This window comes from Phoenix dactylifera, unplaced genomic scaffold (genome assembly GCF_009389715.1).
Source record: "Phoenix dactylifera cultivar Barhee BC4 unplaced genomic scaffold, palm_55x_up_171113_PBpolish2nd_filt_p 000409F, whole genome shotgun sequence".
Taxonomy (NCBI): domain Eukaryota; kingdom Viridiplantae; phylum Streptophyta; class Magnoliopsida; order Arecales; family Arecaceae; genus Phoenix; species Phoenix dactylifera.
Genome location: NW_024067850.1, coordinates 290,179 through 430,625, shown reverse-complemented (window position 1 = coordinate 430,625; position 140,447 = coordinate 290,179). Strand labels below are relative to the sequence as shown.

The 140,447-nt window shown below is 42.0% G+C and overlaps 14 protein-coding genes across 25 annotated transcripts in view; 7 read left to right on the top strand and 7 right to left on the bottom strand.

The window, feature by feature from the left end:
• Positions 1-2,227: 2,227 nt before the first annotated feature.
• LOC103698234 (ACT domain-containing protein DS12, chloroplastic) lies at positions 2,228-7,340 on the bottom strand. The gene is made up of 10 exons (XM_039118778.1): positions 7,168-7,340; positions 6,792-6,849; positions 6,589-6,718; positions 6,365-6,455; positions 6,119-6,203; positions 5,910-5,966; positions 4,381-4,436; positions 2,858-2,963; positions 2,717-2,785; positions 2,228-2,507 (listed from the first exon to the last, which is right to left on the bottom strand). The coding sequence occupies exons 1-10, from the start codon at positions 7,338-7,340 to the stop codon at positions 2,445-2,447; spliced, it is 888 nt and encodes a 295-aa protein (XP_038974706.1). The 3' UTR covers positions 2,228-2,444.
• Positions 7,341-23,430: 16,090 nt separating this feature from the next.
• Positions 23,431-29,622, top strand: LOC103696172. 2 transcript variants are annotated; one of them, XM_008777711.2, is made up of 4 exons: positions 23,431-23,637; positions 27,785-28,742; positions 29,194-29,240; positions 29,330-29,622. In XM_008777711.2, the coding sequence occupies exons 2-3, from the start codon at positions 27,832-27,834 to the stop codon at positions 29,228-29,230; spliced, it is 948 nt and encodes a 315-aa protein (XP_008775933.1). In that variant the 5' UTR covers positions 23,431-23,637; positions 27,785-27,831; the 3' UTR covers positions 29,231-29,240; positions 29,330-29,622. The 2 variants fall into 2 exon arrangements, with proteins under 2 accessions (XP_008775933.1, XP_026656595.1); XM_026800794.1 differs by lacking the exon at positions 29,194-29,240.
• Positions 29,623-32,475: 2,853 nt separating this feature from the next.
• Positions 32,476-36,281, bottom strand: LOC113461806. Of its 4 annotated transcripts, XM_039118777.1 has the most exons (6): positions 35,161-36,281; positions 33,723-33,798; positions 33,539-33,631; positions 33,206-33,310; positions 32,677-33,110; positions 32,476-32,532 (listed from the first exon to the last, which is right to left on the bottom strand). In XM_039118777.1, the coding sequence occupies exons 1-5, from the start codon at positions 35,298-35,300 to the stop codon at positions 33,075-33,077; spliced, it is 450 nt and encodes a 149-aa protein (XP_038974705.1). In that variant the 5' UTR covers positions 35,301-36,281; the 3' UTR covers positions 32,476-32,532; positions 32,677-33,074. The 4 variants fall into 4 exon arrangements, 1 of the variants encoding a protein (XP_038974705.1); XR_005508220.1 differs by having other exon boundaries at positions 32,677-33,273; positions 33,539-34,167; XR_005508219.1 differs by lacking the exon at positions 35,161-36,281 and having other exon boundaries at positions 32,677-33,273; positions 33,539-34,188.
• A 6,105-nt stretch (positions 36,282-42,386) lies between these two features.
• On the bottom strand, positions 42,387-46,317 carry LOC103696173 (AP2-like ethylene-responsive transcription factor AIL5). Its single transcript, XM_026800795.2, has 9 exons — positions 46,180-46,317; positions 45,747-46,065; positions 45,545-45,627; positions 44,441-44,449; positions 44,242-44,330; positions 44,085-44,158; positions 43,935-43,985; positions 43,747-43,823; positions 42,387-43,527 (listed from the first exon to the last, which is right to left on the bottom strand). Exons 1-9 carry the CDS (start codon positions 46,262-46,264, stop codon positions 42,905-42,907), a joined length of 1,410 nt encoding a protein of 469 aa, XP_026656596.2. The 5' UTR covers positions 46,265-46,317; the 3' UTR covers positions 42,387-42,904.
• Positions 46,318-50,502: 4,185 nt separating this feature from the next.
• On the top strand, positions 50,503-52,629 carry LOC113461173. Its single transcript, XM_026800797.2, has 2 exons — positions 50,503-51,091; positions 51,220-52,629. The coding sequence occupies exons 1-2, from the start codon at positions 50,522-50,524 to the stop codon at positions 51,766-51,768; spliced, it is 1,119 nt and encodes a 372-aa protein (XP_026656598.1). The 5' UTR covers positions 50,503-50,521; the 3' UTR covers positions 51,769-52,629.
• An 82-nt stretch (positions 52,630-52,711) lies between these two features.
• LOC103701589 (afadin- and alpha-actinin-binding protein) lies at positions 52,712-76,440 on the bottom strand. Its single transcript, XM_039118776.1, has 16 exons — positions 76,298-76,440; positions 76,169-76,197; positions 75,962-76,073; positions 75,737-75,834; positions 74,485-74,581; positions 74,311-74,400; positions 74,129-74,191; positions 73,922-73,996; positions 73,613-73,678; positions 73,461-73,538; positions 57,191-57,301; positions 56,983-57,060; positions 56,765-56,884; positions 54,212-54,255; positions 54,061-54,118; positions 52,712-52,960 (listed from the first exon to the last, which is right to left on the bottom strand). The coding sequence occupies exons 1-16, from the start codon at positions 76,328-76,330 to the stop codon at positions 52,952-52,954; spliced, it is 1,161 nt and encodes a 386-aa protein (XP_038974704.1). The 5' UTR covers positions 76,331-76,440; the 3' UTR covers positions 52,712-52,951.
• A 1,731-nt stretch (positions 76,441-78,171) lies between these two features.
• Positions 78,172-82,662, top strand: LOC103701553 (4'-phosphopantetheinyl transferase HetI). Of its 4 annotated transcripts, none has more exons than XM_008783672.2 (8): positions 78,172-78,338; positions 78,534-78,709; positions 80,917-80,975; positions 81,117-81,218; positions 81,318-81,473; positions 81,738-81,851; positions 82,038-82,167; positions 82,249-82,662. In XM_008783672.2, the coding sequence occupies exons 1-8, from the start codon at positions 78,229-78,231 to the stop codon at positions 82,353-82,355; spliced, it is 954 nt and encodes a 317-aa protein (XP_008781894.1). In that variant the 5' UTR covers positions 78,172-78,228; the 3' UTR covers positions 82,356-82,662. The 4 variants fall into 4 exon arrangements, with proteins under 4 accessions (XP_008781894.1, XP_008781893.1, XP_008781892.1 ...); XM_008783671.2 differs by having other exon boundaries at positions 80,911-80,975; positions 82,252-82,662; XM_008783670.2 differs by having other exon boundaries at positions 80,911-80,975.
• Positions 82,663-83,141: 479 nt separating this feature from the next.
• Positions 83,142-84,933, top strand: LOC103701590 (fasciclin-like arabinogalactan protein 14). Its single transcript, XM_008783712.3, has one exon. It carries the CDS (start codon positions 83,468-83,470, stop codon positions 84,695-84,697), a length of 1,230 nt encoding a protein of 409 aa, XP_008781934.2. The 5' UTR covers positions 83,142-83,467; the 3' UTR covers positions 84,698-84,933.
• A 7,440-nt stretch (positions 84,934-92,373) lies between these two features.
• On the top strand, positions 92,374-102,129 carry LOC103701554 (NADPH--cytochrome P450 reductase-like). The gene is made up of 18 exons (XM_008783673.4): positions 92,374-92,918; positions 93,015-93,074; positions 93,168-93,244; positions 93,322-93,379; positions 93,473-93,556; positions 93,650-93,686; positions 95,030-95,099; positions 95,291-95,485; positions 95,583-95,675; positions 97,783-98,011; positions 98,102-98,185; positions 98,287-98,438; positions 98,516-98,612; positions 99,795-99,944; positions 100,039-100,116; positions 100,187-100,309; positions 100,431-100,544; positions 101,622-102,129. Exons 1-18 carry the CDS (start codon positions 92,580-92,582, stop codon positions 101,700-101,702), a joined length of 2,121 nt encoding a protein of 706 aa, XP_008781895.1. The 5' UTR covers positions 92,374-92,579; the 3' UTR covers positions 101,703-102,129.
• Positions 102,130-112,552: 10,423 nt separating this feature from the next.
• On the bottom strand, positions 112,553-118,925 carry LOC103701555 ((DL)-glycerol-3-phosphatase 2-like). 2 transcript variants are annotated; one of them, XM_008783674.2, is made up of 6 exons: positions 118,737-118,925; positions 118,402-118,626; positions 116,713-116,773; positions 114,620-114,767; positions 114,408-114,484; positions 112,553-112,885 (listed from the first exon to the last, which is right to left on the bottom strand). In XM_008783674.2, the coding sequence occupies exons 1-6, from the start codon at positions 118,825-118,827 to the stop codon at positions 112,753-112,755; spliced, it is 735 nt and encodes a 244-aa protein (XP_008781896.1). In that variant the 5' UTR covers positions 118,828-118,925; the 3' UTR covers positions 112,553-112,752. The 2 variants fall into 2 exon arrangements, with proteins under 2 accessions (XP_008781896.1, XP_008781897.1); XM_008783675.3 differs by lacking the exon at positions 114,408-114,484.
• Positions 118,926-119,309: 384 nt separating this feature from the next.
• LOC103701556 (histone H4-like) lies at positions 119,310-120,037 on the top strand. The gene has a single exon (XM_008783676.4). It carries the CDS (start codon positions 119,409-119,411, stop codon positions 119,718-119,720), a length of 312 nt encoding a protein of 103 aa, XP_008781898.1. The 5' UTR covers positions 119,310-119,408; the 3' UTR covers positions 119,721-120,037.
• A 7,169-nt stretch (positions 120,038-127,206) lies between these two features.
• Positions 127,207-128,814, top strand: LOC103701592. Its single transcript, XM_008783714.4, has one exon. The coding sequence runs from the start codon at positions 127,690-127,692 to the stop codon at positions 128,242-128,244; it is 555 nt and encodes a 184-aa protein (XP_008781936.1). The 5' UTR covers positions 127,207-127,689; the 3' UTR covers positions 128,245-128,814.
• Positions 128,815-132,649: 3,835 nt separating this feature from the next.
• On the bottom strand, positions 132,650-139,921 carry LOC103701558. Of its 4 annotated transcripts, none has more exons than XM_039118773.1 (4): positions 137,354-139,921; positions 135,483-135,648; positions 133,352-133,506; positions 132,650-133,086 (listed from the first exon to the last, which is right to left on the bottom strand). In XM_039118773.1, the coding sequence occupies exon 1, from the start codon at positions 139,516-139,518 to the stop codon at positions 137,548-137,550; it is 1,971 nt and encodes a 656-aa protein (XP_038974701.1). In that variant the 5' UTR covers positions 139,519-139,921; the 3' UTR covers positions 132,650-133,086; positions 133,352-133,506; positions 135,483-135,648; positions 137,354-137,547. The 4 variants fall into 4 exon arrangements, with proteins under 4 accessions (XP_038974701.1, XP_038974702.1, XP_008781899.1 ...); XM_008783677.4 differs by lacking the exon at positions 132,650-133,086 and adding an exon at positions 135,762-135,837 and having other exon boundaries at positions 133,162-133,506; XM_039118774.1 differs by lacking the exon at positions 133,352-133,506.
• A 125-nt stretch (positions 139,922-140,046) lies between these two features.
• Positions 140,047-140,447, bottom strand: part of LOC103701559 (histone H4) — a 571-nt gene continuing 170 nt past the window's right edge. Inside the window, exon 1 of the mRNA XM_008783681.3 lies at positions 140,047-140,447. This exon is cut by the window's right edge and continues 170 nt beyond it. Coding sequence (XP_008781903.1) covers positions 140,243-140,447 — 205 coding nt within the window. The 3' untranslated portion in view covers positions 140,047-140,242.

Below are 140,447 nucleotides of genomic sequence, written 5' to 3'. Positions count from 1 at the left end.
ATACAAAACGTGCTTTGATTATGGATCTATACTTTCTGAACTCAAATTCTCCCCGATATAGCTTTTTTGTCACACGGTTTTAACAAACCGTTTGAGTTTATCAGAGCTCAGTGCAGTCAAGGTCTGCGTTTCAATTAGCTCCCAGGATAGTAAGCGTTGATTTAGTTATATGCAAATAGTAGAATAATGACCTAAACAATTATCTCTTTAGTAGTGCGGTATCCAAGGAATAATTCAGTACGAATAACTCATTGATTTCATCCCTCCGGAGAAGCTAAGAGCAGCTTCTAAGTTCTTTATCAGATTTTTAACTTTAACTAGCAGGTGGCATTCTTTCCTTCTGCAATCAGGTCCCTTATTAAAGTAACTTTGGATGCTCCAACAAGATACCCTCATACCCCCCCTGCCACTTTCAGTAAGACGTTTAGCCTTAATTTTTCAAATTTTATTTAAACCCTCTCACCCTTTTTTTTTCCTTTTGGTTTCCCAGCACTTGCTATGATGTCATGAATGGTCTGATAAACACCTCCAGTTCTGCACCTGCAATTGTTCTATCCATGGTACATGGTACAGAATATACCACACGATACTACCGGTACATGATACAAAAAATTCTTCTGTACCGATACAGTGAGAATAGCACCAGAGCAGAATCCTACGCTGAAACAGCGCACCACGATTCTATCAGAATCCGATGCTGAAACAGCACACCATGATTCTATCAATACATTTGCAGATTGTGTTGTGACAGAAAGGGTCAAACAGTCTATCAAAAAACTTGATTAGGCGAGACCAAAGGTATATATTGTAACAGGTACGGCACCCACTCAACGATCAAAGGAGGGGTGATTCCAAGATAAGCAGCACTGTGGCTGTTCATGCCCATCTCATTAACCCACAAGTGTGATATTTGTAGCTTTGGAATGCTTTCGTTTGAGGTGTGAGAGAACTTTGAAGAGAGACGGTTGCTTCCCAATATGGGTGTGGCCGAAATTTTAAAAATGAGAGATAGGCAACATGCTGGTGAAGTGCTGAGACTGAAAGGACAAGAAGGCAGAGAGAATGGCAATGGTTGTATCATGGTGTGTACAGTACCGGCCTGATCTTAGACCATGGATGAGTGTTGCAGTGAAGAAGCTGGAAGGAGGGGTGGAGATTGCAACTCCAGATCCATTCCAGCATCTGATTTGCAGGCTCTCCTTACCCAGCAGACCTTCATCTAACGCGGAGAGAGAGCAGCAGTCCTGACTTGAAGTCCTCCTCAGTCCCCCATGACAACAGAGCCTCCCTCATAGGAGTGCAACACCTATCATGAGAACATCTGAGATCCAAGTGGCTTCTTCATAAGAAGATAGTGGAAAATATGGATCGCATGCTTATTACAGTTCCAACTCACCTGTCATCAGCTTGCCAACAATTTATTAACTTCTGAAATTAAACCGTCAAGGAATGCACCACTTTGAATCAAGCGTGATAGCAAATGACAACTACTTTGTCCCAGATGTGTAACTGCTGATAAAAACTAGGTGCAGATATGTTGGACGGTCGTCTTACTTGATTTCAAACCATTACTACAGCCTTCCTCCGGAACACCCTGGTCACATCCTTGTATGCTCTGACATTCTGGTGTACCACTTTGGATGCATTTGCCTGATAGAAACTCGTAGTTTACCGCATCATGGCTTCTGTGAATGTTCTAAAAACAATTGGAACCTAAGATGGCATTGCCAACTGCACATCCTGTAGTTGCTATTTTACATTCAAAGCAATGGTATTCAGTACATCACTGGCTTGTTACCCGCAGTCGCTAGAAAGTGCTTCAGTCATTGTGTACTTAATCAGTTGTCATAGACAAGTAGGAATCTTTAAAACACTGGTGGTTGGACTCTGGTTTCTCTGAAGTAGGCAAGATTGGGGCAACAAAACGCAAGATCTATAAATACGGAATGAAGCAGACTTGAAATGACTACTAGTCTTTTCTTCTTTTGCGGAATAATGAAATGTCTTTGATCTTTCTTTGATTACTCATTCTGGATGAACAAAATTAGCAATTTGCCTCACTTAGTCTGGACTTCCTTATTTTTTTCTCAATGGCCATACATCAAATAGAGGATGTCATTCTAATGAATGCAGGATGAGAAACATCTTTTGACTGGAAGTCGCTGCTACAACCCAAAAGTTAAAAGGCAAAAACAAGGCTACCATTTGGAGTTGCAAAAGTTTTCCGTGCTGCTATTATAAAAGGTTTCCATTGTATAAACTAACCATTTCCAATTTATGCATCTCAGATGGATCGCACAGATTACTAAGCTTCTGAAGTAAAATATTTTGATCAAAATGACAGGTATCATCTTTAGATTGTGACCCCAAGACTCAGTTGGGGAGAAGCTGAGGTTTTTTAACCTGTTCAAAGCATATTATCTGAGTATGGGTTTTGAAAATATCTAAAAACTTGCCTCCTCTGTTGTTGGCCTCCTCAAGAAATAACGCAAACTATTAGCAAGAACCTACAGAAAATTTTAAAAAGAACAACTTCAGATCAATACAGCAGCCAAACAGATGCTAAAATAATCAATACACAGCAAGCTATCATGATTATATTATAAGATTAAAAATCAGTTAGAGTAGCAAATGCGCATTGACTTCATAAAGGCATGCATCCACATAAACATGCTCAAGTAAAATTATTGTAGGGTGCAGTCAATTGATAGCTTGCCTGTTGCAGAGGCTTGATGATTGCTTTGTCCCTATAGCTGACATGGAACTTTGCCTTGGCCAACAACCCCTACAGGCAGACAACTTTCAGTTCACGAGATATATGGATGATTAAAACAAAGTTGGCGGAAACAAATCTTACCTCAGTGTCAAACTCTCCTGATTGGACAGTTATGTTTATGTCAGTGATGATCTTAACAAGGTCAACCAGCAACCCAGGACGGTCTGCTGTCTCCACCACAAGCAAGCTGAAAAAAGACACGAACAGAACAATGACAAGTGGCATGATTCTCCATCTCGTGATAATTGTTATTTGAGAGAGCTTTGCCTGTTGTAGAGATTTTTAAGCAATTTATGTATAGATTTTTTCCATGAACTGACTTCTTGTCATTGCTTGACCAGTGATTATGCATTTTAATTTTAAACTTCATCTGATTAATTTCGAGAAAGCATTCCCCTTTATTTTCACTCCTTGCAAGCTGACAAAACAACTTGGCTTATTCCAATCAATTTACCTCCTGCTGTGTTTTAGTCTAAACATTTATGAAACAGGTTTGGTTGATAACCACATTAAAAGAGCTCCATGGAGGAAATGGCAACAAAAGGCATTTCCACATAAAAATTACTGAAGGCGGATTGCCTACTAAAAGAGTTACAAATATCGTATAATGACAATCTGTCCATGAGCTGAATCAGATGCAAACAGAGGATGAGTATAGAGAAGCATAAATCCCAGAGCTGAAGCAACCAAAGAAGCCTAAGGTAAAAAGGTCCTTGGAGATGCCTTCTACTAGCCAACATCTAAATAAAAAAACGCTATGATAATTGTCACCACTTCCTCAGCAAGAGGACTGTCCAGATTTGACGTCGGATATACAAATTGAAAAAGAACAAGAATCAGTCTTCTCTCCCACTAGGGATCAAATTTGAGCCAAGAACTCAGCGATCCATGCTTTGAATTGTCGGCAATGTTTTCTTATAACCAAAGCTATCAATTATATGTTTATGTATTGCTCTTTAGTCGTTAATTTTGTAATCAACGGTTTAGTTATCTGTTATCAATGCCTCTGTACAATATTTTCCAAAGTGGCACAAATCCTCCAACTAGTACACTTGGAAGACTTCATTACTGCTTGCAATATCATCGACAAAGTAAAGCCAAGTTATATCCTTGCAGATATCAGCATATAAGCTGATGAACAAGGTTACTTGATGCTAAGCTTGCCAGTTCCATTTCACCTAGAGTAACAGGGAATAGTCAAGGAAGACCGCCCAAGTGTAATCACTTGATAGATTGTGGCTTTCAACGGTTCCTTCTCACATTTAATTTGTTTATTGGTTGGAAACATTTGTATATATCAAAGAAAGTCTGAGCATCATGGAATGCCCAGAAATTTCCACATACTCTAGTACTCAAAGATACCAGTTTGCAGCATGCAGGTAAAAGAACTGGAACCAATTGAAAGGTTGATGGCTCAAATGAAGTGAATCTGTTCGGATAAACACATCTGGATTCTCATCTTAGTTTTGTTAAGTTAACAAGGTGGAAAATAAGTTGACCAATAATGTGCTATCCCCAATCATAGGCTATTCTAAGATGGCACTTGTCAGCAATTTTGTATTGATCAGAAATGAGTAAAGCATATATCAACCAAGAACACATACCTCCGATCAGGGCCATCATCGTAAATATCTATATGGGTTGCAATATCCACATCAATCTGAACAAATAAGAATGAAAATGATAGCCAAAGTTCTCTAGAAAAAAAGAATATAGAGTATGAAACAAGCCCTAAACAATTACATGATCCAGGCAAAATATGGTTATCCCATTTTATTGATTAATAATAGGACAAAATATAATTGACAGTATTAAAGTATCCATAAGTATTGCAAGATGCCACTTCTACTGACCACTATTATCAAGGAAGACCATAATCAATAAGCTATGACCATTTGGTGGTGGATATTCAAGGTAGTTAAGAAAGGCATACAGTTGTGCAGTTGAAACAAAAAATCATATGAATATAGCACAAAAAAGTGGTTTTATTCAATCTACTTCGTTAATGCTAGTGAAAGGAAGAGAAGAAAAACATATACACAAGAATAGTAACCAATCATTTAGTGTTTTTTTCCCCATGACAATATGAACAAGCAAATTAAGCACAATACTCTGCTTGCCATGGGATTGGAATACAAATTGTCAACATTCTAACCCATGCTTACAAATTAATAACTCATACAAATGATAATGAGTTGATTCCACCAGTGGACTAAGTCTCAGCCTGATATTACTAGTCTGTTGTGTTGAATTGTATGGATTTGTAAATGCGTAGGATTTATAGTGCCACTATTCTTTTGTGATAATGCACTCTCTTGACTTGCTAATGCAAATTAGCTGGAAGAAACCAGAAGCTGAAAGACCAATAACAAAATGTTGGAAATATGTCATTGCATGTAAAAGGAACTGGATCATCATAAAAGGAAAGTAACATCTTTAAGTTTCCATGTACGAGACCCAACGAAAATGGTATTAAACAACACAACCCCAATCAACAGTCAGTCAATATAATTCTTTAGGCTATCTTATAACCATTAAGGAAGTGGCATCTGTAGGCCAAAGATGTCATAATCATTTAATTGCCCTTGATATGAGATGAAGATGAAGGGAACAGCATGAATTATCTTGATAATCAAGACGCTCATCTTTTTTGGACAATGTCACAATGAGATGATTATCTTTGATAATGACAATACTCATTTTTCGGACAGTGGCAGAATGAGATATGTGATATTGCCAATAAGCAACACAGGTAGACGCGTTTAAATGAAATTGTATTAAATTGAACCAGATCATGTCATCAGCTACAAGCAGTGCATTCCGAGGATATTTTCTTTCTTTCTCCTTCAACAAATATAAAATTGCAAGCATTGAATTGTCTGGCTAGCTTGCACAATAACCAGCTAAATATGTTTTGGTTAATAAAAAACATTTTTCTAAGAAAATATTATATAATAAGATATTTTAAGGTAAACCTTATAGATTTTTGGACACCAACAATGTGCACAAGAAATCAGAACCCTTCATGCATGATATAATATCCCAGATTTGTCCTGTGTAAAAGCCAAATTTGGTATACAAACTTAGCATTTCATTGAAGTCATACTTTTCAGAGATTGCATAAGACCTTTACCTGCTTAGGTTGCTCAACTCCAAAAGTTGCTCCCAGGGCCAATTGGCTGCTAGACTCCTGTCAAACCAATTGAAGAATTCCAATAACAGCATACAAGTAGATAAGGATTTTTTTTCTCTCTTTTTTTTTTTCTTTTAAAGAGAGAGAGAGACTTCACCAGAACCATTCAAGGAAAGTAAAAAAGCACCAGAAAACTCTAAGAAGGTTACCGGATGATACTCGAGCATGTTGTTAATAATTGTCAAGCGTATTGCTTCTAGCAACTCTGGATCATCAATTTTACGGCCAGTAGACCTGTGAAGAATCCCTATCAATGAAGTAACAACTGATATGGGGGAAGTAAAGCTATCTTTCCATGTGAAGAACAAAGGAAGAAACTTATAGAGGGATTCATGTAGTGATATTCTTTGTTTCTGAAGTCTTCAAACATGAAGAATTATAGTTTATGAGAGAACTTACGCTTAGTGATTGCAAACTTGTTGTGCTTTCCAGAAGAATCCAAATATACATTAGCCTTGTTGACATTGAGCCCAAGATTCTTTAGTGCTTTCCATCTTGGGGAACAGAGAGGAAGCAGAAGACTTGTCAGCTTAAAAGAGACTTAGCAACATAACTACTCTTCTCACTACTTGGAAGCTGAAAGTTTATAAATTATTAGAAGAAAAACTGATGCTGTAACATACAGTGTCAAGAAGAGCCCCAAGGCGATCGCCAAATGTTATCTCTACAATAGTTGCATCTGGATCTGAGTCCTGATCTATTATAACTTTGGGAGTAGGAACTGTATCAGTCTCATTAGAACTCCCATCCTGTTAACCGAAAAGTTTAAGCAATCACAGATGCAATTCCAACCAATTTCCTGGAGTAAGAAGCATACCATACCTCAACAGCAGTCTGCGACGTAGCTTTAGGGATCCCCGCAGTTACAAAAGATGGCAATCTAACAACAGCCCCAAGATAAAAATCATCAGTAAGTAATCACGACTAGAGATTGTTGAGAGGACACGATGCGCATATAATTTATTTTCCAAACCCTATATTTAGATTCTCACGACAGAAATACCCTAAAAAAAACTTAGAAATCTTTTGTTTTTGTACAACAACGCCCTAAATTTGAATTCATACAAACTCCTCAGTCTAAGCACACCAGAAGAGAGCTCCAATGAAGCAAAATCCGCATTCACAAGAAGGATCGGGAAACTAAACCGACCATAGCATCAAATAAAAATGATCATCGATCTGAACAAAATCAGCAAACATGAACAGAAACCAGCCAGGAAAAAGAGGCCAAACCTGGCCCCTAGGTCCAACCGGAACGACCAGGCGGTGGCCACGATGGGAATAATAGCACCGAATGGATGGCGAGCAGTTGTTGGCCGGCTTCAAACCAAGGTAAGCTGCGAGGCTACCAGAAGCCATGGCCACCGTCATTCCCTCTCTACAGAAGATAAGAGCCCAAGATCCTGGCTCGCTTCTCTCCTCCTCCGTCTCCTTTGGCTACAAAGGCCACCGTGATGGGGGGATGGCCATGAGGAGAGGGAAACCTCTATTATCTATCTACCTATCTATCCGGAGAAGAGGGTTGGGAATCCACCCCACCTTACCTGTCTCTGTCCCAGCTCTCTCTATCTCTCTCTCTCTCTCACGCACGCTACACCTCCAACTCCCCAATTTAGGGGACGGCACCGAGAAAAAACCGCTGCCCACCACTTCTCTTTCCATGGGATAAATGGTAAGAAATCGTTGGGCTGGTTGCCGGACCAAGCAGCCTTCTAGCGCCCACCGCTTATTAGTGGGGAAAAGCAATGGTAACCCATTTGTGCACCCTCTCATCGTGATGCGGCCACACGAGTAGGATTTACAGTTTGACATGACACATAAGCTCGGGAAGCAGTCCACACCGTAGCGTCTTCAGTTTTTCAAATAAATCTAATTATAAGTATCACAATTAACTCATAATCAGCTCAATAGCTTCAAGCCAGACCTACTTTAATACTATTTATAATAATTTAAAACTTATCCAAAATAACTATTTAAAAAAATAGTTGATGTGAAACTAAATATATATTCATACAAATTTTCACTATAAATAATTATAGTACAAATGTTTTTTTCTTCCCCTAATAGTAACTTGGTAATCAAATTCATGATAAACCTCCCTACCAAATCTCTCGGTGCAGGATATACTTGGGTCGCACTATAATAGAAGAACAAAAATCGCCATGCTTGTGTAACATGAGAACTGCAACGGTGGAAATTGAGCATTTATCAACTCACATAAATGAAAAAATTATTTTGTAAAAATCTAATTACATTTGAACAAAGTAATTGAATGATGATCATTCATCAGGTACATCTGGATTTTTTTTCTCTGGTTCGACTAAAATGAAGAATAAATTAATAGATTCATTGGATTCATGCAAGATTATTATATTTTTAAAGTTAACAGATTCATCAATCTCATCTAAATTTATAGAGTTTTCTATTTTTCTGCTTAAATGAACATAATAATCCTTTAAATATGGTGTAGGTTCTCTGGGTCTTTTGGTACTATAAAGTTGATCTAAGGAAGGGTCACTAGTTTCCACTACATTCTCACTATTCAATTCCAATGGATTTATTTCTCCAATACTTCTAGAGGATTATTAATTATTGATTGGTTGTCTTTGTTAGGCTCTTCTGAGAATACTGCATCTCTACTTTCTACTGAATATTTTTCTTATTATAAAATCTTTATCTCTTTGAAGCTTCAGGATAACTAATAGCTTCAGGATCTAATTTATTTTTTGTAGAGGTTGTGATATAAATATATAAGTTAATGAATCTCATTTTCTTAAAATACTTTGGTTGGGTTTTATACTTATCTATTAAAGCTGATCATGGGCTCGGCAAGCCTAAACTAGATCCATTTTTAGTCGAGCTTCAGGTCGGGCCTATTTAAAATTTGATATTTTTCTATGTTAAAGCCCATCTCATGATCAGCTATACCATCTATAATACTTATGGGGTTGATCTATATCTTTAGTAGGTGTTGCTGGAAATTGGACCCGGGCGCAATCTTCGGTTGAGGGAGAGGGAGCTGCGGGTCACCACGGCGGGGCGGCGACCAGTCGGCGGGTGGCGTCCTTCGTCTGGGGTGGCCGGAGAGAGGGAGCTGGGGATCCTCACGGCGGGGTAGCAATCCGTCAGCGGGCGGCGTCCTCCGTCTGGGTGCCTGCAGACAAGCCGGTGGCCGGGTTTTCCGGCACCGGCCCTCCGGCGCTCAAGTCAGGGAGGGGGCAGATAGTGTAAGGAGGAGATGAAACAGTGCTTGTAAGGCGCGGAATTTCCTTCCCCCCTGAGAAGCTAAGGCTCCCTTTTATAGGTGGGGGTCGGTTTACCTGTGATGTAACAGGGCGAGGCCATAGTACGGCTCGGCATGTGGCTCAGGTCGGCGCATGGTCAGGCGAGTCATTGTGCTGATGTCGGCGGCGAGGGCGTCGTACGACCCGAACCAGTACGTTACCAGGCGAATCATTGCATTGGTGTCGGAGGTATGGCCGAGATCAGAGATCATGGTTGACCAGACTCTGCTGGGCTAACTTGCCGTAGAGAGCCGAGGATCCGTAGATGTCAGGAGCCATGCGCATTAATTGTGGAGTAAGCCGGAGATCCGCATTAATGGTGGAGTAAGCCGGAGATCCGCATTAATGGTGGAGTAAGCCGGAGATCCGCATTAATGGTGGAGTAAGCCGGAGATCCACATTAATTGTAGAGTGGACCGGAGGGTTACAGCGGCCATGCGCAATAAATGCTGAAGCAGTGGCAGGGCATGGTCCTCAGTTGGACCTCGGAGGAGTACGGCCGTAGTAGGTGGCTGACAAGGGTAGACCTTGAGCGTCAGGATTTTTCTAGGTCGGAAGTCTCGAGGTCGGATGTCTTGAGGTCGGGCGTTCCGAGGTCGGACGCCGACTTCAGTCTGTTCAGGGTCGGCGATTGTGCGGCTTCTTGGGGGCATTTGTGTCACTTGGGGGGGAAAAATCTTATTCCCCCAACACTACCCCCGACTTCCGAGTTCGAGCGGCTTGCGGGCTCGGACGTGGGAAGTAAAGTCTATCATCAAAGTTGGGGGGCGAATCTCGTCTGCGCCCTCGTATTTCTCGGAGTGTTTATGGTGAGACCCGCGCCCTTGGGCGTTTCGAGGTTGCTTTATTCAGCGAACTTATGGTGGAGCTCGTGTCTTTACGTTTCTCGGAGCGGGTGTAGCGGGGGTGGCGTCTCTTGGATCGCCAAGATCGCTTCGTGCGGCGGACTCATGATGAGGGTCCTTGGGCTCGACGAGGCGACGCCTCGATCCCGTAATCGGAATTCTCCGCTCATCAATGAGCGTGCCGTTACGGGGTTCAAAACGGACACGCGGCATGACCTAGGATCGGACGCTTCCGATCTCGTATTACTGGATCATGGATCCGGCGAGGTGAAGGCTACGTCGGGGCTCCACGTGCCCCAGGGCCTTATTAAACGAGGGGAGCGGAGGTGCCGTCCGTTCGTTGTTCAAGGCGATTCGATTCTGCGGACCCATAATGAGGCCCCAAGATCCGATGGGACAGGGCTTCGATTTCGTACCCGATTTATTGATCCGGAGTGAATACGGTGCCTCGGTCTCCGAGGTCAACACGTGGCGCAATCCGATCGGGGGATGGAAACCGACCCTGCTGATCTGGACCGCCAAGGGGGTCGATATAAACCCCTTGAGGTTGCCCTAAAGGTTTTATTTGGCTGCCTCTTATTTTTGTTGTCTTTCTCCCTTGCTTCCTTCTTCAACCGAACCTCGCCGTCGGTGCCCGGAGCGATTTCCGGCAATGTCTAGTAGGTTCCTACCCTGCAACTGCTAGGGTTCTCCTTCCTTCTCCTTCCCCAGTTTTCATTCTCTGTTTTCGATTTCACTTCGCTCTTGTAAAATGGGTCTTGGTCCGGAGGAGGTAGGGTCCAGCCTGTCAGAGGAGGAGCTGGAGTTGATCCGCTCCCGCTTCTTCTTCCGGCCCGGGTTTCGCCTTGAAACCGCGGGGCCGGAGGACAGGGTGACGCAGCCGCCCCCAGGTCGGATCGCGGTCTACCGCGAGACACTCTGGGCTGGTCTGCGGTTTCCCGTTCACGAGTTCGTGAACAACCTGCTGGCCGAGTACCAGCTCGTCCCGGCGCAGTTGGCTCCGAACTCGTGGAGGACAATAATCGGGTTCTTGTCCCTGTGCCTCGGGCACGGGATCCCGATCTCAGTGGGTCTTTTCTGCCGGTGTTTTCTGTTGAAGAAGAACCCGGCGGATGCAGGGTGGCTATACTTTGCCTTTCGGGGCGGTATGTCACTCTTCCAAGGCGCCCCTTCCTCGATTCATGAGTGGAAGGGGAAGTTTTTCTTCCTGGCGTCCGAGGCGCCTTGGGGGTTCGACCCGAGGTGGGGACACCCTCGGTTGAAGGCCCTCAACAGGCTCTCCGAACCGTCGGGGAGGGAGCTGAGGACCCTAGACTCTCTGCGAGCCCTCGGGAGGGGCAACAACCTGACCGAGCTCCTGCGGGAGGGCGCCCTGGCGAGCGTGGGTCTGAGCTCGGCGCGCCCCGAGGGTAAGGGTAGTTATATTACTTTCTTTTCTTGTCCTTTGTTTTCACTGCTACTGGTCTGACACTTAGTAAAATTTTTTGTTCAGACATTCCCCTCATGCCGACCAGCAACACATCGCTTTTTTCCCGCCTGAGGAGGCGAGAGGCCGAGGCCGGCGGAACTATGCCTCAGCCTCGGAAAAGGGCAAGATCAGACGACGCCTCGACGTCGGCCGGGACGAGTGGCCCCGAGGCGGGGGTCTCCACAGCCGACCCGAGGCGGGCACGGGTCGTCAGCCACGTGGGCCCATCAGCCCCTCCTTGCCCTGCCCCCATTGCCCAGCGGGGGGAGCCGTCCACGATCCGGCAGCAGCGCCCGGGACCTGAGCCGACTCGAGGCCCCGAAGCGAGCGGCTCCGGGACCTCGGGCTCGGGCATGCCGGGCCCTTCCCGAGCTTCCCGGGAGGAGTCAGTCGAGCCGGACTCCCCTATTCTCGAGGGGAGCTCGGCCATTCATAACGCCGAGGTCGCACGCTCCGTGCTTCGGCGTGCAATGCTTCCAGCGGACCGGGCCGAGTTCCGGAACATTCCGCTGGAAGTGGTCGCTGACAGTGCTTTCTGCAACACCGCCCGGGTAAGTCCTTTTTTCGATTTCCTTAAAGTTGTTAGTGAATCCGTATGTTTTTAACTCATGATCATTTTGCCTCTTTCTTTGCAGCATGTTCACGAGCTCGACACCCTGGTGTTCATCGCCCAGGGATGCCAGGAAGAGACCCGGCGGGTCTGCCGGGAGTTGGAACCGGCCAAGAAAAGGATCGCCGAGCTGGAGGCGGCGTTGGCCGAGGCCGAGGCTCGGAGGGCGGCCACCGAGGCCGAGCGCCTCGCTATGGCGGAGGGGCTCAAGGAGGAGAAGGCCGCTCACGCCCTAACCAGGTCGGCCTTGCGCGCCTCGGAGGCGCGCCTGGGGGAGGTCCAATCCGAGGTTGCGGGCCTCAAGTATGAGGACGGGGTTTCCCGCCTCCGAATCGAGCAGCTCGAGGCCCGAGAGAGGAGGGCACTCGAGCGAGCTGATCATGCCGTGGAGCTCTTCAAGGGGTCGCAGGAGTTCTGCGACATGTTAGAGGAGGAGACGGTCGACGGGTTTCTCCGGAGTTTCGAGAACTTCCGGCTGCAGGTGACCCGGTACTGCCCCCAGTACCACTTTTCGACGGTCCGCCCAAGGATGGACGCGGGCTACGGGTCCGACATGGAAGACCTTCCTGCCATTTTGACATCCGAGGCAGGATTGTACGAACAAGATCCCGCCGAGCCTTCGACGAGGGCGGCCGAGACGGAGGGTGTCCCGGAGGCGGCACCGGCGGCTGAGACGGTCGACGTCCCGGAGGCGGCACCTGCCCCCGACCCCGAGCCTGTGCCGGCTGAAGATCCCGAGGTCATCACAGTGCCAGACGATCCCCCGGATGTAGCTGCCGCCGCTTAAGGCTTGGCGTATTTTTTCATGTCAGCGGGCGAGATTGTGGAGGCACAGGCGGAGAAGATGGATCCTTCCCTGATAGAGATGCTAAAGAAGCGTGGGCAAGACAAGTCAGGGAGAAAGAAAGGTGCTGACTTGAAACGGAAAGGGGGATGGCATGATCTGGGAAGTGCTAAGCCAGTTGGAGAAGACCCCGAGCCTGTGCCGGCTGAAGGTCTTGAGGCCATCGCCACGGACGACCCCGCGGATGTTACTGCCGCCGCTTAAGACTTGGCGTATTTTTTCTTTTTCACTGTATCCGAGGTCGGCTCTTGAATGGCCGACCTCCAATTTTGTAATTGGCCTTTCGGCCCTTTGTCAATGAAAAATACTTTTGTCATTTTGTGCTCGTCTTTCCCTTTCTTGTCGTGAATGAGGCTAGGGTCTTAGCTAACCGCCTCGACGACCTCTAACTCTGTATTTTAGTTCTCGGGCCACTTAACGAAGTTGCCCTTTTCCCGAGTTATACCTTAGCCTTCTCGGATCTTAGTCATTCCGAGCAAAGGGAGCTCCGAGCTTAGGTTTCCAGAAATTTTTCTAAGTCCTATAACTCGGATCTTGAAAGTCGTCACGTTCGGCCTTTAGGAAAATCCAAGGCATTGAGGTCGGGCCTTAGCCCTTCGAGTAGGACCGGGCTAGGTCTGTTCGTGCAGCTATTCGGGGGAGTCTAGTCGGGTTTCCGAACTTGACTTTCGGGTCCTTTGTAGGGAGCGCGGGCTAATAGTCGAATTATCGCCGAAGGTTTTCATAGTTATCGCTCTCGGACTCTGCCGAGATTTCAGTGAGTAAGGCTGGAATCTCTGAAGATCGCCTTAGTATCTGTGTTCGGCTGGTGCACTTGCAGCCGGGACCGCTTTCTCAGTTAGACATCGGAGTCTATGTATGGGGGCCGAGTTGGGCCCTAACTTACGGAGACTTTGTTCAAGTTGAGACTTGATTTTGGGGGCGAACGGAGTATGCATAATGTAGTTAGGAGATCGGTCTTAAGCCGACCCATTGGAGTAGCCCGACTTTGGGGCGAGATAGGACTCCAACGTTAGATGATTAGCGGTATGTAGATAAAATTTGACAAGGAGGGCATCGAGTTGGAGGTACCTCTTGCATTCTCGGAGTTGTGTTTCACATGGCGGGGTAGGTTGCTTCCCTTCCTCGTCGTCCTCCGGAGTCATTTTGACTTGTGAGGGGGCTCGGGCTTCTCACGGACCCGACGACACCCACCGAAGTTGAGAGGATCTGGGGAGGCTTTATCGATCTACAGTTCTTTTCGAGGCCGAGGGAGCTTGAGACCCTCTGGTCGGACCCCGGGGCGCCTCAACCTTAGGCGAGGAGTCTTGTGTCAGGTCAGCGGGCCTGTGGGCGTTCTACCGAAGTAGGGCGCGCGCTAGTTCAATGGCAGAGCTCTGCTTCAGAAAGTATTGTCCGCTTCGGGGGTCGGGGATCGTCGACCGCTCCCAGGGGTCCACTTTGTGGCGCCCCGGGTGGAACCACCCTTTCCACCCCTCACGGCTTCTTTCCGAGGTCGAGGGAGTCTGGTTCTCTACGGTCGACCCTCGGGGCATCCCGACCTTAGTCGAGGGAAAGTATTGTCCGCTTCGGGGATCGGAGATCGTCGACCGCTCCCGGGGGTCCACTTTGTGGCGCCCCGGGTGGAACCACCCTTTTCACCCCTCACGGCTTCTTCCCGAGGTCGAGGGAGTCTGGTTCTCTACGGTCGACCCTCGGGGCATCCCGACCTTAGTCGAGGGAAAGTATTGTCCGCTTCGGGGATCGGAGATCGTCGACCGCTCCCGGGGGTCCACTTTGTGGCGCCCCGGGTGGAGCCACCCTTTCCACCCCTCACAGCTTCTTCCCGAGGTCGAGGGAGTCTGGTTCTCTACGGTCGACCCTCGGGGCATCCCGACCTTAGTCGAGGGAAAGTATTGTCCGCTTCGGGGATCGGGGATCGTCGACCGCTCCCGGGGGTCCACTTTGTGGCGCCCCGGGTGGAGCCACCCTTTCCACCCCTCACGGCTTCTTCCCGAGGTCGAGGGAGTCTGGTTCTCTACGGTCGACCCTCGGGGCATCCCGACCTTAGTCGAGGGAAAGTATTGTCCGCTTCGGGGATCGGGGATCGTCGACCGCTCCCGGGGGTCCACTTTGTGGCGCCCCGGGTGGAGCCACCCTTTCCACCCCTCACGGCTTCTTCCCGAGGTCGAGGGAGTCTGGTTCTCTACGGTCGACCCTCGGGGCATCCCGACCTTAGTCGAGGGATCCTTGCGTCAAGCTGATGTTTCATCGTCCTGCGATACTTCTCGAGGTCGAGGGAGTTTGGAACTCTACGGTCGAGTCTCGAGGCATCCCGATTTTGGCCGGGGAATCTGGGGATCACAGACGGCCCAACATTAGAAGAGAATTACAGTCGTCAAGATAAGAGAATCATTTGCAGAAAAGGAACTGAGCCCATTGTCCTGATTGTCTTGAACCCCTAGGGGTTTTACTGGTAGTACATTCGTAGATTCTCGGAGTTCCAGCTTCGCGGGATCAGGGTCCCCTCTAGAGACTTTAATTTATACACCCCTGGTCGTTGCACCCGGGCGATTTGATACGGCCCTTCCCAATTTGGGGCGAGCTTTCCTTGCTCGGTTGGTTGAGAAGCCTCGGCTCTTCTGAGGACAAGGTCCCCTACTTTGAAGAGCTTGGGCTTGACTCTGGAGTTGTAGTATTGGGCCGTTCGCTGTTGGTATCTTGCCATGCGGACCCGGGCGACCTCTCGTGTCTCTTCGACGAGGTCCAAGTTGCTCCTGAGCTGGGAGGAATTGGTGTCGGGGTCATAATGCTCCACCCTTGGAGAAGGCAGGCCGATCTCCAACGGGATGACGGCCTCAGTGCCGTATGCTAGGTTGAAGGGGGTCTCTCCTGTGGGCAGTCGGAACGTGGTCCGGTACGCCCAAAGGACATTGTACAAGTCCTCGACCCACTGTCCTTTGGACCGATCAAGCCTAGCCTTGAGTCCCTGCAAAATAGTGCGATTGGTTACCTCAGTTTCCCCGTTTGTCTGGGGGTGAGCGACCGAGGTGAAACGGTGATCAATGCCGAGCTCAGAGCAAAATTTCCTTAAATGAACATTGTCAAATTGTCGACCATTGTCGGATATAAGGATACGGGGTAGTCCGAATCTGCAGATTATGGACTTCCACACGAAGTCCCGCATCTTTTGCTCGGTGATCCGGGCGACGGGTTCGGCCTCGACCCATTTGGTGAAGTAGTCGATGGAGACGACCAGGAACTTCCTTTGTCCGGAGGCTTGGGGAAAGGGCCCCAGGATGTCGATCCCCCATTGGGCAAACGGCCAGGGGGCGATGATAGAAGTCAGCGGGGCCGAAGGTCGGCGCTGGATATTGGCGTTTCGCTGGCACCGATCGCATTTCCGGACGAAATCCGTCGCATCCTTCTGGAGTGTGGGCCAGTAATATCCTTGCCGCAGGATCTTGTGGGCCAGTGCCCGACTCCCCATGTGATTTTCGTAGATCCCTTCATGGACCTCTCGGAGGGCATAGTCCGCCTCGGAGGGGCGGAGGCATCTGAGAAGGGGAGAAGTGAATGATCGACGATAAAGTCTATTCTCGTACAGGACATACCGGGGGGCTTGGCGCTTGATTCGGCGAGCCTCCGTCTCGTCATGAGGTAAGGTCCCGTCTTGGAGATAGCAGACGAGCCCATCGATCCAGCTTGGCTCGGAGTCGATGCACATGGTGGGCTCGGGTTCTTCCGTGCTGGGGATCTGAAGATACTCGAGCGTTGTTCCCTTGGGAAGCTCGCTCATGCGGGAGGTTGCCAATTTGGACAGCTGGTCTGCCCTGAAGTTTTCCGCCCTGGGAATGTACTGAATACTGAAAGAATTCAGGGCAGACGTAAGATCCCGCACCTTTTGGAGATACTTTTGCATGGATGGCTCTTTAGCTTCAAAGTCTCCTTGAATCTGGTTCACTACCAGCTGGGAGTCGCTGAAGGCCGTCAGGTCTTCCACTTTCAGTTCTTTCGCCAGCTTGAGCCCGGCGATGAGGGCCTCATACTCGGCCTCGTTGTTCGAAGCCGGAAACTTGAGGCGCAAGGCTTGCTCGGCCACCACTCCGTCTGGACTGGTGAGGATGAGTCCGGCTCCACTACCCCCCCGAGGTTGAAGACCCGTCCGAGTGCAGGACCCATGGTTGCCTCGGGGCTTCCTCCGCGGATACGGGTGGCAACTCGGGGTCGTCCGGCAGGGTACACTCCACGATGAAGTCGGCGAGTATTTGGGCCTTGATAGCCGGCCTGGGCCGATACTCGAGGTCAAATTCCCCGAGCTCAACCGCCCATTTGGCGATCCTCCCCACACGATCCGACCTTTGCAATATTTGCTTCATAGGCTGGTCGGTCAATATAGCTATTGTGTGGGCTTGGAAGTAAGGCCTGAGTCTCCGAGCCGAGATGATGAGAGCGAAGATGGTCTTCTCAAGTTTAGAATATCGGGTCTCAGCATCCCTGAGAACCCGGCTGGTGTAATAGACCGGCTTTTGGAGCTTGTCCTCTTCCGGACGAGGACTGAGCTCACTGCGGCCGGGGAGACGGCCAGGTATAGATAAAGAACCTCGCCCTTCTGGGGCTTGGTGAGCAGCGGGGGAGAGGCCAGAAGGCTCCGGAGCTCTTCAAAGGCTCGCTGGCATTCTTCTGACCACCGAAAGTCTTTCGGCCGTTTGAGGCTTTTGAAGAAAGGGAGGCAGCGCTCGGCTGACCGAGAGACGAACCTTCCCAAGGCGGCAACTCGCCCTGCGAGCCGCTGCACCTCCTTAACTGTCTTCGGAGGCGACATCTCTTGCAGTGCCCGGATTTTCTCCGGGTTGGCTTCAATTCCGCGCTGGGTCACTATGAAACCCAGGAACTTGCCCGAGGTGACCCCGAACGCACATTTCGCCGGGTTGAGCTTCATTTTGTATCTTCTGAGCTTGGCGAATGTCTCGTCGAGATCGGCTATGTGGTGTTCTGCCGCTCGGCTTTTCAGCAGCATGTCGTCCACGTAGACTTCCATATTTCGGCCGATCTGGTCTTTGAAAATTTGGCTGACCAGTCTCTGATAGGTGGCCCCAGCGTTTTTTAGGCCAAAGGGCATCACCTTGTAGCAGTAGGTGCCCTTGTCGGTGATGAAGGCCGTCTTCTCCTCATCTTCTGGCGCCATTCGGATTTGATTGTACCCTGAAAAGGCGTCCATAAAAGTTAGCAGTTGGTGCCCTGAAGTAGAGTCAACGAGCTGGTCGATGCTTGGAAGGGGAAAGCTGTCTTTCGGGCAGGCCTTGTTCAGGTCGGTGTAGTCCACGCACATACGCCATTTTCCGTTGGCCTTCTTTACGAGGACTACGTTGGCGAGCCAGTCCGGGTAGGAGACCTCCCGGATGAAGCCGGCTTCAGGGAGTTTGTCCACCTCCTCGGCCGCAGCACGTTGCCGCTCCGGGGCGGAGCCCCTTTTCTTCTGCTTTACAGGCCTGCTGGTTGGCCTCACCTGGAGTCGGTGAACCGTGACCTCAGGGTCAATTCCCGGCACGTCCGCAGGCGACCAGGCGAAGACGTCAGCATTGTCCCGCAGGAAGCTGACAAGGTGATCCCTCTCGCGGGCGTCGAGGCCGGAGCCGACCTGCACGGTTAGCTCGAAAAAATTTTCTTTTAGTGGAACTTGAACAAGAAGCTCACCGGGCTCTACTTGCTTCTTCCAGAGGGTGTCCCTCGCATCGAGGGTTTCTATGGGCAATGAAGGGCCCGTTGGCTGGATTGTCGCCTCGGTCGGTTGCTTTACTCCGTGGGCCGCCGTGTAGCATTGCTTGGCGACCAGCTGGTCTCCTCAGACCTCGCCTACTCCTTGGCCGGTGGGGAACCGCATGAGCAGATGGTGGGTTGAAACTACGGCTCGAAGGGCATTCAGCCCTGGCCGCCCAAGGATGGCGTTGTAGACCGAGGGCAGTCGGACCACCAGGAAGTCCGTCCTCACAGTGCTTTCCCGGGGGGCGAGGCCAACTGTGACAAGGAAGCTGGTCTCACCTTCGACCGGGACCGAATCTCCGGTGAACCCGACCAGTGGGGCGTTGATCCTCCGGAGATGTCCTTCTGTCAACCCCATTTTTTGGTAGGCATGATAATACAAAATGTTGGCTGAGCTTCCATTGTCAACTAGGACACGCTTTACATTGAACTTATTTACAATCATTGAGATGACCACAGCGTCATCGTGAGGGGTCTCGACCCCTTCTAAGTTCTCGTCCGAGAACGAGATGACTTCATCAGTGCGTGGGCGTTTCGGGGGTGCTCCCGGGGCGGCTGCTCCTGCCGAGGCCCTTCCAATCATGTTGATGGTGCCGGCAATGGGCATGTTGTCGTCCGGATTTTCGGTTGGTACGACATATTCCGCCGGCCTCCTTTCCTCGCGCCGGTTTCTCACGAACCGGTTGAGTACTCCTCGACGGATGAGTGCTTCTATCTCGTCTCGGAGCTGGAAGCAGTCCTCCGTGTCGTGCCCGCGGTCTCGGTGGAAGCGACAGTACTTCCTGGGATTACGGGGAAATCCCGTGTCTCGCATAGGCGGCGGGGGTCGGAAGAAGTCCCGACCCTCAATTTCCATCAGGATCTCGGCCCGGGGGGCGTTGACGGGTGTATAGTTCTCGTACTTTCTCGGGTACGTCCGAGGCCGCGGTGGGGACCTCGGTCGAGGAGGGGTCCTCTGCTGAGGTCGCCCCTGCTGACGGGGCGGGCCCCTCAGTCTGGGGAGATTCTTCTCATGGCGAGGGGATCGGCTCCTCTGTTGGCCGCGCTCCTCGCGGCGCTTCTTCTGCTTCTTAGAGGCGGGCTCGATTGCTCCCCGCCTAGAGGCAACTGCCTCCTCGGCCTTGGCATACTTCCGGGCTCGGGCCAACATTTCGGTGAAGTCGGCCGGGAAGCTCTTCTCTATGGAGAAGAGGAATCGGTAGGAGCGAACCCCAGTCTTCAGAGCCGACATGGCTATCGACTAGTCTAGCTCGCGAACCTCCCATGTAGCGGCGGTGAAGCGATCCAGGTACTCCTTGAGGGACTCCCCCTCTTTCTGTTTGATGTCGAGGAGGGAGTCTGATGTCCGTCGCTGGTACCGGCTGGCAGCGAAGTTGGTAGCGAACTGCCTGCCGAGTTGCTCAAAAGAGGACACCGTATTCGGCTTCAGTCCCGAAAACCAAAGCCGAGCGGTCCCTCGGAGGGTTGCTGGGAAGGCCTTGCAAAGTATGGCCTCCGAGGACCCTTGTAGGGCCATGAGGGCCCGATAGCTCTCCAGGTGGTCGAGAGGGTCAGTCGTCCCGCTGTAGGGTTCCACTTGAGGCATTTTGAACCTCGCGGGAACCGGCTCATCTTCGATCTGGAGGGAAAAGGGGGACTTGGTAGTGAACTCAAAGTCTCCCTCTTGTCTTGCCTTCTTGCTGTGGAGCGCCGCAATCTGGCGCTCCAGGTACTCAACTTTCCGGTCGAGCTCCCCCATCCGTGGGATTGTCGCTGTGGTTTGCGCCGGCTCACGGTGGTCTGGGGCTGACTCTGCCTCAGAAAGTTGGGGCCTCCGGTCGAAACCTTCTCCCGGTAACTCCCTTCAGGGAGAAGCTCGTTCTCCGTTGTTGGCTCTGGAGGAGCCATGCAAGTTTTGGCTTGGGAAAACCGGGCCGTTGGGCAGACACTCCGGCGGGGCCTGGGCCCGTGGGGGGAGCGTAGGTAAGGCTTCCTCGCGCCGCAGACCCTGAACGGCGGCGGCCAGGGCCTGGACTTGCTGTACCAGGGCGTCGAACTGTTCCGGCTGGATCTGAGGAGCTGGGTCAGCCGGAGTTGGAGAATTCTGGACAGAGTGTCCAGGGCTTTGCGGGGGACGCCGGGAGATGTTAGAGGCTCCCTTACTTCTCAACTTCATGACTGCTACTCGGGCCCTTCCTCTAGCGCCAACTGTTGCTGGAAATTGGACCCGGGGGCAATCTTCGGTCGAGGGAGAGGGAGCTGCGGGTCACCACGGCGGGGCGGCGACCAGTCGGCGGGCGGCGTCCTTCGTCTGGGGTGGCCGGAGAGAGGGAGCTGGGGATCCTCACGGCGGGGCAGCAATCCGTCAGCGGGCGGCATCCTCCGTCTGGGTGCCTGCAGACAAGCCGGTGGCCGGGTTTTCCGGCGCCGGCCCTCCGGCGCTCAAGTGAGGGAGGGGGCAGATAGTGTAAGGAGGAGATGAACAGTGCTTGTAAGGCGCGGAATTTCCTCCCCCCCTGAGAAGCTAAGGCTCCCTTTTATAGGTGGGGGTCGGTTTACCTGTGATGTAACAGGGCGAGGCCATAGTACGGCTCGGCATGTGGCTCAGGTCGGCGCATGGTCAGGCGAGTCATTGTGCTGATGTCGGCGGCGAGGGCGTCGTACAACCCGAACCAGTACGTTACCAGGCGAATCATTGCATTGGTGTCGGAGGTATGGCCGAGATCAGAGACTTATCATGGTTGACCAGAATCTGCTGGGCTAACTTGCCGTGGAGAGCCGAGGATCCGTAGATGTCAGGAGCCATGCGTATTAATTGTGGAGTAAGCCGGAGATCCGCATTAATGGTGGAGTAAGCCGGAGATCCGCATTAATGGTGGAGTAAGCCGGAGATCCGCATTAATGGTGGAGTAAGCCGGAGATCCACATTAATTGTAGAGTGGACCGGAGGGTTACAGCGGCCATGCGCAATAAATGCTGAAGCAGTGGCAGGGCATGGTCCTCAGTTGGACCTCGGAGGAGTACGGCCGTAGTAGGTGGCTGACAAGGGTAGACCTTGAGCGTCAGAATTTTCCTAGGTCGGAAGTCTCGAGGTCGGATGTCTTGAGGTCGGGCGTTCCGAGGTCGGACGCCGACTTCAGTCTGTTCAGGGTCGGCGATTGTGCGGCTTCTTGGGGGCATTTGTGTCACTTGGGGGGGAAAAATCTTATTCCCCCAATAGTAGGAATCCTATTCCATTAATTAATACATTGCAATACTTCGTACTTCATCCCAAAAAAAAAATTGATAAAGAAACATGTGCAAGCATAGATCTAGTCATATCAAAAATAGTTTTATTACTTTTTCTTGGCAGCACCATTTTGCCATCGAGAGTAAGGCATCATGGTTTGATCAATAATTCTATTTTCTGTCCAAAATAGATCAAACTCGATAGACTTAAACTTACTAGAAATGGCAATAGAAAGGGCACCAACAAAATTTGCTCTTTGTTGCAGTGAAATATCAAGATTTTCTGTTTATTTTGGATTTTAGGGCCCTAATAGCTAACATTTTTTTTTAAAAAAAAGCATAGATACTACTAAGACGGAAGTTGTTAGTGTAATTTTTGAGATCACGTAACAACCAGTATCAGCCTATAATATTTTTTTTTGTTTGTTTGATCCTGCATCGGTCTGTATTATTTTTTTATTAACATGACCTTTATCGATCAGTATTATTTTTCTTTTAGCATGATTTTGTTACAGTGATTTTAGAAATCACATAACATGTATCACCATAATATTTTTCTTTATAAGCGTAATCATAAATCAGCCTCCATTATTTTTCTTATATTGAGTCTGTACACGAGTATATATAACTTCTGAGATGTACCGAATGTAAGCTAGCTTCTCCCCGTTGATCATTGCCCTTCACACTTCCTCCTGCATTGACCTTTAGAAAAATAGAAAGGTTGGGTTTTTCAAGTGAATCAAACTAGACGTGCGTTGAATCCTAGATTTTTCTAACTATCGAGGTCCTCTCCGCCTGGTGGCCCATGGTCCAGAAAAATTGCTAGCCAGCAAGTTCAAAAAGAATTTAAAAAGCGTCAGGCGAAATACTTTCTCGCCCCCTCCACTTACGCAAATGACACGAAGGCAGGGCGCGCACGACTGTAAAACCGTACGTGGTTGCGTATATGCGGTGGGTGCACCGTGCAGAAAAGCTGTTTCACCGAGACGACGACACCAAATTATGGTCCTAAAAGCAGGAGAACGGCTCAATCAGGACAGAGCTGTGGGCAGCTTGAGAAGGTATATCTTATGCGAGACTGTTACTTGGTGTCGAGTGGATGTACCTCGAGGAAGACTCATCTATGATGATCGATTGGATCCGAGGGCGGATAGATATAGTGATGATCATTCCTTTATCCGGGAGACTCGCAAGATGGCTCTGATGGGTGACTTTCAGGCAATACACGTATTTAGAAAGATGAATAGGGTAGCAGACTGGGTCGCCTCTTTTGTCGTCCGGCATTTCAGAAATTTTATCTGAACGTCTACATCAGATGTTTCTCCTTCTTTGTATTTTTTACTTTTTCGTGATTTGATAGGATGTGCTCACGTTAGAGTTGTATGATACCAACCAATCAACCCAAAAAAAAAAGAAAAAAGAAAAAAAGAGAGAGAAAAAGAAAGATGGCGACACCAAATTATGGTCCTTGAAGCGTCCACGCAATCCGGCTTTGCGTGGGCCCCATGGATCCGGAGTCTACGGCTCGGGAGGGCGGCACCAACATCTCCCAAGAGTCCCAAGGGCACCGCCGTATAGAAAATTAGAAATCCAGCGAGCTAGGGTTTGGAGTTCTTCAGCAGGGTGCCCCGCATCTGGACCATGAACGGAGTCGCAGTAGGCAAGAAGGTTCGCCTGCTAACCCTCTCTGATCGGAATCGAGATTCTGTTTTTTTCCTTTGTTCCGGTTTTCTCATCTTGACTCTTTTCCTGGATTTCTCACTCGTGTGGTGGATTGATATGCTCCGCCACTTCTGGCGGAATCTAGGGTTTCTGATTCTTTGGGATTTTCTTGGAACCGTGCGGCCTTAGTCGCGTCGCCTGGTTCCAAGATGTATTGCTGTAGATGATGTGTTGATGATGATGAGTGGTTGGATTAGGATTTTAGCATGCTTCTGGCTGTAGATTGTCTGCTTCCTTGGATTGGCGTCTCTGGGATTAACTTCCATCCTGGGACTTTTTTTGTACCATAATCGAAGTAGGCCTGGCGAATTCGAGATGAACAAGTTTTTCTTGTTTAAACTTGTTAGTTTTATTGCTTTCTTTTGATTGAGAACATGGTGGCGTTATAAAGTCAAGTTTTTGATTATATTTTTGAGTATCAGAAAGGAGAATAGGTAATGCCTTATGAATTAATATTTTGGTGAATGGTGTGAATTAATATTTCGTTGAATGGTAGCAGGAAAACATAATTCAATATTTAGCTTGTGGATTTGTGGGATTAAATTTGAAGTAAATGCTTAAGTATTGGATATGCAGTCAGGCATGCTCGGGAAATGACTACTTTGGCAAAGTTTATGTCTTCCTCAGTTCAAAATGAACTTTCTGGAAGCCTTCATAGATAATGTTGAGTCAGTTCTTTCCTGCATGTCTATGCTTGAACAATGGTTTGGAAGGCTTCACATAGCATCTGTGTTTTTTATTAGCATGAGCTTTCAAGCCTAGGAGATGTTGACGTCTAGCCAAGTATTTTTTGAATCTTTCACTTTATTACTTTGACTTCTATTATCTTTTGCATCAGAAAAACTTAATCATTTTTTGATATTTTTGGTTGATAATTGGCTTTTGTGTTGGTGGTAGGCATTCCTAGAAAGGGCACTTGGATATAGAATTCTAGTTAGGCTTATTTCATTTATATTATTGTAAATCCTTATGCTTCCTTCTCCTCTCTAGTTTTCACACTGCTCACACCAATAATCTTGCTTTGGTTCAAAAAAACCATCAATTAAATTTATTGACCGAAGACCAAAGCTTAAGCAACTAATGAAAAATTGGCACTTGCATCAATATTCTAGAGTCTATTACCTGTGCTGTAACTAGTAAGCAGCACAAGAACATCTATATATCTTGTATTTGCAGACATCATGATGGCATAGCCATTAGAAAATTATGCAGGGTAATTTTCTATGGATGCATGTTAGGACAGTCTATTCATATGAGTCATTCCATTGTTAAAGTGAAATTTTGGATAGGTCTAGTTTTACATGATCCGTCAAGTAAAGAGTTGATTATTATCCAGTTGTCAGTTAAATTGGAACTGATTAGATCTTCTGGACTCTTTGATTGAACTGCTGAGCTGAATTTTAGATATGAGATGACCCTTGATAATTCTTGAATGCCAGCCTATGATCTAAACTAATGATGACAACAAAAGCTACTAGATTGTGTGTTGTCTATAAAGAATATTTTATTACCTGAGGATATCACTAATGGATTGAACAAAAACCCAAAATTGAAGGAAAGCCTTGAGGATTGTGTTTTAAAAATTATTGGAACTCCAGAATATTTATAAGATAGCTTTTATCAATATTAAGATTCAAAACACATTATGGCCAAAACTCAGGAGTAGGCTGGCAAAAACGACTTCAACCCTTTTCCCAGCTAACTTCAACGCAGACTTTAGTCACTTAGCCTGACCTGTTGGGTTCATGGGTTGGGTATGGGTCCTACTGACTTGTCCTGTTATCAAGCTGGGTTCGGGTCCTACTGACTTGTCCTGTTAAAAATTATTGGAACTCCAGAATAACCATTTAGAATATTTGATTTAAAAATCCAAAAAGCCAATTTTATTGTTAAATATCTCAAAATATGATCTTATTGTTAAATTTATAAACCTAACCCTAAATTCCCAATCACTTTCCAGATTCCACCTTCCCAATTCCATCAGATGCTGCACTTAGATTCTCACATCTATTTTTCTGAACCTTACAGTTTCTCTTCTCTATAAACTCCTCCTTTCCATCCACTCTAGTCTGTGCTTTCTTTTCTTCTCCCATCTCTTTTCCCTGTTCCTCTTCCTTTTCCCTTCCTCTCCTCATATTTGGCTACTGGCGGAATGACCTCTTTGCTCCTTCCAATCCTCATCCAATGCCGTCACCTCATTGGCTATCAAACCCATCGCATTTCCTTGATGTTCATCATTGTTTTGCTACCTGTTCATTGCTAGCAAACAGTATCACCATGTTGGCATCAATCATCCTTCTGTTGAACACTGGTTGCCTACCTAATAACTAACTCTCCTGGCCAGCAGCCAGTCACTGGTTTTCCTTGCCCTGCTTCTCTCATTTCCTTCCCTTTGGGTGAGTTTTAGCTAGTCTCATTGACCCACCAGCATGTTCAGGTTTAGAATTTCTGACCCACTAGTTGGTTGAATTGGGTTTGAGTCAGGTGGTTTGGGTCGAGATAGTGCTGCCCAAGCTGACCTGAACCTCACTTAATGCCACCCCTACTAAGGTCAAAGAAAATCCAAAAATACCTGTTAACACTTTCAACTGAAGCTAGAAATACAAATATCGAAGCAAAAATTAAGGGGGGGAAATGGAAAAAGCAGGTAAGAACATGATACATTGGGAAAAAAATAATTTGTCACCTTTTTTTTAATTGCACTTGTTTTTCAAGAAATAACTTTATTATTATTATTATTATTTAAGTTTGTAATATCTATCATTTTTTAAGTACTTAATTACACTTTAAGGTTAATCGGATGATTCTGTGACGTGAAAGGATAGTTTTTTCGGAATGCATACACATTATTTAATGATAAGCAAAACAAATGACGAGTAGTTTCATGAAAAATGAACTGAAGTTGGTGCAAAGACATTTCTGCATCCTGCTTTTGTTTTTGGTTTATTATACAGAAAGTTTCAGATATAGAATCACTGCGAGGAGGGTGAATTGGAGTGATGCCATTGCTGTTTTATGCTCCATCACCAAAATCAGGAGTTGGTGAGGGAGTGGCTATAGATGTGAGTGCGAGGAAGCTGATATTTTTGTAACGCCCAATAAGCTGGCATAGGTTTGGCTTACCTGGGAGTTTCTGAAGTGGTTACTTTATCCTCAGTAGAGATTTCCTGTGTAATTGTCATATATCTTTGTGACTAGTTGGAAAAATTCATAGAGATGATATGATATGGATCAAATTTTTAGTTGTTGGTACATTTAATATGAGTCCTGGTGGATGAAATTTTTGAGGTGGATGTATAGTAAAACTAGCAATAATGAGACTAGTAAAGCATAGAAGTGTAGAAACTGCATTAGTGATGTTGGAGCACAATTGAGATGATGTGGATATGTCCAATGATGATTTATGGAGGTCTTGACCCGAAGAGGTGCAGAAATTTATATTGATGGTTGAGAATAGGAAGGAAAATCTAAAATGAAGCCTAGAAGGGAGTGAGATGACTACAAAAGCTCGCTCTGATGAAGCGGTAGCACCTGCCAGCTAGTAGGAGTGAATAATGCACTCATTAAGTCTACTACAAATGGCTGTTTAAGGCTTGTTATGATTATCTCCTTTTATAGTTAATAATTATTTAAGGGTTCTGTCAAAAGATTTTCCCAAGACACGTATTAGTAATAATGCTCTCATTATCTTAGACATGTTAATGTCTAGATGGTGGTTCAAAGTGTTGTTAAGGGATTAGACATTCAGACTTCCTAAATTCTCTGTATACCCTATTTCTGCTTCCTGATATTAACTATTTCAAATGTGCCATCAAGCTTCAGTGAAACAGATCTCCACCACTTGTATGGTGACGAGAAGATTGAATGTCTAACTAGTGATTGAGATGGAGTGATGGGAGAAATTGCAGACAGATATCTAGCAATATATCTACTTTAGTTAGATGCACAATGAAATTAAAACTTACTAGTTAATAAATACAGCAATCATGTTAATGGATGCTAACATATCCCTATATTTAATATGATTAATCATATGCTATTTTTTAAAGAATTGCCCATTTGTAGTTTAATGATTTCTTTGATTGAAATGCAGGTATTTGCACTCGTAGTGGAAATCATGTTTTTCTAGGAAAACCTAGTATGGCTTCAGGTTTCTCTCACAAAAGTGTGATTGAGTCCAGCTCTTTGGACTTACCGGACAAACGGTTGAATATCAATTGGGAAGATGTGATTTGTCCCATCTGTTTGGATTTTCCTCACAATGGAGTGCTACTACAGTGCTCTTCATGTGATAAAGGGTGTAGACCATTCATGTGTGATACAGATCATACCCACTCAAACTGTCTTGACCGGTTCAAAAGTGCATATGGACTGCCTGCTGATACAAAGGTTTCTTCTACTGTGACTGGGACATCTGCAGTGAACGTTCGAGCCAGTCCATCTGAAACTGGCAGCTGTCCAATCTGCCCCTTGTGTAGAGGAGAGGTGACAGGGTGGATTGTCATTGATGAAGCCCGTGCATATCTGGACACGAAGAAACGATGCTGTCAAGAAAAACAATGTTCATATGTTGGCAACTATATGGAACTGCAACTGCATGCCAAACAAGAACACCCCCATGCAAGGCCATCAGAGATAGACCCAGCACAACAACTAGATTGGGAAAATCTCCAGCACTCTTCTGAAATTATAGATGTCTTGAGTACCATTGACTCGGAAATACCACATGGAGTGGTATTGGGGGACTATGTTATTGAGTATGGGGATGCTGGTGGTCATGAGTATGAAGATTTCCCTGGGGATGATGGCAATTGGTGGGCTTCTTGTATCCTTTATCATGTATTTGATAATTTCCGGACTTCAAGAAACCGACGGAGATCAAGAGCAAGTGAGACAAGAAGAAATCACCATAGATCAAACTATGATGTTTCAAGCATGGATGATGCTTCTATATCATCAGCAGACAATTTAGAATATCATTTTGACGACTCCGATGACGACTTTGGGGGAGCAGTTGGTGTAACATCTAGGGAAAGAGCTTATGGTCGCAGGTTGTATTGAAATTCCTTGATCTTCTGTTAATATATTTTTTAACAATCTATTCATAGTTTAACAGGTACCATATGCAGTTAAATATTTAATAATCTGCTGAAATTGATTGGAATAATTTGTCATGCATTTGTATATCCTTGTAAATCAGCATATTTACAAGATTCTTATATTGATGTTCCATTTACGTGTTGCAAAAGTTTACATGATTTTTGGAAAGATTTTTTTTTTTTGACAACCTTCTTTATGTAAGGGATGTTTTGGTCATTTACCCTGCTTCCAGAGGCTTGAGTCATGAACAGAAATTATTGGTCTAATTGCTGGTAAATTTACTCTGGTAGTTGGTATAAACTTGTATGTATAGGTTTTGATTAGAATTATATATGCATTGTTAGTTTTCTTTTTCTCAAATCCTGATTGCATGGCTGATGTTTATTTAATATTATGTTGCAGCTACCGCCGGCGCAGATCTCGTTTCCAGGACTCTTAGGCACCCATAGGTTTTGATTAGAATTATATATGCATTGTTAGTTTTCTTTTTCTCAAATCCTGATTGCATGGCTGATGTTTATTTAATATTATGTTGCAGCTACCGCCGGCGCAGATCTCGTTTCCAGGACTCTTAGGCACCCATATTGGTCACTCCAGTTTTTGGAGGAATGCAAATACTTTATTTCCTCTTTGGTTACCAGTAAACCCTTCTTATGAAATACTCTGTAAATATAAATGATCTCTATATTTGTGCATGTTCCATATTGCTTCTGGTTCTTTTAAGCCAAATTCAACCTAAGAGTATTTGGCAGCTATTTTCTTTCCTGCTATGGCTTGTACTTGAATGCTTGTAGTAACAAGGCACGAACGGGTTCAGGAGTTTCTCCATGGCAGATAACAGTGTGCTCGCGGGTTGATCATTCTTTGTGTGAAAAATGGCAGAACAAATTCTACGTACGTGAAAAACTTCTTCCGGAAGTCACTTGTTTGTGCGGTGCCTAGTCTCCAGAAATCGGTTCAGTTTTACGTAAGTGGGTGCCTGGACCATTTGTTTTGAAGACGAGTATTTTGATATTAATCCCACCGATTCAGATGCTCTACCGTATGCCCCATGCACTGTCGAGTATTGTACAACCCTCGATGGATGGCTGCTATTAAAAGATTAGAAGATAGATGGCCATCAGTATGATATGATGTGTTTGTGGATTATTTTTTTTTTGTATTTTTTTGATACGTGATTATCTTGTTTGATGGCATTCTGCCATTGAAGGCTGCACAATATTCAATGCAGCCTGCTCTCGGCAGAGTATTCCTTCTCTTCTTCTTTTTCGTTATTAAGCACGCTGCTGCTGGCTTCTGCGCTGTAGAAAAATGCAGGTTTCTCAAGGGTTCAAGTGGTTTTCCAGAATAATTAGAGTAATTATTAGAATCTTGCAGATTAGCAACATGGGGGCACCGTTCGATGAGAGGACCATCGGGGTACCCCATCACCTTTCAACCTTTCCCCTTTCTCTTTTGCCGTTTCATTACCCACCGCACGCCATAAGGGTAGCCACACTCGAACCTTCTACATTGCCTCCTCTTATCCTCCACCTATTATCGCCACCCCCCTAAAATGCTTCTTAGGGGCCAAACCTACCCAAACGTGCTCCACCAACACCCTCTTCTCTTCTATCTCTGCCCCTCTTCTCGCCATAGCCATGGTTGGCATTTGATGCCTTTGATCTCTGGATTGCCAAATCCATTGCCACCACCTTCCTCCTCTCTCCGTCTGCTGCCGCCTCCTATCTTACCTCTCCTTCTACCCATCCTTTCCCCTTTATTACCTTTGTCATCATTTGCCATATTACCACCACTCCGTGCTTGACCTCTTCCAAATCACACATTCATCTTTTGATACTACCCGCTTCACCGTAGCTTATCGATTTCTTATCGACCGAGATAATAATCTTCCTCCCAACCAAGATGCCTCCAGGGTCAAAGTCTCCACCTCAGAAGGACTCGGAGTCTCGGTTTGCTCCTTTAGTGGTTGGAAATATGGAAGGAGGATCTTCAAAATATGAAAATCGTAGTAGCAGCTACAATAGCTGTAAAGGTTGTGGCTACTCCAATAGCAAAGGAAAAATGAAAGTGGTCTCCAACGAAATCTCCAAAGATAACTTCCTCTCCGGGATTCGAATCCCCCTCGCAAACTAAGGTGCTTGTCCTGGAGGAATCTACACAAGAGAGCGGAGGCTATGTAGGAGCAACATTTTCTACCCCCTAACAATGGGTCTCTTATACACGCACAGAAAGAAGTTTGGAGACTAGTGGAGGCACCGACACACTCAAGAAAAAAGCTGCAAAAGGAAAAGAGGTTGTGGCTTCCAATATTATGGCTGGTAATGCTCCTCTATCTCATGATAATTATATCCAAAAATTAAAGTTGGTGCTTTATTACAATGACAACTTAAAAGGCGAGTCCAATCTAGTGTCGCCTCCACCTAAGAACACCTCTTCGAAAGACTAGTGTGAAGAGGCTAATAATGTAGCTATTAAATTGCCTATGATGGCTGACAAGGATGTAGACTCTCCATCCTCACAGTTATCATGACAATTCTAGCTTGAAAATATTGGGGGGCAACCAAAACCCCCTTTGTCAACTATACTAAATCTTTGATCCGCCAACATAGTCCTCTATATGTTGCCTTGTGGAAATCGGATTTTTTGAAAATGCCATGGATAGAATCAAAAGGGTGATGGGTACACTATGGAAAGTGTATATGATTCCGGCAATTGGACTTTCAACGAGTGTTATTGTAAGCTGGCATAAAGATATTGGCAGTAGCTGGAGTTGCAGCAAGCACTCTGCACGGACAGACATGTACACTTAGGGTTAGTGGATACTAGTACTTATGATTTGAGCGCCAATGCATTTGGGCTGAGACTAGTATGGTTATGTTTTTAGGCTTACCCTTCCTTCTTATTGGCACTACAAGAAAATACATATTCAGCGACTAAGATTTGAGTCGCCGAATAACCATATTTGGTCGCCGAAACCTTTTCGCGACTAGAATATTCTTCGTCGCCGAACCCTAGTCACTGAAAGGTTTTGGCGACCAATATTGTGTGGTCACCTAAGGTACACCAACAATGACCAACGTTTGGTTGCCAAAGCAACTTTTCAGCGACCAAATTTGTTGTCGCTAATTCCCACGCCGACCAAATAGTTGGTCGTGGAATGTTTGTCTTCCGCTACCAAAAATATGGTCACTGAATGTCTATCTTCCCCCACCAAGAGTTTGGTCGTAGAATGTATTGGAATGCATTGGCAACAAACATTTTTTGGTGGCAGAAAGTATTAACCTGTATTTAATTAATAATTCAAATTATAAGCTTAATATTTATTTTTGGGCTCGTTCCAAATCCTGTACAACCAACACAGCCTATCCATTATCCATATTGCACAATACATTTGCTCATCCAAATAGAAGTATACACAATGTTGGAGAATCCATAATCATTCATTATAAATATCATCATCTATAAGTCTAAAGTCAAGCAAACCTATTAACCATTCATCAAAATGTTTCATCCATACCATATGTTAAGGTGATAATCATCACCAAACACATCAAAATGTAAATTAAAAATCCCAAAATATCTGATCTTGCAATTCATCCAAACAACCATCATGTAGATAAAAATATGAATAAACAAAAAACTGATTTCTGCTTGTAGACAACTCCACCATGATCATCTGAACAAAAGCTATTCATGTACCAAAAACTAGATTCACATGCTCATAACTCCACCATGTATCTGAGTAAGCAAAAAAGAATACACAATCAATAACCACATGTGAAAAATAATAAACTAAAATTCAAGTATAAGTTCACAATGATATTTCACTTAATTTGGTCCAAATCTCTAAATAACCTACGTAATATAAATGAGAATACATACCAACGAGTATTTGTGCCACCAGTTGATGACATGGCCCCATCATGATGGATAGACGACTTATGCGTTTGAGTCTTTTCCTTTAAGAACTCTGTCACCAAACTTGTAAGATGTGCAATTTGCTTCTGTTCTTCCTCTCGCTCTTTCTTTTCCTCCTCACGCTTTCTCCTCTCCTGTTCCAATTGCCTCCGCAGCTCCTCACGCTCCATCTCACGCTCCATCTTCATCTCCTCCATCTCAGCTTTAAGTTTCTGTAACTCCCCAACATGGTCTTGTGACACACGACTAGGTGTGGAAGAAGATGAAGAGGGCTTCGGCCCATCCCCAAATCCAAGAATGTATCTCTTCCTTTTTCCAAGTGCCTGCCTAGACATCTCCTCTGATGTTAATTGCACACCGGATTAGAAAGATTCTTCTCGCAAGCTCAACATCTTTGACTGTCAATGCAAAGGTAACAACAGAATTAAATGTATATATAATCTTGCAAAAGCATAAAGTGATTTAAATTATTATTGAGATTTTAGATACCTACATGTTTCACGGCGTAAATAGGATCAATCCACTCTTTGTTCTTCTTGGTATGAGTTTTCTTATAGAATTCTGGAAATTCAAGGTTTTCAGAACTATTAAACTCCGGCTGCAAAGTGTAATTTAGATTAGCATATAGCCACTATATAATAAAAAAACTAGAATAACTGTCAGATCTACTTGCATAAATGATTCCAAAAATATACATGCAGCAAACTAGAATAAAAAATCTACTTGCAGCAAATTATCTATTTTACAATAGCCAAAACTATCCCATAGACTGTTTCACAGGCAATTCACTAAAAATATAGCCAGTACATACTCAAAAATATATTACCTGTATAGTCATTGTTGCAACAAATGACCGAGATCCTGAACAATGATTGTACTCAAGCTTTTTCCTATTCTTTTTGCCTGCTTTTGATCTCACCTTCAAAAAAAATACAAATTAAAAATCTAAAGAAAACATTATGATCAAATATTTTACTTATAAACTCTGAAGCACTAAATATGTAAGTTACCTTGTGTTCTTTGCTTTTCCACACATCGTCAATTAAGTGGCGCCAATCCTCTTGAGTCACATGTTCGTATGGATGACTATAAGGATCCATATGTAAGACGTTCTTAACATGCTTGTAATGCAATTTCATATTGTGCCTTCAATTGCATATTCTCCATGTTGCACCCAAGTCTTATAAGAAGGCGAGATTCCTTTTAACATTAAATGAATCTTGACAACTTGAATGCTTTGTTTTTTGTCATTCATGCACTCGACACAAGGACACCAAATATCATTTGCTGAGCTTAAATTTGCCACCGCAAATTCAATAAAGGACTTCACCCCTTCTCTATACACTTTACTCTTCATTCTATTTTTTATTGTCATCCAACTCTTGTCCATTTTGACTGACCTACAAAGTACTTCATCAAGTTAGATTGATTAGTTTATAGATTTATTTTTGTATCCTGCAAAAAAAAGTTGCAGCAGAAAATTAGAGACGGCCCAATACATTTGGAGGCCTAAGACAAATTCAGTGAATGAGACATTTCTTTTTTTTTATTATTATAATAATACTAAATTTTAATAAGTACAAAATAGTTAAAAAATGATATGAAAATAGATAGCTGTCAAGTATACTATTTCAACAAAGATGCATGAATCTAACAAAGATAAAAAAGCCTCTTCAGTTTAATATAATTCTTGAATAGGAGCATGAAAATATATTTAGTTTAAAAAAAATTTCATCTCCCATCTCCCCTTCGATACCACAGCATGGCAACCATTCAACCCAAATAGAAATGGGAAGAAAAAATTAAAAAAATCTCCACCCTCTCCAATCCCCCTATCTTTCTTCCCGATGGCCCAGCTGGATCGGAGTAACGTGAGGGAAGGAAAACCAAGACCAAAACATCCTCTGTTTCTCTCCACCCAAAACAAAACCACCGTCCCCAAATCCCTCCTCGCTCTCTCTCCCTGCCGGCCTAGGAAAAGGACCTAGCCCCAAATCTCCTCCCCGGTGGCGGCGGCGGCGGCGAAGGAGGAGAAGCCCTCCGCGGTGGATGCGGCGGCGGCGAAGGAGGAGAAGCCCTCGTCGGTTTCTTCTTCTCTCGCCTCGCCTCCAAATTCCCCGGTGGCGGCGGCGGCGGCGAAGGAGGAGAACCCCCGAGGACCCCCGGCCACCGCTCCCTCTCCCTCTCCCTCTCCCTCCCGGCCTCTGCAAAATAAAAGGGTTTCTTCTTCTCCCGGCTCGCCTCCACTGGTTCCCGACGACCCCCGACGACCCCCGGCCACCTCTCCCTCTCCCTCTCCCTCCCGGCCTCTGTTTCTCTCCCAGCTTATCAATCCTCTCCCGGCTGGCCTCCTAATTTCCCGACGACCTCCGGCCACCTCTCCCTCTCCCTCTCCCTCTCCCTCTCCCTCCCGGCCTCTGCTAAATTAAAATCGAGAAGAGAACGTACCTTGGGACGCCGACGCCGAAGGGATGACCGAACGGGCGAAAGGGTGAAGGCGGGGTGAAGGCGGGATGAAGGCGACGTGCGGGTGAAAAGGAGAAAAATAGGGAATTAGGTTTTTTTTTATTTGGTTTCCCTGCATTCATACTTTTCGCGACTAAATTGGTTTAGTCGCTACATATGAACCTTTAGGAACCAAAATTTAGTCGCTAAAACTTTTACCTCCAGCCCGCGCGAAATACTGGACTCGCGCCAACTTGATTTTGATTTTCTACGATCAAATATGCATTTAATTGATGTAAAACAATCATTCAGTAACTAAAAAGGATGCGTGCAAATTTATTTCGGAGCGGATTTTCGATCCTGCCCGTAGGATGTCCAAAAATTCTATATATTTTTAAGCGAATTTTCGTTCCTGCCACGTCCTCATGTCGCGTATCCTGTCGATCCATATATTTATTTGATAAGGAGTCAAGCATCGAGCTCGAGCTTTTAAAATTATATTATAATAATAATAAAAAAAAGAATTTAAGTATGAAGAAAAGTTGTGGGATTGAGATTTAGCCGAAGAGACAAGAATATGCATTCCTAAGTGAATTAAGATGTCAAATGGCACCATTTGAAAATAAGTAGTTTTTTCTTTTTTTGAACTTAGAAATTAGCATTTTACAGGGGCTAGCACAACATCGTTAGTTTTTCCTCCAGCCCGCGCGAAATATTGGACTCGTGCCAACTTAGTATTGCTTTTCCGCGACTAAATATGCATTTCGTCGGTGTAGGATATTTATTCCGTCACTAACAAGGATGTTAGTCGCCGATAGCCTTCTTTTCCGTGACCAAACGTTAGTCGCCCAAAGTTTTACCGCCACCCGCCAACTTGGTTTTGCTTTTCCGCGACCAAATATGCAGTTCGTCGGTGTAGGATAATTATTCCGTAACTAACAAGGATGGTGGTCGCAGATAGCCTTATTATCCGCGACGAAACGTTAGTCGCCAAACGTTTACCTCCACCCCGCCAACTTGGTTTTGCTTTTCCGCGACCAAATATCCATTTCGTCGGTGTAGGATAACCATTCAGTAACTAATAAGGATGTTGGTCGCAAATAGCCTTATTTGCCGCGACCACGATTCATGGAGTCGCCGAAAGTGGTCGCTGAAAGTGTATTTTCTTGTAGTGTGGTGATTTCAATTGCATTACTTTCTTTGAAGATAAGAAATGGGGTAGACCTTGTAAAATTAATAGAAAAGTTCGTGAAGTTTGTATCTTCCTCTAGCAAACCGGCCTTAAAGACTTGGGCCATCAAGGACCAAATTACACTTGGTGCAATAGCCATTTGGGTCTTTCTCGGGTCTAGGAAAGGTTGGATAGGACCTTTGCTTCTGATACTTAGATTGATCTCTTTCTTAAATCATGTCTTAGTCATCTAACTAGATATGTCTCTGATCGCTCCCTTATACTACTATATGCAATTAGGGAAACACCTAGAGGGCCAATATCTTTTAGATTTGAAAAGTTTTGGCTATTCTATGAAGGCATTCAGGAGCTTAATAAACAGGTTTGGCATTATGAGGGTCATCATTCATCAGGAGTCAAGTTGACTAGGCTCCTTCAGAACACAAAACAAGCTATTGAGCATCGAAAGAGAAGTCTAGGTAATTTATTTAAAAAGAGACATCAGTTATATGAGGAGATACATTTGTTACAGATAATGGAAGCTCAACAGGGTGGTCTCATTGAACAACAACACATGCACCTCATATCCCTTCTAAGAGCCTATCATCGAAACCTTCAAATGCAGGAAATGTTCTAAAGACAAAAGGTCAGAATCATATGATTAAAGAATGGAGATGCTAGCACTAAGTTCTTTCATAAATCAACAACTATTAGAAGAAAGCAGAATAAAATTGCGAGACTATGGATGAGCCAAAGGAAAATAGTAGAGGACCAAACTCAGATTAGTCAAATGCTGCTAGATCATTTTCAACAAAGATGGTCCGAACATTCCGTGCAGCATGAACTTGACTTACCTATGGTTATGCTAGAGATCACCAATGAGCATATTGCAACCTTTATTAGGCATGTAGAAGAAGAAGAAATTGTCAAAGTTATTTAGAGAATGCATCCTGATAGAGCACATAGGCTGGATAGTTTTTCTAACCTTTTTGAATTCCAGCATATCATTAGAAAGGAGGTCATTCAATCTGTTCAAATTTTTTTCAGAGTTGTCGAAATACCTAATGCTTCAAAAAGAACATACATCACCTTAGTACCTAAGAAGAGCAACCCTGAAGGAATTGAGGACTATAGACCAATAAGCATGTGTAATACCATATATAAAATAATGGTCAAAATATTAGTAAATAGACTCAAGCCTATTCTAACATTATTTCCTCGAAGCAAGGAGCTTTCACTCATGGTTAGAACACCACTACCCAAATTCTTCTTAGTCAGGAGTTGATGCACTCATTATTATGGGCCTCATCCTCACAGAGCTTGATGATGTTAAAATTAGATAAGTAAAAAACCTATGATCGTGTCCATTGGCTTTTTTTTATTTAAGTTGCTTGCCCAATTTGGGCTTCATTCCAAATTTATTCAGGTGAAGGCATCCATGCTTAACTCCACCTTTGCTTTATCGATAAATGAGGTGCCTACTTCTTAGTTTTCTCCAACCCAACGTCTTAAATGGGATTATCCATTATCACCATACTTGTTCGTAAAGTGTTCTGAGATCTTTTTCGAATTTTTATATTTCATCGTTCAACACCAAATGTTTAGGGCTTACCAGTCGATGCGGGAAGGGCCTACTATTTTATAGATGACTACTTGCTGATTACAAGGGCAACTATCGGGGATAGTATATATTTATTTTCACTCATAGATGCTTATTGCTCTCTCTCTCTCTCTGGCCAAATTATTAATGTAATAAATTCCATATGATCTTTATCCCTTCAACTCTTGGTGTACTTAAATCTCAAATCAAGGGACTCTTTTATGTGACAGAATGGAGGAGCATTTGGAAGTACCTCGGAGTTTCTTTATCAGGTATGCAACTGTCCACTTCGGATTTCAATTTCTATTGAAAAAGGTGATGGCTAGGATTGGGAACTGAAAGTGGAAGGCTCTATCTCTTGCGGGAAAAGCAACTCTTGTTTGGTTTGCGCTGTCCTCGATTCCGTTATATTGTATATCTCCGGTTATAGTACCTTTGGCATTTCTTGCTAAATTGGATAGGGAATTCCGGGCTTTCTTGTGCGTGGGGGACGGTGAGACTCAGCATTGTCAATCTAACTACTAGATGCAAAGCCTGGGGGGTGGGGGTGGGGCTGGGGCTGGGGGTCAATCTAACTAATAGATGCAAAGCCTTCCTCCGTGAGCTTGCAGCGCAAGGCACTCTCAGCCCCAATTCATTATGGGCCAAATTTGTGTATGCTAAGAATTATTTTATGGGCACTTGGTACAATTATTGGAAATTACGAAGGTGCTCCCCTATTTGGAGGAGAGTACGGTCCTTCATTTTATATGGAACATTGGGACGGGCTTGAGTATAAATATCCTCAAAGACCCATGGCTATCCATCACTCTTCTCTTGATGTGGCCTACTCCATTAAATGTTGAACATTGCAACATGGATATGGATGTGCAAAATCTCATTGAATCGGAAATTGTTGGCCTCCTGTTTTCAGCTGAGATGATGAACCAGATTTGTTGCCTTCCCCTTGCGCAAGGAAACTGGTCTAATCAGCTTTGTTGGGGAACTAGTAGGCTTAATCAAGTCACTATTAAAGACATGTATGGATTGGTTAAGCCTTATGTACCAGCTATAACTCCATACAATTTCAGATGGATTTGGAAATTGAATATACCAATGAGGGTAAAAATCTTTTGGTGCAGACTGTTATATTGCCTTGCCAAAAAACTTCAGCATAGCAGAGGTATCATAAATGAAGGATGTTTCTATTGTGACCTTTGTGAATAAGCGGTAGAAGATTCAGAACATGTGATTATTCGGTATTCCTTTATACCTACTTGCTGGGGTTAACAACAATGCATACGCAGGCATGGCTTTCTTCCTCAGCCTTTGCCGGCGTCAATAGAGTATATCTCTATCGTCCAGGTAAAGGCAGAAACGAGAGCCTTGTTTGCTTGTGTTGCGTGGCTGATTTGGGTGGCCTGTAATGAAAGAATCTTCCAGCAGACTCCTTATCCCACTCAACTGTGTAGAAAGACCTCTTGTTTTATAGTTCCCCCTGTTCAGTAGCATAATAACGTACTAGGGTTGGTGCTCAGCATTTATTTACTAACTCAAACAACATCTTAGTGTCGTGGCTGTCCCCTCCCTTGGGAGTTTTCAAAACTAATCTTGATGCTGCCATAACAGAATCCAAAGCTGCAGCTGGGTATGTTATTCAAAATTATACAGATCGGGTTATTAAAGCTGGGGGTAGACAACTACTTCTATCCTCAGTTTCTCAAGCTGAGCTCACAGCCACTTGGATAGGTCTTTATGTTGTCGTCGTTGAATTGCAGGCACAGCACCTTTGGTTGGAAGGAGATTTCCTAACTGTTAACAAATGGATAACCAATCCTTCGTCATTATGTAGGTGTCACTATTTCCCTCTAATAAATGACATTTGGCACTGGAAATCAACTACACCGGTTTTTGGTGTCTCACATTTACCGCAAAGCCAATCAAGCTGCTGGCTTTCTGTCATAGTCAGCCTGATCAGGAGATGTCAACTTTAATTTCTCTAATGAACTACCTGCAGATTTATTTGTTGTTTTAATTGATGACCATAGAAGTGTGCACCATCTTTGGAACAGATGATGGATGCTGACCTTAACTATCACTCATCATCTGATGCTTTTCTAATCTTTGACAGCTACTCTTATGTTCCTATTGGTCAGGTGACTCATAATGAGTGTCAGGATGTTGCAGGCCGGCTGGTGCGTATGCTATGGACACCTATTGCTCTTCTTGAACTCGTTCAAATATTCTGTGGCTTTTTCACTTCAGTTTGACACTTATTTTAGTTCATCACATCTGTCCGTTATCAACATTAATACTTTTTTGCACTCTGGAGCTGTTCAAGAGACTAGATGTGTTTCCTCTTATCGACTATCTAATGGCCTGGGATGACCATGTACTCACAACCTCACTCATAATTGTTTTGTTCTCAAGTGAAATCTTCCATTGCTCTATCATTCAATACAGCATCTACAACCTAGCTACTTTGTCAGCACAGGACTTCGGCCAACACATCCTATAAGGGATTGTTTTTGTTTCAGAGGCTAAGTTATCATTTCAATCAACTCCCAGCATACCATATGGTTTCTTCTATAGCTAGCTCGGCTCTTAGCTTGTAGCCTGATTTCTATCATGTCTACTGTAGAGGCTCCTCTGGTGTTAGGCTTCTGCTCTACCGTGTTAACATTTCACTTCTCAACAGGATTCTTGTTTCCTGTACAGTAATCATGTTTGGTTATATTCTCCAGGTTGGGAACTATAGTTTTCTATATCGATGTACGTTGGTAATTCTATTTTCTTTGGGATTGGTTTCTGTATTAATGGTGCTGCATGTAATTGCTATTCTTATATATGAATGCAGCAGTTTGCTCCCTATTTTACCAAAAAAAAAAGGGCGCCATTTGGCAAGTTTCTCAACCTTCGGCTAGAAGGTACTGATCTTTATCTAGATATAGAGAAGTAAAGAAGAATTAAAAAACCAAGTTGCCAGCCAAGAAGAGGAAGAGAAAGCACGTAGCGGTTTGTGTCGCAACACTAATGATGATCAGGTGCATCATCTTAGTCATTGAGGCACGTGGTGCATGATCTTGGCTCAAGTCCAAGCTCGACCTGACTAGACTCAATTATTATTGGGCTTAAGTAGCAAAAATACTTAGCTCAAAAGCTAGTTTTATATATATATATATATATATATATATATATATATATATATATATATATATATATATATATATATATTAATCATATTTTTTATTATGACTAAGGCTCGAATTCATGCTTGAACTCGAGCTCAAGTATAACTCGGTTGATATTCGAGTCGAGTCAAATCTAGTCGATTTCGAGTATCGTTTTTCTTGATCAAGTTGAGTTTAAGCTTGGATATTAAGGCTTGATCGATCTTGATTTAAGTTTCAAGTCGGAGTATTTTGAATCAAGTCAAGCTCAAGCCTCTAGCTTCTTAACTTGGCTCGCCTCAATTGCACCCCTTGCTCTCAGAATAGCTTCTTACTACTTACGCTAGTAGCAACTATAATATTAGAGGTGTAGAGGTGTTTGATTAATGGGCTTTTTATATTTACTTGGAGAGTCGAGAGCTTTATAGTTTTGTGAACGTATAGATGGATGGAGTCGACATGGTGGTTGTATCTTTCGCACAAAAGAAGGATTCATCTTTTTTTCGCACGAATCTACCATTGGATCATGCAATGGTCACTCCGAGATCTGTAAAGGCCTATGAATGAAAGAGTTCGAAGTGCTTAGAGGTTTGTGCAGAGCACGATCTAATGGTCGATGTTGCGAAGGAAGATCAACATTTCTTTTGAGTGAAAGATACAACTTAAACCTGGATGCAGCTTAGAACCTTTGTTTTCATCCTTGGTGATTGTATTTTATTTTGGTTCTATTTGTAATTAAGAAGGGGCTGTTTGCTAGTATAATGAGAGCGGTTACAAGCCCATTCTAGGGTAGTGATACATTTGTCTAACCTGGGTGAGTTTCTTGTTGTATTTCTCTTATGATAGTTCTCTCACATATATCCTTATTGTTCTTTTTTCCCATTTCTTCCTTTTGACAAAAAGAGTGTTGGATTGTCTGCCATTTTGCTAAAGTAAAAGCACAACCAAGCAAAGCTAAGCCTTATATACACTTGGGGTCGTTGGCATGAGGCAAGATGCAAGTGGTAGTCAATTGGGCTTGTAAAGAGATAGGGAATAGGGTTTCGCTCGGTGAGGTGCCAATAGTGTTGAGGTTATGGTGATGATGGGTGTGGTAATAGCAGTGGTTGTGTTGATATTGGTGGTCCTAGTGGTATAGTTGATCGTGGTGATAGGTGCTATGGCTATGATGGTCGTGCTGATATTGGTGGTAGTGATGACTATGATGGTGGTGGTGATAAGAGTGATGACAGTCGTTATGATGGTCACGAGGAGGGGATAGAGTGACGAGGGATGATTCTTTGAAGAGGAGAGAAGCAGTGAGCATGCATTCGAGTCAAAAGAATCCTTTTAGCATGAAACCTTCGTGTGCACCATGACGTGCCCACAGACGTTGAGATAACCTCAACCAACAGTACTGTATCAACTTTTTTAATGCATTCACCAGAGAATTGAAAGAGTTTCAAATATCAGTAATTTAAAAACATACAAGAAATCTTAGATGGGCTTTTCTCAGTCGCTGAATAGAAGCTAAGCATAACTTGGCCAAAAGGAAAAGACATAATTAAACGTCTCGTGTCGATACTAAGCTGATGATGATGGTATAGAATCATGTCAGGAAAGGAATGGCACAAAGCAAAGGAACATGACCATGAGCAAAACTTTAGACTTCATGTTAGTCCACCACAAGTCTGCCTATTCCTTTCTGTCCTTGTCAGTTCAAATCATCTCTCTCTCTCTCTCTCTCTCTCTCTCTCTCTCTCTGCGCGTTTCTTTTTCTTTCTGCATGCTCATGCAGTGTTCCCTCATTATCCCACACATTGACATCATTGCATGACATAAAGGACATCATTCCATCCGATAAAGGGCTGCATGCAAGGCTGCGACTGTAGGCTTTGCACCCTGTTGGTAGTAGTAAGGTGGCGTGACCCAGCTCCCCCCCTCCCTCCCCCGGTAACCGGAACCCTCGTAGCCCACCACCATGGTGATAGGAGTAGCACAAGGTACTGAAGAACAACTCCTGCTCTGGCTTTGCTCTTGCTGTTGAACCATCCGACCGTTCCACCCAACGGTCCCCACTCTCCCTTGACCAATACCACCAACATAAGCAGCAGCAGAGAAATCCACATTAACACCAGAACCAAACGCTTCAAAACCCGACGTCAGATTTCTCTGTTGCTGTTGCTGCTGCTGCTGCAGAGCTAGTAAAGAGCACTTGTCCTGGCCCCGTTCTGATGAGGCCAGGGTAATGGAATCCTCCCCACCAATTTGATGCCTGGCATTGGATTCCGAGGATGCCGATGATGAATCCGAGGTCTGGAAGGTCCTGTTAGATACCCCACCAATGGGGAGGTCGCTGTTCAGGATGCTCTCAACGTCATAGCGACTCATGTCGAAGTTTGTCACCGCATTGAGCCCCCGGAGCTTGATTGCCGCAACGTCATAAGCCTCTGCAGCTTCCTCTTGTGTACCTAATAATAATCAAACCATCCGTTACAAATGTTTTTCTTTTCTTTTTCTTTTCGTTTCTTTCAGATTAAACAGAGCCCATTCACTTTCATTTAGAAGAAAACGAAAGAGAGACGCAGCAAAATAAAAAAGAAAAAAGAAAAATATCCAATACAATTGAGTTAATAAGCCAAAATGCTGGTGTAACTCATAACGAAATAGTTCAAAGTTTAGACACTTACTAAAAGTTCCTAAATATAGATCTTTATTTCCAGCTATTCTCCCAATTCTTGCCTGCCATCGGCCATGCTGGTGGTGTCTGAAGTATTCTCCATGCAAGCAAGAAAATATAACTTAATCAACATAGCACTTAAATTTAACAGGATTTATAAATTCCAATCCACTTAAGAAAAAAGATAATTCGACTAACCTAGTGACTCCTCTATATATGGAGGCTCCTCTAGAGAACCCACTACTCTTCCTGTAAATTAACACATGAAGATAAAATGAGATAGAAACCCAACGTCAACACTACATATATACGTGCATGCAATGCGCGACTGTCACGTGAAGAGGACACCTTCTGAGGGATGCCACGAACTCCTGACGTGTCCTATTCTTCATCTCTTCCATCTCCTTCTCGTAGTTAGACACCTACGATACGAAGAGTACAATGAGGTATTTTGAGCCAAAAAATCCCATTTTGCCCTTGAGGCGGAGGTGGTGCCATCACTCACCGGGAAGTTGGTCGTGGCATTGGGACCCCAGTACTTGAGCGCCGCTAAATCGTACGCCCTCGCCGCCTTCTCCTCCTGATCGTAGCCGCCTATTTTTTCCATTTCAAAAAAATAGTGAATAATTAGGTTCTGGTTTTTATATATTTTTTCTCTTTTTTTCTTTAAAAAAATGAAATGAATCACTGAAAGAAAGCCTCACCTAAGTAGACTATCGAACAGCAAACAGACGTGCAGAAGCCAATCAGAAGGCGCCAAAGCATAAAGAGACAATGAGGGAAGCGCATGTTAGAAACATTGGATGTAAATAATCTAAGTTGCGCATGGAGGGTAGGTATGAGCCAAGGAGCGCGCAGGCCGCGCGTCCTGGAGGGGAGGCCCTCGTTCGGATCCTCTCGGTGCTTCAACTCAGAGTCCGACACATATCTGGATTCGTACCACGTGTCAAGTTTTTTTTCTTTTTTTTTTCGAATTAGAAAGCGCGCTGTGATCATGGAATAAAAATTTGAATATCCAACTAATATTTATATCAACATCTATATTTATATTTATATTATAAAACAAATAAATATAAATATAAATAAACAACTATTCATGTTGTATTCAAATATCCGATTCAATATATAATTTTATTTAACTTTATATATTTAAAAAAAATGACCATCTTAACTTATTATTAACATGATTTAGCATCCACTTATAGTAATATTTTTGATTCTATGATCATAAAATTTAATTATCTAAATAATATCCATATTTTCGGTATCTAATTTATATCCATATTTATTTAAAATAAATATAAATATATATATTTCTATATCGGATACATATTTATATTTCCGATCCTACTATAACCCTATCCTCGTTGCTCCCTTCCATTGTTTCCCGGCCCCTCTTCCACGGCTTTCTTAGTTATGACGGAAATCGTGTGGTTTGCTAATTTCTTCTCTTCTATTTTTTTCGTCGATCAGATGGAATCATGTCACCGGATATAAACATAAATAATGGGAGCCTGATCACAGATTGGAGATCCACGGCACAAGATGAAGGTCGGAAAAGTTCAGAAGGTGGGAGGCGAGGACGACATGGCGCGTGTCTATCTGTGTGGAGGATGAGGAGTAGAAGACGTCGGGAAATTGGTGGAGGAGTAGATGGTGGCGGCGGTGATGGGTCGAGATGAGAATGAAGGCGAGGAGGTAACGGAATGACAGATCATTGCACGTTTCAGTCAGTGGACTCTGCAAACGAAACACCGGCGAGGATCCGAGCCCGGTGTGGCCAGCTGAAGTCAGCCGGAGCGGCGTACCTTGGCGGCCTTTGCGGCTCTGCCCCTCCCGGCGGCAGCTGTTGTCCCAAAGATGCGCCTCGTATCTCCCCGTCCACCGATGCCTGCTCAAAATACCCCTCAAATTCCAAGACCGGGAGAGGGAGTGAGGGAGAGAGAGAGAGAAGATTTCTTATTTCCCGTCTTGGGCTTGTGCTCTACTCTCGTTCAGTGTAATACTTACTTGGTGACACCACGGTAGATGGAGGTCCTCTGCCCGAAGGTCTCCGACGCCCTCCTTGGCTGGTCTGGCGCCACCGCCGCCGTTATGGAGGCCGATGAATCCGGACGCTCCGTCATGGAACTCTGCAGGAATCCAGCGGCCATGCTCCTGAGGTCGGAGTCGTAACCCCCGCTGGCACCCGTCTCTACCGCAGCCGCATGACCTCCGGAAAAGCCTCCACAACCGCCGAGAAAGTCCTCTAGTTTCGGCCCCTCCGCGGGATGCATCGCCTGGTCACCTCCAGCACCGCCGCCGCCCTCCTCCATCTTCTCCTTTCCGCCTACAGCCAAACCAAAAGTAAAGGGAAATAATAGAGAAAGAAAAACGCCATTAGAGCCTGTTCGAGATTTCCTTTAACTAAAGAACAAAAGTGAGGAAGGGAAGAGAGACTGACCGTGATGAGGGGCGGCGGAGAAGGCTCCGAAGAGAGCGGGTTGGTGGGAGAGGGAGAAGGCGAGCCAGTTGGGAGAAGCGTCCATTTCCGTAGTTCGTCTGTGGGGGCTATTCGGGGAATAAAGAACACTCGGCAAGAATGAACGAAAGAGACTTATCAGTTGAAAAGAGCAGCAAGCGGGTCGGGGAAAGGAAGACACAAATATAGAGAGAGGGACGTTACGGGAAGGAAGAAAGAAAAGACCACGAGAACAGAGAGAGAGAGAGAGAGAGAGAGAGAGAGAGAGCGCACTAGTAACGAGGTTTCCTAATTAAATCTGTATTAAAATAAGAAGACTTTAATGAAATATAAAGCTAGGGGAATTAGGAGCGTGGATAGGCCGGAGTTTTCTTTTTTCCTTTTTTTTTTTTTCTGGTACATAGCCGCCTCAAACACAAAAAGTGTAGGTACAGTATGTAAAATTAAAAAAAATAATAAAAAAAAGAGGGCGGACGTATGGTTCTTCCAGATAAATCCTCCGAAGTAATAAGCTATATAAGAGATCGTCCAATCTGCAACATCCTTCGAAGTAATAAGCAACATAGAAGACCACTCAGTCCACAATACTATTTATCTCTATGTAGATATACATAGTCCCATAAAAAACTAAGAGCTTTTTAGGACCGTAAGGGCTTTTTAGGACCGTATGTGCGGCCTTCCTGGCCAGCTAGTCGGCAGTGTCCGCTACCTCTCCCCAACTTATTAAACTAAAGCTGCTCTCCAAAAAAGACAAACACAACAGAATTACTATGCGAGGACTTCTGATTTCCGATTGGGTCAACGCAAGGAGTGACCGTGGAATTGTAGAGAGATGAGAGCATTGGACATGCGGGCGCGGATTGGCGACGGACACGGGTATGGACGAAGCGACACGTAGCGGAAGCAGGTCCCGCTACTCTTCCTTCGTCCTCCTGTTTCCCGTTCCTTTTTCACGGTCTAGTTCCACTTGCGTCGTAGGTGCTCTTTGCCCCCCCCCCCCCCCCCCCCCCCCCCTCTCCTCTCTCTTTAGTACCGTACCGTACGTACCTCACAAAGCACGGATGACCGTCCAAATTCTGATCCGCTGTCATATTTTATCATTGATCCCGATGGAACGAGACGCCGAGAAGCCTTTGGTGATCCTATCGTCCATCCGATGGTGGTCAAATGGACAACATCGTAGTTTAATTCTATTTGCACCATACCTCAACTATATAACTTAGCAAATGAAAATTGCTACATAGACAAAATTTGAAAAAAATATAGCAGACAAGAATTGCATGACTCTAATTAAGATTGGATAGAGTTCGGCTTCGAAATCATATATAGGTGGAAACCTAGACCGAACAGGTAGAATTCGGCCTTGAAATGGAAACTAGACCGAATGATTAAGTCTTCAATTCATATGTTAAAAAACCGTGCCAAAAATACCGGTCTCATATTCTCAAGAATAGAAAACTATTTTGTAGATGAAAGTCAGCAAACACAAATTACATCAGGATAAGTTAAAGATTGATGAAGCAGGATTATTGGCCTAGTAGTTGCAAAGTAACCATGCTTGTATATAGCAGGAAGATGGTTGATAGCAGTTAACCAAAAATAAAAATCATACGTGGAAAGTCATAGTCACAATGGATAGTTATTGTATTTGTAGGTAGTTTTTGTATGTTTGTATAAACAAATAAAATTATACTCCATAAAATATATTTCGATAATCAATCAAATCAATTTTTTTATCTTTACTTTTATCTTAGCCAATTATCCTAAAAATAGATATAATTTATATTTTTACTGTAACCTAGTGTTACATCTCAACATAATTTAGTGCTACATTTTTCTTTTTTTTTTTTTTACTATAGACTAGTGCTACATCTTCATCCATTTCATCTTCTCCCCCTGGACTCGTACTATTTATCTTTTATTCTATCCGTATCTTATCAACTAGTTTGATGCTCGCAATAGTCTAGCATACATATTTAGATCTCATTTGGTCAAACTTGATGGGATATCTTATAAAAATTAAAAAAAGACTTATAGTACTTGATGTGGGGAGTTAAAGCTGATCGCATCCCGTATCTTACGCCACCGCACGTGTTAATTGTGTTACGTGGACCTCGTCGGCAAGAGAGATGACCTATACTATATAAATGAAAGGAGGCGTGGTACCGCAGTGCACGTGAGGGTGTGTCCCTTCCGGTGAGTAGACTCCGGCTACGTTCTAAATAGAGCAGTCGTATACCTGCGGAGGAGAGTGTCCGGTCATAAAGGAAAAAGATTCTGTACGGGAATCAAAGGAATAAAGATTATGAGCGTTAGCCATTTAATGCAAGTCCCGGCACTCTGAAAGGAAGGAGAGGTTCCATTGTGGCACCAGCTCAGGCTCCTATTAGTAGTGGGAGGCTACGAATGTTTGGGGCTCTCTTTTCCTCCCAACGCTATTTCTAATTGTTAAAGAAAAGAAGCTAATCTAATCTGGGTTTGGTCTTTCTACCGAGCTTTAAGCATGCCTTTCAGTTATTAAAGAAATAAAGATATCATCAACTATAAAATATGCGTATATTATATATATATATAAATGAGAATGGCCGAGGGAATGATTACCTGGGAGAAGAGATAAGTTCTAAAAACATGGAATGCAATACCTATACGTGCACATACGAATGTGAGCCACATGCAAACCTTGCCTTTTTTTTATTTATTGTGGTCCAACCAAAACTTGGATGCTGGCGCCTGCATCGGCGGTTCCTATGGCACGACATGGGCACACATGTCTACCATTGCTTTTCAAGAATTATCGAACTAATATAATGAAGTGTCATCATTTCTCTCCCATGTATTATTTTATATGTGTGCACGCATCCATGTGCGTGTTGTTTTTTTTTTTTTTTTTTTTTGTTGGGGGGGAGATTTTGCTTGAACACCTTCACATGTGTTTATACTTGCAGTCGTATCAGAAACGATCACAAGTTGATTAGGTCTCACATGAGCATCCGCAGCAGCAAAGAAAAATGTGCACACTACCCAAGTTCTTTCACCACTGGTGTACATGGATCTACCTTTCTTCTTGTTCATATTGATTTTGTTAGGTAATTATCTTATTAATTCTCATAATGTTGTGCATCTAGTAAGTGTGCATATTTTGTAGTTTCCGGTTTTCAATATTGTTCACAGTCATGATCGAATATAAATGCACATGCTTTAGAGGCCGATATCTAGGATTTGTTTGGCTTGTAGAAAGAAGTAAAGGAAAGTGTGGTAAACAAAAAAAAAAGATTAAATGGCTTATATTTGGTTGGGGGTATTAAATGAGAGATAGAAAAATAGCTTTTTCATATAAATAAATATAGGGTTTTTTTTTGCAAGTATACCCACCTAAATATATAAAATTATATGAATACTTTGGTAAAATTACTATTTGCTTATATATCCTTCCTTTTTTTTGCATATATACCAATACCATCTAACATCGTTAAAAAATAAATAATTTAAAACTAAAATAACCGAAATAACCTTATGAGTAGATACGTAGAAAATTGAAACCCACTTTTCTATAGGTTGGAAATCAGAATAAAATTCTTTTTTTTCAAAAATACCCTTAATCCTAATTGCTTATGTCCTTATTTTGTATTATAAAGAATTTATTAACATTATAAAAGATATTTTACATGCTCAATCAAACATAAGTCATTTCAAAAAATACGCTTATTTTTAGAAATATATCATCGTAAAGTAAACTAGATCTAGTCGTGGGCTGGGTTTGGACACAAAAAAGATTAAATTTTAAATAAACCCAGCCTATAGCCTAATTAAAAGTAAACAGAGTTTAGCCCTGAGGCCCAACCTGCTATAAGCTCTACCGCAAACCAAACAAATCTCTAAAGAATATATAGTATAATCTTTTGCTTCCTTTTGCCAAGCAACAGGCCTAATCAACATGGATGGGCCGAACACTTGAGCAAAAAAAAAAAGATTTTTTTTTTTGAGGAGCGGCCTTCGGCACTTAACCGGCGATCCGGCTAATAATATCAATCGCACCACTAGAAGAACGTTGCCAAATCTACATGAGATTGTAGGCCTCAGAACCTGACCCTTGCAATTCGGACGCTAACGAACGTTTCTTGGTAATGATTTGCACTTAAAAATATGATGGAGACCATCTTAGAAGTTAGAATACATCAGGTTCAAAGGAAAGCCCGCACATTACCTATAGAGAGAGAGATACCCGTTAAATGATTGCGTCTATAGAGATTTGAAATTTAAATTAAAGAGCCTATCAAAGCGCAACAACCCACAAAACCAGCGCGTAACAGAAAAATCGAACAGCATGGCATTTAACCAAACATCTCAACGGGCAGAAAAGAACCCAGAAAAGCTTCAACTTCCAGCAGTGGTGGAAGGCTGCCATACTGCAGAGAGACTCCCAATGTCAGACAAGAAACATATCCCTCCCGTAGTAGCGCCTATCGGCTGCTCAAAGATCAAGTCTTTCCTCTCCCTTTGCCGTTCTCTTTCCCATCCCCAACCATGCCCTCAACCCAAACCCTCTTTGCAGGTCATTTCTCAAAAAGAGACCACCTCTAACTCTATCTCAGCTCCTCTAATTACAAATTTTTCTGGAGATCGTGAAGCAGCTGTTCTAGCCTACTGGAGAAGAGCTAGAGAACTTGAACAAGAACTTCGTAGGATAGACAAGTGGCTGGACATGGAGAAAAGACAAAGAGAACACCTCCACTCTATGACAGGAAAAGCACAAGAATATCTTGGCACAGAGCTGATGAAGCTATCAGATGGGAGTTACCTTCATGAAATCAAGAGATTGGGCAGGCCATGGGGAAGATTAGTCATGCAATTCTCTGTGCCTGCAATTGCTGAGAATGCCACAACTGCTACTGAGGTGCACTGAGGAAGAAGATAAAATAGAAAATAAAATGCTACATATAAAAAGCTTTATTTGCTTTTTCGTTTTCCCTTTTTTACTTGCTTGATCAATTTAAACTACCTAAAATATTGCAGTTTTTGTAGGTACTATGTCGAATGGCATCAATGAAAGTGGAGGATTTGCTCAATAGCCTGTTTGAATCAATGCCAATGGCCAATATAACTGGCTGCAGGACAGGCGAACGCAAAGGCAAGCCTGTTTTAGTGGGTCCTGAAAATGGTTTCTTGGAGGCCATTCTTCTGGATGCAATGGAGAAGATGGAAGGATTGGTTTTAGAAGGCTTGAGGATACAGATGGGACCGAGTATAAAAGCCAATGTTAAGGGGAGTAAAGGGAAGGAAATAAGCAGGCAGTGTCTTATTCTGCTGATGTTGATTCAGGTCAGAGATCCAAAGGAAGATAATGGGGCCGTTGGGGAGTTTATGATTGGACTCATTGAGGCATCAGCTGCAGAGGTGTCTGGCAGAAGATTTCATATTCATGGGGTACACATAGCTGGAATGAAGTATATGAAAAGGACCAGTGGAAAAGATTTCATCTGGAGTGTTTCAGCAGAAAGATGCAAGGGGAACTGTAACAGCTGCTGCTGGCATGTAAGGAATCCAGACATAGTTTTTGCACAAGAGAGGTAAGAGTTATTTATTATTTTTGTAATGATATATCAGAATAAGTTTGCTTTGTTCAAAGAAACAGGATACCAGCTGATATATTGTAATAAGTTTTTGTCTCAACCCATTAATTTCAGTTTATGTTGTCAATGGATTTTTTAGTTTTTAATAAGCAATTGAGAACATTAGTACAACCAAAATTTGATGGTGAAATTAGTTGATATCTGATTCTTAATTCAATTGCATGGAAGAAAAGGCCTAACATGATACAGGGTATGACTGTAAGAAGTGTGATATTAGAAGAGGACATGTAAAGGTAAAACAGCAACACAGAGACACATTTAGTCCTGTACAAAAACTTTCAAGCAGTTATGAAGTAAAATAATCTGTGCAAAAGAAGCTCTTATAAGATAAGCAGTCATGTCCATTAAGTTGAAAACACGAGCAAAGTAATGATAAAATCCTTGTTAGAAGGGCTAGATGTTTATTGGAAATTATGTCAAAGGACAAAAGAAAATGAAAGCCTAATACATCCGGCAAAATTCTTCAAGTAGAATAAAGAAAAAACTTCACTACATATAGGAGAATTTTGCAGATCAATTGGCAACAGAATCAAACTTGATATACAACTAGAGTTCCAAGAGTATGAAGATTACTATGATCTTAGAACAATGGGACATATGAGTTTAGCACGATAAAGGAGTAATAAATTTGGTTAGCTATCCTCATATTATTGTAGGCCTCCAGACCACGTCCCAACTCCAAAGTAGATGATATTATAATCAAGAGCCCAGTAGATTTGTAGATATCATGGAGTGAACTAATTCAGAAATATTATAACATGATCCAAATAATGACTGGCTTAAACTGCTGAAGAACCACTTTCACTAGTAACCACACATTCATATGCATAATCATCTTGAAGAAGAGAAGAAATATAGGGCAGAAATAAAGCCAAAGTAAACTATTATGACAACACGAGAACTATTATAAATTTATAAAAAAGCTATATATTGAGGAATATTAATGGATTCACTCGGTTCTTCTGAACCACCAACATGAATAGTCCAGTAAAGCTATCCAAAATACTTACAAAAGGTTTTTAACACTTGTCATCTCTGGCACTTTGATCTCAGCAGCAAACCTAGTTTATATCAAGTCAAAAGCATGCACCACTACCATCAAAATACCAGAGCACCCTGGATTTTTACACCGCCTAGAACCACAAGAATGACATGATCAGTACTCAATATTTCAATGGAAAAGCAAAAAACATCTTCCTATTTTACTTAATTGCCGTAATAAACATTGTAATGCCATAGGGATACATATCGCAGGTATAGAAGTATCTACAACACCTACTCCAGATTCAACTTCGGGACAAAAGAAGTATGCGTATAACATATAGTCTGTTCTCTGAGCATGCTTTAAAGGTTCCAAGGCATACGTATTCTGATGCCAATATGTACAACGGGCATTAATTTGATAAATTATATTGTTCGTTCCTATTTGCATAGCCTATGCCACAAATGGATGAAATTCAAGAATATGGAGAGGCAAACCATAGAACAAAGTTCATTTGTTTTGACAATTGAAAAGTATCTAATTTTGGTAACCATTTTAGGCCCCTAAGACATTTAAACTAGAACATTTTAGAAATTTGGAAAAAGGATGTCATGATGGATGGCATATATTAAAAGATTTAGATGTTCCATCATGCATTCTAGCACCAGATCTTTACTTTTTACTAAGTTAATTATGCCCAGATAATATCAAAGTTGTCATTATATTTAAATTAACAAAAAAATGAACTAAAATCATGCATAACATTGCACCGTTTAGTCATTTAATATTTAAATAAACAGTAGTTGACTTCTTGATATGATTGAAAGGATGTTTGAGGTTCTGTATTTTTTTTTTGGCTTTAAAATGAATTCTGGATTACAAATTCGGTCAACATCCGTTCAAGTCAGAAAAAATGGCTTCCTATTAGAAAATTTCATGCTTGAGTTGGTACCAAAGATACTGTGCTCAGTACACCATTTGTACACGGGGTGGCAGCAAGCTGAAATTTTAGGTGAACTGCTGAAGCCAAAATGGGCATGTTGGCATGATCAATGTTGCATACTCTATTAAGGGATATGAGGCTTATGTGCATGGTTACATGCTGCTCAAAGACATGTCCCTTGAACAACTCATTGTTGAATTATATCCTCTAACCTTATATACATAAACAGCAATTGTTCAAGCTCAGTCTGGGTAAGGATTATTAAAAAATTGTAAAAGCAACTTTCAGGAAGATAAAACTTTGCACACCTCAGCAGATGCTGAATGGATCACTTCTCTCTCAGCATCTAAATGGCTACTCAATATCCTACAGAGAAGAAGGAGATGCATCAATGCGTAAGCCACTGAAATAACAAAACTAATGAAAAAAAAAAGAAAGAAAATTTTCTAAAGAATCAACCTTGGCTTCTCAGACTTTGCAAAATGTTTGGACATTATTGAAGCCTGCATTGAGATTCCAGATGAAGGTCAGTCTTGTGATTTCCTAGTAATAAAATAAATTATGTGCTTGAAATTCCAAGAAATGGAGGTTTAATGGATATGTAAATACAAGATTAATTACAGCAGAAAGGCATATTCTTGTGTTTCAAATACACAAGATCTTAAAATATTCAAAATGTGCTTAGTCTTATATACAGACCAATAGTTTAAGACCCGGCCTGGTTGACCCGCCTAACTTGTGCTCCGTAAACAAACACGGGTCAGGTCAACCCCAAACCTAGATTTCCTAAAAACCAGCAACCCGCTATTCACTCGATTGGTTCAACCTGCTTTGACCTGGTTTTTTCTTAATTATTATTTGGTTTGTTTTGGTATTCTATCCAAATTCTAGTTGTTAACTCGTAAGAAAATACTTTCCATCCTCAAAAATGGGAAAAAAAAAATTTACGATACACTTGTTAGGTGCTCATATATTATTAATATATTAATATAAAATAATACTAAATAATAATTTCAATATGCCAACAATAATATAGCACTATTATTAAAATATAACATCAGTATATAATAAGAAATATTAATATTCAAATTTGGTTAACAATATCATAAGATAATCTGATTATATCAGTATTAATAATATATTATTAGTATTATACTAATATCATATGATACTATGGTAATGATTATGCAAATCTTATAGCCATATAAGAATGTTGATATTATTATTAAATAATTTTTATATTAATATGATGATTTTAATTGACTATAGTAATATTAATATTAGTATAAATATTAAAATTTTGTTAATAATATTATGTTATTTTTTAAAGTATTATGATAATAAGATAATACTAATGTTAATATCAAAAACATTATTTAGGAATATTATTTTCAGTACTATTGTATTAATTTAATATTTATATAATATGAACTTTTCATAATATTGTCATTTTTTGTACATTAGTACTATTATATTAATATAATACTATATTATAATATACTAACTACAATATTTATATTAATTATAATCATATTACAATAGTATCATAAGTATAATAATATTATCATAACAACATAATTAAATAATATTACAATATTCCAATATATAGTATGATATATTATAATACAATAATTTGATTAATAATATAATATTAAGAAAATAAATAATTTTAATACAATATGTAACATATATTATTGTATTTTCCATAGATGATATATCATTGTAAAATACTTTCAATATATAATCAAATAATCAATATTAACAACATAATAAATAAACATTATTGCGAACACAAAAACAATATCCATGCCCCCCCCCCCCCCCCCGGGTATGGTTTTGCTGCTTCTTATGGGAATTCAATACCCTCAGGAGTCAGCATTAGCGTGTCTGGAGTTACCAGACATGGGAATGGGCTGGATGGGAAAACGTTACCAATTCCCACCTCCTAATGCTGACAAAATCCAGCATAGTCTGAAAGGCCACATGTTAACTCTACTTAGACATTAATTATTGGAGATGCCTGCATTTAGTATTCCTAGAAAAATAAAGAAATATATAACTGATATAGTGTGAGTTATGCACAACCAGACTCATGTATACACAAATGTCACATAAAAATAACTGCATGCCGCTCACGAAAACCTACTAATGTATTTTATATTGCCCCCCCTACGAATGCTCCAATAGAGAAATTGAAACCCTACAGCATGTTGAGCCTCCCAGAGTTCAGTGTGTCTCTGCAATTCACCAGTATACTCTAATAAAAGCTTGACTTGTGCACTTTCCATAAATAAAAAACATGCACTCCTTCATTCTTCACTTGACCTAAAAACTTTTTCATACTGTTCTCTCTTTGACATGACTGTCTTAAGCCCCTGCCACATGCACGGAAACGGGAAAAGATGACAGAAGGGGGGTGCACCTCCTGCATTTTTACCATTACTGTGTGCAGCTAAAGTGAGAGAATGGTGATATGTTTATTCGAACTTCAAAAATCAAACAGAAAAGATAAATGCAAAAAGGACTAGATTTACTTAACAGTATTATACTCATCTATGTGCAGCCTCACTTTAAAAAAATGAGCAGTCAAGCAGACTAGTACTGGGCATGCACACATATGATTCTTCGCAAGAGGCATTCAGTACATTTCACAAGTACACGGCCCATCCTACTTATAGTAAGACAATCATTTTATGATTGAGACAAGAATATTTATTAGAGTGAATATGGAGGGATGAATTTGAAGTTATTAGGAAGTGAGACCCGAAGCCTCACAACCTTCTAAATGAGGGACAAGTTCTCATGCATAAAAACATAGTCATGCTAGGCTCTAGCATTACATACAGAATCAATCAATTTCAACCAAAATGGGAATCAATTCATTAAGATGTTGAGATGTAGAGAACCAAAGTACACTAAAATAAATGAATCGAAATCAACAAACCACTGGCATCAAAATTGAATTTATCAAAATAATAAAAAAAGTCAATTTTCAAAAATAGAAACTTAAACCTGCTCTTGAATGATGCTCCTAGCTTCAACAAGTTGAGCTTCAAGCTCAAGCTCTCTCTCAGTTGCTTCAGAGGTCACCTCTGCTCCTTTCTGTGCATCTTGAAGCTGTAGCATCCCTGCCTGTTACAGAAAAGATGATGAAAGTTGAAGCAGTGCAGAAAGAAAGTGTAAACAAATAATAAAAGAAATGCTGTTAGCTCCAAGCCAATGGAAACCACCTTAATTGAAGCCATCTTAGTTCGTAAGCTCTCTTCTATTTGATCTCTAGCCATGTGGAAAGGTAGATCAAAGAAATCCTGCAGGTAACAATTGCATGACACGAGCGTGGGTTAATCAGAAATATCTAACTAAAAACCGCGCCCCCCCCCCCCCCCCCAAAAAAAAAAAAAAAAAAAAACCTTTAATATTTAGCAGTTATGACCATACCGTCCTGCCACCTAATGGAGACTGAGGAGATCCTGCCACTTGTTTTTCATTGACAGCGACAGTTTGTTGGGACAGGCCATTTGGAGCATTTAAAAAGTCCCGCATATCCATCTAAAGAAGCAAAAAGGATTGGCACAGCAATTCATTTAAACTTTCTTCGAATTAAGATAAGCACAGCTTGCAATTAAGGTTAAGAAAAATCAGCATATTAAGAATCAGAATTGACAGAATCTGATAATCCAGTGGCTTCAATGATAATGTGTTAAAAGCATGGAAATGAAAGATATGTAGAAGAAGCCACATCCAACTTATTTGCGAAATGAAAATTTTGCATGACGAATAAATTAAAATGATCATTTAATGACATAGATAATGCTATTCTTCAAAAGAAATCAGGAAAAGGGCAGCAAACAAACAGGAGAAGAAATCTGTAAAGCATGGAAAGGATATAGGGTACAGATATGACATGAAACAATTGCACCAATACCACAAATCATGGAGAAATAGAATAAATATTTAAACATATATGTAAAAAAAAGCATTCATAAAGCATAATGGGTTATCATAATAACATAGTCCAATAATCCATACAGCAACTTTGACTCTAGAGTTACCCCTTCGCTGCCCATCACTACAGTCAATGTTCATCAAAAGGAGAGAGAAAAAGGAAAATGTCCTATCAGTTGCACTCATACAGCAAATCTTGGAGCAATAGAATACAAAATAGCGGGGACAAAACAATAAAGAAACATTTATCCTTACATATATGTAAAAAAGCATCCATCAAGCATAATGGATTATCATAAAAACAGACCCACATTCCAAATGACAACATCAACTCTAGGGCACCATCATGCCCGTCATTATAAGTCCAACAATCATTAAAATGACAAAAAAGGGAAATGTCCTCCTCATCCCCAGGGTATTCAAGAAGTATCCCTAGCCTATTCAGAAATATCTGGATTCCTTTTTATTTTTTTAGGAATCTAAACAAGTACACTGCATGTATCTAACTTTACTCAATGAGTGTCAAATTCTGATACATAGGCAATGCAATTTAAATCATCTATTTGTCAACTTGTAGATTAGAAGCAATTCTTATGCGAACCACAGGGACAACTAAAACTTAAAATGAAAAGGAAAAAAGATGACATATCCAAATTTCTTTAGTATCTGCTACCTAATCAGACCATAAAACTGCTTCATTTACTAAAAAACAGCACAAGGGGAACACCTAATGAGGGAGTAATCTCCAATATTAGCATTATGATCCTTTCATGTAATGCACTACTGCCACCATTTTTGTTGTTGGGCACGCCGGTGAGGGGGGGGTCGACAATGAGATAGGAAGATATCTTATTCTAGCTTTCAATTAAAATGACCATGACATGTGAAAACATTTCTCTTGGATTACCATTAAAACCAAAAGAAACCATAAATTTGTCTTGGCCAATAAAATTAAGATTAAAGTTGAGTGCAATAAAATGGTTTGGGGGGGTGGGGGCTACAAAACAAATTTGAACAATGAGATAGGAAGATTCCATATTCTAGCTCTCAATTAAAATGACCATGACATGTGAAAACATTTCTCTTAGATTACCATTAAAACCAAAAGAAACCATGAATTTGTCTTGGCCAATAAAATTAAGATTAAAGTTGAGTGCAATAAAATGGTTTACAAGTATCACAGTCACTTAATGTGCCCTGACATAAATCTGACTGTTACAGATAATGCTAGACAAGCCACCAGAAGTGCCAGCTAAGTCAACTTCTCGCTTCATATAAGCAATCATCAATTTCTTGAAAAAGGTCAAACAGGAAAGCTATATTTAATCAGACTGGAAAAATCCAAAGTTGGGCTACCAGATGATTGTACAAGATAGAGGTGCATTAGTCATTGTGCAAAATATTTTAAATATCATAATAATAGATTATCTTTCAGTTCATGGTCATGAGTCAACTTACTGCTTTATTCTATCGTTGATTAATTCATTAATATCTGTTCAAAGGAGTGCAGTTCGTTTTTACTAAACAGCATATATTTTCATTTTAAAAATTGTCTTCAATGGTAAAAAGATTTCTTGGAGTGTTGTTTCAAGGCATGATGCAATATCAATAAGACCTAACAGCCAAACCGACTAATAAACCATGATTGAGATTGCAAAAAATGGCCTCACCAACCTCATAACATTCCAAAAGCAGCTGCAGGCTTACACAGCTCATCCATCAATACTCTATTAGCCATTTAATATATGAGAGTAGCCTAGAAAAGCTCTAAACCTCTGATCCTACTGTTCAACTTATTAGGCGTCCTGTGAAGAAATGACTACACGAGAAAAACATAAAAATGGATATCAGTCCCAGAATGATATCATCTCATATCTAACCTCTGTAATGACAAAAGCTCTACCATTACAATCCAAAACATGCTCGAGGATCTCCGACCTTGGTTACTAGTGTCACGCCCTAGATCCGACCCGTGATGCGGCTGTGCTACCGCAAGCTACTGCCTAATAACACGAAGCCATATTAACAATTCATACAAAAGTATCATTTTATTTAATAAATCTTTTCCAAAAGGGAACAGTAGAGAGCTCTAAAATTTGTACAACCAGCATCAATTCCCCAAACCCTAACGGCTTCAAGCTCCCTGCTCCTAGCAACCTTATTTATCCGAAAGAAAAATAACAGGAGTCGTATGAGCTATGCGGCTCAGAAAATAACCATGCACCATCTTACCAGATCAAGCATAATATTTTATATGCCAATGCATTATTTAAGCAAAATAACAAATATTCCAAGATAAGCATTTCATAACACATATTAAAATAGGTCATAAAGCAATGCATGCTCAATCACGCAAGTTCGTAAACATGGAAATGCAATGTAAAGAATTGCCATTTATTCATGCTTTAAAAATTGTGCTCTCAGATGGAAGTGCAACTATGGTCACTATTATACCAATGACAGGGTCGTAATCTTTACCAACTACTATTACCTGCTAACAGGGTCATATGTCAGCTACTATTACCTACTGGTAGAGTCGTCTGCCAACTACTATTACCCTTTAACAGAATCATATGCCGAGCTACTATTATCCACTGGCGAGGGTCATACATAGTAATATGAGAGTTCATAAATCATTTCATAATTTTCGTAAACCATATCTCATAATTAGATTGAAAGATGAATAATGGCATCATTTGTGTAAAATCCATGATCATGTTATAAACTTGATTTTCATGCAATTTTTCTACATCATCATAATTCATGTATACACAATACAGTATTCATGAAAAATGCCATTTAGCCAAATCATGCAACACTTGCTAACATATGCTTGATCCTAAAATTTATGAAAATGCATGACCATTCATGTAATTTATAATTTTATATCTAAAATAATTTCAGTAATTCAAAATCAATAAGATTTGTGTCAGGGTTACTTATCTCGATTCGGATGACAAATCCACAGTACCTAGCAATATCATAAAGATCAGATTATTTGCCACTCATTCATTATTTTCCATTTTATTTATTTATTTATTATTATTATTATATTATTTAAATATATTTATTTATTTTCTTAATTCTCTATTTATTTATTTACTATTTATTTATGCATTTTATTTTATTTTTATTTTTATTTTCTTTTCTTTTTCTTTTCTTTTTCTTCTCTTCTTCTTCTTCCCGAAGCTTCTCCTTCTTTTCCTTTCTTCTCCTCCCTTCTTCTCCTGCGAAAGGAGGAGGGCATGCTCAGGAGGGGCTGGGGCCCAAGACCAGCGGCGCCCGCCGCAGCCGGCCCTCTCTTCCTTCTGCAGAGGAGAGAAAGAGCTCGGAAGAAGAAGAGCCCGCGGCAGCCGGCCCTCTCTTCCCATGGAGGAGAGAGAGAGAGCCAGGGAGAACTCGCGGCAGTCGCGGCGCTCACAGCCAGGCTACCCACGGCCAAGGCCAACAGCGGCTCACGGCCACACACGCGGTGAGTCCCTTCTTCCTTCTCTTCTTTTCTTTTTATCTTCCACCTCCTTCGGTGGAACTGGGGGTTTCTAAACCCCGTCACATCGAAGGAGGAAAGGGGCCTCCGGCACACCGCAGCCCTGGCTGAGGGCTAGCAGCGCCTGCGGCCGAGCCGACGCCTCCCTCCCCCCTTCCTCACTGCGGCAGGGGAGGAAGATAGAACCTCCCTCATCCCACTACAGCAGCAAAGAAGGGCAAATCTGAGCCCATCTATCGACCTCGCCGAAGTAAAGGGGGAAGGGAGAACTACCTCGGCCGCCGATGACTATGGCTACGGCTGCGGTCGAGCACAGCGCCAGATCCACAGCCGAGGACCACCAGGTAGTTTCTTTCCCCTTTCTATTTTCTTTTCTCTTGTTATCTCGAGTAGATCAGGAGGAAGGGAGGCAAAAAAAGGGTTTTAGAAATGTTACCAAGCTCCGGGAAGGAGCTGCGACGACCCTCTCCAACGGCACCGACGTGGGTTCAGGAAAACCTATCTCTAAGGAAGGAGGAAGAAAAACTGAGAGGGAGGGGAGAGTTATGGTAATGGTGAGCCATCGGGGACTTTTTGGTGGGGACACAGACCACCGTTTCCAGCATGTGTATAGGCGTCGCCGGCGTGCATAGCACTTTGGCTGCCATAGTTTTATTTCTTATGTATTTTGGTTTATTTATTATGTATTTTCGTCCTTGTTAGTTGTTGACTTGTTATGACTGTATTTAGCTATGTTGTGGGGATCATGGGTAGTTATATGATGTTTTGTGGGAATCATGGGCAGTTACATAGAGGGCTATATATGAGACCCTCATGTCTATTGTTGTGGTTAGAATATTTGGATTAAAAAAAAAAGGACTTTGCTTTGGCATCTGGTGGACTCCAGACTTCTCCCTCCTCCTTCCCCTTCTTAAATTCTTTTCTAAATCAGCTGTCCCGCATCAGTTTGGTATCAGAGCACTGTTGGGCTTTGCCTCTGTGCCAACGCCCCGATCCTCAGTCTACTTCCCTTCCCTTCTTTCACTGCCATTTTCTGGGCCGCAGTGGGACAGTCTGCAAAAAAAAAAAAAAAAAAAAAAAAAATCTTTTGTTGTCTCCTCTGTCCCGAAACTCCCACAGAAATCTACCAAGTGTATGGCAGAGCACCGCCGGATCCCAGGATTCCGGTGGGCACACGAAATCTACGCGGTAACCCGACCCCGGACGCCGGAGCGAGCTGACGGACCACGGGTGACTCCCTCTGTCAAAAAGAAGAGGAGCATCGCTGCCCTTCTTTCAGATCTGTCCCTCGGACCCGCCGAAGCGTCTGCCGGCCACCGCGCACACGAAGAGAGACGGGAGACATTCCTGCGAGGAAACCCAGTGCCGGAGCAGGTGACCGGTCGCCGGCCACCACCACAGACCACTGAGACCCCCCCCCCTCCGCACTGCTAGCGTGGACTTCGGCACGATCGGCCGCCGGGAACTGCCAGCAACCGTAGCCGCAGAGCCCGGTACCACCTCCCGAAACCGTCGGGAGGTTGAAGAAACACCAGCTAACGGGTAAGTCCCTCACCCGTTACCCAGTCTATTAACCCGGATCCGTTTCCAAAAAAAAAAAAAAAAGAAAAAAAAAAAAAAAAAAAAGGTCACATGACCCTCACGTGAGCCTCGCACGTGACTTCACACGTGAGGGACAGCAGACGCAGCACGTGACTTGCACGTGCTGTTCAAAAAAAAAAAAAAAAAGCAAGAAAGATCGTACCTGTTGCTCGACGGAGAAGAACCCTAGATCTAGGGTTCCGCCACCACTGCCGCCGTCGACGCTTCGCTGCTTCGCATCATCCGCCTCGCCGCTCCCAGCGCCCTCCAAAACGAAGATCGCCCCTGCTGAACTCGCCCCTCTCTTCCACCCGTTCCCATTTCTTCCCCCTCTCAGCTCACTAAACCCTAAACCCCTTTCTTTTTCTCCCTTTCATCTCACCAAGACCCCTTCTTCTTCTGTGCCGCCACCTCCGACTTCCGCTGCCGACTCCATCCTCCGCCTTCGCCGACCCCCTCGCTCCCCAGAACGAGGGATCCACCCTCCGACATCGCTCCTTCCCCTTCTTCTTCTATTATTTCCCTCTTTTTTTTTCCCCCACGGCGTCTCCCTCGGGTTTACTCCCACAGACACAGAGGGATCCGAAGCCATCCAGAAGCTTCGGATCCACGGTGTTCTTTTAATTTCGGGCGAGCGGGCCGACCCCAGCCTTCGGCCCATTACAGGAGAATTCTGTAGCCCATTATCTTGTGGGCCTGATTTTTCCAGCCTCTACAATTGGATCCAGACCCTGCCACGTGTTGGACTTCCACAACGATACCCGCAGTTGGCCGTCTTCCAGCAGCATCTTCTACAAATCATCGGGCTCCGGTTCTGCACTCTGACATCCAAATTCATCCACTGATTCAGATCTGTAAGAAGAGGTCGTATCTTCCCTTTACATAATTATTTTTCAGCCTTTCCCTATAAACTAGTTTATCTTTAGATTATTATTGTTTTCACTTCATGTTGTCGGTTTGAGATAGGACCTCAATTTTATAAAAGCCTATGCCCCTTGAAAACACATATTGAGCCTTATAAATTATTTTCAAATCCTCGAAAGGCAACTAGGAAATTTTACTGGAATCTGGTGAAATCCAAATCAATTTGAAGGACCCCACTTTCATTAGATTAACCTGTAAAGATTTTGCATGATCCAGGCCAAGGTTAGCAGTACCTAAGGTCCTGATATTTAGTTATCTGCTGTGCTAATTCGAAAGTAACCAAGACTACGTCAAAAGTCGTCTTTTATTCAACATTGTTGATTTTATTTTGAATGTTAATTATATATCTAGGATTTTTGAATTCTAGAGTATGACAACTCGCAGCGGTACATCTTACTCACATGAGATGACGACCAACCCAAGCCAACAGGTGTTAGATGCCATAGCAGCATTAGAAACCAGATTAGGAGCAAGGATCACTGACCTTGAAACTAGACTGAACACTCGTTTGACTATGGCTGAAAATTCAATCACCAACCTCCAAGTTACTCACAACGATGGAGAGTCTGAACTTGGTGAGTTTGAACCGCTCCGTGCCAGAGGCCTTGGGCAACAACACCAAAGGGACTATCTAAGATCGCGTGAGACACCAGATGAGCACGTAATGCGCAGTATTAAGATCGATGCACCAAGTTATGATGGTCGTCTCGACCCAAAAGTCTTCATTGACTGGCTCGCTGATATGGACCATTACTTTGAATGGTATAATCTATCAGAAGATCGCAGAGTTCGCTTTGCAAAAATGAAGCTCACTGGTCCCGCAAAGTTGCATTGGAACACAATAGAAAATATGCTTGCTAGAGCTAGGCAACCCCCTGTGGTACAATGGGATGAAATGAAGGAGAAGTTAAAGGAAAAATATCTCCCAACATCCTATAAGAGTCGCCTGTTAGATCAGTGGCAACGACTGATTCAAGGAAACAAACCTGTGTCTGAGTACATCGCTCGCTTTGATGAGTTCTTCATGCGATGTGATGCACGCGAGAGTGTGGAATTGACCCTTTCTAGGTTTAGGTCCGGATTGCGAGATGATTTACAAAAAGAGCTTATTCTGCGTGAGGTCAATTCATTAGAACATGCTTATCAACTTGTCCAAGACATTGAGCGTTATACTAATAAGACAACTTTTAGGCGATTTGATCTTAAGGAGACCAATTATAAGAACACCCACGGTAGTCAAACTAATACTTGGAGTAAGCCTAATATTAGAAATCAAGCGACTGAGTCCCCAAAAATTAATGATCAAAAGAGTAAGGGAATTTTAAGTGAACCACCCAAAATTTCTCGAGATCAGTGTTACAGATGTTTTGGTTTTGGGCATAGAGCTAGTCAATGTCCTACTAAGAAAACATTGGTCATCGAAGAAGATAGAAATGATGAAGAGAATGAGTTGGTCCATGAACCAGAAATAGACCCTGAAGAGTCAGATGAAGGTGAGGACCCGGATTCACTTGAGGGTTCCACTCCTTTAGGCGTAGTCAGGTGTGTCCTTACACAACCAAAGCGAGAAGATGATGACTGGAGGCGTCGATCCATATTTCACACCTATATCAAATGTGGCGAACATAGCTGTAAGGTTATCATTGACAGTGGGAGTTGTGTCAATGTTGTATCCACAAGAACTGTCAAGAAGCTACAGTTAAAGACAGTGCCTCACCCTAACCCTTATAATGTGTCTTGGGTGGATAAAACCGCTATACCAGTCACTGAGCGTTGTCTAGTCCAAATCAACTTTTCTGAATATAATGATAAGGTCTGGTGTGATGTTATTCCCATGGACGTCGGACACATCATCCTTGGTAGGTCGTGGCTTTATGATTTGGATGTGACCATTTATGGCAAATCCAATTCCTGTTCTTTTGTTCACCAAGGAAAGAAAATTCGACTAAACCCTCTACCGCCTAGACCTTCTATTGCTGGAAAGAAGGATGTGAAGGTTGAAAAGCGCCTTCAAATCATTAGTCCTAAGGAATTTGAGAAAGCAGCAGCCCAAGGATCCATAGTCATTGTGTTAGTGTCCAAAGAAGTTGTTCTTGATTTTCAAGTAGATTTTCCGAAGGAAGTTCATCATGTTCTGGAAGAATTTAGGGATCTCTTTCCTGAGGACCTTCCTGATGAGCTTCCCCCTATGCGTGACATTCAGCACGCCATAGACTTGGTTCCAGGGGCGACTCTTCCGAACTTGCCTCATTATAGATTAAATCCGATTGAACACGCTGAATTGAAACGGCAAGTTGATGAACTACTCCAAAAGGGGTTCATCCGAGAAAGTCTTAGCCCGTGTGCGGTGCCGGCGCTTCTAACGCCCAAAAAAGACGGCACTTGGAGAATGTGTGTGGATAGTAGGGCAATTAATAAGATAACGGTTAAATATCGGTTTCCAATACCACGATTGGATGACATGCTTGATATGATGGCAGGTGCCGCTATCTTTTCCAAAATTGACCTTAAAAGTGGTTACCACCAAATCCGTATCCGCCCAGGTGATGAATGGAAAACAGCTTTCAAAACCAAAGATGGGTTATACGAGTGGCTAGTCATGCCCTTCGGATTAACAAATGCACCTAGTACATTTATGCGAATCATGACCCAGGTGCTAAGACCTTTCATGGGTAAATTCCTTGTAGTCTACTTTGACGATATCTTAATTTATAGCAAAAACAAGGAACAACACCTTGAGCACCTACGTTTGGTTTGCAATTCACTAAGAAAAGAAAGCCTATATGCGAATCTTAAGAAGTGTTCATTTATGACTGATCGTGTAATCTTCTTAGGATTCGTTGTTTCTTCTGAGGGTGTTTCAGCAGACCCACAGAAGGTCCAAGCTATTCTTGAATGGCCCGAACCCACGACATTATTTGAGGTGCGAAGCTTCCACGGCCTAGCCACCTTTTATAGAAGGTTCATCAAGAATTTTAGTACGATCACTGCACCGATTACGGATTGTATCCGGAAAGGTGAATTTCATTGGACCGTTGCGGCCTCAAGGGCATTCCAAGAGATCAAGACTAGAATGACTGAAGCTCCGGTAATGCGTCTTCCAGATTTTACTAAAGTTTTTGAAGTCTCTTGTGACGCATCTGGTCTAGGTATAGGTGGAGTCTTAAGCCAAGACAGACATCTTATTGCATACTTCAGTGAGAAGCTAAATGATGCCAAACGAAAATATTCCACCTATGACAAAGAATTTTATGCAGTTGTACAAGCGCTGCGTCACTGGCGTCACTATCTATTACCTCAAGAGTTCGTATTATATTCTGATCATGAAGCTTTGAGGTACTTGAATTCTCAGAAACGATTGAGTTCACGACACGGAAAGTGGGCTGAATTTCTTCAAGAATACACATTCGTGTTATGTCATAAAGCAGGAATTGACAACAAGGCAGCTGATGCCCTAAGCCGACGTGTCGCACTACTTTTGTCAGTGAGCATAAAGGTTACTGGATTTGATCGTATGATTGCTGATTATGCAACTTGTCCAGACTTTGCTGAGATCTATGCTAGTGTGTTAGAAAGTCACACCAGGGACAATAGTGATTACCTTGTGGTTGATGCATTCCTATTCCGAGGAAACAAGCTATGTATCCCTCAAACGTCCCTTCGAGATTTTCTTGTTTGGGAACTTCATGCGGGAGGAATAGCTGGCCATTTTGGTAGAAATAAGACCATTGATATGGTCGAACAAAGATTTTATTGGCCTAGCTTAAAACGGGATGTTGCAAAAATTGTTAGTCAGTGTCGTACCTGTCATCTATCCAAACAGCGCAAACAAAACACTGGCTTATATACACCCCTTCCTGTCCCAGATCGTCCTTGGCAGGATATTAGTATGGATTTTGAGCTAGGATTGCCAAAGACTAGAAGTAAGCATGATTCCATTCTCGTGGTAGTGGATCGGTTCTCTAAGATGGCACATTTTCTACCCACTTCCAAGACTTCTGATGCCTCCAAAGTTGCGAGGATTATCTTTGATGAGGTCGTTAGGCTCCACGGGCTTCCAGCCTCGATAGTGACTGATAGAGATGTCAAATTTGTTAGTTATTTTTGGAAGACCCTATGGAACTTTATGGGTACTAAGCTTAAATATTCCACAGCCTATCACCCTCAGACAGACGGGCAAACTGAGGTGGTCAACCGCAGTCTAGGAACCCTTCTACGATGTTTAGTAGGTGACCACCCAGGTAATTGGGATCTTCTTCTATCCATAGCTGAATTCGCCTACAATAGCTCTGTAAACCGGACCACTGGCTTGAGCCCTTTTGAAATTGTCTTAGGTTATGTACCGCGAAAACCTATTGATCTTATCCCAGTAGCCCCTAACAATAGAATCTCTGAGACCGCTGAATCCTTTGCGCAACACATGCAAAATTTACATAAAGAGATTAAGAAGAAAATTGAAATCAACAATGCGAGATATAAAACGGGCGTTGACTTACGTCGACGTTATCAAGAATTTCGAGCGGGTGATGATGTAATGATCAGAATCAGACCTGAACGGTTTCCACCAGGAGCCGTTAGGAAATTGCACGCCCGAAGTATGGATCCATACAAAATTCTGAAACGGGTTGGATCTAATGCATATGTGGTGGATATTCCAAGTGATTTTGGGATTAATCCAGTTTTTAATGTAGAAGACTTAGTTGCCTACCGAGGTCCGACAACTATTCCTACTGACCCATTCAATGAGCCTGACACTGACCTCACATCCAACTTTGAGACCCTATTTCCTGCTCCTGCCTTGCCTCCTGTACCTATTTCTCCGCAGATCACAGACACAGTGGAACAGATTTTGGACGATCAGATTGTCAGTACACAGAATGGTGGATATCAGCGATATCTGGTCAGGTGGCATGGTCGACCTCCGTCAGATGATACTTGGATTAGCAGAGATGAGCTTCAGCGACTTGCTTCAGACCTGTTGGAGCATTACCAGACCTCTGTTTCGCCAGAGGCGAACTCCTCTCAGCTGAGGGGAGTTGGTGGGGACACAGACCACCGTTTCCAGCATGTGTATAGGCGTCGCCGGCGTGCATAGCACTTTGGCTGCCATAGTTTTATTTCTTATGTATTTTGGTTTATTTATTATGTATTTTCGTCCTTGTTAGTTGTTGACTTGTTATGACTGTATTTAGCTATGTTGTGGGGATCATGGGTAGTTATATGATGTTTTGTGGGAATCATGGGCAGTTACATAGAGGGCTATATATGAGACCCTCATGTCTATTGTTGTGGTTAGAATATTTGGATTAAAAAAAAAAAGGACTTTGCTTTGGCATCTGGTGGACTCCAGACTTCTCCCTCCTCCTTCCCCTTCTTAAATTCTTTTCTAAATCAGCTGTCCCGCATCACTTTTATAGCCCTCGGAGAGGAAGTGGGTAAGGTCAGCCTCAACAGCCGGCTAGGCAGTTGTAACCGCCTCAACGGCCAAGGAGGTCGTACACCCTTAACCCGGTTTCCATCAGAAGCGGAGAAAGAAGTCTTCTTCTTCTCTATTGTGGCCCTTGGGCTGGCCACATTGGGCCGGCCCATTGGCCCAACTGTGTGCGGGCTGATCACTGGACCCGCCCATTGGCCCATTTTCCAAAATGGAACGGTATAGAGCTCTAAAATTTGAACATTTAGAATCAATTTCTCCAAACTTTAAAGTCTTTAGGTTCCCTGCTCCTAGCAACCCTATTAATCTGAAAAAAAACAATAGGAGTCCTATTGGCCATGCGGCTCAATAAGTAACCATACACCATCTCACTGGATCAAGCATAATATTTCACATATCAATGCATTATTTAAGCAAAATAACAGATATTCCAAGATAAGCATTTTATAACACATATTAAAACAGGTCATAAAGCAATGCATGCTCAATCATGCAAGTTCGTAAACATGGAAATGCAATGTAAAATTATGCCATTATTTCGTGCTTTAAAAATCGTGCTTTCAAATAGAAGTGCAGCTATGGCCACTCTTATACCCGTAATAGGGCCGTAATTTTTACCAACTACTATTATCCGTTGGCAGGATCATATGCCAGCTACTATTATCTGCTGGCAGAGTCATATGCCAATTGCTATTACCCATTGACAGGGTCATATGCTGAGCTACTATTACCCGCTGGCGAGGATCATACATAGCAATCTGAGAGTTCATAAATCATTTCATAATTTTCATAAACCATACTTCATAATTAGATTGAAAGATAAATAATGGCATCATTTTGTGTAAAATCCATGATCATGCTATAAACTTCATTTTTATGCATTTTTTCTTCATCATCATAATTCATGTATACACAATATAGTATTCATGAAAGATGCCATTTAGCCATATCATACAACACTTGCTAACATATGCTTGATCCTAAAATTAATGAAAATGCATGATCATTCATAAAAATTATAATTTCATATCTAAAATAATTTCATATCTGAAATTTATAATTTGTGTCAGGTTACTTATCTCGATTCGGATGACAAATCCACAGTACCTAGAAATATCATAAAGATCAGATTATTTGCCACTCGCTCATTATTTTCTATTTTATTTATTTATTTATTTATTGTTATTATTTTATTTCATTTAAATATATATATTTATTTATTATCTTAATTCTCTATTTATTTATTTCCTATTTATTTATGTATTTTATTTTATTTTTTTTTTCTTTTTTTCTTTTTCTATTTTTTTCTTCTTTTTCTTTCCTTTTTCTTCTCTTCTTCCTTCTTCCTTCTTTCTGAAGCTTCCCCTCTTTTCCTTTCTTCGCTTCCCTTCTTCTCCTTTCTTCTCCTCCCTTCTTCTCCCGCGAAGGGAGGGCATGCTCGGGAGGGGGCCGAGAGAAGAACCCGCGGCGATCACAACATTCATGGTCGGGCTGCCCGCAGTGAGGCCACCCACGGCCGGCGATGCTCGCAGCCGCACATATGGTGAGTCCCTTCTTCCTTCTCTTCTTCTTCTTTTTATCTTCCACCTCCTTCAATGGAACAGGGGTTTCTAAACCCCATCACACTGAAGGAGGAAAGGGACCCCCAACACACCGCCGCCCTGGCCGAGGGACAGCGGCGCCTGTGGCCGCGCCGATGCCTCCTCGCCCCCTTCCTCACTGCGGCAGGGGAGGAAGATAGAACCTCCCTCATCCCACTGCAACAGGAAAGAAGGGCAAATTCAAGCCCATCTATCGAGCTCGCCGCAGCAGAGGGGGAAGGGAGAATTGCCTCGGCCATCGACGACTGCGGCTACGGCTGCAATTGAGCGCAGTGTTGGATCCACAACCGAGGACCACCAGGTAGTTTCTTTCCCCTTTCTATTTTCTTTTCTCTTGTTATCCCGAGTACATCCGGAGGGAAGAGGAAGGCAAGGAAAAGGGTTTTAGGAATGTTATCTAGCTCCGAGAAGAAGCTCCGACAAATGGTAACAAAGCAGACCCGGCCCATAACCTATGTGGACTAGGAGATACTGCAGCACTGATCCATTGGGACTGACCACGGACCAATCGTGGTGATTATTATTAGATTTCAATAGATTTGAACCCTTAGCCTCACGAGGACGTCATGGCTTAAACGAGGAGAGTATGTGAGAACCCGTGCAAGCGTGTGTTTAGTCCCACATTGGCTATTCGCTAAGTAAGGGCACGGCCTCCCCAGCCATTGAGGCGGTTACAACCGCTTAACAGCCGGCTACAACTGCCTAACAGCCAGTTGTTGCGGCCGACCTCACCCACTTTCTTTTCGAGGGCTATAAATGCCCTCGATGGCTCATCATTACCTAGCTCCAGGAAAGGGTTTTAGGAATGTTACCTAGCTCTAGGAAGGAGCTGCGACGACCCTCTCCGGCGGCACCGACGTGGGTTCAGGAAACCCTATCTCTAAGAAAGGAAGAAGAGAAGCTGAGAGGGAAGGGAGAATTACGATAATGGTGAGCCATCGGTGGCTTTTATAGCCCCTGGAGAGGAAATAGGTAAGGTCGGCCGCAGCAGCCGGCTGTTAGGTAGTTGTAACCGCCTCAACGGTCAAGGCGATCGTACACCCTTAACCCGATTTTCATCAAAAGCGAAGAAAGAAGAGTCTTCTTCTTCTCTGTTGTGGCCCTTAGGCTGGCCACATTGGGCTGGCCCATTGCCCCAACTATGTATGGGCTGGTCACTGGACTGAGCCCTCGCATTATCCTCTCCGGCGGCACCGACGTGGGTTCAGAAACCCCATCTTTAATTAAGGAGGAAAATAAACTGAGAGGGAGGGGAGAGTTAAGGTAATGGTGAGCCATCGGGGGCTTTTATAGCCCCCGGAGAGGAAGTGGGTAAGGTCGGCCACAATAGCCGGCTATTAGGCGATTGTAACCGCCTCAACGGTCAGGGCGGCCGTACACCCTTAATTTGGTTTCCATCAAAAGTGGAGAAAGAAGAGTCTTCTTCTTCTCTGTTGTGGCCCTTGGGTTGGCCACGTTGGGCCGGCCCATTGGCCCAACTATGTGCAGGCTAGTCACTGGACCGGGCCCTCACAACTAGAACCAAAAAGATAACCTACATCTGGTGGCCTAATTCTTTGCCCCTACCTTCCACAGGGAACTACAAAACCAAGAAAATTACTGTTTAACAAAACCAATATATAACCTTTCAATTCTTTTAGAGTCTGTGTTGTTTCTAGTTTATGCAAAAGGACGTTATCTTCCAGCCTTTATTTGATGTTTATCTGCCACTTTGTCCCAAATTGATTTTTGTTTTAAAAGGTATACCTTGATCAAACAAGAAATAAATTAATAAAAAAAGAATTAGGTGCACAACAAAAAAAAATATGGGGATTGGATCAACATGTATGGTTCTTAACTCTAACTGTCATCACCAACAGGCAATCCGTACTGGAGGAGGAGAAAACAACAGATAAATATACTAAATATAAACAATAAACTAAATGAACGAGAAAAGAAAATGAAACATATTAAAGCTGAACTTCCAGTAAATTAAGGTTAAGGACTATGAAGAGCCCTTGGACTTCATAGACAATTGCAGAATAATATGCTATAACCATCTTTCCTTCTCTTGATAGTAGCAATACCATAGAAAAGCCTTCTTTCCTAATGATTCAACCCAACTGTACCATTCAAAGTATGGCAGTAATGACATCCAGTGATAATTGGCAGTAGCCAACGACAAGAAGGCAAGGTGTTGTCAGTTGTTATTAACCCACCCAGACTCGTAGAACTTATAAAATTCAAAAATTATCAGTAGTGTATACTTGTTACCATAGGGAGCGAGACAAACTCAGCAAAGTTAAATAATTGTGGTAAATTTCAGAACCATGCCTTTAACAGGTTGGGAAAAAATAAGAAAGGAAGGAAGAAAGAAAGAAAGCAGGTAAAACAAATTCAATAAATCTCTATAGATATTGAAAGAATAACATGTTTACAAATTCCTAAAGTCTTGACGACATCAACCAAAAAACAATGGCATAAAAAATAGCTAATTTGCCATGACCTTTAAATTAAAAAAAAAAAAAAAAAAACCTTAAAACTACTAAATGTAGCTATCGCTCAACAAATCTCAGTACTGTAAATTAATTGTCTAGAAAAACTACCATTACAACCAATTATTTTCAACAACTAGAAAATTCCATCTAAATATGTCCGTAGATAAATCATATCGAAGATATGATTATGTAGCAGCAAACAAGTAAAGACAATGTCATTAAAAAAAACTCTTAACAGCTTATTATTACATGCTTCTACCTGCATAGAACGTAGTAAAGCCCGCAAATCAGAGTTCTCTGCCATCAGCTCTTGCTTCTTTACTTCATATGCATCAACCTATTGGTACCATGTAAGACATTAAGGAAATAACCGACTGCATGCATCACTTGACTGAGTTGGATCTTTCTTACAATCATTTTATAGAAATCATTGTCAGCCTTCTTTCCATTCCATGTTCCACGCTGACGCCCTTCTTTCTGTTGCCATCAACAACAAGCAACATCAGGTGGAAATATTCTTAATTACCTGAAGCATCAAAAAGCTGTACTGGGTATCCAAAAGTAGAATTGAAAGCCCAAAAAGGTTTTAAAAAATGTGATGCGAAGCGCATGAGGATTGGTGTAATCAAATTCAATATGAAGAATATTCGAAGACTGCATTTGTGGATGTAGCTGCTTGTTAGAACTATAAATTGATAATAAAAATAACTTTAACAAAACCTGCAGTAAGTTCATTATCTCCATCCCTGACCGAGATTCCTTCTTTTTCTCCATTAGCACTTGGTTTAGCCTCTCCTGCAAAACAACAGATTAATACCCCCAGTTATTTAGTAAATGCATTTTGGCATGTTCCATGATATGATCAACAAAAACTTTTGCCAAATGAATTTCTGATTATGCAACTGTATATCATAGCAATAACATTACCTGCAGTTTTATGTATTCCTTCTCTTTTTTCTTCATTTCATGTATTTGTTGCGTGCGCACTTGCTTTTCAAAGAAAATTAATGAATCAGGAGAGATGGGTTTGGGGCAGAGGAAGAAGAAGAAGAAAGAATATTTGCCAGAAAGGAGAAGGGACAGAGGCACAATGATAAGATATTTCTCACCTGATTACCAATGACCATTCGCTGAAATTCATCACGTTCCTGCTGCAACTTTTCAATTTGAGCCTTCAAAGCTGCAGTATGTTTAGCCTCCTGATGATAATAAAAGAGTTACAAAGATTAACTGTTCCATCATCATTTAAGAAGTGATATATGAAGGAAAAACAATGAACCAACCATTCGGGTTAAAGTGGCTAGCTCTCGATCTTTTGCAGCTAATTGTGCCTCAAGCCTTTCAATCTTAGCCTCTAATCTTGATAAATCAGACTGCAATCTATAATTATACAACAGCAGTGCCATCAGAAAAAGTGCCTTTCGTTATTAGCTTAAAATGGCATGAAGTAGCTCCTAATGTAGATGTGAAAACGGTCCACTTCCAGTTATAATTAAGAAAACTAATCCAATTTAAGCAGCTCCTAACATGGATTATCTCACAGACTATTTCTGCTTTGGCACTAAATTTGGTGACTTCGGCCAGTGGAAAGATCTTGAAGACCCAATTGGGCACAGAACAATAATCCAGATGACTAATATTAACACATAAAGCTTAAATCCTCCTGTGTACCACCCAAAAAATGCTTTCATATTGTCACCAGCCATACAAATATATGTAATGAAGGATACGAAAATCCCCTAAACAAAATAGTTTAATTGATTATGGATATGTATTTATTTAGGTACACATTGCAATTATATCTTTCATTGCTTGCATCAATTTTCTGGAACTGTTGAGTGAAAGGCTGCATGCTGAAAGGATTGGGAGAAGATATGGTGAAATCATGCTGTTATGCAAGTAGTTGAGGTGAAAATATAAATCACATCACCAAAATATGCAGTTTATAGATCCATATAAGTCATTTCGAACAAGAAAGATGGGAAATCCAGTGCATAACTATTTATGGTTCAGAAGTTGATGGATGACCGAAAAAACAAGCACCATGATCCCCTTGGCAGATCAGTAACAGACTAATACTCAACTCATATAAAGAGTATCAGCATTTAAATTGGGATGATAAAGTGCTGGGAAACCTGATCTTGATAGTCACTAGTAAATGACCAAATATTAAGAAGCCCAAACATAATGCAATGCGCCCAATACTGAAAAAACCCTAAAATCATTTCCGATTTGGTAACTGTGTATATATATGAACTTGAACTTGTCAAACTCTAGCCTGATTAATAGAGCACCATTGACATTATAACTATTCTTTATTCTGGGAAAGACAACATGCTAGTTTCTCTTTGCAATGACCAAAAATTTCATTCAGTGTCACATATAAGTCAAAATTCTATTAATTATGATAAGGAAACGGTTGGATTTAGACTTCTATTACATGTACAAGCTAATTGGAATAACATTATCGGATCCCCATAAATTAAGGCACCAAGAAAGATGAAACTGATAAAAAAAAGTAAATTACACATTCACCTTTGCCTCTGCTCATTAGATGACTCCCTAAACTCAATGTCGCGCTGCCTTTGTTGAAGTAGAGAATAGATGCAATTACATGTCCTTGAAATCGAAACCTACCACCAAAAAATATTAAAGAGAAAAAAGGAAAGAACGAAACATTATAGCAAAAAAACAAGAAAAGTAAAAAAAATCGATAATCACAGAAAAATAAACATAGACCGCCGGATCAAGATGACGAACGGGATCAGTGGCAAAGAGATCCAGTGAGGCTGGGAATCCGAAGGTCACTAGCGTCTGGTTGAGGTACTTGGCGCAATGCTCCAGGTTCCCGGCGTCGGCGAAGGTGTACTCCCTGCAAGATCGGGTCAAAACCCTAGAAAACGGAAACTGGGTTCTGGAACATAGATCGACCGGCCGAAGGCCGCTCGAGGGGGGAGATCTCCTCACCCAATCGCGAAAGGAGGCCCGCCAGTTGCCTGCATTGGAGCAGTAAGTGAGCCAAGATGCCGATCGAAGAGAAAAAGAGAGAAGAGGGGGTTTCGAGAGCGGATCGAGAAAGGGAATGAAGAGAGTTACCCCGAGGTCGCACTCGGACTGAGTCGCGGACATCTCGAGACTCGAAAGTTTCTTCGTACGGCGAACAATGGCGACGCCTTCCCGGTTCCCAGGTGATCCGTGAACGAGCTGTCCGGAAATTTGAATATGGATGCGACTGGGGAGTGAATTATATATCAGCTGTTGCTACCATGCGCCACGTGTGCTAGACGCTACCGATCTTGGTTAACCTTCCATATAAATATCTACGCGTCAGCAATCACCAACCCGTTTGTGATCTTAGGAGGCCCCAAGTATGTCCTTGCATCTTGAGGCCCCCCACGTCCTGACCACCTAAAGATAAATTTTAATAATAGCCTGTCAAAAAGTTATATTAGAGTTGCATTAGGGACCATAAATTTAGACCGATTACTACAGAAGGGCGGCATATCTTCAAGGCATCAAATTTTAGAGTAAAACTTAGAGTCAGAAGACTTAGCTGAGATAATTGAATAGGTTCTAAAAAGATTGTGGTGCCTTATAAATTGTGCATGTGTTTCGAAAGATTAACAAATTTGTTAATTGAATCGTCTCTTTTGATGTTCACCATTCCGAAGGGATTATTTGGACTATGTTCCTCCACCCATGTGTTATCATACAACCATAGATTATTTTATGCGGACTTTGCCGTAAAGCTTCTGCGTTGGATGGTAATCCGACGGTCCAGAAAGCGTGTTTTTAGGGCTCGTTTGGTTCGCGGGAAAAGAAGGGGGGAAAGTGTGGTCAACGGGAAAGTAATGAAATGCCTCTTGTTTGGTTGGAGTTTTCAAAGGAGAGAGAAGGGAAAGTTGTATTCCCATGGGAATGTGATTCCCACATTTAGGGCTCGTTTGGTTCGCGGGAAGTATTTTCCCTCCTAGGAATCTGATTCCTGGGAAGAGAATACCTAGGAAAGTACTTTTGGCATGTTTGGTTAACCATGGGAAAGTGACAAATTTCCAAAGTGCTTATGTTTGGTTGACCATCCACTTTCCTAGGAAAGTTATGTATAATTCCTATTATGCCCTTAATAAAAATTAGGTCTTTAATGCCTCTTTAATGCTTCTTTAATGCTGAAGGGTCTTTTTGGGAAAAAATAAAAAAGGAGTGATTCCCACCTCATGGGAAAGTAACTTTCCCATGTTTCTCATGGGAAAGACTTTCCCATGAAATGTGGGAATCATATTCCCATGGGAATACAACTTTCCCATCTCTCTCCTTTGAAAACTCCAACCAAACAAGAGGCATTTCATTACTTTCCCGTTGACCACACTTTCCCCCCTCCTTTTCCTGCGAACCAAACGAGCCCTTAATGGGAAAGTTACTTTCCCATGAGGCGGAAATCGCTCCATTTTTACTTTTTTCCAAAAAGTCCCTTCAGCATTAAAGAAGCATTAAAGAGGCATTAAAAACCTAATTTTTATTAAGGGCATAATAGGAATTATATATAACTTTTCTAGGAAAGTGGATGGCCAACCAAACATAAGCATCTTGGAAATTTGTCACTTTTCCATGATCAACCAAACATGCCAAAAGTACTTTCCTAGGTATCTTCTTTCTAGAAATTTGTTTTTCAGGAATCATATTCCTAGAAAGGAAAATGCTTTCCGCGAACCAAACGAGCCCTTAGTTGGATCTCGACGTAGTGTGACGGTTCCTCCACTTCAAAATAAAGCGGCTAAAGTTAACGGGTGGTCGTAATCGTAATCATAGCCCATGCACGCTTCGCTTCCGCGGGCCGGTAAAGATCTGAGAAATTTTCGAATTAAACAAGAAGGCAACCGGATCGGGTACGGTTAGCGGGTCGGATCTAATATAACGGGTGCCCACCCTTCTACGAATCCCTTTCTTCTACCTTTGGTTGGTCCAACCTCAGCAGAAGGGGTTGGAATTAGGAGAGGAGGAAGGGAGGGAGGGAGATCGGAAGTGAGTGCATGTCTTGGTTGCTCCGCAGGAATATGTTACCGCTGCACTCGAATAGCCTTGCTCGTCGTCCGCTCGCGTCTCCGCCGCCTCTGCTGCCTGCGCCGCTCCCATCTCCGAGGTATTCCTCTTCCTCTATCCTCCGCTTCTTTTTTCTCTACAAATTTTAGTCTTTTACGCGATTCATTTAGGGCACGTACTAACTAGCTTCGTGGTATAAGATGATTGAATCAGATTAGACGATATTTTTCTTCTTCCTTTGTATGCGTAATAATATGCTTAAGACCTAAATTCTTTGGAAATAATATGATTGCAGGGAAACACATCTCTGGTATGTGGTACCTGATCAGTTGAAGGATGCTTCCCTTCTGAACCAGTATATGGATCTCCTTTCTCCGTGCGAAAGACAAAGCGTTTTACGTATGAACGGAGAGAGGCTTCAGAAAGGTGCCCTACTAGCGCGAGCCTTGGTGCGCACCACTCTTGCAAGATGTATGGTCCAATTTATTTTTTCACTGTTCTCTAGTTAGTTTCATCTGCGAATATAAGCATAGATGTGCATCTCTTACATCTCGTCTCCAGAAGAGATATAATCATTTAATATGCAGTTCCATGGCCATTCTTCAACTATTGTTTAGGACAATAGCTCTGTTTTTAAGTTCCGTCTATAAATGTTTTGAGGAGTTCATTTTCTCCTCCATTGGCCAAAGATGGTGTAAATTCAGAAAAATAAAAAAAACAAAATAATTCAAGGAGGTGAATTGCATACCATTTGAAGCATGTCATGTTGGTGCAAACCTTTGGTGGATTATGTGTTATGTCAATGTTCTGAAAGCTCATTAAAAATGTAAATGACTTAAGACAATTAGAATTATAAAAAATTAGAGAAAATTTAGATGAACAATGGTAATGAGAATGATATATAAGATGTCATTTTGAAACTATAGTCATTGCTTTGTGAGGATATTATATACTAAATTTATGCATTCATGTTCGTATAGCATGTTTTTTTTTTTTTTGTTTTTAAAGTTAAATGTCATAGTTGTCAATTTCAGATGCTTTGTGGTACTCCATGAGTTGTAAGCATGATATTTATGATCTTGCTTAGTCCATAAAACTATAAGACACTAATACAACAAAATGTTTAAAAGACTATTTTCCGCTAAATGTCTTGCAAGTTAAATCCAACACCTTTATGCTTTTGAAATTACTCAAACACAATTAATTTGAGACTTTTTCTTGGCAAATGCTTCCTTTGGGCTGAAATTATCACCAATTAGCAAGTTCAGTCAAGAAACATGTATAATGAGACTTGTAGCCTTACATATGTTGATTTTAACTGAAACTGGTCAATTTCTGATGGAACCACAAATTGGCTGAGTGGATTTAATGTATTGCTTTGGTAGAAACTGACCAAAGCTACTAAGTGAATAGAAAACCAAGCAGTTCCATATTTCTTTTGGCTGATATGCAAACCTTTCTTTTGACTTATATGCAAACCTTTCTTTGTGATCTTAAAGGCTGAAGAAGTGCTTCTGATATTTTTAGATACGCCTATGATGACAGACAGAGTGCTGCAAAATTTGACCTAGTTCAAAATTATACTAGGTCAACTGGGCCATGTAAATTTTATCCCAAAAAATAAATAAATGGATAACTTAAATATAACAAGGAACCAGCAATTTGCAAGTATAACCAAGGTTGATCGTAATATTGCATGCTTGCCACAGATGAACCTGCTAGTTTTGGCATGGGTGTGTGTGCTACATCAGCATTTGATTGGCGTGCAACATATTAAGACATTGCTCCACCAACCCAATATCTTTTTTTTAATATGGATGTCAAACTATATTGCCACAGTGTGTCTTGTATCTTCATACCCAGCTAAAATCCCCCAAATCTCTGTGTTGCTCTTGGCCCAAGGGCATCAAGGCTTGAGCTTGAGGCTATTTTTAATCCAAAATCTACTAAAAAGCCAAGTGATCAGTTAGTTATTGCAAAACATCAGTGAACCCATTATGTCCTTTATGAAGTATACAGTTCTTAATCACTCTAGCTTTTGTGCAATCACTCTTCTGGGAACCAGTCATTCGTTGGTTTATCAAGCCTATTTCAGCCTTTCTTGCTGGATGTTAGCTCGTTATAAGCCGAAATATTTTTCCTGCATCTGAGTGATTGGCTTCAACAACTAAGCAGCCGACTTGGTGAGCTTTAGTGACTATTTTTATCCCTGCTTGCTGTAAGTTGATTGATTTGTATTGTTTATCGAATAATAATTAAGTTCTTGCTAATCAGTAGTGGATGTGAGCCATATGAGCTGTCTATCATCCTCTCCCACTGCATCGCCGTATGGCAGGCTAGTGATTCATAAATAATGTGGTTAGTTTATGTACGTATTTTCTAAGTTCTTACGTAGCAGATTTTGCTCTTGTTTGTTCAACTTCAGTTCATCAGTGACCACCTATGATTAGTAAAGTTGGTTACCAGCTTAAAATTTCAGAAATTTTTTATTCTTAAAATGACAAAATGGCCGCGTAGCATGTGCAGACTAGCTTTGGTATCTACAGCAATAGGCATGCTTTTGGGCACTATTGCATAATTGGTTTTATTTCATGGGTTGAAATAGCACTATAGCAATAATAGTTTGCAAACATATGATCACTGACGGTTAATTTTGTTCATTGTTAGATTAGATACAGATTGTAGAGTGAGTCCAAAATCATTCAAATTCAGGAAGAATAGATTTGGGAAGCCTGAGGTAATTGTCAATTGGTGACTGATTTCAGCCATGTACTATATTTTCACTAAATTCTTGTATGGATTTAAGCTACTTGAATTTTTCATTTAGCTTTACTCTTATTAATAGTAAAATTCATACTGAAATTAGCCACGTTCTCAGGTAGAGTGGAATAAATATGATCTTTGGGCCCCACCACCCTTGCAATTCAATATTTCACATACATCTACCATGATTGCCTGCGGTGTAGCTTTGGATCTGCCAGTAGTATTCTGATCCCATTCATTATCCACAAAAAGTTGTTTTATTCACTTTAATAAAATGTTGTAGCTAACATGTTTGATTGGATTATGGCTTTAACAGATTGGCGTTGATATCGAAGAAAAACAACGGAAGACGAGAAATAATATCCTGTCTCTTGCTCGCCGTTATTTTTCTCCTGTTGAAGTTGCATACCTGAGAACTTTAGCAGATCTTGAGAGTCAGCGACATGAGTTCATTAGATTGTGGACCCTTAAAGTGAGTGAGGTTCCTAAAGGTCCACATTCTTTCATATTATTGATTATTTTGCTCATGTTTGCTTAACTTATTTCTCAACTTCTGCTATCAGCTTTATATGTGAAATCAATCCTGTTGCAACCCTGGTTTCATCTTTACACAATTTTTTTTTGGGATATTCAACAGATAACTAGTATTTTGTTGGTCATGCATGCAATTGCTGTGTGATATTTGACCTGTAGCATCTGTAAGCATAAAAACTCAACTAGCTTTTCCAACTTTTAGGAGGCATATGTCAAGGCTCTTGGAAGGGGGTTTTCAGGAGCACCTTTCAAGGATTTCACAATTCGGTTGGAAGCAAGCAACAGCAAGCAAGTTACTGGGGAATCAAAATCTGATGTATGTCTAACTGTTTAACTGTATCTTGGTACCTCTATGTCTTTTCCTTTTACTCTCTCTCTCAAGTACTTTTCTGTAGTTTTGTGGTTTCTCAACATATATATTTATACATTAGCAACCACAGTTGTTTACCGAAGCAAATTGCCAATTTTGATGCACCTGACTCCTCTCCCATGATGGCATCAGGCATCCAGAATAGTTGTGGAAGCTGTTGATCATCCCGGAATCCTCATGAACAGATGGCACTTTGCCCTCTTTGAACTTAATAATTCTCATTATGCAGCAGTTTGCATGGAGAGGGATGTAAAAGATCCAGGTAGTTTTTAGAACTTCAGGCAGTTTCGAACTAGCTTAGGAACTTAAATTGTTTTTCTTTCTTAAATCTTTTTGCCTACAGCAGATAGAGAGAACAACTCTCTGAAATTGGAAGTATGGAGAACGCTTCCCTTCGTAGAAGATGAATGTGTTACAGAAACGGCTGCAGTCAAAAATATTATTAGATGAATGAATGTGTTACAGAAATGGATGCAGTCAAAAATATTATGAGATGACCTTGGGCTCTGGATCAAGCTGCTGCAAGAACTGGAAAAGAAAATGATTGCTCCATAGATTTTGCATTAACTCAAGGGGATGCCTATTGTCTAACAGCATTTTTCCTTGGCAACTCTCTCACAGCGTCCGGTATGTAGACTAAACAAAGAGAGAAGAGGTGCCTAAGTTGTGAACATCATTATTGTCTCATTAACTAATACAGGTGTACATTTTCAAATTGGTTTAATTGATTAACAATGAGATATCTTTTCGAGCATTATATGACTGCATTTTCCATTATTTTTTAATTTTATTTTTTCTGAGTACCATGCTTAGTTCTCTCCAGCCGAACCTTTGAAGATTTTCCTCTCTTGAATAAATTATACGATGCATTATCATTAGAAGCTGGCGAGCTTTCTTTTCGGCTCAAGTGCACAGATATTATGTTACGTTTTAGTTTCACAAACAAAGTTTTTAGTTTGAATTAGTTTTCCCATTCAGAGGTTGTAATTTCTGTGCATTTTAGTAATGATTATACATGGAATCATAAATAGGTTTCTTCTCTGATCTTATGCTTCTTAAAACTAATTTCATATTATCTCCACCCAAACTTCTTATTCCTAAGGACTTGAAGTACCTGTACCTTTTGATTTTCAAGAATGAAACCTTTAGCCACTGGGTCCATCAAAACTCATTACATTTTCGATTACATAAACACGTGGGTGCTTATCAATATCACTATATGTGCCTCAATGAATACATCAAAAAGAATCATACCAAACTAGAAAATAACTATTCTCATTTCATTTATCTTAATATTCTCCTTAATTTCAGATATATTTTTTTTCATTTTGTGAAATCCTTGTCTTTGTCAAAACAAATGAATTCAAGGAGGTCGTAGAAACACGTAGAAACAAAGTAAGTTGACATCACAGACAAAAGTTTGTCTCCTGTCTCTCTAAAATTTGTTCCTAATTTACCTCTCCTAATTCAAACGGAGTCCGGTGGCCAGATCCGGAGCTAGGACCGAATCGTTTCGCACGACACGAACAACATAGTAAGAGGATCTAGGAAGGTGGATCCACATGGTCCCGAAACGCCCAAATGGTGCCCAAAGAAAAAGTCAAGCTCCCTCTGTTGACCCACAACTCTGTACCCCAAGAAAATTAGGAGCCACCTTCCAACGGTCACGTAGCTCTTTCAACTGTCCGAACTTGAGACACTCCCCTCCGATCCTTCCATCCGGACCAATCCTCCCTCCTCCTTGTTTGGCGGGACAAAATCCCCAAATATGGAGCATTCAGTTAACTGCTAATCCCCCACCTCTCTCATCTCTTTATATATGTCTCCCTCTCTTCCCTACTTCACAGCTCCGCAGGACCCTAACCATGGCTTCTAAATTCCGCACCATCTTCTTCTTCCTCCCCTTCCTCCTCTTTCCCGCTGCGACGGCCTTTAACATAACCCAGATCCTCGGCCAATTCTCCGACTTCTCCAACTTAAACAACCTCCTCACCCGGACCCAGCTCGCCTCAGAGATCAATAGCCGCCAAACCGTCACCGTCCTCGCTGTCAACAATGCCGCCCTCTCCTCCGTCTCCAACCTACCTACGGACGTCCTTAAGAAGGTCCTTGCACTCCATGTCGTTCTCGACTACTTCGATCGCGACAAGATCACAAGGCTTTCCAACAGGAGTGCCATCCTCGCCACCCTCTTCCAGGCCAGCGGGCTCGCCACCGGCCAGAATGGCTTCCTTAACGTGACCGACATGGGCAACGGCCAGATCGCACTAGGCTCCGCCGCACCCGGCTCCAACCTTGATGCTCGGTTTGTCGGAGTTTTAGTCACGCATCCGTACAACATCTCGGTGCTCAAGATCAGCGGCGTCATCACCCCTCCTGGCCTCGGGATTTCCAACAGCAGTGGCTCCTCGTCGCCATCCCCCGCACCAACCTCGCCATTCCCTGCGCCTAGAATGGCTCCAGGGCCTTCTATGGGCGCACCAAGGATGGCACCCGTGCCGGCGTTTGCACCGCGAGGGTGGTCGATGGCCCCCGCGCGGTCGCCATCGTACAGGTCGCCATCCCCATCAGAAGCTGCGTCGCCGCAGCCGGTGGTGGTGCGTCCTCCAGCGCCTCGGGCGGCTCCTCCTATGGTCGCCGGTGGATCACCGACGCGCTCTCCTTCTGGTCGTGTCGCGGATGTCCCGAGCGCCAAGGCTCCCAATGACGACTCTTCGGGTGCTCGGCATGTTGCCGCTGTAGCTGGCCTTGCAGGTGCCATGGGGGCCGCCTTCCTGGTGCTCTCTAGTTAAATCATCGGTTTGGCGAGTACTTCTTTGGCGATTGCCAGTCTCCAAGCTCCGGTTTAGTTTAGGCAGCCAGTTTTGTTCCATGTTTATCTAGAGTTTGCTGGGAGAGATGCACATTCTTGCATTTTCCTTTTCTTCTCTTTTCTCTTCTTCTTCTTTTTTTTTCCCGTGCTGCATCTCATTTAAATTGATCAAATAAGATATTGATTAGAATTTTGTCGGACTCTGCTAGTCAGAAATACTACGGACCTGAATAATTTGTTTCTTGTTGGTTGCAGTCTTGCAGACATTCTAGAACTTGGATCATGTCCACGTGATATGCGCTCTAAATTTCATGGGCAAAGGAATGATCCATTTGAGATTCGTAAATTATTCCTCCCTCGCATAAGATTTAGGGCTCATTTGGTTCGTAGGAAAAAAAGAGAGAAAAATATGATCAACGAAAAAGTAATGAAATGATTTTTGTTTGGTTGAAGTTTTAAAAGAAGAGAGATAGAAAAGTTGTATTCCTATGTAAATATGATTCTAACGTTTCATGAAAAAATATTTTTCATGAGAAACATAAAAAAGTTATTTTTTTTGAGCCGAAAATTATTTTTTCTATTTTTTTAAAAAATCTTTTCAACATAGGTATTAAATACCTAATTTTTATTAAGGATATAATAGAAATTATACATAACTTTTTCAAAATATTAGATGGTCCACCAAATATAAGCATTTTGAAAATCTGTCACTTTCTTATTACCAACCAAACATGCTAAAAGTATTTTTTCAATCATTCTCTTTTTAGAAATTTGCTTTTTAGGAATTATATTTTTAGGATGAAAAATGTTTTCTGCGAACCAAACGAGCCCTTAGTAGAAAAGGTTCAATCTATACTCTCAAAAAAATTGAAGATTAATATGAACTAAAATCAAACAACAACTCTCCAACATCCCTATAGAATTGTGAAGACTCTGACTGAACAAAGAGAAAGAATAGCAAAGTTTGATGTAACAAGTTACGTTATGTTGAACATTCACGCCACTTGAAGCCTTCTCGTCTTACTTCCATGGAAGTTTGCACTTTGGCCTCGTCTTCCAAATTTTGGACCTTGCTGGGAGCCTAAAATGCTCATCTTCGCTAAACAATTTTGAATGCCACGACAAGCAGAAAGCGGAACATGACGCACCCGCCACACGGTAATTGGTCCGTTGAACAGGCAATGCTGGGCCTCAACATGTGTAAGAACCTGTGCGGTTAGGCTCACATTAGTTTTTTTGCCAAAGAAAATTTGAATATTTAAACAGAACTAAAATATTCAAAAAATATCTTCTAAGTTCCGGCTAGCTTTTTTTTTATATATAAAAATCTAAATTATTATAAATAGTATTAGAGCTGATCCGACAGGTAATACGGGGCCTCAACAGGTGTAAAAACCTGTGCGGTTAGTCTCACATAAGTTTTTTTACCAAATTTTTTTTAAATATTTCAATAGAACTAAAATATTCAAAAAATATCTTCTGAGTTTCGACTGGCCTTTTTTTTATGAGAACCTAAATTATTATAAATGGTATTAGAGCTGACCTGACCTATGACTCGTGTGGATTGAGAGACACTACAATACGAATTATTTGAGACTAAATAGAAGTCGATCGTAGTACTTGCAATTATATTTGAATGAATTTGAACTATTAGCCTGGTAAGGACAACAGAGCTTAAACGGAAGAGAATGCGAGGACATGTGCAAGCGCGTGTTTAGTCCCACATCGGTTATTCGCCAGAAAGATCTTGAGTACTTGTATAGAGCTAAAAAATTCAAAAAATATTCTCCGGGTAATTTTTTTGGTCCGGAGACCAACTATATAATTTAGATCCATTCTATGACCAAATCCAATCTGGACAACTTAATAAACAAATCCAATATTGGCCCAACTGGGGATCTCTTTGCGGTCAAAAGGGTGATGCAAAATCCTAGCGACCCAACAGCACGAGATTGTGCATCTCCCATTTTGGGGCAGCTCCACAACGGAATTTGGACAGCAACGTATTACCTTGTTCATAGAAAGAGCATGGTATCACCAATAAAACGCATAGAGTGGTGTGTGCTCGAGATGTGGGCAGGCAAATTTCTTTTGGGATCTAGCGAGGATGCGTGGTTACCTAACCCATGGCTTGATATATTGTAACTAACAACAACTAATTATGGTATCCGAAAGCAGCTCAATTTCATCTCAAATGGCTCAACAAGGGTTTGCTCTATTAGTAAACAGGCCATGCTTAATCCCAAAAACAACACTCGCAAAATAAGTGAGCTGCAATTGGGATTTATCCAGTTCTCTCGTGCCCAACTCAATTAAGCCCAAAACAAGCACGTATGATCAAGTTTTATTTAAAAATATCATTATGCAATCATTACTCGTAAATTCAAAACTAAATTTGTGTATATGTTAGAAAATTTCTTCTAAGATCTTGGAAATCTCTTAATGTAATATTGTTATTTATTATTGATTATTTAACAAATAACTTTATGCGCATATGGAATAGAATTAATTAAATTATAGGTATTATCCAGCTCGAGGCATGCTATTGAAAATGCTCACTTTAGAGCAAAATTCTTCCCGCCCAGCTGCAAACAGTTAATAGTGGTTTATTCTCAATATACAACGGACTGCTTCATATTCTTTTTCAAGTGCACTCTAATAATGAACAATCATGATTAAATCCGAACTAGCCAAATTCATTATTGATTATTTAACAAATAACTTTATGCGCACATGGAATAGAATTAATTAAATTATAGGTATTATCCAGCTCGAGGCATGCTATTGAAAATGCTCACTTTAGAGCAAAATTCTTCCCGCCCAGCTGCAAACAGTTAATAGTGGTTTATTCTCAATATACAACGGACTGCTTCATATTCTTTTTCAAGTGCACTCTAATAATGAAGAATCATGATTAAATTCGAACTAGCCAAATTCAGATGCGGTGAAAATCAACAAAATAGATTGAAGAAATGTAGCTCAATCCTCTTTTATCTGGATACAATTATCGCTTCTCAAATGCTTAAAGGATACATTTGAGTATTCTCACTTAGTGATCTGGATACTTTTTCTATATTAACTTCAGTAGTGTTGTTCAAATTATTAGAAACGACGATCTCTTTCTCTATTTACAGATGTAGAAGGGCGAGTGTGAATATATGCTTAAATATTCTTTTATTGCATGTTTCCCTTCACCACATGATTCATCGATCATCAAGGGTTGTGTCCTTTGGAATCATTATCAGATCGAAACCTCCAATCTGATGCATCAAGATGCATCTTTTTGTGAGAATGCATTGTGCCAAGTCATTCATTGTAATGTTTTGTAGGAAGAGAAGTGGCATGCCTTGTGAGAAAAGAAAGAGAAAGCATCTCCCCGCATTACTCTTTAGGATATCACGTAAGAAATAATTGGAGATATATCTGTAAAATTTTAAGAGAGAGAGAAAAATAAAGATAAAAATTATATTTTATTGACTCAAAATACTAAGTCATCTGCATGTCTAAGATGAGGATCTATAGGTTATGTTTAGTTTTATATCTAATAGAGGACTATTATTAAAACCCCAAAATTCTGAATTAAATATCTAATAAAATATAGATTCTTTTAATCATTCATTTTCAATAAAATAGAAATTCTCTTGATTAGTAGATCTCATTTATTTCCCCAAAAAAAAATAGTGTGAAACTTTTTCTTTTGCCCTTCCTAACTCATTCCAATGCACTCCAATAAAAAAAAAAAATCAAAGGCGGACCCGAATCAGCACAATCCAAATTAGGTGAAAATCAGAAAAATAAATTAAAAAAATCTCTCTTAATTTTTTTTTTATGTGGATACAGTTCTCACTCCTTAAATACTCAAAAGGTCTACTTGAGTTTACTCACGTAGTACTTAATTTATTCTCTTAATTCTTCTTCCTATACTCACTTTAATGCTGGTGCATAAGAGAGAGAAGGAGATTATAACTTAACACATCTGGTCCTAATGATCTAGAGGGTATATTCTATGACACCAAGTATTTTTCATGGGAGAAGGTGCAGCTACACCACGGAGAAGTGCATGGAGTCCGTTGTTTTTGAAGAGTTTGTCGGTCTGCTTCATCCCATCTGAGATGGTTGCTTATGTTGCTTTTAGATAGCATTTAGTGTTACTTTCAAAACGATACGGATGATTTATTGCAGCAATTGGTGATGGTTGGTGGGCGGTGGAAGAAAAGGCTAACTGTAGTAGTCAGCAGTGGCCGGTGACGGCGTCGCGGCATGAACGTGATAGCAATAAAGACGGCAACGACAGTTAGGGATGATTTTGATTTCCACATATTTTAAAAATTAATATTTTATTTTCTTTAATTTTTGGAAACTAAAACTTAAAAATAAATTAGGAATTGGATTGTGAAACATCTATTTTGTATTAATTTATGTTTTAAAAAATAAGAAATTGAGAACAGGAGGGAGAAGTTTTTTTTCTATTAAGACCGATAATTCATATAGTTCTCATATGGGATACCGCCAGATAAGTAAAAAAAAAAAAATATAAGAAAGAAAGAATATCTGCGGCCCTCGTTGAGATAAAGAGAAGCTTTTATGATGGTGTGTCTGAGGCTGAGACCGAGACTCCCATGGTCCGGTCTCCGGTGCATGTATCACTGCTGTCCCTCTCTCTCTCTCTCTCTCTCTTTCTTTCTTCTTCTCCTTCTCCTTCTTGCTTTGTTTTTTTTTTCTTTTTTGGTACAAGTATTACTGCTCTTTCCAGATTGGCCTAGAAGCGTCTGCATTAAAATTGGGTCGTTGATAGTTGGATGGCACCGGCAAGGACCCAAGCCGCCAGCAACATGACGGTCTCCCCCTTAACTATTGCCACCTAACACTTGAGGCTGGCACTCCATCCGGGCAACTTCCCTTCCCTTCCCTTTTTTTTTTTTTTAATGCTTTTTAAGGGGGTAATTGAATGCTGAAGGAGGATTAGCCAGTCTTTTCTTTCTTTTAGTAAACCAAAAGGAAAGAGAGGGGAGGATGAGGAGAATCTGACTCGCATATCAATCCCCACTGTCCTTCTGTTGAAGAATATTCGATGCGGATAAACAAATTTTACTCATATCCTTTCCGATCCGTAGAAAATCTACGTATGAGTATCGGTACCACCTAAACATCCGGTAAATCAGATAGCGACTCCACCGGATAAACTAGACGGAGAGCATCCGGTTTCTATATTTAATCGACGTCCGCGTTTTTCGAACCTTTGCCACTTCGTAGGATAGCCAGTTCGAAAACGTGTCTTGAACTAGCTTACGTGGCATTTGTCTCAACCGCGTGACAGAGTTTTGGGCCTTATCTGCCGTGAAGGAAGATGGCACCTATAGGAAACACTCCATTTTGTGCGGACCCAGATTCATTAGACCAATTAGAATTTTCTTGGTTCGTTTTTCTGGAGAAAAAAAAAAAAGAAGAAGAATGAAAGAAACTTCTTGATTAATTTGTCTTCGAGTTTCAAGGATGTTCTTTCTAATCAGCTAGTTGATGCAAATTTGGGAGCATACGATTCTGGAATACACAGCTGGTAGGTATACTCTGATTAGCACAATCCTTCCTCTCCCTCAAAAAAAAAATCTCAAAACAAATAAATAAATAAAACAAATTTATTAGTTTTCCAAAAAGCGAGCACATATAACTTGATTTTTTAAGGGAATAAGATCAATTTTTTGTACTAAAATGTAATATTGATGTGAGCGAATGGAAAAATTATAAATAACAATTTTTATAAAGCTATAACTAATTTGATATTGCTCCTGTCTAAATGACAGGCACAAAATTTCTAGATATATAACATATTCATGTTGATTATAAAAGCAAGCTTTCTTTTTCGTTACTCTGCTTCATCTAGAACAGAACGTCAAAATATTCCTAGACGCTGGTGATATAGCTCAACCCAGTAGCCGTCCAAAACTCCAGAGGAATACCATAGAACCTGATCCAGAGAGGAACTTTTTGAAGCTCTTCTTTAAGCAGGGAAAGATTCGAGAGGAGCATGCATTTAATGTATGTCTACCATATGTGCATGCTAATTGTGCGCACACCCCAAACATGAATCAACAACACATCCTCATTGTTGCTTGCCTAAGATTCTTAAAAACCTTGTTTACAAGAGAACATCTTTCACATTGGACAGGAATCATAAACTCAATTGGGAACATGCTACTTGGAGATTATTCATGAATAATTTGTGGACTGTAGCCGTTAAACCAGATCATCTTGCAAAAGCTTTGAACTGCTCATGGTCATCCTTCACAGCTTCAATATCTCTTGAGATTTATTGGTTCTTGTTATTGCTTAAACCATTTAGAAAGAATTGAGCATCCATGCAAGCATATATTTAATCCCATGATAACTATGTAATGGATAACATTTAAATATTTATGTAAGGTCAAAAAATTCAGATAATTCAAATAGAGATGTCATGAGATATATAATGCCAATTCTTCTACGTCTTCTCACGAGATATACCCATCCCCATCCATGTTTTCTCTCCTGCATTGCTATATTTGCATTTTTCCTTTTTTTTTCTTATCTCCCTCACATTTATTATCTATTTGAATGGATCTCCTCCTTTTGTCAATTTTTTTTTTTAAAAATATACAAACATGTCCATCAAAGGCTGTATTAGATGGTACTCTCAAATATGTAAACATGTGGAGATATCTTGCGACATTCACTAGATATTTGTATTATTGTACTCTTAAATATATAAACTTGCCCTGAAATATATTTTTGTATTAGAAAACATATAAACATGCTAATGAAACAGAAATATTTATATATATTAGAATAGCTATTTTATTTTATTTTTAACTACGATTCGTTATTATGATTTATGTTTTTCTAAAAATAATTATTATGAATATTAACGGCTATATTTCCAATCCTAGTGCTGCATAAAGGATATCTACTCTCGTCAAGTAATAATTTCTTTTTATTTTTTTTGATCTTCGGGTGATTATTTGCATGTTATTAAGTGGGAGCCTCAGCCAAGGTACCAGACGGCGACGGAGGATTCGTTTCAAAGTTCAAGAAATTTGGAAGCCTAGCATGGCCCTGCCCAGACCACACAATGTTGCTCTTCAGGGTGCACGGAAACTCCAGGCTTTTCTAAACCCACATGGGATTAGTGGGCCCCGCACAGATGCCGGCGCCCTGGGACGTTGAAGACTTGAAGCGCCCATTCTCCACCCAGACTCAAACTATCACCCACACATGACGTAACTTCCCTATCTTTATCGCGTCATAACCACCTTCTCCCATGGCAGAGACCCGTGCCGTGCCCGCGAGGGTGGCTGCAGAAGTGGGTGCGCAATAGGTCCCGCCGGCAATTCTCCCACTTCAACGAGTCTTGTTTGGCGTTCTCCTCGTGCGGTGGGGGCGATGGCGACCCGAACGGGCGAGCGAGAAAAAGACCGGGTCACCGGCTCGGGCCGGCAATTGGATATACCGGACACGGCGATTGGCCGGCCCATCAACCGGAATTACCCTCTCCTGGTTTGAGGGGCATTTAGGTAAACGCACAACTGGCGATGCTTTTAACCGGGGTCAGTGGGTGGTAGGTGTGTTGACCTGTGGTGTTTGGTTAGCTGAGCCGCGGATAAAACCCTTCCCTCCCCTCCTCCCACGTCTTTTATCGGGTCTCTGTCCTTCCACCTACCCCACCTTCCCTTCCAGCGCTCTCTATCTTCTCTCCAAGAAGGAAGAAAGAAAGATAAAAAGAAAAGAAAGTTCGAGAGAGAGAAGAGGGACGAAGCTCGAGGGCTTGGCTTTAATTCCGATCGAGCGATCCGGCGAGCGATCGTGGTGGGAGGAACGTCGGCGGGGCCATGGAGTCGGGATCGATGAAGCCCTCGCCGCTGGATCTGTTGTCGGCGATCCTCACCGGGAAGTTTGGCGTTGAAGGGATGTCGCAAGAGACGGGGGCAGCGTTGATCGCCGAGAACCGGCAGCTGCTGATGATACTGACAACCTCGATCGCAGTGCTCGTGGGGTGCGCCATCGTGTTCGTGTGGCGGCGGTCGACCGGGAAGAAGGCGAGCCGGCCGGTGGAGCCGCCGAGGCCGCTGGTGGTGAAGACGGACCTGGAGCCGGAGGTGGATGACGGGAAGAAAAAGGTCACCATATTCTTCGGCACGCAGACTGGCACCGCAGAAGGGTTCGCCAAGGTTAGCATTTGATGTTTGATCTCCCTCGGCCGCTTTTCCCCACACCCAAAACCTTTCCAGAGTTGGAATTTTTATTGCATCTTTTTACCTGACCAGGCCCTTGCAGAAGAGGCTAAAGCGCGATACGATAAAGCTACTTTTAAAGTCGTCGATCTGGTAATACCTTTTCTTGAATTTTGCGAGAATTCTTGGGCGTTTGATTGATCTTGGACGGCTTGATCTTGCTGATCCCTATATCTTCGTTGATAGGATGATTACGCAGCCGATGATGAGGAGTACGAGGAGAACATGAAGAAAGAAACCTTAGCTGTGTTTTTCTTGGCTACGTAAGCTGGAAACTTTAATCCGGAGAAGATATTTCTTCTATATTTAGGTTTACTTAATTTTGGTTTGGAAATTATAGGTATGGAGATGGTGAACCAACTGATAATGCCGCCAGGTTCTTTCGATGGTTTACTGAGGTTTGTCAATAATTTCGGCAGAATTTCCCTTTTTATTGTTATAGTGTGCTTGCAAATTTCTGACATGGTGGTGGATTGTTGTTTACTTAATAGGGGAAAGAAAGGGAGAGTTGGCTGGAGAATCTTCAGTATGCTGTGTTTGGTCTGGGGAACAGGCAGTATGAGCATTTCAATAAGGTTGCATGATTATTTAATTTCAATATCATCAAACTTTTATGCGCAAATTCTTATGCTGATTTCTGTCAATCCTATGTGCTCTGAAAAATGTAGGTTGCTAAGGTGGTTGATGAGGTCCTTGCTGTTCAGGGTATACACCTAAAAAACTTCACCCTTGTTTCCACTTTGTTTCATGTTTTATTTATCAGTTTGACTGCACTTGAATTTATACAGGTCACCACTTTTGAAACATATTTCTTTATCTTATTTCTTCAAGATAAGAAATGATGGTATTTGAACTGGTTTAATAATTTACTGAGCAAGTAATGCATGTATATATTAATCCTTTTTCTAAATTACATTAACTTGCCAAATCGACATTAAACTATGAATGGCGAATGATGCTATTTGACCTGTATCCTGTATAGCATAGGATATATTAAAGCCTATAACTGAAAGAAAGGGGTCTGTTCTTAGAATTGTTTAAGCATTGTAACATATAAGCATTTATTTCCTTTCTTCCCTGCTTTTTTAGCATGGTTTCAATGGTATGATTGATAGAGCCTGCTACTTGAAGTTCTGATTACAATTCTGCCAGTAGAGCTTATAAACCATCTATTTTACTTTTGACATTCATATTTTGGCTGCAAAGTTTCTAGTATCTTGCTTAATACTATGTTTGTGTATGATCGTGTATATGTTGATTTTCAGTTAAAACTGGATTTGTTCTCCAAGGTTTGGTTATAGATTGGTTTTCTCTTACATATGTTGTGGAACATTTTTAGACTCATTTAAGCAAATGAGCTGGATGGGTCTTTCTATAATAGAAATGACTTATTTTGGCCTTCAAGTTTCATGTCCGGAAATGCTATGTGCTGTGCTCTGTTGGTGCTTTTCATTTTTTGATGTGAAAAAAAGAATCTGGGAGGCACTTACAAAGGACATTAGTGCAAAGTAAAGATGAATTCTATGGTTGTGCTCTATTGGTTACTTTTGGTTTTCGGCAATAAAATAGGATACTAGAGGGCACAGTAGTGCTGGAAATGCTATGTGTTGTGCTCTGTTGGTGCTCTTCATTTTTTGATGTGAAAAAAAGAATCTGGGAGGCACTTACATAGGACACTAGTGCAAAGTAAAGATGAATTCTATGGTTGTGCTCTATTGGTTACTTTTGGTTTTTGGCAATAAAATAGGATGCCAGGGGGCACTTACAGAGGACAGTAGTGCAAAGAAAGATCAAATCTGTTACTTTTCATCTTTTTTCTGAAAGGGAAAAAAAGGAATCTGGAATGTGCATACAGAGTAAAGTAGTGCAAAGAAAATCTTCTTTCATATACTGCAAAAGATGTTTAGATGCTCGTTTCTCCATAGTAATTCCATCAAGCCATTTCTCATCACCACAAATAATATTATTTTCGCTAGATTTCTTTGAAGCATAGGCAGCTTGTGAAAAGTCTGTATTGACATTTTTGTCTTTTTTCCTTGGTGTTATAGGTGGGAAGCGCCTCATCCCTGTGGGTCTTGGAGATGATGATCAATGCATTGAAGATGATTTTACTGCATGGTATGAAGTATTTCTAGGTGCTAAAAGATTATTACATACCCTTAATTGAAGGGTTTTGGGTTGCCCAATTTGTTTTAACAGGCAAGCCCATCATGCACCACAGTGTTGTGTGGACTTCTTTTTTGCCTATCCTTTTCTGTGTTAACTCTGGAATATCTTTTTTCATGCATCCACTGTCTTATTATTTCCAGGAAGGAGCTTTTGTGGCCTGAGTTGGATCAGTTACTTCGGGATGAAGATGATGTTTCAGGTGCAACTACTCCTTACACCGCTGCTATTCCTGAGTATAGGGTAGTCTTCATCAACCCCAAAGAAGCTGCACATCTGGAAAAGAGTTGGAGTCTTGCAAATGGCCATGCTGTTCATGACATTCAGCATCCATGCAGGTAGTAGGGATGTTTTGATTTGCTGGTTCCACCTATCAGCACCTGGGCTATCTGACTTGTTATAATCAAACTAACACAACATTTTTGGGCATTCAAGAGCTAATGTGGCTGTGCGGCGGGAACTTCACACCCCAGCTTCTGATCGGTCTTGCATTCATCTGGAATTTGACATTGCTGGCACTGGTCTTATGTAAGTTATTTTATATTTAGTTCACTAAGATGCTATGTAAAAGTCATTTACTACTATGCAATTAAATAACTTTTTGATGATAAAGTAGTAGTCTCGTATATCATGAATTCGACTTTGGTCTTTGCTGTCTGATACAATATCATGAATTGTGAGCTCAATTTTCACACATTACATAATTGTTATTATATTTCCATAGGACAATTCTTGTAATTACGTTGTTCTAAGAAATATATATTTTATTTGTTTTCTCTTGTACTTTAATCCAATAAGAATTTCATACCACTGTCAGATTTTGTTTTGTCAATGTATCGATGTCATATGTTGCAACAATTCAATGTTCAGCAACAATTTACCTGGAGCTGCTTTATTTTGCAAGAGTAAGCAAATATGGATACACAACCAAATGGTGTTGTTAAAGGCACACCCGGGCACAAGGCACATGCTGAGCCAACTACAGCGCCTCCTTATCTTCTTCTTCTTCGTCTTTTCATCGTTATCGTCATTTTCATCTCCTTCTTATTCTTCCTCCTCTTCTTCTTCCTCCTCTTCTTCTTCCTCCTCCTCTTTCTCTTCCTCTTCTTCTCGTTCTTCTTCAGCTGCTGCTGCAGTTGCAACTGCAGCTATGTTTCTGTCCACTAGAAACAAAATGGAGGAGAAAAACTGATAGTTAATTTGTTAGAATATATTTAAAATCATGCATTCATTATTCGTATGTAATACTATGTATTCACACATGCATGCATGGATGCCTCCTTGTATGCCATTCCATCAGAAATAGGGGATGCCCTCCTCTTCCTCTTCCTCTTGTTCTTCATCAGCTGCTGATGCTGCTGCAGTTGCAACTTCAGCTATGTTTCTGGCCATTAGAAACAAAACAGAGAAAAAAACTGATAGTTCATTGTTAGAATATATTTAAAATCATGTATGTGCTTCACTTTGTCAAGGCATGCATCTTGTATTGCAACTTGCACCTAGGCTCCAAGAGACCTTGGCATTTTAGTGCGTCTTGAGCCCTTTAGAACTGTACAATTAAAGAAAAATAAGCATAAAAACCTGTTTGATCTCATAAATCCTAACGGTGTAAATGAATGATTAGTTTGATGACTTTGTGTGAATCCCTACTTGCACGAATTAATCCTCGACAATTTGTTGCACAACATAAAATTGATATCTCACAACTTTCTTCAATCTAGATAGATTTGGGAGGGTTTGTCTGCATTATGAGAGAGGTTTCTCTTTTGTCCTTTCATGTCTCATTGATCCATGTCCCAAAACCATCCTTAACTACAGTCAGGACCCACTCGTTTTCTCAAAAATGCACTGCCATTGTACCCATCTTTTTGTAGAACACAGTCCAGTTTGCTCCTATTATGCCTATCTCTGCATAAATTTGTGTAGAGGGAAAAACAAATGAAGAATCATGCTGATGAAAAGGCTAATATATTTCTGAACATCCAGATCGAACCCTGTTCGAATGTGAAGGATTTATTTTCTTTTCCTTAATGGTCGAAAATGTTTGATCTCATTGAGCTAAAGATGTACACGTTCATTTTGCTTATATAAATAAATCACTTCCTGGTTTCTCTTGCAATCTCTTAAATTTTGCTAGCCATTGTTTTTTGAACCCATATGACACATGGATATAAAATTGACTGCGAACTTGTCAAGCTTCCTTTTCGGCACTAAGAAATTTGGGGATTATAACTTTTGACAAATATCATTACTTATTTCATCATTGGTTGTTACTCTGTGTAAAGATCATGCTTTTTATGGCTTTTTATGTATATTTCACATGCCCTTCTTGGATAAAAATAATCTGCCATTATGATTCTTCCAGGAAAATATACTGTAATAGGTACTATCATATGTAGCATGTAAAAGTTCCAATGGTTTAAATTAAGCTTGGTTAGGTCTGCTTATCAAAAGCTGTTTAATTATAGCAGTCATAACATGATCTTAGATGGTTCTGTGCTTGCTGAAGGTTATCCCTGTTGTTGGTCATGTCGTCGTGTACTCATTCACCTATCCTTCATATTATATGCAATATTTTTTTTAATTTTTTATTTTAATGTTAGATTGTTCACTTTGAATGCTTCTTTTCATCCAGGTATGAAACAGGAGACCATGTTGGTGTATATGCAGAGAATTGTGCTGAGACTGTGGAGGAGGCAGAAAGGCTTTTGGGTTATTCATCAGACACATTTTTCACTCTTCATGTCGACAAAGAGGATGGCACGCCACTAAGTGGCAGCTCACTGCCACCTCCTTTCCCATCTCCATGCACGTTAAGAACTGCACTTGCACGATATGCTGATCTCCTGAATTCACCCAAAAAGGTCTGAGTCTTGGTCCAAGTCTTGTGTTTCGCAAACTGTTCTCTCATAATTGACCTCTTAAATGTGTAATTATGTTCTGTTCATGTACAGAGTGCTTTAGTTGCGTTAGCTGCGCATGCATCTGATCCAAATGAAGCTGAGCGGTTAAAATTTCTGGCTTCACCAGCTGGAAAGGTTGTTATAATTTGTGGGAACCTGTACAACCTTCTTTTGCTGTATATATTTTAGTTTTCATTTTTGATTTTCTTTTTTTGGATTTTGTTTTTGGGGTGCAGGATGAATATTCACAGTGGATAGTTGCAAGTCAAAGAAGCCTCCTAGAAGTTATGGCTGAGTTCCCTTCTGCCAAGCCTCCACTGGGAGTTTTCCTTGCCGCCATAGCCCCTCGTTTGCAGCCTAGATATTACTCAATATCATCTTCACCAAGGTAATCATTAATTTCAAACATAATTTGCTCCATTTTATTTGATACTTTGCTCAATGTAGTTCTTTTGTCTTTTCCAGGATGGCACCGAATAGAATTCATGTGACATGTGCATTGGTGTACGGACCAACACCAACAGGAAGGATTCACAAGGGAGTCTGTTCAACTTGGATGAAGGTGCATATCATTTTCTTCAGTACTTTTTTTCTCTGATCAACTTAGCTTTTCCCTAGCTCTGTTGTCTTCTCTTGTTGCTTTGTATCATGGAAATATAATCAATATATGAAGTTAAGAAACATAAAATTAGTCATTCTAAACTTTGTTAAGTATGCAATCATGCAGAGCCAGTTCTAGTTGCAGCTTTGCCTAGTCATATGCATTGTATTTGTTATAGATTGCCATTTCAAAATAAAATTTGATGCTACATTTTCATGAGATCCTTGATGTTCTCATTGAACTTTGATCAGGAATTTTCTTGCCATAAAATAATATGACTATATATATATATATATATTCAAATTAGTGATATTCATAATATGTGGTACTCAAATTAGTGGGATGAAAGAAAGAGAAGACCCATTTGCCTGATAACTTTTGTTTTTCCCCCTTTATTCTAACATGATACACTAAATATGAGTCATATAATGCATTGGTATATAAAGGGTGAGCCTTGATGCAATGGTAAGGTTGCTCCATATGTAACTTGGGCGTCACAAGTGCAAAATATGGAAATAGACTCTCCGCACATAGAGAGAAGGCTGCATACAGCTGGCTTTCTCCAAACTCTGCAGTGGCGGGAGAATGGTGCACTTGGCTGTCTTTTTTTATGCACTGTTATATCATCAATTAAATAATCCATTGATACACTGATGGTTGCCATGATTAATTTTTGCACTTATAGATGCTTGCTTAGTGTTTTCATCAATTATTAGATGATAATATGTACACAGTTGGCAGTTGCTATTCAATGAAACCAACTTATATGGGTTCCTTTTTCTTACTGAGAGAAGAGAAGAAGAATGAGTACTGACATAAACTTAGGTTACCCGTTAGAATTTTTGATATAATACTTGTTTTGAACTTAAAGTATGGGATAAAAAACTTCAGAACTGAGGTCAAAACAATCTGAACAAACAAAATTATTGAGGTTGTGACATTAAAGATGAATAAAAATAAAATAAGTTTGGGAGTTCGTAACCTGAATTGTGTACTTCAGCTATTTTTTTTTCTTCCACTCTTCTGTGTGATAATCATGTTAATCAGGAATGATTTGGATAGCTATTAACTATTCCTTTATCAGTGGGTCCATTTTCTTTTGATATCGTTTAATCATGCCATTCTGTAACTCCTGCTTTACAGCATTCTGTTCCATTGCAAGAAAGCCAAGAATGTAGCTGGGCTCCTATATTTGTGAGACAATCAAATTTTAAACTGCCTGCAGATTCCTCAGTACCGATTATAATGATTGGCCCTGGCACAGGGCTGGCACCCTTCAGGGGCTTCTTGCAGGTTTGTTTCAAGTTTACACATTTTGTGCAAAACTTAATTCTTCCTCGAGCTAGTGGTTTTGCTGCAACCAATTACATGATCTTGATGTTCTCAGGAAAGGTTGGCACTGAAGGATGCTGGCACACAACTTGGTCATGCTATTCTCTTCTTTGGATGCAGGAACCGTAAAATGGTACATTAAATGATAAAATAGGTATAACTGCTAGTCTATGCCGGTACTAACGAGCTTGAATCTTGTGCAGGACTTCATTTATGAAGATGAACTGAAAATTTTTGTTGAAAGAGGGGCTCTTTCTGAGCTCATTGTGGCCTTCTCTCGTGAGGGCCCAACTAAGGAATATGTGCAGCATAAAATGACTGAAAAGGTTAAAAAAAACCCTTGTTTAAGAAAATATTTTAAATATTCTTCGTTAGAATATCTGTCTTTCAAACTTCCATCTAAATCAAATCTCAATTTTTTGAAAAAAATATTTTATAATGTGATAGGCCTCCGACATATGGAATATCATCTCCCAAGGTGGTTACATTTATGTATGTGGTGACGCGAAGGGTATGGCAAGAGATGTCCATCGAACACTACATGCCATTGTTCAAGAGCAGGTATACACTAAATATTAATATTCATGGTGTCACAGAACTCAGCAGTTTCAGCTGGCTTTAATTTTTTACAATGTCTTTTACATCATCAATACTGATGATGTGGTAGCTTAAAATTGGAATGCACAGTATCCTTGAGTATGATGTGATTTAGCTGTGCTAGGTCCACTTCAGTACAGCGATTGTGTTCAATGCTTGTCCCTACTATTTGGGGTCAGTTTTATAAATCAGCCTTTGCCAGTCATTCCTGTCTAGTGTCTCTTTCGTTGCTGCTAGTTCTAGATATTGTCACATAACATCCATCAGTGAGAAGCCCAGACCTTCCTCTCTTCATCGTGCATTCTTCAGCGTAGATTTGAGCAGTCGTTGTTTGTGGTCGCTTATGTCCTTGGTGGATGCCCATACTTTTTCGGTATCCTTCAGTTTTATTACTGATCCTGCTGGGTGACAATCCGTTCGAGAATTATAACTATTGCAAACTATTTCATACCTTTTTATAATTTGGCATTTGCCAGTAATTCTTCGATTACCTAGGGCTATCTATGCTGTAATTGCAAGTTGTAGATCTTTTCACATGACATCCACAAGTAAAAAGCCTACGCCTTCCTTTCTTCTTTCTGATTTATTCAATGTAACATCTGCCAGTCAAAAAGGCTGCACCTTCCTTTCTTCTTTCTGATTTGTTCAACATATAATCTTTGGTGCACGCCAAATATTAACTCCACCAGTTTGCCCTCAACTAGTGCAACTTCTTTGCCTCCTTGTGTTTTTGCTTTTAAGTTGAGCCCTAATAATTTACCTTAGAGTCACTTTTAATGGGGTGTTTTTTATTTTCCTTAGGTTTATCTTTGTTGCGTAACAAATTAGAGAGAGAGAGAGAGTCATTGGTGTTATGCATGCCCAGAAATTCCCACGTCTGTGGGATCCGGGGCCAATATTCTCTATCTCTTTTTTTTTTTTTTTTTTTGAGAAAAAGTCGGTTAAACAAGGAAGCATAAAATTGGTATTTTTTTTTTTCAGAAAGAAATTTAGCCTTTCCCCTTTAAAGCCATTGTGTTGACTGTTGAGTTCGTTTTCCAGGGATCTTTGGATAGCTCCAAGACTGAAAGCATGGTGAAAAGCCTGCAAATGGATGGCAGATATCTGAGGGATGTTTGGTGAGTTGTTCCTACAAGTGGTTTCTCCAGCACCTCGGGAAAGGAGGCTTTGGGGCTGGGGGCACATAAAATTGGCCCCTACTTCTCAGCCATCACAAAGATTTCTGTTGTCTCGCTCTGTGATTCTTTTAGCATTCTAACAAGGTTTTTTTGTCCATGTATAATATATATATATATATAGAGATTTATATTTTTATTATTAGGCTGATTTATTGGGAAAAATAAGGTATTATATAATGTAGAAAAGGGGTTCTGCTTCGAACGGAACACAGGACATTTTATGCGGGAAGCTGCAGCATGTATAAGTGGATTCCCATCTTGTGAGTGCAGGTCAAAGAGTGAGAGGTGTTGCCATACTCTCTAATAGCAAAGGCTTGTGGTTATTCTGCCTTTTTATTAGGTATCGTAGCCAATGCTACTCTTCTATGATACGATGCTGCTGAATATCGTTGCTGCTCAGGCCCTGAGCGTGTTCCCTGTTGTAGAAAAAATACAGAATTTTTTAGTTTGGTGATCAAATTGGCCGGATTTGGTTTTAGACTTTATAACTCTTCGTGGCTCAATTAAGCTTGGTAGATTTTAGTGTTTATTAACTATAAGGATCTATGCGGGCATGTGTTTAGTTCTACATCGGTTATTTGTTAGGTAGATGTTGGATATTTATACAGAACTAAGGAACTGAACTTACATAAGGTTTTTCGGTTAGTTATTTTGGGTAAGGTTTTTGGTTGTTACAATGGCATGAAAGCGAATTCAGTTCATAGTCTAATGTGACTAGAGGATATTGCTGTATGGGTTTAAAAAAGTTGATCGCAGGTCGACCACGCTTGTGATTAGATTTGAATGAATTAGAACTTTTAGTCTAGAGCTTGAACGGATAAAGTATGTAAGAATTCGTGTGAGCGTATGTTTAGTTTCATGAGATTTTGGATATTTATATAGGACTAAAGAGCTCCAAAAAATATTTTTTGGTTGGCTTTTTTGAAAGAAGGTTTTAGTTGTGACGATGTTATCAGAGTGGATTTGGCCCATAATTCATGTGGATTAGGGACATTGCAGTACAGATTTATTGGGGTTAATCATGAACTGATTATGGTGCTTGTAATTAGATTTGAATGGATTTGAACTTTTAGTCGATGAGGATGTTAGGATTTAAACGATGAAAGTATGTGAGGATCCATACGGGCATGTTTAGTCTCGCATCAGTTATTCGCTGGGTAGATCTGAGATATTTATATAGGATCAAGAGATTCATATAATATCTTTCGGCTAGTTATTTTAAGTGAGGATCATTTTGGATCATTTTAAGTGAGGATCATTTTGGATGAGGTTTTGGGGTGTTACATTACCCAATGCAAAATATTCTAGGCTAAGAATAAATAAAATTGGGTCGTTATTCACGTTTTTATTTGTGCAAGATATATGGAAGGCATAATCAGTTGAATTTAGGGGTTTTGTTAGATACTTGGAAGATTGGCCTCGGCAAAATGCCTTGCTTTCTCAATAAGTAACAATGGATTGTGAAGGTCCGTGGTCGAACAGAATGTGAAGATTTTAGTGGTATTTCCCTTAATACTCTGGACGAGCCAAGAAAGTCTAAAGGATCTCACCTATCACAAAATCCGACCTTTGCCATTTGATGCTTCTCCTACTTCCCGCTACCATCCTCTTTTTACTTTCTTCACTCTTTAAGAACCTTGTTTTTTTGTCAAAATTTTTATGCTAATGTTCACAAAAAAAAATGCTGATGATTTAATTCATTTAATGAAACCTAGGTTTGTTTTCTAGTTCCTATGCATAAAGAGGTCATAGATAGAATTTTGGCTAGGCCTAGGATAGGTCTTTAAAAAAAATAGGTCATAGATTTTCGTGTATATGTTGTTGAACACTATTATGCCAGCATCACTTTTGAAGTCTATGGAGCAGTTATTCAGAAACATTATTTGGGGCAGGTAGGAGGAGCATCCATTTGGTGGCATGGGAAGTGGTATGCCAGCCAGTTAGTTGGGGGCCTAGAGATCCAATCCTTAGTGGTGAGGCAGGTGTTGATAGGGGCGAGGCATGCGACTATATACATACTGGAACTTGACAAGTTGTGGTGCATCTTGTTGAGAGCCAAGTATGGAGATCACATGTTAGCAATGGACTTCTAGGCCGGGTGCCGGTACTTCCATATTTGGAGGGAGATATGTTCCTATGCTCCGATGGTGCTTGCTAGGCTCAGGTGGGCGGTAAGCGATGGCAGATCCATTGATGTCTTGGAGGATAGTTGGGTACTTGAGCAGCCGCTATGTCGAGCATCGACTCTTGTGGATTCCGCGAGATTGTTGGGATGCAGAGTCAGTGATTTGATCGTTCCGGGCAAGAGCAGATGGAACGAGATGCTGGTTAGGGAGGCTTTTGGGGAGCAGCTGACGGAGAGGATTTTGACCATTTCGGTACCCATAGGGGAGGTGTCGGACAGAGTGGTTTGGGCTGTGACAGGTAGATCCAGGGTGAGTACCTCAGACTTATAAAAGGCGCTGGGTAGGGTAGATGCCAGGCAGATGGACGATAGATAGATTTGGAGGATGTGTGTCCATCTCCGAGTGGCCCTATTCTTATGGAAGGTGGCATGGAGATGCCTACCTACAAGGAGTGTGCTGGCGGAGAGGGGTGTCAGGATTACTCTATATTATGGGTGGTGCTCGGAGGTGGAGTTTATCAGTTATGTTCTCCTAGGATGCCCGCGAGCTGCACAGATCTGAAGTGTGGCTGCCGTTTCTTGGCCTCAAAGTACTCGCTTAGTTGACGATCTCCTATGCCAGATGAGGGAGGCGATGCAGAGACCAAGGATAATGGAGTGGAGGTTCACTTGCGCCTACTGGCGTATCATATCTGGTTGGACAGAAACACCCGTGCTTTCGATAACCGGCGGGTGCCATCGAGTAGGGTAGTGGAGAGAGCCATTCTCTAGGTTGCGGAGCTCACTCGAGCCACTATGTCGACTTCATCCGGGATGGTTGGGGACATCCGGGGTACTCACTTTGCTGATACAGTCCCCAAGCTTGTCCTTGTCTCTTAGGTGCCCTCACCCCCTTGCCATCTCAAGGTGACCTTCAATGATAGTGTTTCCAAAGAGGAGGCAGAGCAGGTGTGGAATTTGTGATCAGGAGTCATGACTCAGCTGGTTGCTGTCGGAGGCAGAAGCATTGTCAGACTGTCAGCTGCTTGGGCAGAGCTCAGGGCAGCTTGGGAGGGCATATCCTTTGCGAGTCGAAGGCTGAGTGCAGAGTGCATTATCTTGGAGGGAGACTCGGTCTCTGTGATTGATTGGATACGAGAGGATGGGTGGAGGGGGGATGCGAGTCCTTTACTCCACGACATCCGACAGATGATGGGAGGATGCAACGCCTTTCAAGTTGTGCACGTCTAGTGAAAGGCAAACCGAGTCGCAGATTGGGTTGCTACCTATGCGGCGTTGCTACCTATGCGGCTCAGCATTTTGGGAAGATCCTTTGGACTTATCAGGAGGTCTCTCCTGCACTACTATGCTAGGTCCTTGCTCTTGATTCGATTTGGTTGCATCTACACTAGAGTACAATGAGCCGCTGGTGTACCAAAAAAAAAATACTGGCTGAGCAGACTAATAGGCCTGATTCTTATAGAATATTCTTGCAGGAATATTTAGATAGATCTCTAGATCTCTAAGCAGTTATCAGGAATCAAAAGTCTAAATATTTAATGTTACTGATGGCTCCAAACTTTCCCAAAAAACCTACAAGCGTTCTGAAATTAACGAGATCAAAAAGCAAAATATTTAGTCACGCAAATCGTAGTAACTAGAGCTAGCTAAACAAATGGATGCGTAGAAGAAAACGAAAAAAAAAAAATCTTGTTTTGCCCCCTTATTATACTGCTGTTACATGTAGCAGCCAGTTTCCAAGCCAACTCTAGTAACTCACAAGAAGCTAGGACCAAAAAATAAAAAATAAAAACTTTGATTCAGAAGGCCCAGGAATTCTCTCCCGACCCCTTCCTCTTTCTCAGGCGTATAATCATTCTTGATGTGAATATTCCTAATCTCCTCGAGATAGTTGCACGTGAGATCCAACAACCCTCTTGCTGTTGAGATGGTTGACCGCCGACCGGAGGGTTTGCTGGTCCATGAGGAGCGTCTCGTATCTCCCGCTTGGAGCAGAGGGAGGAAGTCGGCCTCGGGGCTGGGCTTGGCCCGGGAGATCGAAACTATTTACGTAGGCCCGGCTTGCCCGGGCCCAGCCTTCGGGCCTGGCATTCAGGTTAAGTCCGGCTCGCTTCAGGCTTCGGACCAAGTTTTGAACTTTATAAACATTTTTTAATTTTTAAAATATTTAATGTATTTGAAAATATTTTAAAAGTATTAAATATAATAATTAAATATTACAAATAATCTATAATATATGTTGTGGTTCAAATTTGGCCCGAGGATGACCACGCCGGTGGAGTCGAAGGAGCCGCTGCTTGTTGTTAGAAGAAGATAAGAGCCACCTCCAGCACGACGGCGGCAGATCTGCACAAAGCCTCACCGGTGTTTCCAGTGAGGGCCCTCCGATGATCAAGTTAGAGCGGGGTAAATTTGGTCCAGCCAAGAGTCCCTTAGAGGTTACCTGACCGGGCTATTTATAGTCCCGGTGGAGAGGTGCAGGTGGCAGAGGCACTGTTAACCCTCATCATGAGGGGATGTGGCTCTGAGCCGAATGGCACATAGCTAAGGTTGGTTGGTGGCGTGTGGTACTGTCCGTTCTCGAGAACGGTAAGGTGTTGACAGTCGCAGCAGGTATAGCCGGAGTAGTCTTGATGTTGTCCTTTGACTGTCAAGGGCCAGCTATCGAAGCGTGGCACGGTGGTGTTGTAATGTACGGCCACGCAGATGGGCGTAGGCGCGCACATAGGTCGGTTGTTGGCGAGGCCGAGCTCGTTGAGAGGTCGCATCATGCGTTTGACGAGGTCGGCTTGATGGGTGCTAGGGGTAGCTCGGCTCTCTGAATTTCGAGGTATGCTCGATGGAACGCCCTGAGCTCAAGAGTCGGGATGTACTATTGAAGCAGGCGCCTCGAGCTTGGTCGGGGCGGATCGGCGAACATTGGAGGCACCTCGAACTTGGTCGGAAGAGTCGGCGAACATCTGAAGCCGAGCTGGTTTCGGGCTGGACTGAGGATTCGACCGGACGGTGTTGGCGTTTATTGGGCCAGAAGTGGACGACCTTTTAGCTGTGGTTTGGACGATCTACTTCGCCCCCATCAATATATATATTATTTTATTAAGTTGATATATCAACAACAAGTCTACAAATATATTAAATATAAACAAATAACATACGAAAAATCAAAAAATTCGGGCAGGCCAGGCTTTAATTGGTTTGTTTACTAAAAGGGCTTGCCGCTCGGCCGTGAACAGCTGTATCTCGGTCTAATCGTCGATCTGATGTTTAACATCTTTGCCACCGCCTCCTCCACCTCGAACATCTCCCCATCCCACGTCATCAACTTCATCCTTTTCTTTTCTTCAGTGTAATTATTGCTCTTACCAGAAGAAGCCACGGCGGGCTAGACCAAAAGACACAGGGGAAATAAAAAATTAAGCGTGAAGGGGGAAGGAAAAAATCCTCGATTTTTATATAGAAAGACGTGGTTTGAATCTCCAAAACATTTAGAATTAGTTTAGTTCGCAGAAGAAATTCTCTCTTATTGGAAAATAATATTTATATATTTAATTGGTAATAAAAAAGTAGTATATTGAAGAATGATTTAACGCTACACCGTGGATTTTATGCGGTGTGTATGCGAACACTAACTATAAAACTTGAAGAGTTTTTTGAGGCGAGCTCACCCACTTAGTTGCTCAAAGTTTTCCGTTAGCTGTTGTGGGTGATTTCAATTGCATTCACGATGGGAGTAAGAAGTGAAGAGGAAGGGCTTTCACTGACACAGTGGACAAGAGGGAGTTCCGTGACTTCTTATCGTGGAATGGCCTGATGGACCTGAGCTTCTCCGGACCGCGGTTCACATAGTATAACAACAAGTCCGGCAGAGGCGGGATTTGGAAGCGGCTAGACAGGGCCGTTACATCCATTGACTGGATTATCAGGTTTTTCTCCTATAGGGTTAGCCATCTATTTCAGATTGCCTCGGATCATTGCCCACTGCTGATCTCGACAGCTGCGGGATCCAATCATCACTGTCCTTTCCGCTTTGAGAAGGTTTGGTTGTCCTATCCCCAATCGATCCTGGGACATTGTCTGAGGAGCTTGGAGCTTGCCGGTTCGTGGCAATGCCATGCAGAGGGTTTCTTGCAAATTGGAGTTGACTAACAGATGCTTGTGCCGTTGGAACCGTGAGGTTGTGGGCGATATTTTTAGAAAGTTGGAGGATGTGGAGGCCGCGATTGCCGACCTCCAAAGGAAAGAAGATTAGGTGGGTGTGCTCCTGAGGCAGACATGGTAGGTCTCCGAGGGCTTCTCTCTGATCCGGTCTCTGCAGGATGGGAGCGGCCACCGGGCGGAAGGAGAACCGGCGGTCAGCCAGATCTTGCTTGATTTCTTTCGGTCTCGTTGGACGGTAGATAGTGAGGATGACACTGTTGGCTAGCTCCCGCGGGCCGACATGGGAATAGGCACTATAGAGAATGCGTTACTGATTCGACCAGTGATGGAGAGGGACGTGCGGGATGCAGTTGGGGCCTTGGGAGGATAGGGCTCCTGGTCCATATAGGTTCCCACCCTTCTTTTTTTGGAGATACTGGGGCATTGTCCGGACGGCTGTGGTTGAAGCGGTTCTGTGCTTCTTCAGTCGGGTACGGATGCCTGATGACTAGAAGGCCACATTTGTTACGCTGATACCGAAACGTCAGAACGCGGCTGAACCGAGCTATTTTAGGCCTATCAGCTTGTGCACAACTTTATATAAAGTTGTGGCAAGAATACTGGTGGAACGGATGAAGCCCTTGCTTCCCGACATTATCTGCCAGGAGCAAGGTGCTTTTGTGGGAGGGAGGAGCATCTCCGATAATATCATGTTGGCACAAGAGATGATGTGGGATCTTCAGCGGACCCTGAAGCGGCGAAGCTTGATGGTTGTCAAGCTGGACATGGAACGAGTTTATGATAGAATCAGGTGGAGCTTCCTTAGGCGGGCCTTGGAGAGTCTTGGTTTCCACAAGAACTGGATTGATTGGGTGCTTGAGTGTGTTCGGGGACCGAAGTTTTCTATTCTGGCCAACTGCACACCGTCCCCTTTCTTTCAATCCACCATGGGGCTTTGACAGAGGTATCCTCTATCTCCATACTTGTTCATTATTTGCTATGATGTCTTGTCTCGGGCACTACGGGCTGCATACGCCGCCAGAGAGCTGGAGACTTACGTCCCAGCTCTAGGGCTAGCTGTTATCTCACCTACTCTTTGCCGACGACTGTCTCCTCCAGACGAGGGCGCGGGTAGCGGATACACGAGCCATCAGGAGTGTGTTGGCTGACTATTGCGCCGCATCAGGGCAGAGAGTGAATGCCTAGAAGTCCACCATCTCTTTCAGCCCTAGCACGATGCCTCGGGTTCGACGGGGGATCCGGAGGATTATGAAGATGCCAGAGCAGGACGAAACCTGGAGCTACTTGGGTGTACCGATCACAGATAGGAGATTGCGGGTATCTGAGTGCATCAGGCTGGTACAACGGGTCCAGAGTAGATTGGAGGGATGGCGGGTAGCGTATCTATCTATGATGGGTAGATTGACGCTGATCAGACTTGTACTTGGCTCCATGCCCATCTATCTAATGGCAAACATGGTGGTGCCAAGGATAGTGCTACTGAAGATTGAACGGTTACTTCGGGGCTTCTTATGGTGCTCGCATAGAGGTGGTCGGGGGGTATATTTGGTGGCATGGGAGAGCATTTGCCTCCCATTCAGTGAGGGTGGCCTTGGGGTTCTCTCTCTTTTGGAGAGACGGGAGGTGCTCATTCCTCGACATGCAGTCCAGTTCCTTCTGGAGCTGCAAGGGATCTTGAGCCAAACCATGCTCTATGGGAGGGTGGGCTTTGAGGCACTAGCCCGAGGAGGGCGAAGATATTCCTTTCTTTGGCGAGAGATTGCGAGGTACTTGCCTACCGTGCTGGTGCACACCAGATGGTTGATAGGTGATGGGCGCAGTATTGATGTGGCTGAGGACGTGTGGGTAGATGCCCTCACCTTGCGGTACTGGCTGACTATGGTTAGTATCGAGGCTACAGAGGGACTGCATATCTGCGATTTTCTTGTCCCTGGTGGGGGGGGGGGGGGCTGTATGGGATGAGACTAGGCTCGATCAGCTTTTCGGGGGGCAGCTGGCGGAGAGGATCCAATCCCTCCCGTTACCAGGGTGTGCAGGCCCTGATGTGCGAGTTTGGAGCACTTCTACCAGTGTCAGAGTGGGTGACCTTTTCCGCATCCTTCGGCGACAGTACGAGCCTGGGCCAGACTGCGCCTGGATCTATCACTTGGTACTCCACCCAAGGGTAGCTCTGTTCCTCTAGAATGTGGTCTGGGACCATCTTCCGACGTGAGCAGTACTGAGTGGACGAGGACCGCGGATTCCCTCGGTGTGTGGGGATTGTGGTGTAGACGAGATGGTGGACCATGCCTTGTTTCAGTGCATATGGGATAGGGCGACTTGGCGACTTGAAGGGATCCTGTGGGAGATCTGGGGCCGGAGGGACTTGTTCTTATAGGCCTTGCGTTGATGCTCGGAGTCCCCATTGCTTCACCAGGAGGCAGCTCGAGTTACCTAGATGTCCTACCAGATTTGGCTAGCCAGGAATGCTCGAACGTTTGGCGAACGCAGTATGTCGCCGAGACTTGTGGTGGAGAGCGCCCGCGTGCAGGCGGCGAAGCTCAGTCTTATCATACCTATTGAAGGGACCTTGACAGCTCGGAACATCTGGAGTTTCCATTCTGCTTCGGCAGCATCCTGTACGATGTTTTTCACCTGGGAGCCTCCATCCCCTAGTTTCCTCAAGGTTAACTTCGATGGGTCTGTTTTGGACGGAGGTACGAGGGGTGGTGTGGATTTTGTTATTTAGGATCCAGCTACCAAGATCGTGGCTGCAGGGGGCAGTCAGCTCTTCGAAATATCGGTTCCGGATGCAGAGCTACAGGCTGCTTGGACGGGCCTTCGTCACGCCCGGTGTGTTTTACAGTTCAGTTCCATCGTTTTGGAGGGGGACTCGGCCACTGTCATCAGTTGGATCCGGAAGGGCCTAAGGGGTAATGGTTATGTCCACCCTTTGCTCTAAGATATCTGGGCAATGGTGAGGAACGGCGGAGCCTTTCAAGTCAAGCATGTTTTCTGTGAAGCTAATGGGGCTGCGGATTGCGTGGCTGCTTATGCAGCCAGTCACTCCAGTAGCGTCTTGTGGGCTGGTGATGGAAAGTTGCCCCTGACACTCCGAGGTATTTTATTTTTTGATTTTATTGGGTGCATCTGTACTCGTCAGGTATGATACACCCACCTTAGCAAAAAAAAAAGAAGAAGAATAATTTACAGTTGGTTGAGCATTTACTTTTATAGAAAAGTTATGAAAAATACTTGTTGTGCATTTAATAAAGAGAGATTTTGTCTCATTCTATTTAAAAGCTTGAGAGTATTTTTGGAAAAAAAAACTACCTCAATTCCGAGTTAATGGGAAAGTGACTTTACCATATTCTATATGTGTTTTCTTTTTTATGATACGTAGGGATTCTATTTATACGGAAAACTACTTTTCTATCTCTCTTTTGAAAACTTAAACAAAATATAAGATCTTTTTTCATTTTCTCATCAACCGCACTTTTTCTCCTCTCTTCTCACGAGCCAAATAAGTCCTTATTTATAATTTTTCAAAACAAAATACAGTATGAACCTACCTTCCAGATTTTTGGTATTTTACACTTAGACCTCTCCTCATTTAAAAAGTATGAATGTAGCCTACCAAATTAATATTTCATTTCAATCTGGCAATTCCATCCATGCCGATTACGTAAGCATCATTTATCTAAGGTGGAAAGAGGATGGAAAATGAAGTCTTCAATCTTGTGCTGGAGGTGAAATGGTCGAGAGATTAAACCCTACACTACGTGCCCTATGCAGCCAGCCGCTCGTTTCTATAAGCTTCATTCTTCAAGCATTCATCTTGATGCACTACTATAAGAATGAGTGACTCTGGTTCTGGGTATAATTTATTACGTAGTGGAGTCCCAATGGGACCCATCTTTGGCAATCTTTTGTGATGGTTTGACGCCACTGCTTCTTCCAATCCACCGCCACCACCTCCAGCCTCAAATCTCCTCCTCTGCCGATTGCGGGTCCTTCAGCTCCTCCGATTACTATTTCACCATTTCACGAAAGAGTAAGCCATCACGATGAATGACCTCCTGTTGCTCATAAAAGCATGCCTATTTTGAAATTAATCCCGGAATCCTTGCTTCAGTGATAATAAAATAACATATTATGATCTCACTCCGAACCTTGCAGCAAACCAGATACATCCAAACATCATTAACGTGGTGAACCAGAAATTCTAGTACCTTGTAAGCCACATCAATAGAAAAGATCGCTGCTCCCACCGGTAACAAAACTGCACACCTTGTTCGTCAATTTAATCCAACTCATTCTGCTTCTTTCTTACTCTCCAAGAGTCTCCATCCCTCTCTCTACAACCTCCTAGTCTCTGCAAACTCTCCATTTGATATCTTCTTGAGAATACAACATAAGTCTTCGCTTTCTTACCGAAGACAAGTGGGCCCTACCTACCGCCAGCCCATCTAAAGACATCTTCGACAACGGAAATCAAGAATTTACTACGTACACAATTCAGGGCGTTCATCTTAGAGACATGCATTGATGACGAGCATCAGATTAAATTGAAGGGAGGGATATTGTCGGAGGTGCATTGTGGCCTAACAAAGATCAAATAAATTCAACAATTCTTGCAAAATAATAATGATTGACATGTTTTCAATTGACTTAAATCATGATCGCAAGAAAAAAAAAGAAATCTAAAAATAATTAAATCTGTCTGGGTGGTTCAATTCACCACATCTTCAAAAGGTGGTAGGCCCCATTCGCTCGGCTTGAAGTCCAATAGGGAGCTGAGAGCTTGGTCCGCTTCTTTGTGATAAGAAACGTCCAGCCTTGGATCTGGGACCATAACCACGGACCTGCATATTGTACAAAATCAAAATCTAAATTTTGGAAATAATATGGAAATTGCATGATATAAATGCTAAGATATCTGGCGTTCGTGCATTAGCAATAGAAGCTCAGGCATTTGTAGTTTAGAAAATTAGCATAGGATGTGCATGAGTTAATGCTGAGAAATTTGGAAGTCAATCATTAAGTAACTCAGCCAGCCACTTCAAAGTTTTCTTAGAGAGAGAGAGAGAGAGAGAGAGAGAGAGATGGGAGAGGAAACATGAGGTATGGAGCAGTCGGAGTCATGGGTTAAACTTCACACGGCACAAATGGAAGAGATGAAGCATCTGAGCAATGCACAAATATAAGCAGTCTACAAAAGAACTTAATTTTCTAATATGAAAATTGTTTTCCCTTTAACCCTTCAAGTTAATGCCTAAAGTTTAGGAGCTATACTGAAAGAAATCCTAGTGCAAAATATTTAGAAGGTGAAAGTGTGCCCCAAAGATCATGGATTTGTGACTTGCATATGATGATTTTGAAGGAAATTTTTATATGCATTGTGTAGTTGCTCCGATCACAATACCGCTATCTACCTAATGATTATGTAACAACTGCTAAGAAGTTAGCGATTGCAAAAAGGGGGTTCTAAACTCACTTTTCTTATCAATGGGGTATGTGTAAATGCGTAATTGAATCTCGGTTTGGCAAATACGTGAAGTATATTACCAGTGAAGTGGTTAAAAGTTACTATAAAAGTTCTTGCAAGTTTTTCTCAGATTCCCTTTGCAAAATTTCTAGGATAATCTAACCTCTTCCACAGATCCAATAACAACAGATGAAGTAATCTTCAAGCAAGTAATAAAAATGCTTCACAATTGGCTAACAAGTCTGCATGTATCATTCTTTCCTATAAAACTAATGCATGATGTCTCTAATTTCCCAGTGCTTCACAATATAACCTTAAACTATCTGGGAAAGAATTTGCATTCCAATATAGTCAGGCATGAGGCAAACGTAAATTTTAATTGGTGCACTATTATATTTTTGTAGATTAATAGATAGTTTTTGGATAATGATTCTCGCTGATATGTATATTGTCTAAATATCTTGTCCACAAATGGGCAAATGATTTCATAAAAGCATGCATTAGAAGGTAATTTCCATGGAAAGAAGACACTTAAATATCCTCCGATTAGAAATTCCTAAGACAAGTCCTTTCAGTTATGACCAGTTCATTCTGGCATGCATCTTTAGAATCAGGTCTGTTATGAGATATTGGATAGAAAAAGAAAATTGTTTACTTATGGAACAATTTGCTGTAATTGATAATTTGACAGTGAAGATATGAAATTGTTACAGATCTAACTTTGAGAATTCAAATTGACATAATAAGCAAACTTTATATTGGGTATTGTTTGCCCAAAACCAATTTTTCTTCACAATCTATTCTAAGCAAGAATCAGGGCCATGTTCCTCATTATAACTAATTGAACGTAATAAGGAAAAATTGACAAATCAAATGATTTTTGGATTGCAGTTACTTACATCCCTGCATTCTTAGCTGCAACTACTCCTAATGGTGCATCTTCAAAAACTAAAATTGTACTTGGGTCCACATTTTCCTGGTTAACCAGCAATTTGCAGGGAGAAAAATGAGAAGCCATCCAAGGGATTACCACAGAAGAAAAAAACAACTTTTTAACAACAAAGAAAATGGACAGTATTGAATTTAATTTCTGGAGCATTGCTAGTGATACCTCAAATCTGTTTGCAGCAGCAAGAAATATATCCGGAGATGGCTTGCCTTTCTTTACTGCTGAATCATCACCCATGACAACATGATGCATCATAGCAAAAATTTCACCATGATTTTGTGTTTTCAGTTCAAAGTGTCGTTTATAGGACCTGGCAAAGTATGTCCACAACTGATTAAATACTTGCAATATTTTCACAGTCCATATAGGTAACGTGACTACATTTTAAAGGCAAAAAACTTGTCATTCAGGACGATAATCCAAATTTGCCACAATATATGTATTTTTCAAGCAAAAAAAGGTCAAATATGTCAAATATTGTTTGCTCATTTTAAATACCGCCACTTTGTGATTGAACATGGCTTAGATCGAAGAAAGGTGCCTGGGTCCTTTTTAATGCCTCAAGAAAGAGGACTTAAAATTTGTGCAGAAAATAAAAGAAGAGATAGGAGAAATAGCAAATGGATTTGATTTAAGAATAATTGTGATATAACACAATAAAAGAATTAATCATGACAAGAGGGGGAGGAATAAGCCATCTTTGCTATATGACTAATTCTGTCACTTGAACCCCACATGAAAGGAGTAAGTGAACTCTGCTTATAAGCAAGGCTCATGTTGTTTTCTCGATGATAGAAAGATGTCCACCACCAACTTCACAAGTCACTCAAATTCTATGGATGGGAGGTTGACCCTCCACTGTAAAGGTTCTCTCAATCTCAACGTGTGAATAGGTTGTAGCTCCAATTTGTGGGTTCCTTGTTATCCATGAAAAATTAGGTCGAACCCTTCATGCTGGACCACTCGATGTCCATGTAAGAGCAGACTGAACCTTCGCTCCTCAGATAGAATTTTGGAGTTGTATCTGTTGATGGCTGAAAGATCATTTAAAACCAAGCACAACTTCAAATCCTAGAATCCTAGGAGGGGTCATCAGACTAAGCATTCCATGGGATTGTAAGATAGAAGATGACCGATGTTTGGTAACAGTGTTGTGTGAAATGTATTGGAAGAAGAGAAAAATTAATCTATCTTCCTGTTTTTATTATTTCTAGCAATAATTTTTTTAGGAGGTAGTTTCTTATCTTGGTAACTCTTATGGTCATTACCAATGCATCTTAAAAAAAAAGCTCTACTTTTTGAGTGATCATTCTTGCAAATAACCTCTCTATTTCCCGATAACAATATTCTTTAGGAAGTTAATTTCAGTAGCAAACTGCCCGCATGTGTCCTCTTGTGTAACAAGTGACCAAACATGAACATTCCAAGTGTCAAAATATAAATAATTAACCAAACCTTGATCAACCTAATATTTTTGACCATTTACTGTAGTTGGTCAACCCTCCACCCGATGGGTCACTCAATCTCCACATGCGAATAGGTTGAACCTCCAATTTTTGGATTCCTTGAAATCCATGTAAAAGTAGGTTGCACTTTTGCTTTGGGCCACTCAACATCCATGTGAGAGCAGACTGAACTTTTGCTTCTCATAAAGAATTGGAGCCACATCTGTTAGCGGTTGAAAGATTATTCATTACCAAGAAAGACTTTGGATCTTAGAATCCTAGGAGGGGTTTGTCAGGACAGGCACTCAATGAGATTTTGAGATAGAAGTTGACCAGGTAATAGTAGTGTTGTGTGAAATGTGTTGGGAGAAGAGACAAATTAATCTTTCTTTCTCCTTTTACCATGCAGGTTGAAAGTTATTTCCAGCAAGAACTTTCATTACAAGGTAGTTCTTGTCCTAGTAACTCCTTTGGTGGTTACTGGCGATTTCTTATATAAATAACTCCTTTTTGGATGGTTTTCTTGAAAAAAACCATCTTGTATCCTAATAACTTTTTATAAGAAGTTAATTTCAACGACAAACCACCCAGATGTGGCCTCTTATGTGAGTAATAGGTGGCCAACCATGAGCCTTACGAGTGTCACAATATAAATAATTAACTAAATCCTTTTTCGTCTAATACTTTTGACCATTTACTATAGTTGGTTGATGGCTAATTAATTTTTGGGAGTAAACAAAGACAACTCTATAATGCACATGCTTTTATACAAATTAGAAATTAACTGAAGAGAAAACAAGTGAGAATTACCCTGTTGCCACACACATCGGTATACCATTTGCATGAAGATGATTCACCAAATGTTTTACTCCTGTAAGAACGAAAAATTTCATTCACGCAACCGAAATCCAGTCTATATGATAGTAGAGACAGCATCAGTATCTGATACCCTCAAAAAAAAGAAAAAATAGAGAGAGAAGATTAAAGAAGATTTCAAGGGCACAGAAGTGTGCCTTATGCATGCAATGCATAATTCTATATAGACGTTAAATATACATGCATTTACAACATCATGTGCATATGATGATTCAACTAAATATTGCTGCAAAAGCCGAATGATTTTTTCCCCTAAACCAGGATCTTTAGTCCAATTTTTCAATTTCGGTTATACACAAGGATCCCAAGGAATATACACATCAAGACCACATAAAAACAATAAAGAAAATCCACATCTGTAGAGCTGCCCCCATTAATTACAAAAGCATTAAAACCCTGCTCCTGGATGTATCATCATTATTTTCCTTGTCAAATACATACACTGCTCTCATTCCTCAAGGTTGAGAATGAGCCCTGAAACCTTGATAATGTTTAAAGATACCATACCATAACTATCAACCCGTTTTCCAACCATTTGGGGTCAGCTTTATGTATCATCATCCATGAAAGATTTCTACTCACAGTTGCTTCTGACGGTATGACAATATTGTGAACCGTAATAGGTGCATGATCCCATAACTGTATCAGCTGATTTAACATATATGATTGAAGGACATATATGTAGTTGCAGCCCAAAGAAAGCAATGTTATTGTTCCTGCAAGTTACCCTAACTTGAGCATCAAGTAGCGTATAAGAGCTACTTCAGGTTGGGTTGGGGTCATGTTCAGGAATCAAGCCCCTGTACTCTTGTATAAATGAACTGACACATATATTCCTCAAATGACAATGGATGTTATAATTAAAACTCTACAGAAGCAAGTTTTGAAGTCATAGGACCAAAATTATTTTGCAGTCAAGACAGCCATTTTTCATCAAATGCTTTATCTTTTATATTGGCTATTAGTCTGTAATAGTGGGTCTTTCTCTCTTCTTTCTTCTTCTGGGGTGGGTGGGATAATTAGGTTCCCTCATGCAATTCTAGAGCATCTTTACTCTTTTTCCTTTCTACTACTAGACTGGTCCATGCCAAAAGATCAAATTTCTTTTCATTGAATAACTGTGATTTCTGATATTCATTTTTTACTTTAATGAAGTAAATTTCTTTATGGCTAGTTTTAAGCACCCTTGAAGTCAATCAAATGTTAATTGCTGGGACTCTGCTACTCGGATACAAAATCATCCCATTTTTCCAAATCCATTTTGCCCTCACTAAAATGAAATTATATATCTAGATGAAGTTATTTTGTCAACGAAGAAGGGAAAAATTACAGAGCTACCCGTTTCTCATAAAAATGGTTGAATTGATATTCTTATACAACAGTATAATTCACAAGGTCAGGGTACGAACGTAGAATTAGGATAGCGACTTATGATACCGAAGGGCATTGTTTCTTTGTTCCTTACAGGCCTACAGCAATCCAAAATCCAGGAATCATTCCAATGTGCAGCCACAGAGGATGCCATTCTAAATTCTAATTCCGAATTCCCAGCAAATGAAATAGGTTGTATCGAAGGAGAGAGCAATCGAAAGCTAAGTTAGATGGGAAAGTTGCTGGACTGACCGGGCATGAGCTGACAAGTGGGGAAGAGCTCCTGCAGCATTCCCTCCCTCTCTTCGAGGAATCCCTCGGGGGTGAGGAGGCCGTTGAGGCCGGACTCCTCCACGAAGATATGGGCCGACTCGATGGCCTTCTTCCCCATCATCTTCGCCTTGAGCGACCAGTCGAACGTCTTCCCGAACCTCGCCAGGATCCGCTCCTGCACCACCGTGTAGAACGGCTCCGTGTCTGCATCCCCATCCAAACCCATCCCATCAAATAGAAATCTAATTCGCCATTGCTTTCCTTTTCCACTTCTACTAATCTTTTGATTCAGAGAGATGAGATTGGATACCCACCGAGGAGGAGGCCATCCATGTCGAAGATAACGTGGGTGATGGGGCCTTTGGTTGGAGAGGCCTTCTCTTCCGAGGAGGGCGCCGCCGCCATTGCTCCCAGATCTAGCGGACCGGCTTCACTCCTCTCTTTCTCTCTCTTTACACTGGCACGGATGCTTGGCCCTAGCGTGAACTACACGGGATCCCGGATTGTGGCTGTCGTATCGCGCGCGCGTAGAAAAATGTATATGCGAGAGATGAATCATCCACCGTCCGAATTCCATTGCAAGCAAAATAGTGGGTCCGAAGACCAAACGACTTCGGCCGGCAAATGGGAAAACGTCGACTTGTGGGTCCGCATGATCCCGCCAGGCCGCCGCTCCTCGCGGATCCGAAATTTCAAACGCGCGCGCAAGTTGAAATACGTCGGCGGTTTCCCCTGCAGGTACCCAGATCCGGCAGTTCTTATTTCCACCAATGAGATGCGAGATACACTAATCCGATGGCTACGTATTGCGACAGAGGCTTCTCCCGGATCGCTGCCCCATCCCACGGCCAACGCGGGATCTATCCAAGTATAAGAAAGAGCCGAGCCTGAGAACCGACGCAGTGGGGAAAAAGCCGAGAGCGGTAAAGAGGAGGGGTCCAGGCTGAAGGAGAGAGAGAGAGAGAGAGAGAGAGAGCTCGAGGGAGATGTCGGGACGAGGCAAGGGAGGCAAGGGTTTGGGAAAAGGCGGTGCGAAGCGTCACCGCAAGGTCCTCCGGGACAACATCCAGGGCATCACCAAGCCCGCCATCCGGCGTCTCGCACGGCGTGGCGGAGTGAAGCGCATCAGCGGCCTCATCTACGAGGAGACGAGAGGCGTCCTCAAGGTCTTCCTTGAGAACGTCATCCGGGACGCCGTCACCTACACCGAGCACGCCCGCCGGAAGACCGTCACCGCCATGGACGTTGTCTGCGCTCTCAAGCGCCAGGGCCGCACCCTCTACGGCTTCGGTGGTTAGAGCCTAGGTTTTTGGGCTTGGCGTTCTTATCGTTTTTCTTTTTTCGCTTTTCAGTTTTCAGTTTTCAGTTTTCTTTTCCATCAATGTTCTTGATGCTCAAATATATTCAGTTTTATATGAAATCTTTTGGGGGTTGATGGGACTTTGCTTTCTGGTGGATGTTGTCTGATTTCTATCGGATCTTCAAACCCTATATAACCTATTTGAGGAAATGCTTGCAACATTTGGGGTGAGGTGTTGATATGGTCGGCTTGTTCCGATCTGATAAACTTGGTCATAATTTCATGTCAATTCCTCTTAAGGAGAAATTTCTCTTATCCAATTTCTTTATCATGGTATTGGTGATAACCCTCTCTCTTCCTCCGTTGCATTCAGTTAAACAATTTTATGGCAGAAAGTTGCATCCCAGCATTCTTTGGCACAAGAGATTTCCGATTGTGCATCTTCAAAAACTAAAACTTCATTTTCGGATCCCAATTTTTGCTGATCCGAAAAAGATATAAGAAATACATGAGGGGCTGGCTTGCATGGAATTTGAAAATAGATTAGCGAATACCAGGTAAAGGGAGTAATTCGAAAATAGCAGTCAACTGGCCTAGTTAAGGTGGTGATGACTGGGAGAAGAATAAGAAGCCTGATTGGAGAAGTCAACCGGGCAAGTGTCGGCAGGCGGGGAAGAGCTCCAGCGGCGCTTTCTTTCCTCCAAGAAGCTTTCAGGTGTGAGGAGGCCGGGCGGGGCCCGACTCTTCCACGAAGATGTGGGCTGACTCCTTGGGCTTCTTCTGCCTGATGGGCCGGTCCTTGGGCTTCCGAGCTTTGTGATCAGCTTTTGCGTTTTCTTGTATGAGTACAGTCAGCTATATCACTATTAAGAAAACTATAAAAAGCAAAATAAACTAAAAATTGTTGGATTTATAACCAAACTGCTAGATGACTCAATCAGTAGCTTAGTTTGCTTTTTGAAGAACGTTTTTGATTTAGATAGCTCCGCACTTTTGTAGCACCGGTTGTATGTCGTTTAGAAGTGGATGCTTTATCTCTTCTTATATGTCGTTTAGAAGCCGATGCCCTATCTCTTCTTCTTTTTTGCTTCAAGGCAATCAATCAAAATGGTTGAGTTTTCCTACAGAATAATATATATAATATATATATATATATATATATATATATAGAGAGAGAGAGAGAGAGAGAGAGAGAGAGAGAGAGAGAGAATGCCATCAAAGTCGAAGATAACATGGGTGATTCGAAAGATACGGATGAGGAGGTCGACGCCATGGCCGGATCCAATGAAGGGGTCTTCCAGAACATGGGTATGCAATCGGTCAGCTCCGATTAGGTCAACTGCCAATAGATTTCCGTAGCAGGTCCAACAACGCTATTCTGTGTTTTGATTTTCCAAGTTAAAAAAAGAAAAAAAAAACAGAAAGAAAGAATTGTGGAAGTAAAGTTACTCGTTTTTTGTTTCTTTGTGAAAAAAAAATTACACGGTTTTTTAAGAAGAAAGGTTAGTCTCCATACATTACAAAGTGCTACGCCTCTCTCGTGCAATTGCATGTGATAAAACCAGTAACACGAATAACCTTGGAAATAATCATCTTGCAAACGAAGCCTATTGTACTTTGAAATCTCGGACCAAGGGGACTCAGTGAGGTGCATGAATTCTCATGAATACCTTCCTTTGAATGAAAAATCTCTCCAATCAAGCAATATCAGATAGAGTTTGGCTGCCTTAGGTGCACAAAAAGCCTAGAAGTGTAATTATTTCTATCAAAATGAGATGGCAGTCTAAGCATTAGAAATGACTTGGATTGTGTTTGGTATTCCTGCCAGTTATCTTACAGCAATACAAGCATAAGAATGACTGTGTTTTTAATGATAAATTGTAATTGGAACTAGCAGGCAAGCAATCCTACTTGCACGGCCCATGGTGGTTGGACGATGAGAACGCAACTCTGGTCCGATCGGTGTCGGCACAGGAGGTACATGAGGCAGTCTGGGCTTTGGCTGCAGACAAGGCCCCAGGACCTAATGGGTTCTCCCGTTTTTTTCTGACAGTACTGGGGTATCATTCGGTTAGCGGTGGTAGAGGCTATTCAGCGCTTCTTCTCTCATGCGGTGATGCCGGAGGATTGGAAGGTCACCTTCATCACACTCATTCCGAAGCGTCAGGAGGCGGCGGAGCCCTGTCACTTCAGGCCCATTAGTTTGTGCACAACCTTTTACAAGGTTGTGGCAAAAATAATAGCGAGTAGGATGAAGCTCCTTTTGCCTGGCATCATTAGCCAGGAGCAGGGGGCGTTTATAGCTGGCAGAAATATTTTCCATAATATTCTGTTGGACTAGGAGATAATATGAGATCTTCAGCGAGCATCGAAACGATGTAGCTTGATGGTTATCAAGCTGGATATAGAGAGAGAGCTTATGACAGGATCAGATAGAGATTTCTTCAGCAGGCACTGAAGGCGTTCGGATTCCACAGGCGGTGGATCGGATGGGTCCTGGGGTGTGTCCGGGGGCCAAAGTTTTCTATTGGTCAACGGCACACTGTCACCTTTCTTCGAGTCCATCATGGGGCTGCGTCAGGGATGCCCTCTATCACCATATTTGTTTATTATCTGTGTTGACATTTTGTTTCATGATTTGCAGAGAGTGTGTGCCCGCCGGGAGCTGGAGGCCTATGTCCTCGCACCGGGGGCTAGTCCTCTTTCTCACTTACTTTTTGCTAACGATTGTTTTCTTCTGGCCGGGGCACGAGTTTCTGATGCACGGGTCCTTCGTAGGATAGTGGTGGGTTGCTGCGCGGCATCTGGTCAGAGAGTTAATTTCCAAAAGTCTGCTGTTCACTTCAGCCCGAGCATGGAGAGCAGGGTCAGACAGGAGATTCGAGGGATTCAACAGATACCTGAGCAGGAGGAGACATTGATCTACCTGGGAGTTCCCATCATAGGCCGCAGACTACGGGTGGTAGAGTGCTCCAGTCTGGTGCAGCAGGTACAGAGCAGGTTGGAGGGATGGAGAGCGGCCTCCCTGTCCATGATGGGGAGATTAACATTGATCAGATCGGTGTTGGGGTCCATGCCAGTATACCTCATGGCTAACATTGTGGTTTCGAAGACGACTTTGCTGAGGATCGAGCGATTGCTTCGATGCTTTTTATGGGGGTCACAAGGCGGAGGCCGCGGGGTGCATTTGGTGGCCTAGGAGCAGGTCTGCCGGCCTACCAGTGAGGGTGGTCTTGGGGTACAGTTCCTACTGGAGCGGCGCGAGGTTTTCATCGCTCAGCATGCAGCTTAGTTTCTGTTAGAGCCACACGGGTTGTGGAGTCAGGTGATGGCAGCCAGATACGGTCGAGAGGGCTCAGAGGGGGCATGGAGTGGGCGTCGAGTCTCCTTCATATGGCGCGAGATTGGGAGGTACTTGTCGATGGTGTCGGCAAACACCAGGTGGCTGATAGGCGATGGGCGGAGTATTGATGTGACTGCGGACCCATGGGTGGATATCGTTCTACTGAAGTGCTGGCCGACCATGGTCGATACTGATGCAGTGGAGGGGTTGCGGGTTTTCGATCTTCTTGCCCCAGGAGAGTCAGCGTGGGATGATGCCAGACTACGTTAGTTGTTCGGAGGACACCTAGCTGAGAGGATCTGGTCCTTTCCGGTACCAGGATGTGGGAGGCCAGATGTCAGGGTTTAGGGCACCTCTTGTCGGACTAGTGTCAGACTGGGAGACCTTTCTTGTGTTATCCAGTGGAAGCATGAGCCGGGGCAGGACTGCACTTGGATTTCCAGTGTACGTGGGCGAGGTCGGCATGGCAGTGGGCAGGGATCCCGTAGGAGGCCTGGTGTGGGAGGCTTCAGTTTCTACAGATGATACGACAGTGGTTAGCCCGCCCTTGGATATGTCAGGAGGCTATCAGAGCGACTTGCACAGCACATCAGATCTGGTTGGCAAGGAACGCCCGCACCTTCGGCGAGCTTCGGCGAGCTCAGGGTGTCACCGAGGTTTGTTGCGGAGTTTGCTCGAGTACATGCATTGGAGATCAGGCCCTCTCCAGATGGACCTTTGACAGCTCGGGACACTTGGGGTTCCCTCTCTGCTAGGGATGATGAGGAGGGATGAGGTGGCCGTCCAGGCCAAACATGTATTTAGAGAAGCCAATGGGGCGGCCGACTTGGTGGCTGCCTTTACGGCTAATCATTTAGGGTAACCCTTTGGGCGGGGTAGGGGGAGCTGCCATTGGCACTCTGCGAGTTAGTGTTTTTTGACTTGATTGGGTGTATTTGTAAACATATTGTATGAAAACCCGTTTTCAACTAACACACAAAAAAAAAAAAAAAAAAAAAAAAACAACAAACAAACAAACAAAGCCTTATGATTCAATTTGCTGCAACCATGAACCTATAAGGTTAGAACTAATTTTTTTGGTTTCAAGCTGATGCCCCCAAAACCGATGAACCCATGCCTTCCGTGGCAGAGCTGCTTGCAGTTCTTTCAGACGCGAGACAAAACAATACCTTAGGTAACCTACATCGCTTTTCATGCATTTGTAGCTACCTTCTTTCAACCTCACAGCCTTTTGAAGCTGACTTTATTTCTTTTGTCCATTTTTGTGCATATGTTCTTCCATGTCATGATGTAAGGTTAATTCTAAAATGTCTCGATGCCATGGCCGTCACCTTGCAGTCACAGTCTACTTTCCTGAAAAAAAGAAAAATTAAAGCGAATGTCGAATACTGGCACATGAATGATTTCATGTGGGAATCCTAAACGCTCGATCTTATCCCCAGAAATATATTGGCTATTCTCCCTCAAGGTTCGTGACATTATGTTATGAGCTTTGTGGAAGTCCCCAGTGCTCCCATGATAGCATCTAGGTAGAGGTCCAACACCTTCAGGTCGAAACGATGATGACCATCGGGTTGGAATTTGTACCAAGAGTCGAGAAGCGTCCGCATGATGCCTCATCGATCATGCCCGGGGCAAAGGGCACCAATATATAACATCACTTCCATGAGTGCATACACTTGGGTCAGACCGCCAGTCATTGGTTTCGGTTTTTCGTTGCCTCCCCCTTAAAAAATTTATTTTTAGTCGAAGTTTATATTCTCGGATAATTTGCTCTCATGGAACTACAGTGAAACAATCTCTATATTTGTACCAAAAAACAATCTCTATATTTGCACGGAATATAACCAATTCATAATGTTACCATCAAAATCCAAGCTCCAAGCGTAGAGCGATCGGATGAACTCCGAGCTGAAGAAGCTAGCTGGCGAGAATAGTTGGCTATGGTTGTGCTCGGATGAAGAAGCTTGTTTAGCTCTGATCATTCAACTGAAGGCCGATAAAAAATGATCTAGCCTGTCAACTCGATCCGTATTCGATTTGCCATAAGTAGGCATGGGCTAAATGAGTTTAAATCAGGTCGACATGTTTAACCTATTTAACATTCGGGTCGGCTTCGGATTTCAGACATTTGACCATTTAACCTATTTAATATTCATGTTGGATTGGATCAGATAATCTGTTTAACTCATTTAATCTGTTTAAGACCTGTTTAACATATTTAAAACCTACTTCAACTGCTTCTATCCTGTTTTATTCGATCCGCTTTAATTTACTAAGTTTGTTAAAAACTACTTAACTTATATAACCCATTTAACCTAACTTGACCTGTTTAAAAATGGGTTATGCAGGTCGGATTGGGTTACTTATTTAATAAACAGATCGAGTTCAGATCTAAATTTTGATCTGTTTAACAAACATGTCAGATCTAACTTGATGAATTTTTGATCCGATCTCATTCGGATTGCCACCCATAGAAGAAGTTCATTTACTGGAGTTTGTCTGACAGAAACTCTTCGATGCCTAAAACAATAAAGTTGAGTAAACAAAAAAAAAGTGTACATGGAGGTCTTCAATTGTTATTTGTATATGATGCAGGTCAGCATTCATTATCGAGTAAGGCGGACATGCATCTTAACTATTCGGTAACTGCTTGCACGTTGTATTCAGAGCTTAACTGTGTACGATCATGGGCCAAATTATAACCATCGCCCATTGGATAAGTTTTATTACATTTCTAATGATAGCTATGTGGTGAGTTGCTATTAGCCGGTTGGATGATGTCCACAGAGGTCGGATCCAACACATATCACATAAAACCGTTTAGCCTACCATCTAATCCAATCAACCCAATCCAAAACACTTCTAGAAGTCGCAACACATCGGATTCATTTCTAAACGGGATTCTTAAACTGGAGGTTGAACTGGAGGACTTCGAAAATAAACTATAATGACACAATAAAAGATTTGGACCGTGGAAAGCAACCGTCCTAAGCTACTTCTAGAGTTTCCCCTTTTCCGAAGGCAAAGAATGGTTCATCCTGTTCTGGACGCAGCGAGGCCGTTGACGAGGACCCTACAATGGGATGCGAAGCCCGAAGGAAGACGAGAGGAGACGGACTAACCCAAAAGGTCCGTCTCACGGTCCGCGAACACTAGTCCGTTCCACGCCAAGGACTCCTTACCTGGGAATACATGGACGTAAGTAAGATCACAAGGAAAACACATCAAAGTCATGCTCTTGTCGAATGTTTCTGCCTCCTAATTTTCTTCTTATAACTTGACTGGGAAATTGATTGCTTCCGTATAACCAAAACTTTGCATGCTACGACATGTAAATGATGCGGTTATTTTTTATTGTTTGCAAAAATATCAGTTTTATCTATCTGATCGAGTTCGATTATGTTTTATTGAAAGCTGCTAGCCTAAAAGATGGTTACATTCTTTGCATGTATCCCGCACCAAATTAAAGTCGAAGAAATCATGCTATAGGTGCATTAAAAATTGGCATGCATAACATGCACATCACTTCTACGAAGCCATCTTAGCCCAATTACAAATTCACTTATTCCAATAGTTCATAGTCGAAAATCAAGTCCAGGTATAAAGATATGAAAAGGCTAATTAGGATACACTATCTCGATTTCCTTGTATTTGCTACAAGCAATAAACAAGATCTTTCCGCCGTAAGATAAAGTGATATATAAGCATGTAGAAGAGCTTCTACATAGATTGCTAACATTGCATAATTTAATCTGTTATATATAGCTTGCGAGCCTGAACTCTCCATTTCACAGAGTAGTTGCTTACAATTTTTTAAGTTTAAAATTTTGCTATGAACGACATATACGAGACAATAAGCATCAACTAAAGTTTTTTTTTTTTTTTTTATGACAAGGGAGGCAAACAGCCACCGGGCCTTTATTGTAAAATCCGAGCAAACAAATTACATGAATATAAAAGAGAGCACCTCTGGGATCTGAGTTACAATAAAGAGAGGCTGTTAGCAAAAATAGAGTAGGTTTGGCTCAAAAAGAAAGAGAGAAGCAGCCACAGGGCATTGTTGGTGTTGAAAGCTTCTTAGGAGAGAAGAAAGCAGGAACCACACAGCTAATTTTCTGGAACCAAGTTGAATCTTTTATTGATGAACTAAAAAGAGACCAAGATCTGCCGACCTATGCAGCTTATCATATTCTATAGCTGCTCTACTGACTAAATTTTTAAGTATTCTATTTTTAATTTTTAACAATATATTTATATTACAATGATGTAACTTTTCTGATTTATATAATATAAAAAAAAGACAAAAGTCATTTATGTTGGCCTCCAAAGGCACCCTCCTCCTTAGTATATACGTAAGCAGTCGCCGCGTTAAGCGGACCAAGCCATAACTTCGAGAAGCGAAGGCCAGCGGCTTCGCTCTTTCCATCGTCTTTTACCCCCGTCTCGCTCCCTCCATTTATTTTCTCTCTTCTAGAACCGAAGAAAAGTAAAACTTCTCTCTTTCTGATATACCCCCCCTTCCCCAATATAAATTCCGGGCCTCGACGACGAAGTACACTCACCCACCGATCCCCACGAATCCGACGGCGACGAGTCCACCCTCTCCCTCTCCGACCTCCCAATGAACAGTCCACACTTCTCCGACGCCCGGAACTCTCCCACCGGCCGCTGCTCCGCCCCTCCGCGAACCGACCTCTTTGAATTCTTCTTCCACGGCCCCCGTTCCCCGGTGGAGATGTGTACCGCCGACGACGTATTCCTCCAAGGAAAGCTCCTTCCTTTCGGAGCGGCGCCACCTCGTCCGCCCAAGAAAGATGAAATCTACAAGCCTAGAAGCCTCCCCCGCGACCAATGGCAGCAGGAGGCCGCCACAGGGTACCGGAGGCTGAGGAAGGCGCCGGAGTCCGACCTCAGAGTCCCACCGCCACCCCAGACGCCGAGGACGCGTTCGAGGTGGTACCTATTCGTGCTCGGGTCGGTGAGAGTGCCGGCGGCGATGGAGATAAAGGACATCAGGAGTCGGCAGAGGCGGCGGTGCCCGGCGGGGGTGCCTGAGGATTCCGGGCGGTGGAGCCGCCAAGGGAGCAAGTCGTGGAAATTGCTCCGGTCGCTGAGCTGCAACGGGGTGGAGAGCGCCGTCGCGGCGGCGCCGCCGAGCTTCGTCTCGCACGTGTGAGGGCCAGAGCCTGTATATCCCATCACTGGCTTGAACTGGGAATTCTGGTGAGAATTCGGTGGGCATTTTCTTTGCCCAATTTGTTTTATAAGAATTTAAATCGCATTCGAGGAAAGGCGGCGTACTTTATCGAGTTGGAGGTCACGGTATTGTATTCATGGCGGCACTTTGGCAATGTCTACTTTGGGATATACCGTGAACTAATAATGAGACGGAGTGCAGCACTTTGGATATGCAGTAGAATAAAGCTTGAGTCTGTGCACATCTAGAAATTGAATTTTAGTGAAAAAGAGTAAATTAAGCAGAGCTAGATGAGTTAAGATATTTTTGAAGGTTTTATTCCTTTTAGGAAAAATGCTATCTTGAGATGATGTCTTTCTAGCTTTTTAATAAATATAGACTTGATTTACGAGCATTAAAAATGAATTTTGCATTCTTTTCAGTTCTTCATGTTAGAGAAATGGTGGGGCACCATCACTCGGTCAGCAATAGCCCTTTCTTTGTAGAGCAAGATTTCAATAGTTGCTAGTATGCCCGTATTGATAAAAAAATATTATTTAGATATTGTTATGGGATAAGTGGATGAAAATGATGATATTTTATAAAATTAGAGAAGTTTGCGCTTTAAATCGATGTTATTCTATAATAATACTATGTATTATATTATATATTGGAATATTATACTACGATATTACATTATACATTCTATTATAATATTAATATTATGTAGATTACATTTTAAAAAATTATACTAATATTTAACGTTATATGATACTATTGCAATAATTCTATAGAATAATATTGCTTAATATTATAATATATATTATTGGTGGCCTAAATTGTAATTTTATCTAATAATAGAGAGAGTAAGAGAGGGATTTAAACCAGGTCATACCGAATTCAAACTTATACTATGGAATCCTAGGTATAAACTGTACCTGGTACAAGCGTAATTACGAGAGTTTGACCAGATAAACTGGATAAAATTATGTACCTGATAGCTGAAGGTGTTTGGGAGCTATCCATCCTCAAGGTAGACTGGGATAAACTTATACTGTTTATCTTATACTATAAAATCCTAGGTATAAACTGTACCTAGTATAAGTGACACTTACAATTCATTAATTTGCTTGGATAGGCCCATAGGTTGTACAACGGAAGATAGAAAAAGAAGCCATATCACCACTTAAAACAAAACTCTGCTCATGAAACTATCCCAACAAGCCAAATAAATTCTCCCTCACCACGCAAGCAAGCGTTTCTCTGACATACACTACTTTCTTATAGCGTGAATCTCAAATAAGTAAGGGAGCTGAAACATCTTCGAAGCTAGGCACTGTAACAGCAAAGGGACAAAAGTAAAAGTTGAGACAGGAGTTGACTAATGAATAATACGACTTTTGACCATCGCCACTGCTTTTGACTTATTCAATCAAAGTCTCCACGATGTCAAATGCAAATTTTATCACTTTTAAGGGAAAAGAAAGAAAATCCAATTAAGAAAGCTGGTTCATGAACAAGTTTCTGGCAATTAAGATTAAGAAATAGATGCACCAACCTAGACAAGAAAAGCCTGCTACTAGGAACATGATTTATTCACCATTAAACCATGAACAATACCACTACTAGGCCATGATCAGATGAAATGGAACCCGTTTCTTCTTTCTTTCCTGCTTTGCTTTTTGGCAAACTGGACTGATAATCCCTTTTTGTTGCACAACTTATACAACGAAATTTCAGAGGCTTTGGTTAGCTCATGGAGTTATCAGATGAGAAGAAGAAAAGATTTTTCAGAGAAGCAAACAGCATTTCAATTCTAACAATCAGACTTAATCCCACAACCCTAAAACATGAATTAAGGAATCGACCAGCACTAAGACGTTTGAGACTGGAAAGAAGCAGGATAGAGAAAAGATTGAGAGGCTGTGAAATGGGGTATACTGGTACAAATTGGGGGAGATGGAGCTTGGATTCCCTTTTATAAATTATAATAGATATACGCTGGCTCTTTTGCCGGCGTTCTGATGAGGTGGCAATTAGAGATGTGCACGGTTCGGTTTGGAGCTATTTTTAGAACCCAACCGGCTTAAACGAGTTTCCAAAAGCTGAAACCGAACCGATCTACTAAAATAATCAGTTCAAACCGATCCTAAATATTCGGTTTGGGTTGGTTTATCAAGTTGATGTTCAATAGATTGGGCCATATGAAATGGGTTAATTTTAAAAATAAAAATTCTGTTTATATAGAATTGATGTTCAATCTGCTGAAATACATGAGCCAGACCAAGTCTAAACATATAAAAAAATAAAAAACTTAAAATATATATATGTACATATGAGGCAGGTCAGCTTGGGTTAATTTAAATATATATATTTATATATGCATATAGGTCGGATCAGATCGGATCAATTTGAATGTATATACTAATATATACATATAGGTTGGATTTGGTCAGGTCGAGTCAGTTCGAACATATATACTTAAATATACAAATGGTTTGGATTGAATAAGTTTGAATTGGTTTTCTGAACATTCAAACCAGAAACAAACTAAATTTTTCCAATTCAAAATCTTCTGGAACGAACGGCAAGCTGAATTAATAAAAAAAGAAAACAATAGAAACCAAGCTGAAGAGATGGTTCGGATCATACTCGCGATTTGACCGGTTACGTTGCGCACCCAAGTGGCGGTGCGTGAGACGCGTTTGGTTGTGCTTCTGGCCCTCAGATTAACGTATCTCTAATCTCAGTGGCTTTGGCTTCAAAGAGAGCGAGCGGCCGGAGATACTTCCCCTAGTGAGCACTTCACTTTAAACTCACTCCAATAGTGCAATTCTTTGGTTCCATCTGAGAGCAGCTTTCACGTTCACAGTTCGCCGGATTGATCGAGAGTTTGACTGAGAATAGATCTGGGAACCAGCAACATTCATTCTAACAGTTATGATGGTTTCAGAGCGTATCCACCATAAGAGGATCAACGTTTTACTGAAATTGCTTCGCTTCTCGAATTCTTTTAGTTTTCTTTACTCTGCTAAATTGAGAATTTGGGCTTACATATTTTGTAAATTGAGTCTTTAAGCTAACGTCCTCCAATTGCTCACAGTTTCGCATAAGGCTTAAAATGTTATCCACACCTGCACTCAGTAAGTTCTATCAATACTTAACACCATCAGTGCCAGCCGATCTACCACAGGATCTGCTATTTGCCAAATGAGTACCTTGAAAGTTTTAACTTAATCAAATCATGCATGTCATCCATCATCAGTAGGTCAGATGTCTGATAGTACTTGAGCCTGATGAGATCCACCACACTAAGTAAACATCCAAAGCTATCAATGCACATTTTCCCAATCCTTGAGAAATAGCCTTAACTCATAGCAAATACTTTCGTATCATCAATGCCTTTACCATGCTTCACTTTGCAGCCATAGCTTTTGATCTTTGAGAGTACAAAGCAATACATTCCATAGATCCTCCAAAAACAGTCCCATCAATGTAATTCTCTTAAGCCAGTCCTCTTGGTTGATGCTGCATCTTCTTATTTGCAATATGAAACTTATGATCAAGTGACTCTAATCTTGTAAACATGACCCTAGAAATGTATTATACAGCAAACTCCTTTCTTTTGATGTTGATTAAGTAGTGGATAAGGAAAAGTTATTGGTTTAACCACCCAAAAAGTAATAGATAAAATTATTTGATCAAAGGCTCCAAAGATATTAAGCAAAACAAAGTTAAACATTAAAAGCTTTTTGTTCTCTTCACTTTATGTTCTTACATTTTCTGCAATTTATCCCACCAAACTGGGAACATCAATCAAACAGTGGATAACTTTTAACAGCTAGTTAGCTGGTTAGGGGGTGGTTACAGATGATTAAATCTACCTACTCCTTGGTTAGCTATTCAGTGTCCAAACACAGCCTAATTGCTTAAAAGACATATAGCGGAATTATTTACAGATTGATCTGAAGAAACCCCCTCTCCAGGCGAATCTGATTTTCTATTGCTTCTGTGGCAGAATTAGTCTTGGAAATTAGCAGATAGGATATATCTGTAGAAAAGCTAAATTTGAATGAATGGATATGATGTTTTGCTTTAATTTACACAATAATTCAGCTTTCAGGTTAAAAATTTGAACTCTATGCATAAGCAAAGGATAGATTAGGTGACAAAAAAAATGCTTACATAGGAGTAGACAAAATATATTGCTGAATAAAGAATATAAGAAACTTATCCATTAAAAAAAAAAAAGTGCTGCATCAGTAGTGTTTTTTTTTGTTGGGGAGACAAATGATTAAATGTCCCTACGCATATTACTCTTGGTGCCAAGTTGGAGAAAACTTCTGATGATGTTAGTTTGATCCAATATGCTTTTCTTTAAATTGGGACTATACACATTCAATAATGGAGGTGGAACTGAAAATTCAATTATAGAATGTCTTACAATATCACAGAACACCATGTTAATCTGGAAAGCAGATGGAAAATGTTGCATTCAACTCTGTTAGGAAAATGTATCACCAAGCCAAACCCTATAAAGAACACCATACTTACCTTCAGCCTGTGAGAGTGGGCAAAAAAGCTCCCATCAAGTAGTTCGCTTAAGGGTTCACAGTCGGCTTACCAACAAAGGGTCGTATTAAAGTTGCTGCTTTAAGAGAATCTCATGAAAAACAAATGATGTTGGAATTCTATCTACCAATATTTGACAGTCCAGTAGGTCCACACTCGTCATCAGCACAAGCATTCATTTGTTCCGGACCAAGGTTATCTATTGTTAACAAGTCATTTTTCACATGAAATCAACAGAGTCTTCAGTTTATTCTCCATTCGTGCTCATACCTGCTAGACAAGTCATCAACCAGAAATCATGGTTATATCACATGGAGACACTCCCCTGATCATTCCTATTGACAATTTATACAGAGAAATTCTTTTTACTTCTTGTTTCATATAACCATATAATCAATGAACATGTTTTGCCGAGCCAAATTGCTTGCTCTCTAAGACCTAAAAAGCTCAACCAAAGGCGAAGATAGAAATTACAGTCATCAAATCAACGTCATGGATAGAAGTTACAGTCATGGTCAAGCTATCAAGCTAGTACCTGCTGACTTGGAAGTTGCCTTTGCTCGTGTTCCCGCTGGCTGGCCAAAATCAGAATCGTTTCCTAGCCTCAAAGGCTCTGGAAGAGGTGGCTGGCCTTCCATCAAATCAATGTCATCCATAAAAGAGAATCATTTTTATCTTAAGATGGAGGTCCTTCAAAAAAAAAAAGATCACTCATCACTATCATCCACATTTATCCGATTGCTTCATAACAGAATACCTTTCCAGTTCTTGGTTTTTACATCTCTAACCTTATGAGTGTTGCTCCATTCTTGATCAGAATAATGATATTTACATAAATGCATATTATGTGCAGCGTTTTAGTCAATTATTATACTCAAATGTCAACAACAGAGGTATAACCTATTGTCCAACTACATCTTCCCAAACTTGCAGCGCTTGTTTCAAGATTTTCATGGAATGAAAGCCAAAAATCATCTACCTAAAGATTATTTTCCCCCTAGGTTTCAATAGTTATAGGCAGAGTTCATGCATAAGTTCCTGGACTATTGCAAGAATTCAGCCTCTATTCACTAGCTTTTACCAATATTGGTTCAGATCTAAGGACTTGTTTGGTTCGCAGGAAGAGAAGGGGGAAAGTGTGGTCAACGAAAAAATAGAGAAGTGTCTCATATTTGGTTGGAGTTTTCAAAGAAAAGAGATGGAAAACTAGCTTTCTCATGGAAATTAGATTCCCACATTTTATGAAAAAAAAAGAAACATGCAGGATATGGGAAAGTCCAATTTCCATTGGTTAGAAATTGGGGTATTTTTTGGGCCAAAAGTACCCTTAAGCTTTTAGATAAAATGGGATAAGGCTTTTCCCTTTATTAAGTGCATAATAGGTCTTTACACGACTTTCCTAAGAAAATAGATGCTCAGCCAAACATAAACCAGTTTGAAATGTGCCACTTTTCAATGGTCAACCAAACATACAAAACTCACTTTTCAAAGCATCATATACTCATCCATCAGCTTCTCCAAAAAAATATTCCGATGAAGAAAAATTCTTCTCATAAACCAAACAAGTCCAAAGGGTTTTGTGCATCTTCACAAAAAAGTTTTTGATCGTTTAAGTAAAATTGAACTCTTGCTACTTGAATTAGTTGATAACGCCCAATAAGACATTCTCTTCAGTTCTCTAACACCTAACACCATCTGAATTAAATTTCTTCAAGAAGTGCTGTGTATGTGAGGGCAATGCAGGATTTTTACTTGCTAATAGTAAGAAATATAAGAGGTGTCACTGCACATTTCTAGAAATTTTGATGGTATATTCCTCAACATGAGCAACAAATGCATTAAAATCCAAATTGTTAAAAAATTGTATGCAAGATATCTGACATTCTTCAATCATTATTCAATAATACAGCAAACATATGGATTCACATGTTAAAGTATCTCTTTAATTTAATTTTGATGCCAACTGTAGTTCCCCATATCTGAGGAACTACTGTAACCAATAACATAGAATCCAACAAAACCATTGCTATTTTAGGTTTCATATCTGAACTCACTCATTACCAAAGATACCTTGGTTAAAAACTAGCACAGAGTCAGAGGGTTGATGTCAGTTCGACAGCTGGCCATAAAATGTTCTCAAACTCTACAGGCCGAGAGATGAATCTTAAAACCAATCTTATGAAGATAGAACCATTTAGTTAGTCGAGGTATAGGCACCAACATTGCCAATAAATACTTGGAGAAGTCCCTACATTTTGAGAAGATATGTATAATGACCGAACTGGCTATGGAAAGTTGGAGGTTTGATTAGTGTTAAAGGAAACCTTAAGTTGATTCTACCATATACAAATCAACAGATGAGTTAATCAATACTCAAAAATAATGAAAATTGGAGTAAAAAAAAAATGCAGGAATAACTTTTAGAAACTGATATGTAATGCCACTCTGAAGGAAATATATAAGAAAATACAACAGTCTAAAAGTTGGTTGTCTCGAAGAAGATGAACACATATAAGCATTTACAAACTTGTAAAGTATCACTAAAAATGTATTATACAAATATTAGCAATCACCTATCAAAAAATAACCTAACTCAAAATCCTTTTAGAAGCACAAATATGATTATAGCAAGGCAATGGTCAAATTAGAAAAAGTGAATCTCTTACCCATCAGGGAGGAGATGATTATTCAATCACCTTTTGACAATTCCTGATGTTGAAATATTGTAGCTACAACTTCCTGAAGCACTGCCTGGTTCTGTAAAAAGACCGTAAAGGAGGCTTCCAGAAAGCAGATAATGTTGGATTAACATCAAAAACTCCACACATCTCCCTGAAAAATAGAATATTTATTCAGCAATATAGACGTAATATAATATTTCTTTTAAATTTTTGACGACATAAAAAGAAAAAGAACTCAATTTCTACATTGATAACAATTCTTACACAAAATCTGTCAAACCAAATTCTGGCATATTTGAGATTCCTCATCCTTTCAAAGTCAAAGGGAAATTGATAATACCTAAGGAAGGGAAGAACATTCAGAAATTTGTGGGTTGGTCAGAAAGGAAGAGAAAAGTGCAGTATAGATGCTCAAGAAGGATTTGTGCTTCCACTCCAAATATAGTTGGACCATAAGTATTAGTAACATAATAACTGAATGTATTTTAGAAGATATTCATCCTGAAAAAGCACTAGGTGAACTAAAAAAAATAAAAGCCAAATAAAAATGCAAACTAAAATCGTTTTACATGTAGTTGTTAAATACATAAAAGATAAAAGCTGCCTTCTATATTATGTAGAGTTGGCATTGCATAAATTGTTACTTTTGGCAACTTTAGAGACAAGTTGATGATCGCATAAGCTGCTGTGTTAGCAATATTTCATAGAGAGTTCCTAACAATGCAAATTTCAATAACAGTATGGAGCGTTAAATGCAGGCAGTGACACTCTTCTAACATGAGGTTGTCCCTCCATCATTAAAAATCAATCAAGTAAAAAAGAACAAGCAGCAAAGAGTCCATCAATTTGTAGGGATAACTGCAGACCTTCAACTTAGGTGTATTCAAGTTGGTGGCAGGGTAATCATATTTAAAAAACCCAAAACTTAAACTGAATTATAGACTGTTTTCATGGCCTAATATCTGCATATTTTCCATCAGAGCGAGGGGTCATATGTTTTTAACAGGCTTAAAATCATTATTAAGCATCTTCAAGATTTTGAAGATGGACATAAGCACAAACCAGCAAACATAACATGCTCAAGTGTCTCCCTGGATATCCCAGAAACAAGTGAATTCTTATAGACATCATTCTTTCCAATATACCAGAAACCAAGTTTACTGCAACCATATATACAAGGCTTATAACTAGAAACGTTACAACAATAGTGGCCTCCAACAAAAAGAAATAGATACATATACCATTATGGTCAAAAATTGTCTCCAAAGCCATCCCTGGTTTGACATAAATATGAAATGAATGCATTTTAAAATTGCTCGTATGTTTTGGAAGCTGGAATTCGTAATCAGTAATATAATTTTGACATTGATCTTCATAAAAGACATACTTGAGGAGTGTCCTGACTCTCATGAAAGAGGACAGTTTATGATAAAATGGAAACAACAGAATAGAAGGGAATTGCCTCAATTATTCACCCTGCAGACATCAACAACTACTTGTCTCTTTGAGTGAAAGTGCTAATGGTGGCTAATATATCCCAAAACACTATCCTAGAATATGACATCCTATGATAAAGGAACACAACCTCTGAAATACTGAACATAAGTTGATGCAAGAACATATAAATAACAGGAACATGCAATTTTCATTTTCTAAATCATACATATTCATATTTACCGCATCCATACCAAATTGTCAACTCTCACATCTCAAACAGAAACCCCCCTCGGTGCACACACAGAACTTACTAATCCACGATCAACTCCATTATACGAAAACACTATCTGGATAAATAATTGCTCACAGAGAGAGCTAAATCAACGCAAAGAGAAACACCAGAAACAAGAAAAGCTTACCAGAAAACAAAATGATTCATATCATCTGCACTAGTTCCAAGATTATCACATTCGCTACCACAAATTCTCTAAAAGCTTCAAAAAATCTTGGCTGAAAGAATTGAATCGATGGTCCTCCCAATATCAACCACTGTGAATGCTCTATTTGCTCATAGAATGACAAATAGCAACCTTTCATTTCCCACCCAGGTCATTCAAGTATACAAATAACTCCCACTCTCAAACCTATGGCTAACCACATTGAAGTGTGCAATGCCGTCAGATACTGGCTGAAGAGATACACCGGACAATGTGGTAGGCCCTTGAGCAGAAAATTTCACCATACCTACAACTTCAAGCTCGCCATCTGCTGAGTCTTGATCGACAGGCATTCGTGCCCTCAGCTTGCCTGGTGGACCATTCAGAGGAACATCAGGAACGTGCCACCTCAGCACTCTTTCCCCTCGATCTAAAACTGCCTTTGGTGAAACATTAAGCAGTGTCGGATCGACAGGTAGCTTTACAATGAATGTCACGTTGCTCAATGGTGCCGGCAATGCTGGGTTGGAGGCATACTGTATCATCACCGAAAGCAGGGTGCCACTGTGCCGCTTCACTAGACGTACCCTCAGGGGCAGAGGAGTGAACCGGGGTTGTAAACTATATTTGAGTATTGGAATGGGCTCTTCCATTGGAGGAGTCCTAACGTGGAACGTTCCATTCTCTAGGCTACCGACACGAGAACTCTGCAGCACAGCCCTCTTGATTCCGGACGTGCCCTCGAGACGGAAAGAAAACTCCGTTTCCTTTCCGGCAGCCTTCTTCGGAGGCAATGTTCGCAAAAAGACGGTGCCTTTCAAGCCTACACGGGCAAGCAAAGACTCCCTAAGTTCGCCATTGATCTCTTCATGGATGTACATCTCTGGATCTGTCATCTCCTGAGTCTTTGTTACCAAGAGATTCTCCAGAGGGGTGCCCGCTCCAGCTGCAGCGGTAGGCTCTGCTGTGGTGCTCTGGCTGGTAGCGAGCAACTCAAGACCACTCAATCCCTGGGGCTTGGGAGCTTTCTTGGTGGTCGTTACGAACTCAGAGGCATCAAGACCACCTCCAAATGGCGCATCGCCACCGATACCTTCGAATGCCTCCGAGAGGGAGGCTTCCTCATTGCCGAACTCTATCCCACCATATTCCCCTTCGAACCCTTCAACTCCGATGAAGGTGGGTTTCGTGGCTTCGGCCGGAGGGAGCGTCGTAACCTCGAGCCCGGCGAGGGCCGCCGTGGGATCCGCCGCAGCGGAAGCCGTATCCTTGCTCTTTTTGAACTCTCCTACCAGGGCCTCCTCCGGCTTGTTGATCTTCTCGCTGGCGGCGAACGGATCCTTCTCCTCTGGGACCTCCTCGGCCTGGTCCTTCTGCGGCTCGTCGGCAGGGAGGGAGGCGGCGACAGGGGCGATGGTCGCGGCGACCTCGTCCCCGGCGGCGAGGGTCTCCGGCGGGAGCTCGAATAAAGCCTCGGAGAAGGAGTCGAGGTTGGCACGGCGCTCGAGGGAGAGGGCCTCGGCGCCGCCGGACCAGCTATCGGCGCCGCGGACGCGGTTCTCGGCGTCGATGGCGGTGTGGACCATCTTGGCGATGCTGTCACCGTGGATGGAGGAGAGGATGGTGGCGAGGCGGACGCTTCCGACGCCACGAAGGACGATGTCAAGGGCCATGTAGATCTCGGGGTACTTACGATGGAGCTTCTCGGGGGTGACATCGACGCCGCGGCAGGCGGCGACGACAACGCTGACGGCCTGGTTGACGGTATTGATGCACTCGAAGATGTTGTTGGTGCGGCCGCGGTCGGAGTCGCGGTCGATGGTGGTGATGCCAAGGATGTAGATGGTGTTGACGAGGCGGTAGACGACGCGGTACTTGCTCTCGACGCCAACCACGACCTGGCCGCTGGAGGCGGCAAGGGGGTCGTCACCGAGGGCAGAGTCGAGGTCGTCGGGAGCGGTGTGGGACGCGGCCGCCGCCGCGGCTGGCTGCTGCTTGTGGGGGCCGGCGACGGCCGCGAAAGCGAGGCGTGTCTGCCGGAAGGCAGCGAGGGCGGCGAGGGCGCGAGCCGGGGGGAACCACTCGCGCGTCTGGAGGAGGATGTCGGCGCCGTTGGCGGGCTGGAGGGAGAGGGCGAGGCACGACATCGCCGATGCTACTAATATTTGGAACTCGGATATCAAGACCAAGATCTAAGAGCGAATTTTCCGCTGTCTTCCCTGTAATGTTTTCTGCGATCGAGATATGGCAAAGGCTATGATATTGGCTTTGGGGCATTCGGTCGCAGCCGGACCAATCTTGGCTTTCCCTCTGCTTCCGCTTGGATCCGAGAATCGAGAAGGTTTCTAATCTTGTCGCGAAACGCAAGGGGAAAGGGGGAGTTCTGATGCACCGGAGGAATAGTTTAAACTTAACAAATGGTGGGGAAGGGCATATAAAAATTTCCATGCGGACACCGATCAAACGAACGGCCATCAACCATCTGATAAGGTTTAAACCTATCATTCATAATCGGAATTCAATTACGAGACGTTTTAAAAATAGCAGCATGGTAATTCTTATCATTATTAAACACAGTTCCTTTCTCCAAGGAACCCGGAATTAGGCAAAAACTCCGTCCAAATAACAATTGGGCCTCCAACGAGTTAGAGAGCATGAGGAGAAACCACAAGATATTTGAGGACAATAATTGCTTGCTACCATTAACAATTCCAGAAGATTACATCACCTGAAACCCTAATTCAAGGGCAATCATTCAATTATCCCACAAGAACATGCCATCTCAAGCACACCCTAGCCGCTAATTACAAAGCACAAAAACCCTAATCTAAACTACTAGAATTTTACATGCCAGAAAGCGGCTCCTAAACCCTAGCCGCCGAAGCCGTAGAGGGTGCGGCCCTGGCGCTTGAGGGCGTAGACGACGTCCATGGCGGTGACGGTCTTCCGGCGGGCGTGCTCGGTGTAGGTGACGGCGTCCCGGATGACGTTCTCGAGGAAGATCTTGAGGACGCCTCTCGTCTCCTCGTAGATGAGGCCGCTGATGCGCTTCACTCCGCCGCGCCGTGCGAGACGC

Coding starts and splice junctions, on each gene's coding strand:
- LOC103698234 (XM_039118778.1), bottom strand. CDS start 7,340: ATGACGGTGGCCATGGCTTCTGGTAGCCTCGCAGCTTACCTTGGTTTG. Junction 6,850..7,167: donor CCTGGCTGGTTTCTGTTCAT/GTTTGCTGATTT, acceptor GGCTGTTGTTAG/ATTGCCATCTTTTGTAACTG. Junction 4,437..5,909: donor GAGTTGAGCAACCTAAGCAG/GTAAAGGTCTTA, acceptor TTATTTGTTCAG/ATTGATGTGGATATTGCAAC.
- LOC103696172 (XM_026800794.1), top strand. CDS start 27,832: ATGGCTTCAGGTTTCTCTCACAAAAGTGTGATTGAGTCCAGCTCTTTG. Junction 28,743..29,329: donor GAAAGAGCTTATGGTCGCAG/GTTGTATTGAAA, acceptor ATTATGTTGCAG/CTACCGCCGGCGCAGATCTC.
- LOC113461806 (XM_039118777.1), bottom strand. CDS start 35,300: ATGAATGCAGGGAAACCAAATAAAAAAAAACCTAATTCCCTATTTTTC. Junction 33,799..35,160: donor TTCGGCGTCGGCGTCCCAAG/GTACGTTCTCTT, acceptor GGATCCTTATAG/TCATCCATACGAACATGTGA. Junction 33,311..33,538: donor TTGCAACAATGACTATACAG/GTAATATATTTT, acceptor TACACTTTGCAG/CCGGAGTTTAATAGTTCTGA.
- LOC103696173 (XM_026800795.2), bottom strand. CDS start 46,264: ATGGACGCTTCTCCCAACTGGCTCGCCTTCTCCCTCTCCCACCAACCC. Junction 46,066..46,179: donor CTCCGCCGCCCCTCATCACG/GTCAGTCTCTCT, acceptor GTTTGGCTGTAG/GCGGAAAGGAGAAGATGGAG. Junction 43,824..43,934: donor ATATATAGAGGAGTCACTAG/GTTAGTCGAATT, acceptor AGAATACTTCAG/ACACCACCAGCATGGCCGAT.
- LOC113461173 (XM_026800797.2), top strand. CDS start 50,522: ATGGCATTTAACCAAACATCTCAACGGGCAGAAAAGAACCCAGAAAAG. Junction 51,092..51,219: donor ATGCCACAACTGCTACTGAG/GTGCACTGAGGA, acceptor CAGTTTTTGTAG/GTACTATGTCGAATGGCATC.
- LOC103701589 (XM_039118776.1), bottom strand. CDS start 76,330: ATGTCCGCGACTCAGTCCGAGTGCGACCTCGGG. Junction 73,679..73,921: donor AGATAATGAACTTACTGCAG/GTTTTGTTAAAG, acceptor TGATGGCAACAG/AAAGAAGGGCGTCAGCGTGG. Junction 73,539..73,612: donor ATGATTTCTATAAAATGATT/GTAAGAAAGATC, acceptor TGGTACCAATAG/GTTGATGCATATGAAGTAAA.
- LOC103701553 (XM_008783670.2), top strand. CDS start 78,229: ATGTCTTGGTTGCTCCGCAGGAATATGTTACCGCTGCACTCGAATAGC. Junction 78,339..78,533: donor GCGCCGCTCCCATCTCCGAG/GTATTCCTCTTC, acceptor ATATGATTGCAG/GGAAACACATCTCTGGTATG. Junction 78,710..80,910: donor GCGCACCACTCTTGCAAGAT/GTATGGTCCAAT, acceptor TTGTTAGATTAG/ATACAGATTGTAGAGTGAGT.
- LOC103701590 (XM_008783712.3), top strand. CDS start 83,468: ATGGTCCCGAAACGCCCAAATGGTGCCCAAAGAAAAAGTCAAGCTCCC.
- LOC103701554 (XM_008783673.4), top strand. CDS start 92,580: ATGGAGTCGGGATCGATGAAGCCCTCGCCGCTGGATCTGTTGTCGGCG. Junction 98,186..98,286: donor TGGCTTCACCAGCTGGAAAG/GTTGTTATAATT, acceptor TTTGGGGTGCAG/GATGAATATTCACAGTGGAT. Junction 98,613..99,794: donor TCTGTTCAACTTGGATGAAG/GTGCATATCATT, acceptor CCTGCTTTACAG/CATTCTGTTCCATTGCAAGA.
- LOC103701555 (XM_008783674.2), bottom strand. CDS start 118,827: ATGGCGGCGGCGCCCTCCTCGGAAGAGAAGGCCTCTCCAACCAAAGGC. Junction 114,768..116,712: donor CCGATGTGTGTGGCAACAGG/GTAATTCTCACT, acceptor ATACTTTGCCAG/GTCCTATAAACGACACTTTG. Junction 114,485..114,619: donor CTGCTGCAAACAGATTTGAG/GTATCACTAGCA, acceptor CTGGTTAACCAG/GAAAATGTGGACCCAAGTAC.
- LOC103701556 (XM_008783676.4), top strand. CDS start 119,409: ATGTCGGGACGAGGCAAGGGAGGCAAGGGTTTGGGAAAAGGCGGTGCG.
- LOC103701592 (XM_008783714.4), top strand. CDS start 127,690: ATGAACAGTCCACACTTCTCCGACGCCCGGAACTCTCCCACCGGCCGC.
- LOC103701558 (XM_039118773.1), bottom strand. CDS start 139,518: ATGTCGTGCCTCGCCCTCTCCCTCCAGCCCGCCAACGGCGCCGACATC.